The sequence below is a fragment of the Bombina bombina genome, chromosome 2 (genome assembly GCF_027579735.1).
Source record: "Bombina bombina isolate aBomBom1 chromosome 2, aBomBom1.pri, whole genome shotgun sequence".
NCBI lineage: Eukaryota > Metazoa > Chordata > Amphibia > Anura > Bombinatoridae > Bombina > Bombina bombina.
The window spans coordinates 515,374,768-515,518,946 of record NC_069500.1 but is presented as its reverse complement, the minus strand read 5'-3'; the positions used below and the strand labels follow the sequence as shown (position 1 = coordinate 515,518,946).

Here is a 144,179-nt window from a genome sequence, read left to right as displayed (position 1 = left end):
CCCACAAGTAAGGATGACGCCGTGGACCGGACACACCGTTGGAGAAAGTAATTTATCAGGTAAGCATAAATTCTGTTTTCCACTTAGGGGTTTACTCACTTTTGTTGCCAAAGGATTAGACATTAATGGCTGTGTGTTGAGATATTTTGAGGGGGTAGAAAATTTACACTGTAATAGAGGCTGTTCACACACTACTTTACATTGTAGCAAAGTGTGATTTCTTCAGTGTATTCACATGAAAAGATATAATAAAATATTTACAAAAATGTGAGGGGTGTACTCACTTTTGTGAGATACTGTATGTGTATATATATATATGTATATATATATATATATATATATACGTATATATATATATATATATATATATATATATATATATATACATATATATGACACTGTCCATTTCAATGATGGCATAAGCAATTATCTCTGATATAATGCTTAAACTAATGAGAGTACAAGGATACTAAATATATGTCCTGTTATGCGCACTAAGTCAGATCAACTGCGTGTTTGCTCCTTAGTAAGTCTAACTACATTGCACATATTATATAGACAATTTACTCCCAGTAGTTGATTATATTGTATATGGAATTGTACCATTTACCCTGGTACACAGAGTGAATATCGAATATGCTTCTCTTTTGTGAAGAAGTTTTATCATACTGCCACCCCTTTTGGGTGCAATCACATTCTCAATGATCATCCACTTAAACGTTGAGTTGTCATTGTTGTGATCATTTATAAAGTGTTTAGCAAGTTCTGATGAATGTACGGAACATTTTATATCCAACAGGTGCTGTCTCATCCTTTCTCTGGCCTCACATGTAGTGCAACCTACATAACATCTGTCATTACAAGTACACCAGATCAAATACACCACTTTTTTGCTCCTACAGTTAACAACTCTATCAAGGTCGTATGTTTTGCCTGTTGCATTGCATACAAAATGGTCACTTCTATTTGTAAAACTGCACGTGATGCATGGACCATATCTACACCTATACAGTCCTCTGGTTTCGAACCATATTCTATGTGCTGTTTGTGGGCAGAGCTCACTAGGTGAGAGTATGTTACCCAATGTGACACCTTGTCTGTAAGAGAAGCGATAGCCCTCTTTAGTTAGTTTTTGAAGTTTGTCATCAGCTGAGAGAATAGGTATATGTCTCCTAATGATGTTACAAATTTCCTCATAATCAGATGAGTACTGTGTTACAAAGGTTATCGGTTGACTGTGTTTTTGTATGTGTTCTTTATCTCGTTTTTTATTATTTTTATTTGAATCCTTTAGAAGGCAACTTCTATCTATATGGTCAACCTCATCTTTTGCCATAAGTATGACCTCTTTCCTGTATTAAACCAACCAGCAAAGAAAGTGGGTAGATTCCACAAATAACAATATAGTCCCAGCTCCAAAACTATATATATATATATATATATATATATATATATATATATATATATATATATATATATCCAACAGTAAATACTGGATAGAGGGGTACCTCTCCTTAATGCAAAGCCAGTGAGATGGATGAGTCAATCGAATGCGGCCCCACCAAAGCTAGATGTTGAGTAGAAACTAACTTTGGATAATACCTCACGCACACATATATCATAACAGAAATAGGTGTCATCAGCTGAGAGAATAGGTATATGTCTCCTAATGATGTTACAAATTTCCTCATAATCAGATGAGTACTGTGTTACAAAGGTTATCGGTTGACTGTGTTTTTGTTTGTGTTCTGTATCTCATTTGTTATTATTTTTATTTGAATCCTTTAGAAGGCAACTTCTATCTATATGGTCAACCTCATCTTTTGCCATAAGTATGACTTCTTTCCTGTATTCTCTGTCGATTAGTCTATAAGTCAGGTCTATACTCTGTTTTTCATAATCATTTTTTTCAGAATAGTTATGCTTGGTTCTGATTAACTGACCCTTCGCAATAGAGTAAGGGATGGTGGGAGGATACCTACGTGTTTGGAGAGGGTAACCCATATGCAAAAAATCTACATATTTATCAGCGCTTCATTGACAATTTAATTTTCATTTGGGTAGGACAAAATAGAAAGATTTGTAGGCTATCTTAATAATTATCCATGGGTCTGAGTTCCCCTTATGAGTTTGACCAAATTAAAATCAACTATCTACATGTGACCCTGGTGGTTAATCAAACTAAGAAAAGTGTTGATTCTACTATATATCGCAAACCCATTAGTGGTAACACTATTCTCCATGGAAAGAGTAATCACCCGAAAAATGTCCCTTACTCTATTGCGAAGATTCAGTTCATCAGAACCAAGCGTAATTGTTCTGGAGAAAATGATTATGAAAAACAGAGTATATGCCTGACTAATAGACTAATCGACAGAGAATACAGGAAAGAGGTTATACTTAAGGCAAAAGATGAGGTTGACCATATAGTTAGAAGTTGCCTTCTAAAGGATTCAAATAAAAATAATAACAAACGAGATACAGAACACAAACAAAAACATAGACAACTGATAACCATTGTAACACAGTACTCATCTGATTATGAGGAAATTTGTAACATCATTAGGAGACATATAACTATGCTCTCAGCTGATAACAAACTTCATAAACTAACTAAAGAGGGCTATCGCTTCTCTTACAGACGAGGTGTCACTTTGGGTATCATACTCTCACCTAGTGAGATCTGCCCACAAACAGCACATAGCACATGGCTTGAAATCAGAGGAATATACAGGTGTGGATATGGTCCATGCATCACGTGCAGTTTTATTAATAGAAGTGACCATTTTGTATGCAATGCAACAGGCAAAACATACAGAGTTGTTAACTGTAGGAGCAAAATGTGGTCTATTTGATCTGGTGTACTTGTAATGACAGATGTTATGTAGGTTGCACTACACATGAGGCCAGAGAAAGGATAAGGCAGCACCTGTCAGATATAAAACGTTCTGTACATTCATCAGAACTTGCTAAACACTTTATAAATGAACACAACAATGACAACTCTATGTTTAGGTGGATGATCATTGAGAAGGTGATTGCACCCAAAAGGGTGGCAGCATGATGAAACATCTTCACAAAAGAGAAGCATATTGGATTTTCACTCTGTGTACCAGGGTACCTAAAGGGTACAATACCATATACAATATAATCCACTACTGGGAGTAAATTGTCCATATAATCTGTGCAACATAGTTAGACTTACTAAAAGGCATAATTTATTTGTTATTATTGTTTTTGATAGGCAACTGGAAGATTTATATATGTGTTGATCCGCCACATGCATTTACCTATGTGTTTATTTCGATCAAATATTTATTTACTCATCACTTTACTGTTAGAATCCTGTAAGAATTGTTACTCTAAGGAGCAAACACGCAGTTGATCTGACTTAGTGCACATAACAGGACATATGTTTAGTATCCTTGTACTCTCATTAGTTTTAGAATTATATCAGAGAGATAATTGCTTATGCCATCATTGATATGGACAGTACCATGTGTATATATATATATATATATATATATATATATATATATATATATAAAAGTCTGAATCAGGTGCACTCGCTATTCCACACACTCGTAATAGCTGGGGTGCTGCGTGTCAAAAAATATATAAGTAAGTTAGTAACATTATAGCTATGGATAAAACATATACTAGTTGGTGACAATTGAAGGTTAAAATGCCATTTCATAAGTAACTGGGATAGAAAATCCAAAACAAATGTTGACTTGCGATGTTTAGGTAGGATCATTCATGAATGGAGACCAGTATCACAACTATATACATGTTTTAAGTTAGAATCTAATTGAAAATAACACTAAGGGAGAAGACATCGCCGCCTGGATTTATTTTAGATTAGGGTTTGGGCTTCTAAAAGAGCTAAATCCCCCTTTAAGGGCAATGCCCATCCGAATGCCCTTTTCAGGGCAATGGGTAGCTTAAGTATTTTGTAGAGTTAGGGTTTTTATTTGGGGGGGGGTTGGTTGGGTGGTAGGTTTTACTGTTGGGGGTTGTTTGTATTTTTTTTTACAGGTAAAATAGCTGGTATCTTTGGGGCAATTCCACACAAAAGGCCCTTTTAAGGGCTATTGGTAGTTTAGTCTAGGGTTTTTTTTATTTTGGGGGGGCTTTTTTATTTTGATAGGGCTATTAGATTAGGTGTAATTTTTTTATTTTGGAAATTTTGTTTGTTATTTTTCGTAATTTAGTGTTTGTTATTTTTTGTAACTTAGTGTTTGTTTGTTTTTGGTAATTTAGGACGTTGTAATAATGTTTAATTGTATATTTAAATAATTTTAGTAGTGTTAGCTTTTTTAATATGTAATTTAGTTTATTTAATTGGTAGTTTAATTTAATTTTAGTATAATAGGGTAGGTTAATTTAATAGTTTAAAATGAGTTTATTTTAAGTCTACAGGTACGTTTTAATTTATATTAAGATAAGGGGTTGTTAGGTTTAGGGGTTAATAGCTTAATTTAGTTTTTGGTGATGTGGGGGGCTGATGGTTTAGGGGTTAATAGGTTTAGTTAGTGGTGGTGATGTGGGAGGCCAGAGGTTTAGGGGTTAATAAGTTCATTTAGTGGTGGCGGTGGTGGAAAGCGGCGGGATAGGGGTTAATACATTTTTATTTGTGTCAGTGATGTTGGGGGCGGCAGATTAGAGGTGTTTAGACTCAGGGTTTATGTTAGGGTGTTAGGTGTAAACATACCTTTTTTTAACGATAGAAATCAATGGGGTACGCTTCATTCTCTTGCAGCATCGAACATAAGCTCTCATTGCTTTCAGACTACCATTGATTTCCCATTGATTTCTATTGGCCTCAAGGGTGGTGGTTTAAAACCAGGTATGAGGCGACGGAATATCTGCGAGCGTACCTGTTAAAAGTTTGATAAATTGGAAAAAGTGTCAAATAGAGGCGAATGTGTATTCGGAACATCTGTAATGACATAACCATTGATCTGCGTTGGCTTGAGATCGCGGGATCTTATGTTACGTCACAAATTTCAACATTTTCCGATCTTGATGCTTTTATAACTAGATTGGATCAACCTCGCAAACAATTACTATGCGGAATTCCAGTGTATTTTCGGTTGACGATTTGATAAATAGGCCCCTAACTATAGATTATACTTCCAATACGCTTGTAAATATGTTACAATTATGTATCAGTGTATCTATATTTCAAGGAATTGCTAAACAGAACCTTGTTAATTAAGTATTTATCATTGCATCTGAGTGCTTGTAATTGTGTATGTAGCTTTAAGAATTCTTGTATGAAATGTCACATGACCAAGCATTGACCAATGAGATATCATAATTTTGTTTAAAAAGCAACCAATTCCTAATTGAGGTTATGTCTATGAGTAAGGCTATACGCCGAACCATGTTAGACGCTTACCTGCTGTTTTAATCTTGTTACAATAAAAATTTCTTGTTTTAAGCTACATTGAGGGTGTGCCAGTACCTAATTTTGCTTTCATTTTGGATTTCTCTTCCACTGGGCACCTGTTATTTTTGAACAAGTTTACCTGGACAGTTTGGTGCAATAACAGCAAACGTGTTTGTGAGGTACAAAGAGAAAGCAGCTGGTAGTCACAGCGGAGGAGATCGTTTGGAAAGAATACAAGCAGCAAAAAACACCTACACAGCTGAGAATACGGGGAAAAAACACCTACACAGCTGAGAATACGGGGTCAGAGGAATTTTTGCTATCCATTAGAGACTGGCAGTTACTGGACACAGAGGAGGTGAGCCTTTCCTGATCAGACGAGAACCGTTTGCTCTCAGGTAGGATTGATGTTAATCATCTACTTGCTGAATAGACTGTGCACTGCTTCATAACGCTGTTTACTAACCACAATAAAGCACATTTTTAGCCTATTGCTACTGCTCCCAATCAAGCCCACAACACTGAAATTGATATGCCTTTGCACTGATTGACTGTTTATGTTTCGGAAGCCTGTTTTAAAGTGTGAAGCTCCTTTTTGTGTTTTTGTCTATACACATATATATAGACATATACTATTTTTACATATGTACACATATATAGCATATATAACAGTCACTGTTAATCAAACTACCCTTCTCACATTTTAATGTACCCATATTTTTCTTAGATATTTTACCATTTATATATTTACAAACATCTTTTGTAATTGATATTTAATTTTAATGATTTCCTTAAATTAATTTTTTTTTTTTTATTAAAAATCTTGGTTAAACACTTGTAACACTTGTGGAAAGTTATTTCAAATGTGACCATGTTATGATCACCATTACCTAAATGTTTTTTGACTTCTATCTTTGATATTATTTCTGTATTGTTTGATAACACTAAATCCAGTATAGCTTATTTTCTAGTTGGCTCCTCTAATTATTGTGACATAAAGTTATTTCTGAGCATATTTAAAAATCTCTATCCCTTACCTTTATTTGCACGTTTCATTGTCCCAATTTATTTCAGGGTAGTTAAAATCTCTCATATTTTCACCACTGTTGTTATTAGCCACCTTTCCTATTGGCATTAGCAGTTGAGTTTCCTCCATGTCACTTATGTTGAGGGGTTTTCAGTACGTTCCTAATAATATATATATATATATATATATATATATATATATTTATTTACATTAATTTTGCTACCCACTCTTTGATTCATCCCACAGTGTCTCTATATTATCACCTGTATATTCAGAAATATCTTCCCTTATTGTAGGTTTAAGGTTTAATTTACAAGCACATGTGTCCTCCCATTTTATTCCCCCTGTCCCTCCTAAATAAGGTATGACCTTGCCCTCTAAATTGCTCCAGCAAAAGTTCCGTATTATGAGCACAAAACTGCTAGTTGGAGACGCTCTTATAATAGAGACAAGTGACCAAGCATACAAATAAAATACAAATAAAATACAATTGAATCCTTACTCATTCCGAAGGGTACTTATGAATATACTCCCTTCATCATCAGAGAAGATGATGATGAGGGAGTATATTCATAAGTACCCTTCGAAATGCTTAAGGATTCAATTGTATTTTATTTGTATGCTTTGTCACTTGTCTCTATTATAAGAGCATCTCCAGTTTTGAGCGATTGTGCTCATAATACGGAACTTTTGCTGTTACTGCTGACATTATTATTTATTTTGAGCGGTCGTATGTGGACATCACCTTTAATCCATGCTGTACATATACCTCATAATTGTGAGGGTTTTACATGTAAGTTTGGTGATCACTTGTGTGTATTTGTCTTAATAAACAGTGTTACACTATGAGCTGTTTCTCTGGTTTTGTATTCTCATATTACGACTCAGAGTCTGACCCATATAGAACACTGAGGGGAACATAAGCCATACGACATTACAACCTGACTGCCAGAGATTCGCCTCTTCTGGAATCTTGATAGGACATTGTTTCTTCTATTCAAGTTTCATACTCTGGGAGGTGCCAAGTAATCTGACCGATACATCTTACACTTACCTCATATGGATTGGGGGCATTTGAAGTAAGTGTACATCTGGGGACCGTGTTTGAACTGCATTTTTTTAGGATTATGGACTTCATAAACCTACTGTAATCATGTTTTAAAATTGAACATTTTATGTGCTCATGCATTTTTATGTTTTAATTGTTGGTCGTTTATTTATACATATTTTATAAGATATCGATAATATCATTATCCTACAGTTTGTATATAGCGCCATCATTATCCTTGTTGTTGGTATATATATATATATATATATATATATATATATATATATATATACAGTATATATACATAGCTGTCTGATATAGTTCAAGTATGAACAAACTTTCATTTTAAATTTCTATTTTTAACGTTGCATAACATTGAAATTAAAAATATAATTGTGCTGAATTTGGCAGTTCTGTACTGATTACTTTTATTACTTTCAATTAAATTGGTCATTATTGTTTCTATTTAATATAGAACAAAGTGCTGTTTCAAAAAATACCCATTTACCTTTTTTGTCAGTAATGCAACTAACATGGCTGAAAGTTGAAAACTTGAAATTTGAGGTTAAATATCTTCCTTTTTACATAAAGATGTTCAAGCGATATTTTCTTATCAGTGTTTTACAGCTAAGCTACCTGGCTTTCAATTGATTCAACATTTTGGTATCATGCCCTTTTAATTCTCTAAAAAAAGTACAGACCCTGGAAGTCTCAGAGAGATGAGTGATACCTTCCAATGAAGCTCTCTGGGATAGAGAATATCATAGGGGAGCACCTAGCACTGATATAAATTCTAACCGCTAGATTTAGAGTTCTGCGGCCAAAGGGGTGCGTTAGCTACGCGTGCTTTTTTTCTCCCGCACCTTTTAAATACCGCTGGTATTTAGAGTTCACAGAAGGGCTGCGTTCGGCTCAAAAAAGGGAGCGTATAGCATATTTACCGCCATTGCAACTCTCAATACCAGCGGTGCTTACGGACGCGGCCAGCTTAAAAAACGTGCTCGTGCACGATTCCCCCATAGGAAACAATGGGGCCGTTTGAGCTGAAAAAAAACAACAAACACCTGCAAAAAAGCAACGTTCAGCTCCTAACGCAGCCCCATTGTTTCCTATGGGGAAACACTTCCTATGTCTGCACCTAACACCCTAACATGTACCCCGAGTCTAAACACCCCTAACCTTACACTTATTAACCCCTAATCTGCCGCCCCCGCTATCGCTGACCCCTGCATATTATTATTAACCCCTAATCTGCCGCTCCGTACACCGCCGCAGCCTACATTATCCCTATGTACCCCTAATCTGCTGCCCCTAACACCGCCGACCCCTATATTATATTTATTAACCCCTAATCTGCCGCCCCAACGTCGCCGCTACCTATCTACAATTATTAACCCCTAATCTGCCGACCGGACCTCGCTGCTACTATAATAAATTTATTAACCCCTAATCCGCCTCACTAACCCTATAATAAATAGTATTAACCCCTAATCTGCCCTCCCTAACATCACCGACACCTAACTTCAAGTATTAACCCCTAATCTGCCGACCGGACCTCACCGCTACTCTAATAAATTTATTAACCCCTAAAGCTAAGTCTAACACTAACACCCCCCTAAGTTAAATATAATTATTATCTAACAAAATAAATTAACTCTTATTAAATAAATTATTCCTATTTAAAGTTAAATACTTACCTGTAAAATAAACCCTAATATAGCTACAATATAAATTATAATTATATTGTAGCTATTTTAGGATTAATATTTATTTTACAGGCAACTTTGTATTTATTTTAACCAGGTACAATAGCTATTAAATAGTTATTAACTATTTAATAGCTACCTAGTTAAAATAATTACAAAATTACCTGTAAAATAAATCCTAACCTAAGTTACAATTAAACCTAACACTACACTATCAATAAATTAATTAAATAAAATACCTACAATTTTCTACAATTAAACCTAACACTACACTATCAATAAATAAATTAAATACAAACAAATTCACTAACTAAAGTACAAAAAATAAAAAAGAACTAAGTTACAAAAAAATGAAAAAAGAACTGTTACAAAAATAAAAAAATATTTACAAACATTATAAAAATATTACAACAATTTTAAGCTAATTACACCTACTCTAAGCCCCCTAATAAAATAACAAAGCCCCCCAAAATAAAAAAATGCCCTACCCTATTCTAAAATAAAAATAGAAAAGCTCTTTTACCTTACCAGCCCTTAAAAGGGCCTTTTGCGGGGCATGCCCAAAAGAATTCTGCTCTTTTGCCTGGAAAAAAAAACATACAATACCCCCCCCAACATTACAACCCACCACCCACATACTCCTAATCTAACCCAAACCCCCCTTAAATACACCTAACACTAAGCCCCTGAAGATCTTCGTACCTTGTCTTCACCACGCCGGGTATCACCGATCGGTCCAGAGGAGGCTCTGAAGTCTTCATCCAAGCCCAAGCGGGGGCTGAAGAGGTCCGATCAGCCAATAGAATGTGAGCTCAATCTGATTGGCTGATTGGATCAGCCAATCGGATTGAACTTGAATCTGATTGGCTGATTCCATCAGCCAATCAGAATTTTCCTACCTTAATTCCGATTGGCTGATAGAATCCTATCAGCCAATCGGAATTCGAGGGACGCCATCTTGGATGACGTCATTTAAAGGAACCATCATTCGTAGGGAAGTCGTCGGCCAGGATGGATGTTCCGCATCGGCGGGATGAAGATGGATCCGGAAGAAAGAAGATTGAAGATGCCGCTTGATAGAAGACTTCAGCCCGATGATGGACCTCTTCAGCCGCCTCTTGGATCAAGACTTCAGCCCGATCATGGACCTCTTCAGCTGCCGCTTGGATCAAGACTTCAGCCCGATGATGGACCTCTTCAGCCCGATGATGGATCTCTTCAGCCCCCGCTTGGGCTTGGATGAAGACTTCGGAGCCTCCTCTGGACCGATCGGTGATACCCAGGGTGGTGAAGACAAGGTAGGAAGATCTTCAGGGGCTTAGTGTTAGGTTTATTTAAGGGGGGTTTGGGTTAGATTAGGGGTATGTGGGTGGTGAGTTGTAATGTTGGGGGGTTATTGTATGTTTTTTTTTTCCAGGCAAAAGAGCAGAATTCTTTGGGGCATGCCCCGCAAAAGGCCCTTTTAAGGGCTGGTAAGGTAAAAGAGCTTTTCTATTTTTATTTTAGAATAGGGTAGGGCATTTTTTTATTTTGGAGGGCTTTGTTATTTTATTAGGGGGCTTAGAGTAGGTGTAATTAGCTTAAAATTGTTGTAATATTTTTATGTTTGTAAATATTTTTTTATTTTTTGTAACTTAATTCTTTTTTTATTTTTTGTAACTTAGTTCTTTTTTATTTTTTGTACTTTAGTTAGTGTATTTATTTGTATTTAATTTATTTATTGATAGTGTAGTGTTAGGTTTAATTGTAACTTAGGTTAGGATTTATTTTACATGTAATTTTGTAATTATTTAACTAGGTAGCTATTAAATATTTAATAACTATTTAATAGCTATTGTACCTGGTTAAAATAAATACAAAGTTGCCTGTAAAATAAATATAAATCCTAAAATAGCTACAATATAATTATAATTTATATTGTAGCTATATTAGGGTTTATTTTAGAGGTAAGTATTTAGCTTTAAATAGAATTAATTTATTTAATAAGAGTTAATTTATTTAGTTAGATTATAATTATATTTAACTTAGGGGGGTGTTAGTGTTAGGGTTAGACTTAGCTTTAAGGGTTAATAAATTTATTAGAGTAGTGGCGAGGTCCGGTCGGCAGATTAGGGGTTAATACTTGAAGTTAGGTGTCGGTGATGTTAGGGAGGGCAGATTAGGGGTTAATACTATTTATTATAGGGTTATTGAGGCGGGAGTGAGGCGGATTAGGGGTTAATAACTTTATTATAGTAGCGGTGAGGTCCGGTCGGCAGATTAGGGGTTAATAATTGTAGGTAGGTGGCGGCGACGTTGGGGGCGGCACATTAGGGGTTAATAAATATAATATAGGGGTCGGCGGTGTTAGGGGCAGCAGATTAGGGTACATAGGGATAACGTAGGTTGTGGCGGTGTGCGGTCGGCAGATTAGGGGTTAAAAAATTTTATTAGAGTGGCGGCGATGTGGGGGGACCTCGGTTTAGGGGTACATAGGTAGTTTATTGGTGTTAGTGTACTTTAGAGCACAGTAGTTAAGAGCTTTATGAACCGGCATTAGCCCAGAAAGCTCTTAACTCCTGGCTTTCTCTGCGGCTGGAGTTTTGTCGTTAGATTTCTAACGCTCACTTCAGCCAAGACTCTAAATACCAGCGTTAGAAAGATCCCATTGAAAAGATAGGATACGCAAATGGCGTAGGGGGATCTGCGGTATGGAAAAGTCGCGGCAGGAAAGTGAGCGTTAGACCCTTTCCTGACTGACTCTAAATACCAGCGGGCGGCCAAAACCAGCGTTAGGAGCCCCTAACGCTGGTTTTGACGGCTAACGCCAAACTCTAAATCTAGGCGTTAGTTTGCAACAAATACAAATTAAACTGAATTGTTTTTACTACATTTTAACTTATATTTGCTTCTAGCTAAGTAGCATAGCTATTCTGTTAGTTAATTGTGTATTTGTATTTTGAACAAACTTCAACTGTATATAAATAAATTCAGTGAGACTTGCAGGTGCAAAATCCTTAGAGAAACAATTTAGCTGTGAGAGCTTCAGACACACCTATGGAACTCTCTTGTCCCTCCCACTTTTGTTGGTTTCTGCCTTAGTTGTGGCAATTCTCTTGAAATGGCAGTTTGTGTTCCATCTATCTATGCTGACCTATACTTGAAATGAAAGGATGGATATAGGCACATTACATTTCCATTCTCTGCCACATCCCAATACCATCACACTATGTAATGCATACAATCCTCTTAGAAACGTCATCCATTTAATATACAATAATATAAAAAAATATGCTGTGTTATTTCCCCTTCAAACTTATTAAAAAGAAATAAAAACATATTTCTAAAATGTATATGATTGGCAAAAACATTTTAAAAAAACGTATGTAGTTTGCAGAATTAGATCGAGTTTATGTAAGATTAGTGTTTATAGGGTAGATTTATTTTTTGTATAATAATACCATTTTTACATTTTAAAAACAGAGCTATATACACATAAGCAAACAAAATAATAATAATAATAATTACAAAAAACTAGTAAATATTTTTTTTTATTTAAATGTGTAAATATGTGCAGCACTGAAAAAACTCAGTTGAAGATATTGTGTTATACAGAGCTGTGCTATACACATATGTAGTATAAACTCTGCCAGCAGTTGATGTTCTTGTACATATTGAATGCTCTGTATTCACACTGTGGGATTCAAAGCACAGTAGTAGGTCCCACTGTCTGACAGCCTCACACTGCTGATGTTCAGAGGAAACTGCCTATTAAGCTTGTCATGTTTAAAGAAGAAGCGACCCTTTAATTGCTCCCTCAGGTCTTCTACCATGTTAGTATCTCGAAGGAGATATTGTATGGTTTGTCCAGGTTTCTGCAGGTACCAGAACATGTAATAAGCTGTCTCATCATAACTGCAGCTAAGTGTTACCTCCATCCCTTCACTTATTGTAGCTTCTGAAGGTAACTGGGTTACTTTTTCCCCTGAGACTGAATCTAAAAGGAAAAGAAAACACAAAATATGAATAGCTGTGGTATTAGGCAGGCTAAAGTGTATGTGGAGTCATACTTTCTTTTTGTGTGTTTTATATTATCTAGAATTAATCTCTTGTCTTTGATTCAGAGTAAAAAAATATAATCTAACTGTACAAATGTCAAGATGGAAAGGTTTAAATTCATGTTGACTAATGTCAATCAACTACTAATAACTTACTTATAACTAGTGCAGATATGAGGCATAAAGGAGAAATGCAGATCATGGTTGCTGCTCCACTGTAAGGAAGAGGATATATTAAAGAACGGAGACCTTTCTAACTGATGCAGGTAGTGTTATCAAGAGGTGCTGTCAATCATCACATACAAAAGGATATCACATGACCTAGTTTTAAGATGTCTGTCACAAGTAATCACCCTGCCTTTATCTGTAGGTTTCTAACTTAAAAACAAACAGACATATTAGAGAGTTAAATGAGGTGCAAACTCACGGTTGATATTTGTAACAGAGGTTTAAAAACACTCTTGGTAAGAAAACATGTAGATGAAGACAAAGGAATCATAAGAAATATGTGGCAGGAGAAATAAAACTTTTCTTTACCATTGATACATTTCACTATTTGTTTTATTTATATTTTCTCCAAAATATTTTATTATCAGTGGGAATCAGCATGCAATTTTTAACTACTCATTTATTTTACTCCTTTTTACTTTCTTTTTACTAAAGCACACTCTACATTCATACACTCTATATTTTGTATATTTTCTGCTTCACAACACATTTAGTTTAGCAATTAAATGTGGTTGGTTATGCTTTTCATGTTGTAACCAAAGCTTTTCCTGACAGCAGTGTAATGTTGAGATAAAGATCATGTTTCATATTAGCAGATTAAGTTTTGGGAGTCAGCATTATAAAAAATAACTATGATTAACCCTTAAATAGGACACTTATTTTGTACAGTTGAGCTCACTGTTTACAGGATATTGTACAGACATCTAGTAGATTAGTAAGGCTGTGCGTCGCTGAGGCACATAGATACACAGCACTATCTTCCAATCTAACTCTCTGCAGCTGGAGGACACTTGACTTTCTGTCTTTGCTAAAGATCATTTTGTACGGCCCATTGTTTTCAGAATCTTTGTATGAACTGATCATGTACTGTGGTCCTTGATGCTGATGCTGTTTATACCAGTAGATCATCTCAGCAGTAGTAAGTGAAGGGTGATCACAAATGAGACTGACCTCTGTTCCTTCTAATGTTTCCACAGCAGGAGTTTGTATTATATTAGAGTTGCAGGTAGAACCTATAACATATTACAATATCATTTATGAAGCCTATTTCATCAAATCAATAAACAAATTTGTACTAAGCATAATGTTGTACTCACATAGTAAAATGATTGTGACAGTTCTGATATGGAACATCCTTCATAAAGTAGTAAGATCCAAGTAATATGTATTTGTGAAAGTGCAAAGTAATCTTTTTCAGCTTCTGTCTGTTAATATGTTCTTGCTTTTAACATTGGACCACGCCTACATTATTCATAAAATGATCATTGAAAATTCAGGTATTTTCTTCAAAATAAACCAAGCTAAAGTCATAAAGACAGTGCCACCTAGTGTTCTTTCTCAAAATGTCTTAGAAATTAAGGGCTAGATTACAAGAGGAGCGTAAATTAATGCTTCTGCTTGAGGGTTAATTGCTTGTCTGGTTGCGCTCGTATTACGAGTTGAAAGTAAACTGTTTTCGCTCTTTCACTAACCCAACAGGGGCAAAAACCCGAAGTTAGAATATTGCATGCGTTTTCACGTATTCACCCATAGAGATCAATGGAGAAATAAAAAGAGGAGAAAAAAAACACCCCACTCTCACACAAACCTGATCGCATATTCTCATTTGCACTAATCCGACATGAAAATATGAATATTTCACATTCCAATGTTCTGCACATAGCATAATATGTTCTATTTATTTATAAATAAATATTTCTCTCTATATATATGATGGTACTTTGGTACAATATATACCTATTTATACCTAGGTTCTTTGCTGCTCCTGAGATTACCTAGATAAACCTTTCAGCAAATGATAACAAGAGAAGAAAGCAAATTAAATAATAGAGGTAAATTGGAAAGTTGTTTAAAATTGTATTCTCTATCTGAATTATGAAAGAAAAAAAATTGGGTTTCATGTCCCTTTAATGCACTTATTATATATATATATATATATATATATATATATATATATATATATATATATATATATATATATCTGTAAATACATATATATATATATATATATATATATATAATCAAAAGAAAGAAGTTCAATAAACTGCACAAAAGGGTGTAAAACTGTAAGCAAGATTCAGCGTGATATATATCTCCTTCCTGTGATGTGTGATAGTTCACTTGGTAGTGCAGTATATAACAGCAATGATGCAAACAAACAAACAGAGGCGGACTCTATCCCCGGTGTTACTGACACTAGCGGTGCTTAGCGGGACCTCCTAGAGCAATCTATGCCCAATTGCAGCGATATGCTGTGCCCACTCACCGCTCTCCTAGTGCCTCCAGCGTCTGGAACAACCACCGTGATCTCCGAAATCCTTTGGCTCTCTGTTTGTTCGAATACGGCGTTCCGCCGTGGTGCCGGGAGGAGTGTCCTCTCACGTGACCTTGTCACGGCCAATCGACTTGATTGCTGTCGTAACCAGGCAACAGCATAGGTGAATCCAGCGTGTCAACAGGTGGTGCTAAATCTGCGAGCTTCTCCTCGTGCTAGGAAATCCTGGTGCAAATTTAGACAGCGGAAAAGAACTTGATCCCAGGCGAGGTATTTAAAAGCACAAAAAGTCTTTATTAGATTCCACTCGTGGTAAAAGCATAAGGAGGTACCAAAACACATAAAAAGAATATACACACGAAAGCATAGGCTAACATGTTTCGGCCTGATGCCGTAGTGAAACTATAATTTGTAATGTATTGTTTTGTGTAATTTTTATGTTTTGTGAAACAGTTAACCAGAGCTCTGAAGGTTTAAGGGTTAATCATTTATTTAGGGGGATGGCGGTTTAGAGGTTAATAGTTTATTTATCGGTACTTACATGTATTTTTGTTTTGTGCAATTTTTTATTTTTGGAAACCAGTTTATCACTGCTCTTAGAACGCGAAAGTATTGAAGCGTAAAAGGCGATTGCTCTAGCGCAATTGAGATTTCACTGAAGTTGTATTATCAGCTGAATGAAAATGGCTCGCAAAATCGCGATTGCACTTCATTTGTAATCTAGCCCTAAAGGTTTTATGATTAAAGAGATTTGGGAAGAAATAAAACGCCATTCAGCATGAAGAGCTTTGAAACCTATCACACAGAGATACAAGTAGTAGGGTTTGAAATGAATAATTGTTGATGTCTTCCCGTGAACCAATGACAAGGGGCATACATATGCAGCAACAAATCAGCAGCTAGTTCCCAGTAGTACATTGCGGCTCCTAAGCCTACTTAGGCATTCTTTTCAACAAAGGATACCAACAGAACAAAACAAATGAGATAATATAAGTTCATTGGAAAGTTGTTTAAAATTATGTGCTCTGTCATGAAAGAAAAATGTTTGGGTTTCGTGTCCCTTAAAGGATGAGAGTGGCTATCTATTGGGGGAGCATAAGATTGAGTAACCATCCAGTATATGCTAGGCTGATTGCTACAAAGTAAGTGGGAACTGCTTAAACCTACATACTTAAAGGCAATTCCCAATTTTAAAACTTTATGAAAGTAAGAAGAGAAACTAGACGCTAGCGTTAAACATATTGCATTTTGTAACTAAGAAACCTAAATAAATATAATTTTTAAGGTTCAGGCTGAGTGGCCATCATAAAGTATTAATAAATGTGATGACTAGCAGCTCAATCTATAGTGCAGTGGGAAAGAAAAAAACATAAACTATCTTGCAATAAGGTAGCAGACCTCTGCTACCAACGTTTGGTCTTTATAAAGCAAGATATTCAGCAAATACCGGCCTAGATTTGGAGTTTGGCGGTAAAAGGGCTGTTAACGCTCCGCTGGCTTTTTTCTGGCCGCACCATAAAATTAACTCTGGTATCGAGAGTTCAAACAAATGCTGCGTTAGGCTCCAAAAAAGGAACGTAGAGCATTTTTACCGCAAATGCAACTCTCGATACCAGAGTTGCTTACGGACGCGGCCAGCCTCAAAAACGTGCTCGTGCACGATTCCCCCATAGGAAACAATGGGACTGTTTGAGCTGAAAAAAAACCTAACACCTGCAAAAAAGCAGCGTTCAGCTCCTAACGCAGCCCCATTGTTTCCTATGGGGAAACACTTCCTATGTCTGCACCTAACACTCTAACATGTACCCCGAGTCTAAACGCCCCTAACCTTACACTTATTAACCCCTAATCTGCCGCCCCCGCTATCGCTGACCCCTGCATATTATTATTAACCCCTAATCTGCCGCTCCGTAAACCGCCGCAACCTACGTTATCCCTATGTACCCCTAATCTGCTGCCCTAACATCGCCGACTCCTATGTTATATTTATTAACCCCTAATCTGCCCCCCTCAACGTCGCCGACACCTGCCTACACTTATTAACCCCTAATCTGCCGAGCGGACCTGAGCGCTACTATAATAAAGTTATTAACCCCTAATCCGCCTCACTAACCCTATCATAAATAGTATTAACCCCTAATCTGCCCTCCCTAACATCGCCGACACCTAACTTCAATTATTAACCCCTAATCTGACGACCGGAGCTCACCGCTATTCTAATAAATTGATTAACCCCTAAAGCTAAGTCTAACCCTAACACTAACACCCCCCTAACTTAAATATAATTTACATCTAACGAAATAAATTAACTCTTATTAAATAAATTATTCCTATTTAAAGATAAATACTTACCTGTAAAATAAATCCTAATATATAGCTACAATATAAATTATAATTATATTATAGCTATTTTAGGATTAATATTTATTTTACAGGCAACTTGGTATTTATTTTAACTAGGTACAATAGCTATTAAATAGTTAAGAACTATTTAATAGTTACCTAGTTAAAATAATAACAAATTTACCTGTAAAATAAATCCTAACCTAAGATATAATTAAACCTAACACTACCCTATCAATAAAATAATTAAATAAACTACCTACAATTACCTACAATTAACCTAACACTACACTATCAATAAATAAATTAAATACAATTGCTACAAATAAATACAATTACATAAACTAGCTAAAGTACAAAAAATAAAAAAGAACTAAGTTACAAAAAATAAAAAAATATTTACAAACATAAGAAAAATATTACAACAATTTTAAACTAATTACACCTACTCTAAGCCCCCTAATAAAATAACAAAGCCCCCCAAAATAAAAAATTCCCTACCCTATTCTAAATTAAAAAAGTTACAAGCTCTTTTACCTTACCAGCCCTGAACAGGGCCCTTTGCGGGGCATGCCCCAAGAATTTCAGCTCTTTTGTCTGTAAAAGAATAAATACAATACCCCCCCCAACATTACAACCCACCACCCACATACCCCTAATCTAACCCAAACCCCCCTTAAATAAACCTAACACTAAGCCCCTACCTAATTCCTACCTTGTCTTCACCATACCAGGTTCACCGATCCGTCCTGGCTCCAACATCTTCATCCAACCCAAGCGGGGGTTGGCGATCCATCATCCGGTGCTGAAGAGGTCCAGAAGAGGCTCCAATTGTATTTATTTGTAGCAATTGTGTTTAATTAATTTATTGATAGTGTAGTGTTAGGTTAATTGTAGGTAATTGTAGGTAGTTTATTTAATTATTTTATTGATAGGGTAGTGTTAGGTTTAATTATATCTTAGGTTAGGATTTATTTTACAGGTAAATTTGTTATTATTTTAACTAGGTAACTATTAAATAGCTCTTAACTATTTAATAGCTATTGTACCTAGTTAAAATAAATACCAAGTTGCCTGTAAAATAAATATTAATCCTAAAATAGCTATAATATAATTATAATTTATATTGTAGCTATATTAGGATTTATTTTACAGGTAAGTATTTATCTTTAAATAGGAATAATTTATTTAATAAGAGTTAATTTATTTCGTTAGATGTAAATTATATTTAAGTTAGGGGGGTGTTAGTGTTAGGGTTAGACTTAGCTTTAGGGGTTAATCAATTTATTAGAATAGCGGTGAGCTCCGGTCGTCAGATTAGGGGTTAATAATTGAAGTTAGGTGTCGGCGATGTTAGGGAGGGCAGATTAGGGGGTTAATACTATTTATGATAGGGTTAGTGAGGCGGGTTAGGGGTTAATAACTTTATTATAGTAGCGCTCAGGTCTGCTCGGCAGATTAGGGGTTAATAAGTGTAGGCAGGTGTCGGCGACGTTGAGGGGGGGCAGATTAGGGGTTAATAAATATAATATAGGGGTCGGCGGTGTTAGGGGTAGCAGATTAGGGGTACATAGGGATAACGTAGGTGGCGGCGCTTTGCGGTCGGAAGATTAGGGGTTAATTATTTTAAGTAGCTGGCGGCGACGTTGTGGGGGGCAGGTTAGGGGTTAATAAATGTAATACAGGGGTCGGCGGGGTTAGGGGCAGCAGATTAGGGGTACATAAGTATAACGTAGGTGGCGGTCGGCAGATTAGGGGTTAAAAATTTTAATCGAGTGGCGGCGATGTGGGGGGAGCTCGGTTTAGGGGTACATAGGTAGTTTATGGGTGTTAGTGTACTTTAGGGTACAGTAGTTAAGAGCTTTATGAACCGGCGTTAGCCAGAAAGCTCTTAACTCCTGCTATTTTCAGGCGGCTGGAATTTTGTCGTTAGAGTTCTAACGCTCACTTCAGAAACGACTCTAAATACCGGCGTTAGAAAGATCCCATTGAAAAGATAGGATACGCAAATGGCGTAGGGGGATCTGCGGTATGGAAAAGTCGCGGCTGAAAAGTGAGCGTTAGACCCTTTAATCACTGACTCCAAATACCAGCGGGCGGCCAAAACCAGCGTTAGGAGCCTCTAACGCTGGTTTTGACGGCTACCGCCGAACTCCAAATCTAGGCCACCATCTTTAGTTAAATAGTAATGGAGAGCAAGTCCCAAGATATTCCAAAAGACGGTAGTGAGCAGTACCTATAAAATGTCAGCCTGTCACAGCAGTGTGATAGTTCAGTAGGTTGGCAGTTGACTATGAGCTCTGGGAGTTCTCTCCAGGAAGATAGTAGGTTTCCAAATAGCCATTCGCTCTGAGTTAGAAAAACCTTGTCCAGGGACCCAAGATTACTGCTCACCAATGTGTGTGTTCTTAAAGTAGCTGATATAAGTGTTATTAGCAGGTCTGGCGTGACAGGATTGTGTGGAGCATTAACATCCCGGTTGAATTTGTCAGCAATGACATTAATAAGGATTTCATTCAGGTTTAGGTTTTACGAGAGCCAGGTTTCTGCTATTGCTCAAGTGTAAGAGGAGGTCTCACTAAATACTTGCCACTTTAGCCTATAGAAGAATTTTTTTTTTCTGTTTTTTAATACTGCATACAAATATCCTGCATTTTCTCTTTGTATTCTAATAAAGAAACTGAGAAATAATTATATATGGTCGTTACACAATTGCTAAAACAACAAATCTAATTGTTTCCTAAGACTTTTGCACAGTACTTTATATATATTTAAAAAGATGCCTATACTAACATGAACTATATTGGGCCAGATTATGAGGGAAGTGCACTCCTGCTTGAGCTATAATTGCGCTAGATGTAAGTTTTTTGCGCTCATCGGGTTGTGCTCATTGAAAGTAAACTGTTTTCATGAATAGGGAAAAGAAGCCAAAGTTAGAATATCACATGCACGTTCACCTATTTCCCCAAAGAAGTCAATGCAGAAAAAAAAACTAAAAACCCACTCTCGTGCAAACACAATCGCATGTTCTAATTTGCACTAAACCAACATGAAAAGATGAATATTTCACATTCCAATGTTCTGCACATAACAGAATATGTTTTATTTATTCATAAATACATATTTCTACATATATATGATGGTATTTTGATAATATATATATATATATATATATATATATATATATATACATACATGATTATATATAGGTAAAGATATATACAGATATATATAGGAATATCTATTTATAAATATATAAAACCATATTCTGCTATTTACAGAACATCATAATGTGAAATATTTACAGTAAATACACAGTATAACACTTTATTAAATATGCATATTGCATAAATAAGCTTTTACATGTTTTAATCTACTTAACTGCAAAGTACTCCAATGCACTTATATATAAATCTATATATGTGTATATTTGTCTGCAAATACATATACACATATAAATACATAAATGTATGTACATATGTATATACACATACATATCCATCTTTAGACATGTTTATCTATGTATCTCGATGTTAAACCCTTTGCTTGCCTTTTTTTTCTAAAACCTAAGACCTCCTATCTTTGAGCCATGGGGGCATATTTATCAAGCTCCGTACGGACCCGCTGCTCCATAACCTGTCCGTCTGCTCTGAGGCGGTGGACAGAAATCAACCCGATTGAATACGATCGGGTTGATTGACACCCCCTGCTAGCGGCCGATTGTCCGCAAATCTGCAGGGGGCAGCATTGCACCAGCAGTTCACAATAACTGCTGGTTCAATGATAAATGCTGACAGCGTATGCTGTCAGCATTTATCGATGTGCAGCGGACATGATATGCCCTTTATCACTTTTGTGTGCAATTTTTTTTAAATGATTTTTATCACCAGATTATGTTACTCTGAGGGTAAGTGTACTTTGTAATGTACTTTTGATGTGTTTTGTGTAACTTTCATGTTTCACAAAACAGTTAACCAGAGCTCTGAAGTCACAGCAATAATTTTAGCATTAATGGTGATTGCGCTCATGCAATATATATATATATATACCCCTTATCGCACGGGCACTAATGTTTGCGCTCCACTCATAATATAGCCCATCGTGGGGATGTGTATATGAGGTAATGCTCCAAATAAAAACTATCATGCCTTCATATAGTGTATTGTTTAAAATGCTATTCAAAGTCAAGCAATTTTTCAGGCTTTCGTTAAAACTCACTTCAAAAGCTTACTACTTGGAAGAGAACAGAACATTTCAGTTTTCATTAACAGAATAAGGGGTCTTAATTTGTGGTGGCCGTCTTCTCAAGTTCAGTAGTAAGTATAATAGGCAGAACTGCATGTCTTGCCTAAAGCCTTCCATTCTTAATGAAAACTGAAATGTCCTGTTCTCTTCCATGTAGTAAGTTTTTGAGTTGAGTTTTAACCAAAGCCTGAAAATTGTTTGACTTTGAATAGCATTTTAAACAATACACTATACGAAGGCATGAAACAATGTAACTGTGTACCTTTTTGCAATGTCTCATGCACCCATTGATAGCTGGCATGAATCGTGTTTTCTCTTTAAAATGTTCACGCTTCCCTTGATTTTGAATACTGCCTCCTGATTTTGAGGTGAGTTCTTACGTAAAACAGCAGATTTGCTTGATTTTGAATAGACCGACCTCTCTGTGTTATTTTATGTGTCTCATAAACTGTGACAGCAAACACAGGTTTTTTGTTTTTTTTAGAACAAGCATAGGATGTGTCAAGGTTCTTCCTGAAAATATAGAACAAAATGTAAATGCTTTATTCTTTTCACAGAGCTGCCCATCTGATGTGTTTCATGAGTATGATTAGCTCTTTCTCAAAGGTATTCCCATATATGAGGAGCACTCTATACATACAGAAGTCCTTCTCCCTGGATAGTCTATTCTTTACTTAAGGTGGTATTGCCTTAACGCTGTGGATTATGTTACATACTGCTGTGATTTACAATACAGTATACATTTAATATTACTGTGCATATATATTCCCTCTCTTGTTATAAAATCCACAATCAATAGAAATTATACAGTGTATTTCTCTATAATCTTCTTTACACACCTTTATTTTAAAAAGGCCAACTAATTTCTTATTGTTATTGTTAACTGACTACAAAGTCCAAATACCTACTTAAAAAATAAATATTATTTTCTTATATTCTAAAAAGAAATTAAATGCTTATGTAAGAAAGAGTTGACATAACTCTGTTCCATAGAAGTAGATTTGTGAATATTAGAAAAGGTATCAACCCCAGCTTTTACATAGAAGTAGCTAAATATACAGTATATAGTTACTTGTGTATACATTACAGTTTATTCGGGTCAACATCCTAACATTTCCAAGTGCAAATAAACAACCTAAGTTTCCAAGTTTAAATCAATATACTAATATTTTATGATGCCATAGGGTCCTTTAATAAAAAAAAAATCAAAGTAAAAAGGAAATTAAGAAGATATCCCCAAGTACAGACCAAAATCTCAACGATACGCAAGTTCTCTGGTATCGAGGTAAAAAAATATATATTGCTTCCTTGTTCGATAACAATCTAATTCTATCAACCCCTCTATGGTTTAGTTGCAAAATATATAGCCATAAATTCCAATGCTCTCTTTTTTTTCAACCTGTATATCCAAATGTTTGGCTACTGGGGTTCTGGGAGAGTCATGATCTATAGAATTTAAGTGTTCCCTAATTCTATCCAAAATTCTGCTTTTGCAACCTATGTATTGCTTAGAGCATTGTTTTCAATTAATGAGATATACTACGAATGTGTTGTTATAATCAGTCTTAATATTCATATTGCACTGTGTACCCATAGAGTTTGACTTAAAAACAGTTGTAACATCATATTTGCAGCTAATACATGGATTTCCTCCACATTTGATATGTCCTTTCCTTGTAAGCCAGTTCTTTTTGGGGCCTTTTTGTACACCTTTATATTCAAGTTTTATTAAGTAAGATTTTAAGGATTGTGCCCTCCTCACTAAGAACTTGATTTTATTGATCAGCTTATCAGCTATACACTTGTTTTCTGTTAAGATCTTAAGAATATTTTTAATTCTATTACATATTTGTTTTTATTGTTGGATATATGTTGGATAGATATGGTAACAAGATAAATCTTAGTGTTCTTGTCTTTATTGGAATTGGCCTGTTTTATCTTATCTCTCAAGAGAATGTGTTGCTCCATATCTCTTACTTCTTCTTTGATGTCTTTTAAGGCTTTTTAGTAGGCTTTGCTCTAGTTCCTTAGTAGACTTATCATGTCCATCATCACTTTGTACATTTTCTTCTTATTCATATGAACTGCCCCCCCCCAATCTATCAGAGCACAATATTGATCTTATGTGAGCGCTATATTTGCGCTCTACTCTCATATCCCCTCACTTTTACACCTTATAACTACTTTGTGCAGTTTTAAAAAATAAACATGCTCATATTTATATTTCATGTTAACGTCCTCTTTATTTTGGGGCAATTGGGGCAACTTTTTATTTTTAACCAGAGGTCTGACCTCTGGTTAATTGCACTTAGCACAAAAGTGAAAATGGGAGCACGTTAAGATAGTGCCTCACTTGTAATCTTGCCTTTAGTTGGTTAGATCTTTGTTAGATTACATTAGATCAATTTTTGTTTTTGCTAAATCTAGCATGTAAGAAGTGGTATTAACGTTTATTTGGTGGGAGGCTAACCTGGCTAATTTGAGGCTTATTTGGTGGGCAAAAACTTATATGATTTGATAGATATTTGTTAGATCAGGTATGATCAGTCAGCTTCTTTGCTAGATCTAACATATTTACAGAGATATTAGGTATTAAATTAGAGGGGCTAGTCCCCCACTTAAAACTGTCATTCAGGCTATTAGATATTTGTTAGATCAGATTAGATCAAATGCCTAATATGTTAGATCTAACAAGCAAAAGCTGGTATTAAAACTTATTTGGTTGAGGGGGGGGGGGGGGGCGGGGCTAACTGTCATCAGCCCCCTAAACAAAAAATTGGATGAAAAATGATTTGATAGATATTTGTTAGATCATGTCTGATAGGTCCCTTTTTTTTAGATCTATAAACAAGATTATAAATTGTTATTTTCTTAAATTGCCAAAAGACTTAAAAAATGCCTGAATACAGTTATACATGCAGATCAAGTTGGTTTCATGTCAGAAAGAAACGCTGGTAAAAATTAGCATAAAGCTATGCTGGCTTTAAATTTTTATTGGAATAAGCCCTCGAGTAAGAAATCTCACCGTAAAATGGATCTAGCATTGCTTACAGTAGATGCCAAAAAGGCATTTGATTAAATATATTGGGATCATGTTCACATCATTGGAAGGTTTTGGGTTAACAGAACAGTTTTATATTTGCATGCTTTATCGAAATCCATTCACTGCTATTATAGTTAATAGAGAAATATTGGATAGGTTTCCTCTCTGTAGAGAAACACAACAGGGATGTCCCATATCTCCCTTACTTTTCAATTTAGCTCTAGAACCACTTGCGATTTTGTTAAGGAAGGAATTGGAGGGGATACAGTTGGGGGGCAGAAAATTATTTTTGTCTTTATACGCAGACAATGGGGCCTGTCTATCATATGGGGCCTATCTATCTGTAAAGACTGCTGCTCCATAACCCTGTCCGCCTGCTCTGAGCAGGCGGACAGATATCACCGGAATTCAACATGATCGAGTACGATCGGGTTGATCGACACCCCTCACAAGAGCTTCTGGTGCAATGCTGAATACGGAGAGCGTATTTCTCTCCGCATTCAACGATGTCTGTCGGACCTGATCCGCACTGTCGGATCAGGTCTAACAGACATATTATAAATAGGCCTCTGTATCTTATTATTCTTGAGTAATACGGAACAGAGTATACCATATTTATTACAGATCATTGAGTTATATAGTTCCTTTTCAGGATATAAAATTAATTTAGAGAAATCAGAAGTTCTATGGATTCTCAAACCAGTTTTTCATACAGGGCATCACCTTTTAAGGAAGTATCCAAACTTAAATACTTGGGCATTATTGAATGTAAAAATCCTTCTTTATGGTATGAATTCAATTTCCCTACATTTTTTGAGGAATGTAAGATGACATTAATTAATTGGGTGAGTTTACCCATATCTCTGTCTGCACAAATCATGTTGATTAAAACAATTTTGATGCAGGTGAATACAGCTTATACTTGAACTGACATTGAAAAAGGTAATCGTTCCATTGTTTCCTACAAATCACACTAACTAAAATCCTCTGTGAAATGGCTGTATATTGAAAAATTAGCCTCTTGTTGCTGGGAGTCAGAGGGTGTGATGGATCATTTGTAATGGGATATAACGGAATTAAAAACCAGTGAAGCGGAGCCTGCTCCACTAACCAAACATGTATTAACATATACCTGTGGATTACAAATACATGCCTTGAATGTTGTTTTCTCCATCTCCTCACAATTTAACAGTTTTTCATAACCACACTAACATGGACCCTCTGTACCTACATATTCGCTAAAGCCAATATCAGTTTATTTAGCTTTTAAGAGTCAGAGGGAGTGTTTGGTTTACTTTGAATGGGATTATAACAATGAAATTACAACCTCGTGGATATCCGTTCTAACAGTTGAGGTCAGAATTGGAACTGCATGATAAATTATGTAACACAATATTTGTCATCCATTATTTCTGGATTATTGTTCATGGATTATTCATTATTAATGGACATTCCTTTTGTCATTTTGCCACTCTTATTGCCATAATTTGAAACAACCTGTTAGATATTAAGTTGCCAATTGTTGCAATTAAATGTATCAACTATTATCAGTGTTTGTTAACTTTTCTTCTCACTGTCTCTCTGATTCCTCTCTGTGGGGATATTATTTTTTTCAGATATAGTCTAGTGCTGGATAATAGTGGTCTGTTTTCCTCTCTTAGCGTGATTTAAGCTTTAAAACCAGTTTATGTTTTTTTTTTCTCTTAAAGCATTCATCCTTATATAAAAATTATAGATTTATATATGCAACCAATTTAGGTCCAGTCGAAAAGATTTTAAGAATTGGAGAGGGTAGACAGCGGCCGAAATTTGCCTTGACTTTCACTAAAATGACATGCATAGCCAAATGATAATAGAACAATTTGGTATTAGAATCTTCAATGAAATTCAAATGAAAGAGTTTTTTTTCCAAATGGCAAAACTTGATTATGTCCTTACCACATGATGTCCAAGTCACCCCATTTAAGGATTTAGAGTTAGTTTTGAAATAATATTGAAAGATGCGTGTTCCCAGTATCATGGCAGAATAGGAACAAGGGGAATTCATTTTTTTTATTCTCTCTCACCTCCTCCACCCCTCTCCCTTTTACTCTTTTTAGCAATATTTAATATAATATTATATACTGGAGATGAACGGTTATGGCCAGTTCTCCAGCTGGTTTAAAACATTTATAGAATATTTTCCTGTTCGATCATGAGGTCAGAACGGATCTATGAATATATTAATACAGTGGGGATACCAGAGCCTTATGCAAGATATACAGTATATATTTTTTAAAAATTTATATTTAATATACATCAGTTATGTTATTTTGGGTTATGATAATACAAATAACCGAGGATGTACTTTTTCTAATGGTTTATTTGCCTAGGAATAGTGCTGATTTTTTTGTACAATGTAAATTTAATGCTTGATATGTTGGGGCCTCCTGTACGGCCCCTCTGAGTGCCCCTGTTTGGTGCAAGCCTTTGTGCTCACCAGAATAAGCAGTTAAGAAGCAGCGGTCTTAAGACAACTGCTCCTTTAACTGGTCCGTTCTGCTCTAAGCGGAGGACAGCAATCACAACCCGATTGAATATGATCGGGTTGATATACACCCCCCTGCGAAATTCTGCAGGAGGTGGCATTGCAACAGCACTTTCACAAGAACTGCTTGTGCAATGATAAATTGTCGGTCTGAGCGGATCATGCCAGACAGACCGATGATAAATTCGGCCCTGTTATGTTAAATGCATTGTATAATGATAGTATTTTCCTGTTTCATTCTCGACAATTATTCTGTATTATGCTGGAAAGATTGTTTAAATGTATATTGTGTGTGTGCATATAATATATATATATATATATAAATATATATAATTTATATTTACCTTTTGTATGTGGTAACATTAAGAATAAAGAAAAATGTAAAATAAATAAAAAAAATATATAAATACTTGCCTAAATGATATTTTGTTCATGTTGGGGGGGGGGTTATTACCCCCTAATTTAATACCTAATATCCCTGTAATTATGATCTAAAAAAAACCTGGCCCGATCATACCTGATCTAATGAATACAAATTAATATAATTCTTTCTCCATAAAAGTTTAAGGGGTGGGGTGATGAACGAGTTAGCCCTACCACAAAAGTATAAATAATCACACCTTCTGCATATTAGATCTAAAATTATAAACACTTTATCTAGACTATGAAAAAAAAGTGTATTCGCCTGGTTTTTTTTTTTGTCTGAAATTTTGATGGGGGACAAGCCCCCCTAATTTAATATCTAATATCTCTGTAATTTATGTTAGATCTAATAAAACACTGACCAGATCATACAGTCCTCACCTAAACAAATACTCTCTCAAATTAATAATTGTTTGTACATTTTTTTTGTTAAGGAGGGCTGATTGATTGGTTAGAACCCTACCCTTACCAAATAATTGTTAATACCAGATTTTGCTTGCCCAGATCTAACATAATAAACACTTTGCTCTAACCTGATCTAACAAAGATCTATTAGCCTCAATGATTTTTTTACCTCAAGATTGGGGGAGCTAGCTTCCCTGATTTAGGGCTAGATTATGAGTGGAGTGCAATATTAATTGTACAGAACTCTGCTCTTTATTATGGGGCAATTTGGGCAGCTTTTAATTTTTAACCAGAGGTCTGACCTCTGGTTTATTGCACTTAGCACAAAGTGAAACCTCAAGCTCACGGGAGCACTAAGCAGCCACTTGTAATGTGCACCCATAAACTGGTAATTGGTGTTCCTTTATGGACGCAAGTTAAGATAGCACTTCACTCATAATCTAGCCCTTAATACCTAATATCTTTGTAATTATGTTTGATCTAATAAAAGAACTGACTGTTAATTACTCTCATTGCTACTTCATCTCATCTCTCTACTGGTATGTCTTCCTGGCTTTTGCCTCCCTGACTGCTTCTTAAACGCCCCTTTAATTTCTGCTAGATTCCTCTTGGAATGTCTTCCTGCTTCTGCCTCCCTGACTGCTTTTTAACCGCTCTTTATTTTCTGCTATATTCCTCGCATATGTCTTCCTGCTTCTGCCTCCCTGACTGCTTTTAAATGCCCCTTTAATTTCTGTTGTATGTAGCAGTGAGAGTAATGAACTGATTCTAGGCAGCTGTTACAAGCAGTCTAGCTAGCCAGGAGGTATGTCTTCCTGCTTCTGCCTCCCTGACTGCTTTTTAACGCTCCTTTATTTTCTGCTATATTCCTCGCGTATGTCTTCCTGCTTCTGCCTACCTGACTGCTTTTAAATGCCCCTTTAATTTCTGTTGTATGTAGCAGTGAGAGTAATGAACTGATTCTAGGCAGCTGTTACAAGCAGTCTAGCTAGCCAGGAGTTATGTCTTCCTGCTTCTGCCTCCCTGACTGCTTTTAAATGCCCCTTTAATTTCTGCTAGATTCCTCTGGTATGTCTTCCTGCTTCTGCCTCCCTGACTGCTTTTAAACGCCCCTTTAATTTCTGCTAGATTTCTCTGGTATGTTTTCCTGCTTCTGCCTCCCTGACTGCTTTTAAACACCCCTTTAATTTCTGCTAGATTCCTCTGGTATGTCTTCCTGCTTCTGCCTCCCTGACTGCTTTTAAATGCCCCTTTAATTTCTGTTGTATGTAGCAGTGAGAGTAATGAACTGATTCTAGGCAGCTGTTACAAGCAGTCTAGCTAGCCAGGAGTTATGTCTTCCTGCTTCTGCCACCCTGACTGCTTTTAAATGCCCCTTTAATTTCTGCTAGATTCCTCTGGTATGTCTTCCTGCTTCTGCCTCCCTGACTGCTTTTAAACGCCCCTTTAATTTCTGCTAGATTTCTCTGGTATGTCTTCCTGCTTCTGCCTCCCTGACTGCTTTTAAACACCGCTTTAATTTCTGCTTGATTCCTCTGATAACCATTTCCTCTGTCTCCATTTGTCTACCTGTAATCATTTTATCAGATACTATCTAACTTTCATCTATTCTGCCCCCCCTCTCTACTTTTCAAGTGTGTAACTCCTGGCAAGCTAGACTGCTTGTAACAGCTGCTTAGAATCAGTTCATTACTCTCACTGCTACATACAGCAGGCCTAAGGCTCATTCGAGTCGTGGCTCTCTGATTCTAAGTGGCTCTGTCAAAAGAGTTATTCACTGGGTCAATATCCACAATGCTTCTAATCCTACTTCATCTCATCTCTCTACAGGTATGTCTTCCTGCTTCTGGCTCCCTTACTGCTTTTAAACACCCCTTTAATTTCTGCTAGATTCCTCTGGTAACCATTTCCTCTGTTTCCCTGTAATCATTTTATCAGATTTGATCCATGGCTCTCTGATTCTAAGTGGCTCTGTTACAAGTGGCAGAGTTACTCACTGGGTCAGTATCCACAATGCTTCTAATCCTACTTCATCTCATCTCTCTACAAGTATATCTTCCTGCTTCTGGCTCCCTGACTGCTTTTAAACGCCCCTTTAATTTCTGCTAGATTCCTCTGGTATGTCTTCCTGCTTCTGCCTCCCTGACTGCTTTTCAATGCACTTTAATTTCTGCTAGATTCCTCTGGTATGTCTTCCTGCTTCTGCCTCCCTGACTGCTTTTAAACACCCCTTTAATTTCTGCTGTATGTAGCAGTAAGAGTAATGAACTGATTCTAGACAACTGTTATAAGTAGTCTAGCTATCCAGGAGGTATGTCTTCCTGCTTCTGCCTCCCTGACTGCTTTTAAAAAACCCTTTATTTTTGCTAGATTCCTCTGGTATGTCTTCCTGCTTCTGCCTGTCAGGGTTGTTTCCCTGTTTTGTTTGCCATGTGCTGCTGGCAGCCATTTTACTCACCTCTCTTGCTGACTCTGGTGCATACTTTGTGATGCTGCTCATTTCCTGCACTTCCTTTTATGGCCAGACTGGTGTACATCATCCGTGTGAGACAGGATGCAGTCTCAGAATTGTGATGTCATCACTTATTATTTAAAGGGCCTCTGTTCAGTATGCTTTGCCCTTGAGTTGTCTCAAACCTGTTTGTGAGATCTCCTGTGTATTACCTGGCTGTCTGACGTCCCTCCTGGTTCCTGAGCCCTGGCTTGTTCCTGACTCTGTTGTTCTCTTGTTCCTGATTCCGGCTCGTACTTGACCTACTCGCTTGGCTCCTGACTCGGCTCGTCTGACTATTTCCTTTGGCTCCTGACTCGGCTCGTCTGACTATTCATCTCCGAGTTTTGATTACTGGCTTCTTATATGACTTGTGGACTTTTTATTATTTTTTTACTATAAATAAAGGTGTGATTATTTTTTCACTTCTCATCTCAGTCTGATTCCTGGCATTATGAAAGGGCCATGAATCCTGATGGTGCTAATAATCCATCTTTACCTGCCATAATTTCCAGGATGGATTGAAAAGGATCACTGCCTTGGATCAATTTGCACTAGCCCCTGCAAACCCTGCTGGACTCGCACTGCACCATTTTGACCAAAGTGTCCCCGCAAGTTATGGCTGCTCCTGTTTCCGCTAGCTGCACACCTAGTCCTACCAGGAGCATGTCGGTTATGCACCTCTACCTCAGCAATAGGAGGCGATCCTAATCAGTGAGCAGTGGCTTTTTGAACCAGGTGCGCATTTACTTTGAGTATGTTACCTCAGGCATTTTCCCTCTGACAGAGCTAAGGTGGGATTTCTCATCTCGTTACTCTCTACACAGCTCTTGCCTGGGCCCCTAATCCCTTGTGTGAGGACTAAATAAATCTGTGATTTCGAATTACCCTGAATTTGTGGCCTCCTTTCGAAGGCTATTTGATGTTCCGGCTTGCTCCACCTCTGCTGCTAAACGACTCATGCCCATTCAGCAAGGTACAAGATCTGTTGCTCAGTATGCCATTGAGTTCCGTACGCTTTGCCACCAGACATAGAGTTGGAACAATTAAGCCCTTATTGCCGCCTTCTTTCATGGACTCTCTGATCTGATTAAAGACGAAGTTGCTGCCAGAATTTACCAAAGAATCTCGATGTCATTGGTGTCTTTTCTGATCCTAATTGACCATCAGACTCAGAGAAAGGCCCTTTTTAAGGAGCGCTTGCGAAGACTCCTTTTCCGTCTGTCTCCTATGTGTTTGTTCTCACCCATCGCCTTCCTCTCCTACCATGCCTCCTGGTCCCGAGTCACCAGGTACTGCTGAGCCGATACAGTTGGATTTACACGTTCTCTCTGCAGCGGATAGAGGGCCTTTAGGAGAGAGGAGGGGATCTGCCTCTATTGTGGGTTACAGGGCCACCTTTTGAAGTCTTGTCCTACACGGCCGGGAAACGCTCACACCTAAGGTCCTGTCGGGGGCAGACCTTGGGTGGTTTATTCTTGTCCCCGGAACCACTAAAGGAGAAACCTTTGGTCATGGTTGTCCCTTTCCCTGGGAGAACTCCTCCATAGTCACTCAGGCTCTTGTTGACATCCGGTGCGGTGGGCTATTTCATTGACAGTGCTTTTGTATCAAAGCACTCATTTCCTGTTTTGCCTTGGTCCATTCCATTTGCTATTGAGGCCATTGATGGCAGGCCCTTCAGCCCGCACTCGTTACTCACAAAACTGCTCCGTTATCCATGGCTGTTGGGCTCTCCATTTGAAACCCTCAAGTTCCAGGTGATAAACTCTCCGCATTTTCCGGTTGTTCTGGGTTATCCTGGCTCCAAAAGCACAATCCCAGTCTTGACTGACACAGGTCCGAAATTTTGTCGTGGTCTCCGCAATGTATTTCCACTTTTCTTCGGAAATCAGTTAAAGTCTTGTGCACTTCTTCGGTATCTCAATTGCCAGAGGAGTACAGAGAGTTCCTAGTCATTTTTGACAAGGTGCGTTCCGGTACGTTGCCTCCTCACCGGTCTTACGATTGTGCCATAGACCTGCAACCCGGAGCCATTCCTCCTCGGTGCCGGTTTACCCTCTGTCTGTTGCGGAGAATTGTGCTATGGAGGAGTATGTTGCCGATGCTCTGTTGCGGGGGATCATCCACAAATCTTGCTCTCTTGCAGGGGCTGGCTTCTTCTTTGTGAAGAAAAAGTGTGGCTAGTTAAGACCATGCATCGATTATCGGGGTCTTAATCGTCTTACCATTAAAAATTCTTACCCTATTCCGCTCATTATGGAACTCTTTGACTGCCTCAAGGGAGCTAGGTCTTTACTAAACTTGATTTGAGAGGAGCGTACAATCTTGTTAGGATCAAGGAGGGCCACAAATAGAAAACAGCATTTAACACCAGGAGCGGGTATGTAATGTCCCCTTTAATTCAGCCCCACCTTCTTTTGCTTTATAAGTGCACTTCCTGCTATCCTCTTTGCTTGATTATTTTGTTTGGCACAGGTTAAAGAATACACTCCTCCACTCCAGCTGACAGATATTGAGCCTCAAGCCTTTTTTACCTATTAGGCTACTTGTTGCCTTCATCGCTATCCTGAACAAAGTACCTGACTCTTTTTGTTACACATTTTGCTGTTCAGTTCCTCTCCGTTCTCAGCTACAGAACACTTCCTGTTCCCAGCGGATTGACTTTGTACAGCCGGATCTACACGCTGTTTCACGCTCACACCTTCCAGTAGCTTTCACGGACACTGCTACTGCTCCCTTCTCATCATGTTAACATACACCAACCACCGGATTCATTCTGCTACAGCTGCTAGTACTTGCAAGTATATCTCAATCTGTATTGAACTGCTAATTGTTATTTGTCTGCCATTCCTTGCTTGCAATACTTTGCTTATCTATTGGATAACCTGTTTTCTATCATTTGCTGCTTAAATTTCTAGTCTGCATTCTAACCATATCTTATGCTTTGCAACAATCAAAGTACTAAGAACATATCAGCCGTATATTTTTGCATAGTGTCATTTATACTTATATCAGCAGTTATCCTAACCTCTACCTGCTGTATTACTTTGCAAACACTCAGTTTCACTCTTACACCACTGCTGGGAATCATCCATTACTATTAAAGTGCTGTACTAATACTGACACTGCAGGCTAAGCCTTTCCTGTGGTTGTTCCGCTATTACAGCTACACAACATTTAAATAGTGTAGTTATAACAGGGTATTATGAGTATCTTGTAATGCCCTTTGGCCTATGTAATGCTCCTGCTGTTTTCTAGGAATTTATTAATGATGTCCTATGAGATATGTTGCAACAGTGTGTTGTGGTGTACATCCTCATACACTCACCCACACTTGAGGCTTATCGTTCTGATGTTACACGGGTTCTTCATAGACTACATGAGAATGGTCTGTTTTGTAAACTCGAGAAATGTGAGTTCCATCAGACTCAATTAACCTCCCTAGGTTATGTTATCTCCGTTGCAGGGTTCTCCATGGATCCTGACAAGTTATCTGCAGTTCTGCAGTGGCCTCGCCCAGTTGGTCTTTGGTCTATTCAACGTTTTTTGAGGTTCGCCAATTACTATAGAAAGTTTATTAAAAACTTTTCTTCCTTGGTCAAACCTATCACAGACATGACCCGTAAAGAGAATGATCCACTCCATTGGTCACCTACTGCCATTAAGGCCTTTGATAGTCTTAAGACTGCCTTTGCTGCCGCTCCAGTTCTGGCTCATCCTAACCCTGTCCTGCCTTTCGTTCTTGAGTTCGATGCATCAGAGACTGGAGTAGGTGCTCTCTTGTCTCAACATCCTACGCCTGACGGTTCCTTGCATCCGTGTGGTTTCTTCTCTAAGAAAATGTCTCCAGTGGAGTGCAATTATGAAATTGGCGACAGGGAATTACTGGCCATAATTTTAGCACTCAAGGAATGGAGGCATCTACTCGAGGGTACTAGCGTGCCAGTGTTCATTCTTACTGACCACAAGAATTTAACTTATCAATCTGAAGCAAAATGTTTGTCACCCCAACAGGCCAGATGGGCCCTATTTTTGTCTCGGTTCACCTGCCTGGTAGTAAGAATGTTAGGGCTGATACCCTCTCTCGACAATTTTCACCTCTGTCCAAGGAGGAGTCTGTACCTACTCCAGTTATACCTCCTGACCATATTTTGGCTACCATATGTACTAATTTGACTTCTCCTTTGGGGGAGGAGATCCTGGCTGCACAAACCAATGCACCTCCTGAGAAACCACTATCCTAAATCCGCAGGTCACCCAGGCGAGAACCAAATGATTTGGTCTTTCACTTGACAATTCTGGTTTCCAGGTCTTTGTTCTGATGTTGCTGCGTATGTTGCCTCCTGCTCAGTTTGTGCACAGAATAAGACTCCTCGACATCTTCCTGTGGGTCTTCTTCAACCTATTGCTAATGGCGAGCATCCTTGGACACATATTTCCATGGACTTCATTGTCAAGCTCCCTGTTTCCAATGGCAATACTGTTATCCTTATGGTGGTTGACTGTTTTTCTAAAATGTCACATTGCATTCCCTTGAAGACGTTGCCTACCACTCAGGAGCTTGCTTCAATTTTTGCCCGGGAGGTCTTCCGTTTACATAGGTTACCCAAGGAGATAGTGTCGAACCGAGGTAGCCAGTTTGTCTCCAGATTTTGGCGTTCCTTTTGTGCTCAAATGGGGATCCAGCTTTCCTTCTCCTTGGCATATCACCCTCAATCCAATGGGGCTGCGGAATGGTCTAATCAAGCTCTGGAACAGTTCCTCCGTTGCTATGTCTCAGATCACCACAATAATTGGTCTGAACTGTTACCTTGGGCAGAGTTTGCTCGTAATATTGCTATTAATGCTTCCTCAAAGTTATCCCCGTTCATGGCGAATTATGGGTTTCAAACATCCGTGTTGCCCGATTCATTCATGTCTCAGGGTATTCTGGCTTTGGAAGAGCATCTCCGGCAACTCCATTCCACGTGGTTCAGATTCAGGATTGCCTTCATCTTTCTATGCAGCGCCAAAAGTTCCAGGCTGATCGTAGGCATCTGCCCGCGCCTTCCTACCAGGTTGGTGAGAGAGTTTGGCTGTCCTCCCGCAACTTGAACCTTTGTGTGCCTTCCAATAAACTGGCTCCCTGTTATGTTGGACCTTTTCGAATACTCCGACGGGTCAATCCTGTGGCCTATGCTCCTGCAATGCGCATCTCCAATGTTTTTCATGTCTCCCTCTTGAAACCATTGGTATGTAATCGGTTTACTACTGTGTTGCCTCGTCCCCATCCTATCTTTGTGGACAACCATGAGGAGTATGAGGTCAGCAGCATTATTGACTCTTGTATGTCCAGGGGCCGCGTACAGTATTTGGTTCACTGGAGGGGTTATGGTCCGGAGGAGCATTCATGGGTTCCCTCCTCTGATGTTCATGCTCCTTCCCTCCTCCGTGCCTTCCATGCCCTTTTCCCCAATAAGCCTTTTGGGGAGGGGTCATTGAGGGGAGAGTACTGTCAAGGTTTTTTCCCTGTTTTTTTTTTGCAATGTGCTGCTGGCAGCAATTTTACTCACCTCTCTTGCTGACTCTGGTGCATACTTTGTGATGCTGCTCATTTCCTGCACTTGCTTTTGTGGTCAGACTGGTGTACATCATCCGTGTGAGACAGGATGCAGTCTCAGAATTGTGATGTCATCACTTATTATTTAAAGGCCCCTGTTCAGTATGCTTTGCCCTTGTGTTGTCTTAAACCTGTTTGTGAGAGCTCCTGTGTATTACCTGGCTGACTAACGTCCCTCCTGGTTCCTGATCCCTGACTTGTTCCTGACTCTGTTGTTCTCCTTGTTCCTGATTCCGGCTCATCTGGCTACTCGCTTTGGCTCCAGACTCGGCTTGTCTGACTAGTCGCTTTGGCACCTGACTCTGCTTGTCTGACTACCAGCTTTGGTTTTGAATCCTGGCTTCTTATTTGACTTGTTTTATTATTTTTTACTATTAATAAAGGTGTGATTATTTTTGCACTTCTCGTCTCAGTCTGATTTCTGGCATCCTGACACTGCCTCCCTGACTGCTTTTAAACACACCTTTAATATCTGCTAGATTCCTCTGGTATGTCTTCCTGCTTCTGCCTTCCTGACTGCTTTTAAACGCCCCTTTAATTTCTGCTAGATTCCTCTGATAACCATTTCCTCTGTCTCCATTTGTCTACCTGTAATCATTTTATCAGATACTGTCTAACTTTCATCCATTCTGCCCCCCCCCCCCCCTCTAATTTTCAAGTGTGTAACTCCTGGCAAGCTAGACTGCTTGTAACAGCTGCCTAGAATCAGCTCATTACTCTCATCGCTACATACAGCAGGCCTAAGGCTCATTTAAGCCGTGGCTCTCTGATTCTAAGTGACTTTGTCAAAAGTGTTAGAGTTACTCACTGGGTCAATATCCACAATGCTCCTAATCCTACTTCATCACATCTCTCTACAGCAGAGCTTTCCAAACTTTTCATGTTGGGGACACACTTTTTAGACCTACATCATTTTTGTGACAGTAATTTCAGTTGTACTAGCAAACAGGAGGTTAAACTAACTTGTTTTAAGAGATACGGACACATACATAAATTATATAATAACAAAAATGTATTTACAAGTAACAGTAAGTATGTGCAAGAATGAAAAAAAGTTTAATAACACCAATAGCTACTTATTATTTTAATGGGATGTATGAGGTTGATGGGATGAACAACGTTTCTGAATATTTAGTGGAATATCAGATAAAGACACTCGCATTTCTTCATCAAGCATTTTTAAGCTTCCACTTCCTATCCATATATCAAGAGCAGGAGCAGCAATGCACTACTAGGAGCTAGCTGCAAAAAAAAAACAACACTTTGACTTCTGAATTTAGCTCAGCGTTTAAGCTACTGTCCTCAGAGCTCTACGAGTCTGACTGACTACTGCCCGTGCTGCAAACACACTGCTGTCCCACTCACTGACTACACGTGCAGTCACGAGCTGATTGAGGAGACTACACGTGCAGTCACGAGCTGATTGAGGAGTCTACACGTGCAGTCAAGAGCCAATGTTCCGCCAATGGGAATAGTTTCAGTTCGCGCCAAGCTGTGCCAATAGGTTAAGATGATCTGTGACCCACTAGGTATCAATCACGTGTCAACCATGTGATATGCGTTGCAGGCAGGTGGAAAGTCGGAAACTAAAAAAAAAAAAGTAAAAATAATTTTAAATTCAAAAACATTTGTGCTGAAGCAGGGACACACCTACACACTACCGCCGACACACTAATGTGTCACGACACACAGTTTGGAAAGCACTGCTCTACAGGTATGTATTCCTGCTTCTGCCTCCCTGACTGCTTTTAAACACCCCTTTAATTTCTGCTTGATTGCTCTGGTAACCATTTCCTCTGTCTCCATTTGTTTACCTGTAATCATTTTATCAGATTTGAGCTGTGACTCTCTGATTCTAAGTGGCTCTGTTAAAAGTGGCAGAGTTACTCACTAGGTCAATATCCACAATGCTTCTAATCCTACTTCATCTCATCTCTCTACAGGTATGTCTTCCTGCTTCTGCCTCCCTGACTGCTTTACAATGCCCCTTTAATTTCTGCTAGATTCCTCTGGTATGTCTTCCTGCTTCTGCCTCCCTGACTGCTTTTCAATGCACTTTAATTTCTGCTAGATTCCTCTGGTATGTCTTCCTGCTTCTGCCTCCCTAACTGCTTTACAATGCCCCTTTAATTTCTGCTAGATTCCTCTGGTATGTCTTCCTGCTTCTGCCTCCCTGACTGCTTTTAAATGCCCCTTTAATTTCTGCTGTATGTAGCAGTGAGAGTAATGAACTGATTTTAGGCAGCTGTTACAAGCAGTCTAGCTAGCCAGGAGGTATGTCTTCCTGCTTCTGCCTCCCTGACTGCTTTTAAATGCCCCTTTTAATTTCTGCTAGATTCCTCTGGTATGTCTTCCTGCTTCTGCCTCCCTGACTGCTTTTAAATGCCCCTTTAATTTCTGCTGTATCTAGCAGTGAGAGTAATGAACTGATTCTAGGCAGCTGTTACAAGCAGTCTAGCTAGCCAGGAGGTATGTCTTCCTGCTTCTGCCTCCCTGACTGCTTTTAAATGCCCCTTTTAATTTCTGCTAGATTCCTCTGGTATGTCTTCCTGCTTCTGCCTCCCTGACTGCTTTTAAACGCCCCTTTAATTTCTGCTAGATTTCTCTGGTAACCATTTCCTCTGTCTCCATTTGTCTACCTGTAATCATTTTATCAGATACTGTCTAACTTTCATCCATCCGCCCCCCCCCCTCCCTCCTCATTTTCAAGTGTGTAACTCCTGGCTAGCTAGACTGCTTGTATCAGCTGCCTAGAATCAGTTAATTACTCTCACTGCTACATACAGCAGGCCTAAGGCTCATTCGAGTCGTGGCTCTCTGATTCTAAGTGGCTCTGTCAAAAGTGTCAGAGTTACTCACTTGGTCAATATCCACAATGCTTCTAATCCTACTTCATCTCATCTCTCTACAGGTATGTCTTCCTGCTACTGCCTCCCTGACTGCTTTTAAATGCCCCTTTAATTTCTGTTAGATTCCTCTGGCATGTCTTCCTGCTTCTGCATCCCTGACTGCTTTTAAACACCCCTTTAATTTCTGCTTGATTCCTCTGGTAACCATTTCCTCGGTCTCCATTTGTTTACCTGCAATCATTTTATCAGATTTGAGCTGTGACTCTCTGATTCTAAGTGGCTCTGTTAAAAGTGGCCGAGTTACTCACTGGGTCAATATCCACAATGCTTCTAATCCTACTTCATCTCATCTCTCTACAGGTATGTCTTCCTGCTTCTGCCTCCCTGACTGCTTTACAATGCCCCTTTAATTTCTGCTAGATTCCTCTGGTATGTCTTCCTGCTTCTGGCTCCCTGACTGCTTTTAAACGCCCCTTTAATTTCTGCTGTATGTAGCAGTGAGAGTAATGAACTGATTCTAGGCAGCTGTTACAAGCAGTCTAGCTAGCCAGGAGGTATGTCTTCCTGCTTCTGCCTCAAAACAACAGGGTAGGTATAAGATACAACGCTCAAATCTCAAATGCTATTCCCAAAAGGTAAGTGCACCTCCTAACATCAAACCAAAATATACAAAGAACAAGGGGATATGGGAACGCGCTGTAAAAAACAGCATATGAGAGGTAAAAAACTTTATAAGGAATGTAGATTACACAAGCTTATAATAAAAGTTTATAAATGTATTACAAATATTTGTATTACAATAAGCGATGCCGGCATCTGATACAGAGTAAAACAGTACAATTAAAATAGGATAAGAATCAACATATAATGCAAAACATCAGTGTGTAATGATGTAAGTAGCTGAAAAAATATATGTTGCAAAATGACACAATGTTAGAATAGAAACAGAGTCAATGTTACCGTCCTTAACACAATCAGGCCAGTGATTAGAGTGTTTGGTCCAGCTGTTTATATGAATGCAGGTATAACTTGGGTGATTCCCTCTGCGTTGTTTATAAAACAGCAAAAAACTTGCAAAATCTTCTGGCTTGTATCCAATGACTGTGAGTTAAATTTCAAAGACACTTTCACAGCCGTATTTGCGGGATGTCCCGTGCTGTGGGCCTGTTCCAATCAGGAGGTCAAATTGCAGGAGTAATGGTAGGCAACGACAAACTTTGTCTCTTTGAAGTTAAAATGAATCAAACTGCTTTCAACAAATGTGGGTCATGGGTGGGAATTACGCATATAGAGTCAATTCATATATTAAAATGGCTCAATGCACCGCACCTACCGCATATGTAAGTCAAGCAGAAGTATTGCAAGTAAAGTTTGTAACAGCGTCCATATTATTCAGATTCCAGTGCTGGACATAAGAAAGTAGATCATGGGTATGATGGTATTTCCAAGAGAAAAACAGCTCTGTGAATTAGAGTTGATCTCAACCACCTTACCTACTACTTATTTTCACAAGTTATGAGCAAATTTCTACGCGTTTCAGCCCAGTCAGGCCTTTATCAAGATGCTCATTGTGGTCTTTCATGAATTTAAATACACTGTGGTTCTCTGTGATTGGATCAGAGAGGGTCATGTGATTAGATGAAAGAAAGTCATATGACTTTGTTTTACCATGATTTTTCACAGTTTAATCAGCATTCGTTATATGTGTATAAATACCTCCACATTTTGTTCTATTTTGATGAATGTTAGAACTAATGAGGATTGGAGTAAAAGCATTTAGATTGTGCAGTAGATCTATATACCAGAGAAAATACAAGAAAAAATTGTACATGAAATATTTACATGAAAGATTATGCAAAAATATATATATATATAAAAAATATATATATTTAAAAAATCACGAGCAATACGTATTTGCAAAAAAAATTTTTTGTGGTGATTAAGTAGTGTGTATAGTTAACTCTAAAAATATTGAAGTGAAATACTATAGAAATCTGATAATATCAAAAACACATCTTTATTTGAAAGACATATCTTTTTTTGAGAAACATATCCTTTTTTAAAAGACATATCTTTTTTTGAAAGACATATCGTTTTTTGAAAGACATATCTTTTTTTGAAAGACATATCTTTTTTTGAAAGACATATCGTTTTTTGAAAAACATAATTTTTTGAAAAACATATCATTTTTTGAAAAACATATCATTTTTAGAAAGATATATTGTTTTTTGAAAGACATATCGTTTTAGGAAAGACATCATTTTTTGAAAGACATATCGTTTTTTTAAAAAACATAATTTTTTTAAAAAAGACATATCGTTTTTTGAAAAACATAACGTTTTTTGAAAGACATATCGTTTTTTGAAAAGCATATCGTTTTTTGAAAAACATATCGTTTTTTGAAAGACATATCGTTTTTTGAAAGACATATCTTTTTTTGATAGTCAGATCTTTTTTGGAAGTTACATCTTTTTTTAGGTTGTTAAATCTATTTTTGGAAGGCATATAATTTGTTAAGGTACTTTGAAGTTTAGATTATAAAATTGAGGTCTAATTCAGAATTAAGACCATACGGGTGTAGACTTTTATAGTTATATATGAATTCCGCTTCTTTCTTGGTGAGGAGTGTGTTCATATTTCCTCCTCTATTGCCTAAATTCATCTTTTTAATTCCCCAGAATTTGAAATGTTTCAGGTTACTAGAATGTTTCTCTTTAAAATGTGCATAGAGATTAGTGTCAACAGATTCGTGTTCGATTTTTAATATGTGTTCACGTATTCTGTCTTTTAACATTCTGCTCGTTTGTCCGAAGTAAAATAATTTACAAGAGCATTGAATGCGATAGATAATGTTTTTGTCTGTACATCTAATCAGTTCTCTAATTTTAGTGAATTGACCTGTCGTGGTGGACTTAATTTCTTTTATTTTTGAGCTATATTTGCAGGACTTGCATGAGTTGCACGGGTAGAAACCAACCAAGTGTTTCACCTTTGAGATCTCTATGATTTTTCGTTTTATTATTTTTGAATTCGCTGGGTGAAAGCCAATTCTTTAGATTTTTTGTTTTTTTGAAAATAACATCTGGATGATTTTTTAATCTGTGACCTAGAACTTGGTCATGTTTTAGGAGATACCAGTGTTTTTTAAGTATCTTTTTTATCTCTGAATGTTGTACACTATAGTTAGTGATAAAAGGTATGAATAAATTGTCCATGTTATTTTCCTCTAAGCTGTGCTTTTTAAGAGGATTTCTTTTTTCTTTGTTTTTTGTGGTCAAAAGTGATTCTCTGTCTATATTGGCCACTTCTTTCTGTGTCCTCTCTATTAGTCTAGGGTCATATCCTTTTTCAATAAATCTGGTACTGAGGATTTCTGATTGTGATTTATAGGTGTCTAAGGAGGAGCAGTTCTTTTTTACCCTCATGAACTGACTTTTAGGAATATTTAATTTCCACTGAGCCAGGTGACAACTTTCAAAATGGACATAATTGTTGGCATCAATGTCTTTGAAGTAGGTCTGGGTATGTACCTGGTTATTTATTATTTCTACTTCAATGTCTAGGAAGTGAATTTTATGACTACTGTAATCGTGTGTGAATGAAATGCCCATATTGTTGGTATTGATGTCTATCATAAAGGATTCAAGAAGCTCTATGTCTCCTCTCCATATTATAAAAATGTCATCTATGTATCTGCAATAGTGCACAAGGTTCGCCCCCCATGGGCCATTATAGATATTTTGTTCTTCAAACTGGCCCATGAAGAGATTAGCATAACTGGGGGCGAACCTTGTGCCCATTGCAGTACCCTTTATTTGCAGGTAGATTTCTTCATTGAACATGAAACTGTTGTTGTTTAAAATAAAGTGGATACAATCCAATATAAATTTATTTTGACTTATGGGTAAATTTTCATCTTTATCTAGATATGCTTTAATAGCTGATAGACCAATGTTGTGTGCAATGTTGGTGTACAGTGAGTTGACGTCACATGTCACAAGGATGTAATTCTCCTGCCAAGTAAGATTTTTGATATAATTTAAAAAATGGGTAGAGTCCTTTAAGTATGATGGTAAATCTACGATGTATTTTTGTAAAAAGAAGTCAACATATTGTGAGACATTGGACGAAATGGATTCAATCCCTGAAATAATAGGGCGGCCTGGAGGGTTTGTGAGATTTTTATGGATTTTTGGGAGGAAATAAAAGGTAGGAAATTTAGTATGGGTTACAGATAGAAAGTCAAATTCGGAATTGCTTATAATTCCTTTAGTTTTGGCCTCTTTTAGAATACTACTCAATTCTTGTTCTTGTTTACTCAGGGGATTCATTTTGAGTCTTTTGTATGTTGATGTATTGTGTAGAAGTCTGTTTGATTCCTCTATATAATAACTGGTGTCCATTATTACAATGCCCCCCCCCCCTTTGTCAGCTGGTTTTACTGTTATGTCTTTATTATTTTTCAAATTATTGATAACTGTAATTTCTCCTTTACTGAGATTATTTTTGAAATATTTGTTTTCGTTTATTGAATCTAGTTTTTTTTTATGTTTTGTTCGAAAAGTTTTATATGTTCACTCTTTTCATTTGTTGGAAAAAAATCTGATTTTTTCTTAAAATTTGCGTGATCAAAACTATTGTTTGTTGAAAAAGTTTTATTTTGTAAAGGGTTCTTGATGAAATATCTTTTTAGCGTCAATTTTCGTATGTATTGATTGATGTTTATCAGAGTCTCGAATTTGTTCAATTTGCAAGAGGGAGCAAAGGATAACCCTTTACTTAGGACCTTTTCTTGTTTATCATCTAGGGTAATTTTACTTATGTTAAAGATACCAGTGTTTTTGGGTTCTATTTTCTGAATGTTTTGTTTAGAGGTTCTTCTCCCTCTTCTACCTCTAGCCTTCTTTTGTTTTGAAAATTTCTTTGTGGTTTTATTGGTTCTATGTGTTCTTTTGAAGTCCCCGCTCTTGCGGGGGATTCCCCTAAAAAAGGAGGATTATGCATAATTTCTGTTTGTTTACTGGTGTTAGAATTCTTACTGTTGAAGTGAGTCCTATTCTTATTCTGGTGTGGTGTGTGTTGTAATGCTGAGAATCTATTTTTCAGTGGTATTCTCCAATTTTGATTTTCATTGTGAAAATGTTCACGGATTTCAGTATGATGATCATAGAAGTTTCTGTTTTGCCTATTGTCATAATTGTTCCTGTGTTGGAATATATTTCTATTGTCATAATATTGTTGATCATATTGATGTTGTGGATGGGAATATCTATTGTAATTCCTGAAATTTCTGGAATCATTATGATGGGATACGTAAGGAGATCTGTTATTGTAAAAATTAATTTCTTCAAAATTTTGGGCACCTCTTCTTTGGTATGGTTCTCTTATAACGGGAGATATGTATTGTTGATCAGGATGATTTAAAAAAAATGTCTCTCTCTATTATCATCTCTCTGTATATTCTCCTTATTTGTGTAAGATTGGTAATAGTGGGACTGTCCCCTATTTAGGTGAGACTTTTTGTCTTTCTTATTAGTAGGGTTATGTATTTTGGTATTGGGATTATTGCCACTTTTGCTAAATATTTGTGCTGGTTCTTTTCTAGAGTTTTGCACAACATCACTTATATCATTAGTGGGGTTTATGTTATCTGTGTTTTCTTCCTCATCTTTTCTATAGTCTTCTAAATCCCTATTAAATTTTGAGTTTTTTTGTATGATAATGGTTTCCTTATGTTCAGAGAGACTTTTAACAATTTCTGATTGGATGTTTTTATCTTCCTCGTTAGTTTCTAAACTTGTCAGTTTATTTTTAGAAATATCTATCTCTTTTTTAATTTCCATTAGTTGCATTTGTCTAGCCTTGATGATTATTTTCATCAAGTTTGTTGAGGCTACTTCCAACACCTCATACCATTCCTTAGACAGTGTTTCAGGTAAAGTAAATGTACAGTTCTTTTTTAATCTAAGGCCTCTAGGTACCATTTTTTGATCTATATAATTTTGCGTGTATTTTATCTCAAGAACATATTTAATTTCTTTAAGGAGATTTTTCTCAAGATCATAATATAAATCTTCGGTATTATCAATTTCTAAAGGATCGTTTGTTGTGAGTTTTGTGTTTTCCTGCTTCTGCCTCCCTGACTGCTTTTAAATGCCCCTTTTAATTTCTGCTAGATTCCTCTGGTATGTCTTCCTGCTTCTGCCTCCCTGACTGCTTTTAAACGCCCCTTTAATTTCTGCTAGATTTCTCTGGTAACCATTTCCTCTGTCTCCATTTGTCTACCTGTAATCATTTTATCAGATACTGTCTAAATTTCATCCATCCTGCCCCCCCCTCCCTCCTCTAATTTTCAAGTGTGTAACTCCTGGCTAGCTAGACTGCTTGTAACAGCTGCCTAGAATCAGTTAATTACTCTCACTGCTACATACAGCAGTCCTAAGGCTCATTCGAGTCGTGGCTCTCTGATTCTAAGTGGCTCTGTCAAAAGTGTCAGAGTTACTCACTTGGTCAATATCCACAATGCTTCTAATCCTACTTCATCTCATCTCTCTACAGGTATGCCTTCCTGCTACTGCCTCCCTGACTGCTTTTAAATGCCCCTTTAATTTCTGCTAGATTCCTCTGGCATGCCTTCCTGCTTCTGCCTCCCTGACTGCTTTTAAACACCCCTTTAATGTCTGCTAGATTCCTCTGTTATGTCGTTCTGCTTCTGCCACACTAACTGCTTTTAAATGCCCCTTTAATTTATGCTAGATTCCTCTGGTAACCATTTCCTCTGTCTCCATTTGTCTACCTGTAATCATTTTATCAGAAACTGTCTAACTTTCATCCATCCTGACCCCCCCCCCCCGATGTTGCCTTTCACCCATTTCCCATCTCAGACCACCATCTGCTCACCTTTAATCTTAATATACAGGCTACACCTACTTCTCCCCCTCACCCTCGCACCTGTAGAAATCTGCACACGGTAGACCCTCCCCAACTCTCCAACCTTACTCCTTATTCCAACGTTATTTAAATACATCTCCCCTACACTTCCACGATATCCTACCCTGACCTTGCTATAACAATACTCTCTCCTCTGCACTTGACACTCTCATTCTGCCCCAACTTCGCAAAGCCCCACGTCATCAGCTCCAGCCCTGGCACTCCCAGCAAACACGCCCCCTGCAAAAATGCTCCCCCACTGCTGAATGTGCCTGGAGGAAATCCCGCTCTGAACCTGATTTCATGCACTATAAGTTCATTCTTTACTCTTACACCTCTGCCCTTCACCTAGCTTAGCAAACCTACTTCTCTTCTCTTATATCCACACACTCTTTAAACTTTAAAAGACTCTTCTCATAATTTTCAACTCTTTCCTCTACCCGCCTGCACCACCCTCCTCCTCGGCATTCAGTGCTCAAGACCTGGCTGATTACTTTTTAAATAAAACAATTACAATCCAAAGAAACATCCCAACACAAGTCTGCAATCTCCCAACTTCACTCCAAGTCACCCCCTCTGCTGCTCTCTGCACCCTCCTTTCAACCACTGAGAGTGAAGTTGCTTCCCTATTGTCTTCCTCACACCTCACTACCTGCCCCTATTCCTTCACATCTAATACCTTCTCTGTCTCCCACCCTCACTCCGGCTCTTACTCATATATTCAACCTATCCCTTTCTACCAACTCATTCCCTGGCTCCTTCAAACATGCAAAGGTCACCCTCAAAAAACCCTCCCTTGAACCTAACTCTCCTGCAAACTACCGCCCCATATCATTGATCCCGCTAGCTTCAAAAATCCTTGAAAAACTAGCTTTTGATCACCTAACCCACTTCCTGTCCTCCAACTCATTGCTCGACCCCCTGCAATCTGGCTTTTGTCCCCAACACTCAACTGAGACTGCCCTCACCAAGGTTACCAACAATCTCCTTTCTGATAAAAGAAAGGCTACTATTCTATACTCATCTTACTTGACATCTCTGCTGCCTTTGACAATATTGACCATCCCCTTCTTCTATGGATTCTCAGCTCTCTTGGGTTCTGTGACACTGCCCTCTCCTGGATTCACTCTTATCTCTCTAACAGATCCTTCTCCATCTCTTTTGCTGTTGACTCCTCCTCTCTATTGCCTCTGTCTGTTGGAGTACCTCAAGGCTCTGTCCTGGGTCCTCTACTCTTCTCTATTTACACTTCTTCACTGGGTAAACTCATCAACAGCTATAGCTTCAACAATCAACTCCATGCTGATGATACTCAGATCTACCTTTCCACCCCTGCACTCTCTCCTTCTGTCAATTCTCACATCAGTGACTGCTTATCTGGCATTTCCTCATGGATGGCCTCTCACCACCTAAAAATAAACATGTCCTAGACCGAACTACTTATAATCCCCCCCCCCCCTCTAACTCTACTCCAGTTTCTAATTTTTCCATTGCTGTTGGCGACACCACTATCTCCCGATCACCCCAAGTCCGCTGCCTCGGAGTCACACTTGACTCAAATCTGTCCTTCATTCCCCACATCCATTTGTCCATTTGCTCTCTTCATCCTGCTGCAACCACCTATGCAATATCTCCAAAATTCGTCCGTTTCTGATTGATGAAACTACTAAACAGCTAATCCACTCCCTGGTAATTTCCCGACTTGACTACTGTAATAACTTACTATCTTGCCTCCCTCTCTCCCACCTCTCTCCCCTTCAATCCATCCTAAATGCATCTGCAAGGCTAATCCACCTCTCTCGATGCTCTGTTTCTGCTGCACCTCTCTGTGAGTCCCTTCACTGGCTCCCCATTCACAGCAGAATTAAATTCAAATTTCTCACCCTGACCTACAAAACCTGTCCTCACTCATCAACAAATATACTCCAGCCCGCCCCCTAAGATCCAACAATAACCTGCTTCTTGCATCCTCTACCATCACCTCCTCTCATGCTAGACTACAGGACTCTTGTGCGGAACCAACCCTCTGGAATGCACTTCCTTGAGCTGTCAGACTTTCCCCTAACCTCTCTTCCTTTAAACATTCCCTAAAGACCTTTTTGTTCAGGGAAGCTTATCACCCGACTCATTAACAAATTAACTTCACTTACCCAACAGTTGCCCTCATCTATCTCCTCACTAATATCATTCTCACCTTTGCAGTCCTCACCTCCTGTTTCCCATCCTCCCACCCATCTAGATTGTAAGTTCCCACAGGAATAAGGCCCTCAATTCCTCCTGTATTTGTCTGTAACATTTTGTATCTTATTGTATTCTTTCTCCATTGTACTTTTAATTCTTGTACCCATGGGCAGCGCTGCGGAATCTGTTGGCGCTTTATAAATAAAGAATAATAATAATAATCATACCTGATCTAACAATAGCTTTTGAATTATATAACTTTTTATCCATGTTTGTGTTATGGGGGGTTAGCACCCAATATTGAATACATAGAAGCTCCCACTATATGATTATTAATACCTCCTTTTGCTTTAGAGATATAATGTAATAAACACTTGATCATTTTGTTTATGAGATTCAACAAAAACAACATATAATTTTTTTCTTTTATTTAATACTAGATCCTACCTTCTTTATATATAGGAGGTTTTCTGACACACTGGGTGCTCACAGCCATTTGTTTTAATACAAATCCTAAGCCACATTTATTAACCACTGTGCCATTGAATGTTCTATTTCAAAATCAAACATCCATATTTTCAGCATTGTCTTATATTGGGCACGATTACAATAGTTGTGCATAAATTTTGAGCATGCATCAAATATTTTGGGGAACAAATTTCCTCAAATATTAGGAAAGAAAATTTCCTCAGAATTGAAATTTTCTTTCCTGCTCATCTACAGACTAAAGTTCCTCCAAGTAAGTTGAGTCGTTGGTGAAATGTAACTATTGAAATACATAAGCAGCATATTAGATCTTTATTTCATTTAAAATTGTTTAGACTTGTCTGATATGTTATTCTGTAGCAAGACAACAGCAATGTCTAGAAATTATAAGGTGTTTGCTGCCCCTTGAAAGCAAAACAAACAAATACACATTTTTATGTATTCACTATTGCCAATACATGATGCTTTTAAAAATAATAATAATATTAATGATAATAGTTATCATCATTTTGAAAGAATGATGTTATGATCATAATAAAAAGATTAGCTAAATTTAGAATGTTTCAGTGTCACATCTTTAGATAAAGACACCTAACTTAGAAACCAGTACACAAATAATTCTGTACAAAATGGCATTTGTTCTCTTACATAGACACTGCTGAATTCTCATGGTACATTGCTGTCACCTAATGATGTAAAAAATATTTGCAAGTGATGTTATTGTACAACATGTTTATGCTCTTCACACAGTGTGTCTCTCAGAGCACAAAAATAAGTCCCAGAGTCAGAGCTTCTCGCCCTGGTGATGTGCAGAGGGAATTCCTTGTTTGCCTTGTCATGTTTATAGCTGAAGTGTCCTTTATGTTCTTCCCCAAGAGATTCCTCAGTAGATGTATCCCGGAGAATATACTGAAGGGTTTGCCCAGGTTTTTGCACATACCAGAACATATTATATGCTACTACATCATAACTACAGTTCAGTGTGATATCTGTCCCTTCACTGATTGATTCTTCTGAGGGTAACTGGGTAACCTGATCTGCAGAGACATAATCTAAAAGAGAAAAAAAATAATTACACAGAGATATGGGAACAGATAGATGAGAAAACACAAGTCATGATGAGAGAGTGATAGTGCCTGTAAGGTGTGAGTAATGTTAAAGACAATAATTCTAGTACTGCAATGTGATAGAAGAGCTTAGATTAGTGAATATCTTGATCAGCAGGAGGAATCATTTTGCAGGATTTAGAAGAAGCCAAACTTACTTATAAATGCTGCAGATATGAAGAAACATAGGTGAGAGCTAGTGTACATGGCTGTAACTATAATGTTTCTGAGGCACAAACTACAGACAGGGGAATTAAGTCTTGAGCTGTTAAGTCACAGCTACTGGCAGTAAGTGGATATACGCTGTCACTCATTCTATAGAAAAAAAAAGATATCACATGGTCTAACTTTAGAATCAGTTACACCACAACCACTCCCTTCAATTTGACATTGCTTACAATCCTTGTAATTATATAGGTCAGTTACAACATATTGGGCTACATTACGAGAGGATCGCTAATTGCTCGTTAACTTTGCTAGCTTAGAGCTTGTTGGCAAGCAGCAGTTATATTTATGATATCATTTTTAATTGATGACACTATAGAGTTTTAGGTACAGTTAGTTAAACTATGTATTAAACTAGAACTTGGCAACTCTGAACCAGTGATGGGGAATGTATGGAACAGCCAATGTTGTTGATTACGTCAGATTACGAGTGGAGCGCTATAGTTTGATAACAAGCGATAACAGGTTTTCGCAATTGTTTGATCGCAAGTTAAATTGCGCTGGTATTACAATTTGAAAGTAAATGCAAATGCTTGAGCGCAATTGCGATTTATGCTAGAATGATTAGTGTTACCTCAGAGCTCTGGTTAACTCTTTAATGAAACAAAAAGTGTCACAAAACACATCAAAAATACATTAAACAGTACAGTTATACTCATAATAACACTAATAAAAATATTGGGAAAAAATATTGCACAAAAAGTTATAAGGGTTTAAATATATGAGGTCTCAGGTGTTAGATGAAAAAAACGGCAGGAAAAGGACTTTAACATTGAGATATATATATACATGTCTAAAGATGTATATGTATGTATGTATATATATATATATATGACTTTAAATGTGTACATATGTATGTATGTATGTATGTGTGTATATATGTATTTACAGACATATATACACATAAATACATATGTATACATATATAGACAAATATTATAAGTGCATTGGAGCCCTTTGCAGTCAAGTATATGAAAACATGTAAAAGCATATTTATGCAATATTAATTTTTAATAAAGTGTTATACTGGGGGAATATGTTCTAAGTATTTTTAAATAGATATTCCTATATATCTGTATGAATATATACCTATATATAATCATATAGGTATAGATATATATTGTACCAAAATACCATTAGATATATGTAGAAATGTATTTATGAATAAATAGAACATATTCTGCTAGTTGAAGAACCTTGGAATGTGAAATATTCATATTGTTATGTTGGGTAAGCGCATTCGAGAATATGGGGGATATCTATCAAGCCGTTAACCGCAAATACGCTGGAATTCTGCAGTGTATTTGTTGCGAGCTTGATCCGATCTAGTTATTAAAGCCTACAGACCGGCAAATTTTAAAATTTATGATGTAAAATACGATCCACCGGTCTCAATCCAATGCAGATCAATGCTTACATCATTACAGATGTTCCGAATAAACATTCGGCTCTATTTGACACCTTTTCCCTAACAGGTAGGCTCGTGGCTATTCCGGCCCAGCGTACCTTTTTTCAGTCAATGGGAGTCTGAAAGCACCAAAAGCTTATGTTCAATGCTGCCAGATATCCCATTGATTTCTATGGATGAAAACAAGTTACGTTTACACCTAACACCCTAACATAAGCCCCGAGTCTTAACACCCCTAATCTGCTGCCCCTGACATCGCCGCCACCTAAATAAAAGTTATTAACCCCTATCCCGCCGCTAGCCGACCCCGCTACAACCTAAATAAATGTATTAACCACTATTCCACCGCTCCCCGCCCCGCCGCAACCTTAATAAAAGTATTAACCCCTAAACCTCTGGCCTCCCACATCACTACCACTAATTAAACCTATTATCGCCATATTAACCCCTAAACCTAACAACCCGCTAACTTTAAATTATAATTACAACATCCCTATCTTAATATAAATTAAACCTTACCTGTAGAATTAAATTAAACTCATTTTAAACTATTAATTAACCTACCCTAACTATTATACTACAATTAAATTAAACTAGCAATTAAATAAACAAAATTACATATTAAAGAAACCTAACCCTACTAAAATTATTTAAATATACTATTTAACCTTATTAAAATTACTAAATTACAAAAAAAAACCACTAAGTTACAAAAAAATCAAACACTAAATAACGTAAAAATAAAATTAAACACATTATCAAAAATAAAAAAGAATTACACCTAATCTAATAGCCCTATAAAAATAAAAAATCCCCCCCCCAAATAAAAATAAACCCTAGCCTACAATAAACTACCAATGGCTCTTAAAAGGGCCTTTTGTGGGGCATTGCCCCAAAGTAATAAGCTCTTTTACCTGTACAAAAAAATACAAACACCCCCAACAGTAAAACCCACCACCCAACCAACCCCCCAAATAAAATATCTATCTAAAATGATCTAAGCTCCCCATTGCCCTTAAAGGGCCTTAATACCCAAATGTTTAAACACTTGAAAGTGATGCAGCATAGCTGTAAAAACCTGAGCATTTCTATGTAAAAAAGTAAGATATTTTACCTCAAAAGTTCCTCAGTAGCCACATCCCATTGTAAAGGATTTCTAAGCAGCATTTTAGTGTGTCTGTCCTGGGACAGCTGAAAGGATGAGCCTCGTGAACTCTCATATTATTTCACCAATCAGGTAAAGGAAGCTTACTATGAAATTTCATGAGAGTTAAGTCAAATCTCATGAGATCACAGTAAGAGTTCATGACCTCATCACTGCTAATGCTGATTGTCTGCTGTTCATTTCCTCATTTATTTTTTTTTACCTGCAGCTGGGAGCAGCTGAGCATAATTTTTTACACAGAACTTACTCTGCTGAGCTGAGGAGATTGTGAGGTACAATATCTTCCTTTTTTACATAGAGATGCTCAGGTGATATTTTCCTGCCAGCTTTTTACATTTATACTGCATCAGTTTCAAGTGATTTAGCATATGAGTATAATGTCCTTTTAAAAGTGCATTTAGCTCTTTTACATGCCCAGACCCTAATCTAAAAATAAAACCCACCCAACGGGTTTGACATAATACTTAGTAGTAGTTTGCTTAAGCATCCCACTTGCTAGCTTTACCTCTTGCTTGTGTAAAAATTGTGTAATCTATCGTTAAAGGGACACTTTACTGTATAATTGTTTTCCCATTGACTTATGACTTATTTTAATAATTGTGAGGTACAGCATGTATGAGAAATTACTCGTTAAGATTTATTTTTGTATTTGAAAAAGCATTTTTTCTCATTGAAACCTCAACCTCAAGAACATACCCAGTTAACAGGGTATGAAACCCAAAATGTTTATTTCATGATTCCGATAGAGAATACAATTTAAAAAAAGATTACAACTTAGTTCTGTAACAAAATTGTATTTGTGTTTTTTTGGTGTACTTTGTTGAAAATAAGGTAGGTAGGTTCAGGAGTGTGCATATGTTTGCATTACTATAGGGCAGCAGTTTTGCAAAAATTTTATTAGGGCAGTAGTATTTCCTGCCATGTTGTGTTCAAGACACGTGTACATTACCTACCTAGGGCCTAGATTTAGAGTTCGGCGTTATCCGTAAAAACCAGCGTTAGAGGCTCCTAACGCGGGTTTCTTACGCACTCCGGTATTTAGAGTTTATTTACCGCCACTCAAAATACACCTAACGCTCACCTTTCTACCGCCACCTCAGACCCAGTAGTAAACATATACCGCAAAAAAAAACATCCACGAATCACAAAACAAATATTACACAAAGTACACTTACACTCATACAAACACAACACTATCTTTATTTTTCTTATTTTTTTTTTTTTCATTAAAATACAAAGGATTAAAGTTGCGAGATCTCGGGTGTTTGAAAAAAATCCACACAAATCCATTTTCCCATTGACTTACATAGACACACGGGAAAAGACCCTCATATACCTACATCTAACTAATAACATTATCACAAACATACACTCATCGATGCATACAAACAATATACACCACATGACATACACAAAATTTTTATTTATTACAAAAAGAACACGATTTAGCGACTTTTTCACACAAGATCATGACGTCACTCACTTTACGAGGAAAACCAGTCTTAGAAAAAAAAAAGAGAAATATTTGGAGCCTCCATTGACTTCTATTGGGAAGACGTGCTCGTGCACGCGAAACCCTCATTTCCCTAACGCACGCAAATAGCGTAGACTGAAAAACTCCAAATACCAGCGCTAGAAAATACATGATTTCATGCGTTAGACCTAGCGATGATAAATAGATCAAGAAATGACTATTTCCCTATGGTGGACTTATGGTTTTTAATATTAAATATTCACCACACCATAAATATTTTTAACACTTTTAGATTACATCAACTAAAAATCCCCATCACTAGTAACACATTATTATTTCAATAAAATTACATTTACAATTAAAATAAAATTCAATACACATTTCTGGATTCACAAACACTACACAATGGGAAACATCTCTCATTTACCTTTATTATTGCATTTCAGTTATTCAACTCATATGCTTGCAGCAACTGCATATCTACATAGGCTTAACACATAATCACTCATGGATGCACATACATTACGTTTAACATTCACTCATACATGTGCATTCAAATGATGGGGGACAAACACATTACATTCTCTACAGGAATCACAAAACACAACATATGTATTTGACTGTACTTGTAACATCATGATTCCATCACCAGAAACCATTAGGAATTACGTACAAGAAGAACATCATTACACCAGATTACAGATGTCACTTTATGGGAAGGAACAACAATGCCAGACCGCTATATACAAGTCAGCATATGTGGGACACAATCACAATATATACGTACTACATGTACATAACACGTATCCCCCATCACGCAACCACAAAGCACACATTTATATTTTATTCAGCACACAATAACAATGTAGCACAATACAACAACACAATGAGGATTTCACAACTACATAGGCAGGTTAATAATATCATGACGTCATTACAAGATTCAACCATACACATCACAGATTCACCACTGTACCGCCCCTTTAGGAACTTTAACACTCAATACTACAATACAACATATACGTAAACCACACTTTTGAACAGCATTATTATGGAGATTTCAATGGGACAATTAAGAAATATTGTCAGATCGCAAATCAATTATATATACAATACTACAGATGGCAGCCGGAAGTTATTCAGTATTCGTGCAATTTTTATGGGACGCATACAATATTGTCAGATATAAAATCACTTATATATACAATACTACAGATGACAGCCGGAAGTTATTCAGTATTAGTGCCATTTGAATGGGACGCATACAATATTGTCAGATATAAAATCACTTATATATACAATACTACAGATGACAGCCGGAAGTTATTCAGTATTAGTGCCATTTGAATGGGACGCATACAATATTGTTAGATATAAAATCACTTATATATACAATACTACAGATGACAGCCGGAAGTTATTCAGTATTAGTGCCATTTGAAAGGGACGCATACAATATTGACAGCTCGGCAATCACTTATATACACAATACTACAGATGACAGCCGGAAGTTATTCAGTATTAGTGCGATTTGAAAGGGACGCATACAATATTGACAGCTCGGCAATCACTTATATATACAATACTACAGATGACAGCCGGAAGTTATTCAGTATTAGTGCGATTTGAAAGGGACGCATACAATATTGACAGCTCGGCAATCACTTATATATACAATACTACAGATGGCAGACGGGAAGTTCGGAATTATTATTGCGATTTAAAAGGGACGCATACAATATTGACAGCTCGGCAATCACTTATATATACAATACTACAGATGGCAGCCGGAAGTTATTCAGCATTAGTGCAATTTTAAAGGGACGCATACAATATTGACAGATCGACAATCACTTATATATACAATACTACAGATGGCAGACGGGAAGTTCGGAATTATTATTGCGATTTTAAAGGGACGCATACAATATTGACATCTCGGCAATCACTTATATATTCAATACTACAGATGGCAGATGTTACTTTATCGTTTACAAACAATATTGCATCAACATTGATCGATCACATTCTATGCACATTATACACAACTATGCACTTTCATTCATGTTAGCCTGGACGTGTGCTTGTTACTATAAGATCGCGTTTAAGAAATATTGATTACGCATATGATCAAACATTACAAACATGCACTGTATGTGTGATATTTGACACTTTCACATTGAGAATCATTGTTTGAAACTAACATTTCAGCAAACAACAAATAAACGCCCACTGTGAAAGCATTCGCGCCGCTCACATACAAACAAGTGAATACAATCAGCAATCATTACAAACTCACTACCATTGGACTAATTGTACTATAAATCCCCCAAACAACATGGCCAATGCATCACTTGTGATCCACATCAGATCAAGTGCATACCTTGTTACGCTGTTTTGAAAGATGGATGACGATGACATGGTAGACGCTGCTGGTGGTGCTATTGGCGAACTAGCTGTTGGTCGAATCAGGCAGCCTCGGCGGCTCAGACCGAGACGAAGGGGTCGTCTGGTTCGAGGTCCTCGTGTCTACAGGGTGAGACCCACCTTGGAAAACATGAGTGACTTTGAGGTTTTTGATAAGTATCGGCTCGATCGCGAACAGCTCATTGGCCTTTACGAGCTTCTTAAACCTCATTTGGAGCCACGTATACAAATAAGGACTGCTGTTCCCCCCATGAGTAAGATGCTAAGCTGTCTATACGTCCTGGCCTCAGGGAGTTTTCAATCCGGAGAACTGTACATGCATGGCCTGGCTCAAGGTACATTCTCTGGGGTGTTTAATAACTTTCTGGACGCCATGGTACGTATCAGTAAGCAATACATAGGATTCCCACAGAATGATGGTGATTGGAGGCGCCTGAAGCGGGAATTCTTTGATATTGCTCAATTGCCCAATGTCTTGGGAGCCATTGATTGTACCCACATTGCGCTGCGTGCTCCAATTGATGACTTGCCCTTCAGAAATCGCAAACATTTTCATAGCCTCAACGTGCAGTATGTTTGTGACGCACGGATGAGGATTATGCATGTGTATGCGAATTTTGGAGGGGCTTGTCATGATGCCCGCATCCTCTCTCTGTCGTCCCTGTGGAGACAGTTTGAGGAAAGACAAATGCCCCCTGGTTATCTCGTTGGTGAGTATTTGTGCTCAACATGGTTAATTATTTTGACAATTGCCCCTGTATTTTTTAACTGTTAGCGTCATGTTCAGCTATAGGATTAAATTTAACCATTTGTTATTTACCGACGCTAATGTCTAGTTTTATTGAAAAGCAGATATGTAGCATGTCTTACCTTAAGTGTTCAGATAGAGAATGCAATGTAACCATGTAGTTAGCATTTTACACAAGGTTTGGTTTAGTCAAAATACGCATATGTAGCATGTCTTAGATGAAATGGCAAGATATTATCTCATGCAATTTAACCGTGTCCTTGTCTTTTTCCGCTAATGTCTAGTTTTATTGAAATGCAGATATGTAGCATGTCTTACCTTAAGTGTTCAGATAGAGAATGCAATGTAACCATGTAGTTAGCATTTTACACAAGGTTTGGTTTAGGAGAAATACGCATATGTAGCATGTCTTAGATGAAATGGCAAGATATTATCTCATGCAATTTAACCCTGTCCTTGTCTTTTTCCGCTAATGTCTAGTTTTATTGAAATGCAGATATGTAGCATGTCTTACCTTAAGTGTTCAGATAGAGAATGCAATGTAACCATGTAGTTAGCATTTTACACAAGGTTTGGTTTAGTCAAAATACGCATATGTAGCATGTCTTAGATGAAATGGCAAGATATTATCTCATGCAATTTAACCCTGTCCTTGTCTTTTTCCGCTAATGTCTAGTTTTATTGAAATGCAGATATGTAGCATGTCTTACCTTAAGTGTTCAGATAGAGAATGCAATGTAACCATGTAGTTAGCATTTTACACAAGGTTTGGTTTAGGAGAAATACGCATATGTAGCATGTCTTAGATGAAATGGCAAGATATTATCTCATGCAATTTAACCCTGTCCTTGTCTTTTTCCGCTAATGTCTAGTTTTATTGAAATGCAGATATGTAGCATGTCTTACCTTAAGTGTTCAGATAGAGAATGCAATGTAACCATGTAGTTAGCATTTTACACAAGGTTTGGTTTAGGAGAAATACGCATATGTAGCATGTCTTAGATGAAATGGCAAGATATTATCTCATGCAATTTAACCCTGTCCTTGTCTTTTTCCGCTAATGTCTAGTTTTATTGAAATGCAGATATGTAGCATGTCTTACCTTAAGTGTTCAGATAGAGAATGCAATGTAACCATGTAGTTAGCATTTTACACAAGGTTTGGTTTAGGAGAAATACGCATATGTAGCATGTCTTAGATGAAATGGCAAGATATTATCTCATGCAATTTAACCCTGTCCTTGTCTTTTTCCGCTAATGTCTAGTTTTATTGAAATGCAGATATGTAGCATGTCTTACCTTAAGTGTTCAGATAGAGAATGCAATGTAACCATGTAGTTAGCATTTTACACAAGGTTTGGTTTAGTCAAAATACGCATATGTAGCATGTCTTAGATGAAATGGCAAGATATTATCTCATGCAATTTAACCCTGTCCTTGTCTTTTTCCGCTAATGTCTAGTTTTATTGAAATGCAGATATGTAGCATGTCTTACCTTAAGTGTTCAGATAGAGAATGCAATGTAACCATGTAGTTAGCATTTTACACAAGGTTTGGTTTAGGAGAAATACGCATATGTAGCATGTCTTAGATGAAATGGCAAGATATTATCTCATGCAATTTAACCCTGTCCTTGTCTTTTTCCGCTAATGTCTAGTTTTATTGAAATGCAGATATGTAGCATGTCTTACCTTAAGTGTTCAGATAGAGAATGCAATGTAACCATGTAGTTAGCATTTTACCCAAGGTTTGGTTTAGGAGAAATACGCATATGTAGCATGTCTTAGATGAAATGGCAAGATATTATCTCATGCAATTTAACCCTGTCCTTGTCTTTTTCCGCTAATGTCTAGTTTTATTGAAATGCAGATATGTAGCATGTCTTACCTTAAGTGTTCAGATAGAGAATGCAATGTAACCATGTAGTTAGCATTTTACACAAGGTTTGGTTTAGGAGAAATACGCATATGTAGCATGTCTTAGATGAAATGGCAAGATATTATCTCATGCAATTTAACCCTGTCCTTGTCTTTTTCCGCTAATGTCTAGTTTTATTGAAATGCAGATATGTAGCATGTCTTACCTTAAGTGTTCAGATAGAGAATGCAATGTAACCATGTAGTTAGCATTTTACACAAGGTTTGGTTTAGGAGAAATACGCATATGTAGCATGTCTTAGATGAAATGGCAAGATATTATCTCATGCAATTTAACCCTGTCATTGTCTATTTCTGGTAATGTCTATTTTTATTGAAATGCAGATATGTAGCATGTCTTACCTTAAGTGTTCAGATAGAGAATGCAATGTAACCATGTAGTTAGCATTTTACACAAGGTTTGGTTTAGGAGAAATACGCATATGTAGCATGTCTTAGATGAAATGCCAAGATACAGATTTATATATAAATTTATTTTTTTTATTTTATCTTTCTGACAACTTTTAATATGGATTATGGTTTTTAACAAATATATTTATACAACAATATACTAGTTTAAGTATTCTGTTTGAATTATGTTCTGTTCTAAATTTATAGGTGATTCTGGGTACATGAGCCGGCCTTGGCTCATTACCCCCTTGCGTAGCCCAACTGATGTGTCTGAGGAGCGCTACAATAGGGCTCATAAGAGAACCAGGGCGGTGGTTGAAAGGATGTTCGGGCTCCTGAAGATGAGATTCAGGTGCCTGGACCGTTCTGGAGGAGCACTCCAGTACAACCCAAAGAAGGTGGCTAAGATCGTTGTAGCCTGTAGCGTCCTGCATAATATTGCACAGCGGGCTGGGATGCTGCAGGCCGTCCCGGTGGACAGAGACCTCCTCAGAGATGAGGAGGATGATCCTGTTCTAGAGGGGGAATTCCAGGACGAGGGACTTGATGTCAGAGCAGACGTCATCAACCGCCACTTTAGACGGTAAATAATAGAAGTTACACTGGAGTATTTTCAATAGATGTGAACTCTAGGGAAATGACAAGTAGAGAATTGTGCAAACATGTTAGTATTGATCAAATGTTAGAATAATCTTTATTTCTCATAATATAGGTGATGCTCTGGGCATTGGGTCCTATAGCGAGTCTTTGCCACCTGGTTTTTAAAGAGGACATCAGATGGTAAGTAGAAATGTATGGACTGTTGCTGGCATGATTTGTACACAAATACATCATATGGCATACATTTTAAAAAATATAACTTTGTTTACACATTACTTAAAATGTACATAATCAGAAAGGGATACTCTAGAATGACTATGGTTCAATGTCACACAGAGGTTTGTTCTGCTCAATATGACTCATCTTCACACTTGATAGAAAATAACACAGGTTCATACACAGGCTTAGTAAGCTAGTGATAGATATTTATTATGAAATGGGGGGTGGGAGAGGGGTACAGAACTTATTCACACACTTGTATGAAATCTTTATATATAATTTCTTACATTAGGGAGATGACTTAATCTAAAGACTGAAAGGGAACAATTTGAAGCCTGACAGTGAAGATTTCCAAGACTGACAGTGGGGAAAAAGCCAAGATTGAAATTGAAGTATACCAATGGGATCATGTCTGGCATTATATTTCAATTCTGCTGACCTTGAAAACCATACAAATACATGTTCACATGGTAAGTGCAAACTATTTGATAGAATAAGGCTGTGGAGACATCCTATTGGAGACACTTAGATGATTTTCTATTTTGTAGATGGTATTTCCCAGTCCTCTATTTAATGAACTGATGAATAATACACCTATTGAAGATCAACTGTTTACCCCTGAATTGACTTTCAAAGACCATGCATTGTCCAGGTTGGTGTACCAATGCATGCTAGTGAAGACTGTAGAATATTAGTAGCTTACATACATTAGTCATATTTAGTTCTTTATTAGATATTTAGGGATCACAATCAGACACTTAGATGATTGTACTTTTTTAGATGGTATTTCCCAGTCCTCTATTTAATGAACTGATGAATAAGACACCTATTGAAGATCAACTGTTTACCCCTGAATTGACTTTCAAAGACCATGCATTGTCCAGGTTGGTGTACCAATGCATGCTAGTGAAGACTGTAGAATATTAGTAGCTTACATACATTAGTCATATTTAGTTCTTTATTAGATATTTAGGGATCACAATCAGACACTTAGATGATTGTACTTTTTTAGATGGTATTTCCCAGTCCTCTATTTAATGAACTGATGAATAAGACACCTATTGAAGATCAACTGTTTACCCCTGAATTGACTTTCAAAGACCATGCATTGTCCAGGTTGGTGTACCAATGCATGCTAGTGAAGACTGTAGAATATTAGTAGCTTACATACATTAGTCATATTTAGTTCTTAATTAGATATTTAGGGATCACAATCAGACACTTAGATGATTGTACTTTTTTAGATGTGATTTCCCAGTCCTCTATTTAATGAACTGATGAATAAGACACCTATTGAAGATCAACTGTTTACCCCTGAATTGACTTTCAAAGACCATGCATTGTCCAGGTTGGTGTACCAATGCATGCTAGTGAAGACTGTAGACTATTAGTAGCTTACATACATTAGTCATATTTAGTTCATAATTAGATATTTAGGGATCACAATCAGAAAAAGGAATACATATTATAGTTGATATAGAGGTATTTGAATGGACATGAAATATTACATTTATGTTCAGCATACATATATTGTTTACATGTGATATACATTATTATGTATAATTTTAATTTTTGATATTTAAATATAATTTTTAATCAACAATATAATGGTGTATGTATTTCATTAATTTAAAATCAATGTAATGATTATCTTTAAAAAATGTTGATCAAAGTTAGAGCATAGACACCATATGATTTTAAATGTATTTTATGAATATTTTACAACGTGTGTATTAACTTTGTTCCATTTTTATTATTTGTCATTTCAGATTGGCATCTGATGACTTCCTGGAATATTTAATTTTTTTAAATTAAATATATGTTTATTTTTAACAGATTCTAATATATATCAATATAATCTGTAAATAAATAAAACTTGGACTCCCATGACTGGTAGTTGGCTATTTGACAAGCACATGCATAAGAGAAAATAATGCATTAATAGTAGAAAATAAAAATCTTCAGAGAATATTAAAATATATCTTTTAACATTAATTGGGGAGTCAGATTCTTCAATGCTTTTATATTTAAAATGTATATATTAAAAATATTTAGGATATGTATTAATATTATGATTGTTTTAACTTTTAATAAGGTGAAGTGGTTCAATTACATGAAAGTGACAGTGTTGTTGAATGTAAAAAGAATTGTATAAGATCATGTATCTTCCTTAGGTATCTCAAAACATTATTAGAAAATATTTTACAATTATTACATTTATAAATGGTAGGTCATTTAACTTTATATTTTTACAAAATTAGTTATTGGATGCCAGGTTAATCTATGTAATTTTCTAGTGGAGTCATTTAACTATACTTAGTAATATTATGTATTTATTACAATCTTACCTCTTGGGTTAGACATCAAATATCTATATAGAATGTAATTTCCCCTTTAGTTTATTTTGTCAATCTTAAATCAAAATACAATATGTTTGTGTCCTTAAAGGGGTCATTCAAAATGTATATTTTGTATACATTGTAACAAATATCATACAAGAATTTAAACATATTTAGAATGTACTATAGAATTACATTCAGTCTTTAAATATACTTGTTAAAATACAAATAAATGCACATATCTTAGTCAATGATATAAGGCATCTATATGCAAACAACAATCAGCATCAAAATAGCCTATGTAGAGATGTATTTAATCCACGAATATATATATAATTACAATATAATGATTGAATAACAAAACATATTAAGTTGGTCAAATATAAGATTATTATACAAAATGCATACATAACATATAGCTTAATGTCCCTCTAAGCTGAAGGCTAAAAAAGACATCATTTAATAAATATATTTCAGTCAGTGTGTAAAACAATCTAGAAGTTCATCTAAATTTGCTTTACTCATATGTTAGACTCATTTAGCAAAATGAAGGTGCCTAGGTTTATGATATATTAAGCATTATTGTTAAATGTATATTTAAAGGGACATGAAATCAAAATATACTTAAAGGTAGCCATTTAAAAAAACAATGATTTATACATTCTGAATGAGTATTCTATTTTAATCAACTTTAAAACTTGTCTCATATTATGAATGCTCATTGTGATGTTGCTATCATTACTTTAGAAATAAGGCAGTAAATAGCTAATTTATTTGCTTCAGTACTCTGGACAGAACTTGATTGTTTGGAATAATTGATGCAACAATCGTCAAGGACAACCCAGGTTTTTATTAAACAATTGTCCGTAATATAAAATATCATTATTGATTTGCAAAGAAACATAACAAGATAACTTAACATTTGATAATCGTATTAAATAATAAAGTTGATTAACATTTCATGCTCAATCACCAATGGTAAATTTGTTTGGACAGTGTCCCTTTAAGAGATTTAAAGAGTGTATTTACTTCTCTTCCTATCTTGACATACTTTGCTTGAAAAGCATATCGAGATAGGCTCAGTAGATGAAGATTGGTGGATGCACAGAGATGCCTTATGTGATTGTCTCAACCATGTGCATTTAAATTTCTTCTGTTGAGGATATATAAATACTAAGAGAAAATGATTTACAGTTTAAAGTCTAAACAATCTTCTATCTCTACAGATCATTTGATACAATTGTTTGTTTGTAATGTCTCTTTAAAACTAAATACGCCATTGCACAATAACATATATGAGCACTTCAGAGAAATACAAGCTCGAGGTTTATTTGCGAATAACAAAGCTGTAGTTTAACATTTATAAACAGATTATCCAAGTTACTGACATTCTAAGCGGAATTTTAACATTAATAAATATTGCGTGGGAAACGCATCTTCAAACACCAGATTAGCATATTTAAACATTAGTGTAATGTCACGCAATAGCACACAATCAATGTGCATTATAAATACATTTAATAGAGCAATGTCAATACTTCACAATCAATTTATTTAAAGAACAATAAAGACATACAATATTAAATGTGTATTTGTATTAAAGAAACAGACCGTTATTAAACCGAGAAATGTCTACAACATTAATAATGTGACAGGATTAGATTTTAAACAGTATTTAATCATTAATATTTCACGGATCCCGGATATTAAATCTGCGTCACACATATCCGCATGACAGGCCCATGAGTTACAAATAAGTCTACATGAAAAATGAAGTTACAGCACCACCAAGCGGTATGTGTAAGGAAGTTACTAAGATATGAAACATTAAGGAACGGCCAATCAGAGTTCATCACACAAACACAACTTGAGTCAGGATGGTCTCACAGACATTATAACAATATTTCAAACTTTTATCCAATCAGATGTACAGATAAATTGTCCCATGGTGCATCTCATGTTTACTTCACCATATAAAAGTCCATTACACGTTGCCATCTTTGTCAGTTCTCTAATGCCTGCAGGCAGTTTATATTATTATAATATATTTATTGGACAACCCAGCAGGCATGTCAGTTCCCAGGTTCACCAAGGAGGAGAGCGCTGCACTGGTCCACGCCGTCAAGGACTTTTATCCCCAGCTGTTTGGGAACAAGAGGAGCTCGACAGATGCGCCTGTTAAGAAGGCCCTCTGGGAGTCTATCACCAATGCGGTTAGATTGGTGTGTGACGTCCAGAGGACCCAGGATCAGATCATGAGGAGATTCGGAGATATGAGGTTGCGTTTATCGAAAAAAGTCAACCTCATAAGGGACTGGGTACAAGCCCGTAAAAGAGGGGGCCAAAGAAAGGCCCCGCGGAAACTGTACCTACTCCCTTATGAGGTGACTTTATGCGAGCTCCTCAATCTCTGGGTCCCCAAAAGATTTAGATCCTCGCCATCCTCGGCCTCCTCTTCTTCCCTCCCAGCTGCGGGATCTCAAAGTCCTGACGCGGGGGACAGGGCAGATGCTTCTCCGTCCGGTGGCCTGGGAGGAGCCGATAGAGAATCTGAACCAGGTAATTATCCAACTTCATATAATATTTATAATTTTATAAATCAAAAATGTGTATTTAGTCAGATACTAAACCTATACAGATCTCACAACATACACTACATATGATGTTTAGATATCTGATTTTAGATTATTGACACATGAAATAGGAATGATGTTTCTTGCGCTCTACAGAATATGCATCACAGAGCGGAAATGTAATTTCGCATCCACGTTAACATGGGTTTGCGGAAAGTGGCATTGCTTTATACATGTTGTTCAAATGACGGATGCGTAATTCCGCTTGGAATCATTGCGCAATGATCGCGAAAATGGCATTTCTCATCCACGTTAACATGGGTTTGCGGAAAGTGGCATTGCTTTATACATGTTGTTCAAATGACGGATGCGTAATTCCGCTTGGAATCATTGCGCAATGATCGCGAAAATGGCATTTCTCATCCACGTTAACATGGGTTTGCGGAAAGTGGCATTGCTTTATACATGTTGTTAAAAATTAAATGGAAATTCTTAGATTAGTGAAGAATACAGTATTCTTATTTTAAATATTATATCTAATAAAAAACGAATAATACTAATAAATTATAACATATGGCCATCAATTGATGATTATGTAATAACAAGCAGATATTCTTAAAGATACAGTAAACAACACAACTGATTGAAAATAAGAGTCCAGGATATATTTATCATTAATTTAATTGCGGAAACTATTAACTCATGGGACTACCAAAGGATTAATATTTTTCTATTGATTTGATATTAATGTAAATATTTTAAACATGGCATGATTAGTATTAATGATATGCAATCCTCATTTAATATATTACAGATATGGATGTGGCTGCTGGATCCTCAAGCCAGGGCTTGTCACAGTATGGTATGTCTCATTTTAATTGACATTTGTCTTAGAAACATGGAATGAACATTACATACTAAATACACATTGTTCAATATTTATATGTAATGTCTATTTAATAGATGAAAATTATATAATTATTCGGATATCCTTAAATAACATATTTGATTTTAATTGCATGCTCAATACCATTCATTACATCAACATATGGAGTAGATAATTCATTAACAAACAACAACATTGTGGAATCTATTTAATTTTAGATTAAAGGGATACTGAGCTACAATTATTAATATTGTCTTTCACATACAGTATGCAATATTAATAAACATAAAATATAATACTATCATCATATGTGACATATTCTATTTCTAAATGTAGTTTAAAATAAAGAAAGTACGTTTATGTGCATCTAAATATTTGTTGACCAACCTGGGTTTATATTGATGATTGGTGGATACCTTCAACAAACAATATTTATTGAATCCAATATTCCTTATCTGCCTTTAAGATTAATATCGAACAACATTCTAATTATAATAGGAGTCAATGTTAAATCATTTTTTACATTTTGAACATAGAAATCAATTATTTAAATTAATCATGTCAGTGTCCCTTTAAGACAAAATAGATTCATTCATCTTTACATTATTTTTATTAAAAACTATTGATATATAAATCTAATTATCTGTTGGAGTTACTTTATAGATATCTGCATACTCTAACAGCACCATGATTACATATTTGTAATAATCAAGTTTGTTATGTATTGTGATAAATATGTGTTGTGTCCTAAACAAGATTACTGTACATTGAAAAAATGGGTCGATGTGACACATGTTTGTTTAGATTTGTCAACAGATGCTCCTCAATATGTGGTTTGTGTGTATTCTTGTAACTTCTTAAGGACATATGACGGAATAATTCCGTCATAAAACAATTGAGCTAAGTGAAAGCTGTGTCCTTAAAGGGTTAAGAACATTGATCATTGGGTATATTTAGATATGCAATAGCAGCATCTGAGATGAATTTGATGTCTAATGTAGTCTGACATTAAACATATGTTCAATACAGATATGTTTACAGAATCCCCTTGATTCAATCAAGCATTTTCTGGTGTAATGACTGCTCTATTCTTCACAATTTAAAGTTGATTAATGTTAAAATTCTAGACAGATGTGATTTAGTGATATCCAAAATGTGTTTAATAATATATATCTATATCATTCATAGAGAGAGTTGGTGTGGGAAGCCCACAGGAATCCAGCAGTGACATAGAGCCGCCTTTGCGGTCTCCTGGTAAGTCCATTGACTCATTTATATGTAATTGAAGGTGTATTGCTAATCAATATTATGATAATGATTCCGATGAAGCATAACATTATAACAAAACATAGAATTTATCTTGTGTTTCTATATTTATTTTTTATATTGAGCGATTAATAATTTCTACTTTATTAGTCTACACATTTGTTATTCATAAGATGTCTAACATATGTTTTTTTCTATTTGTTTTTTTGACAACAGTCATCAAGTGATACACACATGAGAAATCTTAAATGTTCTATGTACTATGCTTTTATGAATTTAACATTAAGACAAACAATACATTAATATTCTGATTTATTGACAATAACAAATCTATTGTCATTTGTATGCTCCATCAAAATGATGTAAATCATAACTTTGTGTGTGTATATCTTTAATGCAACATTGATGTGCGTATTTGAGCAACAGTAACATATGTTATAATATCTGATCTTAAGGTGTACACAACATGTTATGTTTTACAGAGATTGATGTCACATGTGGGATGGAGGAGGAAGAGGCTGCCTTGGAGTCTGATGGTATGTGAAATATATCTATCATGTTTCCAACATGTTTCTTAGTTTTAAATCATTTTATTGAAGACATTCAAAGTCTACAGCTTTTTCACTTTAAAAAGGAATATTATTTGTCTGTTCAAATACACTACTGCCCCCTTTCTATATCAGGCAGCATGAAAATCTGCTTGTATATATTTTTTTAAGAATATATAATTCATGCCATCATTATGTCACATGCATATTCCATGCCAAAACACAATAATAAGTTTCACATTGTACAGACAGTCATTGAGATTCATCTGAGTGCCTATATAGATACCATATCCTCATTTCAGAATAGTTTACAGATTCAAACACACTTCGAAGTATATTGAAAACATAATCAATTTGAAATGCGTTGATTTGATGTCAGGATGTATGAGATGTTAATATATTTTCTTTACATTTTCAGATGGATCCACCACTTCTGGTCATCTGGATTCCGCCCCTGCCCAGTCACAGACCCCTCCCCGTGCACACACCCCTGACCATGGCCACACCTCTGCACACACCCAGAGCACTTCCCATCACCAAACTCATGTCCATGCCCCGACCACTGCCAGCCCTTCCCATATTTCATATCCTGTCCCTCCCAAAAAACGCCCATACACCCCCCTTCGCCGCTCTCCCCGTATTCTGGCCCGTACAGCTGTCCAGACCCAAACTCCCCACTCCCCAGCTGTACGGCCTACCCTGGAGCAGCAGCTCACCACTCCCCAAGCCATTCCCATCCCTCCCCAAGCCATTCCCATCCCTCCCCAAGCCATTCCCATCCCTCCCCAAGCCAATCCCATCCCTCACCCCTGTTTAAACCTTCATTGTCCTGGGTGTCAGATTGTCCTTCCCAGGCACAGCTGTAAGTATCATTCTAAATACACTTTATAAGATACTTAAAGGTACAGTGAAGTTAAATTGGTTAAATTGTGATTCAAATCCAGCATGCAATGTTAAGCCAATGTATAATAGAATACTCTTATGAATTATTCGTCATTCTCTTGATATATTTATGGAAAACAACTTATTCCTATAATTAGTTTAAACAATAAAATAAATGTGGCCATCATTTCTTTATTGTTGGATGAATGTATCCATCAACCAGCATGCACAAACAAAGTTCATCAACAAATATTGGCTTCCATAAAAACCAACATTCTTGCATTCAAAATATAGCTTGACAATTAAAACATATAATGAATATGTGTAATTTCTAAAGATTTGTCATGTCATGCTCTATCTGAATCAGTCCATTAAATATTTAGGTTCATTGTCCCTTTAATTGGATATCACTACATATACCAAACACCACTACTTGGATCCAAAATTTTATGTCCAAATGTGGATACATTATCTCTTGTCTAACCCAGTGGGAATTTAATTTCTTCTGGTTGCTATGTTTACACAGCTTGTCCTCAATGCCAAAATGTTTAAGGATAGGTGTGCCTACCACAGTCTAAATTGAATTTTTAAATTGCTGATGTAAGTACAATGTAAATCCTTTAACAAGATTTGATACACTCAAGCTGTATAAGTGGATCATCTAAAAACAATTAAAGGGGACAACATGTTTGAGTAACATGAGCCTTTAATGATTTCTGTCTGTCTGAATAACCTAATTCATGTGTAAAGAATATATGAAAAATAATTTATGTAAATAATTATTTTTCTTTATGATGACAATGTATGTATTAAAATATTTTATTTTGTTGTGTAATTATCCTTAATATTTAATTTTATTTTATTTTAGGCTGTGACTCAGCATGGCTCATGCTAGAAGGGATAGCAAGAGTAGAGCAGGCCGTGTTGAGGAACGCAGATGTCCTGAGAGGGATGAACAACACCATGCAGGCCCAGCTCCGGATTCAGGACTTGACTCTGCGTGAAATTATGCAATTACGTTCAAGGCCTGAATCTGGAGCTGGACATGCACAGGACAATGAAGATGATGACCAGTAAGTGGAGGATCTGGACATGCTCCATGGTGGCAGATAATAATCCTCCGTCCACATGTTGAATTAGTATTTATATTGTTGCCATTTGGCCTTTTTATCAGTTTATTGTTGTGCCTGTTGCACTCTTTTACCTTGTCATGTGTCTCCAATGAGGCTATGCTGGCCCTTGGCAACTCTCTTCATGGACTGTGATGCACTGTGTTACCTTGCCATGTGTCTCCAATGGGGCTATGCTGGCCCTTGGCAACTCTCTTCATGGACTGTGATGCACTGTGTTACCTTGCCATGTGTCTCCAATGGGGCTATGCTGGCCCTTGGCAACTCTCTTCATGGACTGTGATGCACTGTGTTACCTTGCCATGTGTCTCCAATGGGGCTATGGTGGCCCTTGGCAACTCTCTTCATGGACTGTGATGCACTGTGTTACCTTGCCATGTGTCTCCAATGGGGCTATGGTGGCCCTTGGCAACTCTCTTCATGGACTGTGATGCACTGTGTTACCTTGCCATGTGTCTCCAATGGGGCTATGCTGGCCCTTGGCAACTCTCTTCATGGACTGTGATGCACTGTGTTACCTTGCCATGTGTCTCCAATGGGGCTATGCTGGCCCTTGGCAACTCTCTTCATGGACTGTGATGCACTGTGTTACCTTGCCATGTGTCTCCAATGGGGCTATGCTGGCCCTTGGCAACTCTCTTCATGGACTGTGATGCACTGTGTTACCTTGCCATGTGTCTCCAATGGGGCTATGGTGGCCCTTGGCAACTCTCTTCATGGACTGTGATGCACTGTGTTACCTTGCCATGTGTCTCCAATGGGGCTATGGTGGCCCTTGGCAACTCTCTTCATGGACTGTGATGCACTGTGTTACCTTGCCATGTGTCTCCAATGGGGCTATGCTGGCCCTTGGCAACTCTCTTCATGGACTGTGATGCACTGTGTTACCTTGCCATGTGTCTCCAATGGGGCTATGCTGGCCCTTGGCAACTCTCTTCATGGACTGTGATGCACTGTGTTACCTTGCCATGTGTCTCCAATGGGGCTATGCTGGCCCTTGGCAACTCTCTTCATGGACTGTGATGCACTGTGTTACCTTGCCATGTGTCTCCAATGGGGCTATGCTGGCCCTTGGCAACTCTCTTCATGGACTGTGATGCACTGTGTTACCTTGCCATGTGTCTCCAATGGGGCTATGCTGGCCCTTGGCAACTCTCTTCATGGACTGTGATGCACTGTGTTACCTTGCCATGTGTCTCCAATGGGGCTATGCTGGCCCTTGGCAACTCTCTTCATGGACTGTGATGCACTGTGTTACCTTGCCATGTGTCTCCAATGGGGCTATGGTGGCCCTTGGCAACTCTCTTCATGGACTGTGATGCACTGTGTTACCTTGCCATGTGTCTCCAATGGGGCTATGGTGGCCCTTGGCAACTCTCTTCATGGACTGTGATGCACTGTGTTACCTTGCCATGTGTCTCCAATGGGGCTATGCTGGCCCTTGGCAACTCTCTTCATGGACTGTGATGCACTGTGTTACCTTGCCATGTGTCTCCAATGGGGCTATGCTGGCCCTTGGCAACTCTCTTCATGGACTGTGATGCACTGTGTTACCTTGCCATGTGTCTCCAATGGGGCTATGCTGGCCCTTGGCAACTCTCTTCATGGACTGTGATGCACTGTGTTACCTTGCCATGTGTCTCCAATGGGGCTATGCTGGCCCTTGGCAACTCTCTTCATGGACTGTGATGCACTGTGTTACCTTGCCATGTGTCTCCAATGGGGCTATGGTGGCCCTTGGCAACTCTCTTCATGGACTGTGATGCACTGTGTAACCTTGCCATGTGTCTCCAATGGGGCTATGCTGGCCCTTGGCAACTCTCTTCATGGACTGTGATGCACTGTGTTACCTTGCCATGTGTCTCCAATGGGGCTATGCTGGCCCTTGGCAACTCTCTTCATGGACTGTGATGCACTGTGTTACCTTGCCATGTGTCTCCAATGGGGCTATGCTGGCCCTTGGCAACTCTCTTCATGGACTGTGATGCACTGTGTTACCTTGCCATGTGTCTCCAATGGGGCTATGCTGGCCCTTGGCAACTCTCTTCATGGACTGTGATGCACTGTGTTACCTTGCCATGTGTCTCCAATGGGGCTATGCTGGCCCTTGGCAACTCTCTTCATGGACTGTGATGCACTGTGTTACCTTGTCATATGGCTCATATATTCCTTATTTTTACAAGATTATTTATAAACGTTGTGTATGTTTTCTTACATACTAATAAAATACATTTTATTTCAAAAATCTTTGTCCTCATTCTTCCTGTTATTTTTTGAAAGCTCTAGTTTATGTTGTTTATCCTTAAAGGGACCTAACAAATATATTTGTTATAATGAAATCATATATGTAAGACAATAGTAAATGACTTTAAGATTAACATCTCCAATGTAATCTTATTATTTGTGTTTATATTATTTTCTCTTAGCTCTATCATTGCCTGATTATGATTAGCAGAGTAATTTCTTTATATATGTATATATATTTTTGTATTTGTGTATATATGTATATTTAAATGTTCAGATCCATGTGTGTATTTATAAACTCTGCATGAATTGATGCACCTTTACCAAATGATCTGAGTATTGATACAATGATATAATCCCTGTAAAGTGTTAATTTTATTTAAATAGTATTGACTATGTGTATGCTCTTTTTAAAAACAAAATAATGTCCCTTTAAGTGATGTTGATCACTATTGTAAATGAATGTATTTCCATTTGTAAAGCGTTTTTGTCCTTTTTACAAGAACAAGGACATATAGTTTTATTAATAAACAATCTTATTGTAATGTTGACAGCACCTGTATTTCATTTTCAAATCTATATTATTGTCAAAGTGTAACCAAATCAATCTCTGTGTGTAATGCAAATAATGTAGATGATGAATATTAGTTAACTAATATGTTAACAAAATACATCTCCTCCCATATATGGCTATCGGTAGGCTGACAATAATTAAACTTGAATAAATGACACGTTTAATCAATACATGTATAACTATTGTTATTCAACAACAATCCAAACATATCTTAAAACATCAATGGCATATGTATTTCTCATGTGTATATTTTAAATGTTAAAGATATACACCATAGCTATAGTTCAAGGGACAGTCAAGTCCGAAAAGATGAATCATGATTTGGTGACATTCCTAGATAGCAATCTACACACATACTAGTTCCTAAAATATAAATACGTTTCTTAGTGATATGCCAAGATGTCACTGAGTCCTTGTATTGTCTGCGTTTTTTCAGCGATCTCGGATGCGCCATGTTGCTTAAGACGTCACCTGCCAGGCTGTCCAATGATTCCTTGTATTGACTGACGTTCTTACGTGATCAGGAATATGCCTTTTATTGGATTGCGTTTTGACGCGATCAAGGATGCGCCTTTTTTTTTTTGTGCGTTCTTACGTGATCAATAATGTGCCTTTCATTGGATGGCGTTCTTACGTGATCAAGGAAGCGCCATGTTAAGACGGAACATGTAAAGGTAAAAAAACGTGTGATTGGATTGCGTAGTCCCGCAATATTTGTGCACGTTAAAAACGTTTGTGACTGCATGCAATTTTACAAAGCTTGCGAATATGTATTATTTGCATCATGTTACATTGTTGACCCGTAGCTGATAAAGACCAACACATTCTCTTTTGCTGGATGTCTGGTTGAATCAACGAACGAAAGCAAAATGTTTTCATGCATAGGATATTTATAGGCAAGTGCAAATCTCTCCAGTCCATGTTTAATATGTTTGTCAACAATGTTCCTTTTTCTGAAAAATTACTGTTGTGTTTAATGTTGAACATATCTAATTAATAAATATGCGCTATTGTGTTTGAATAAAGTAATCAATATGCATTTATCATATGCTAAATATATGATGCCGACTTCTTCTAAATGTAATTTCGTTGTATATTTTATGAAAGGTTCATTAGACACTCACATTATAAATAAAAATATTTGATTTTGTCTCTAGTTAGATAGTCCATTGTTTAACCAATCGGTTTATTTTGTCTTGTGTTGTAATAAAATGTAAGTAATTTTCTTAATCCTCGCAAAGCCAATGAGTTTCATGTGAGTACCATCTCCAGCTTTGTCCAGTTTGTGTAAAGGGTCTTTTCATATGTTAATGATGGGGTATTGTGTTGTTTTACGGTTGTAATGGTGGTTCATCTATATTTTCAATATAGCTAACCCTATTTTATTTTCAAGTGTTTGAAGCTTTTTAATATTGATATCAGTATATGTTAATCTTGTTGTTTGTAGTAGTGTCTATTACATACAGTTATGTAAAAAATATAGGATACTGTCCCTTGAATGCAAATGTTGTTTTTTGTATCATGTATGAGATCCACATAGTTTAATCTTCAAATTTATTTTTGTTAGCATATTTCCCCCCCCCCCCACTCCTAAAAGGACTTTAAACCATATTCATTGTTAAAAAAAAATTCTTTACAATAAAATATTAACACAATAATGTCTCTTAAAGAAAATAGACTTTATTTAACACGTCAATATAAATGTTATTTAAAAATTTTTTTTTTTACAAAGTACATGTAGATATACCAACAAGCTTAAAATATGTGTTAGCATATGTAATGTTGTTAAAGGGACAGTTTAGAAAAAAAAATTTATAAACATTATTCGAAAAGTCAATTCTGTAATATCAAGGATATCAAATGTTTATCAACAATTGAACATTTGTCTGGGTTTATTTACATTTGCTCTCTAAACCTATGAGGTTGGTGTGCTCATTTCTTAAATCTTGAAGAGTGCTTGTAATCATTATACAATTTGAGCACTAGAGGGCATTTGGATAGCATTTGTATATGTAAAACCTTGTGCTCATACAGCATATTATTGACCATGTATTGATCATTGATATCTAAAATGTTGTTATGTCAGAACAACAAATAAGTGGTCATTTTTCATAGTCATAGATACAAGGGTAAGCACATAAGTCACACATGTATTTCTCCATGTTTTGTTGTTTCAAACTTTATAATGCGTAATACAGTGTTTTCTTTGTAATCAATAATTTTCTGACTGTCCCTTTAAGCTGTGTTATTGGCATTCAAACAGTAATATGCCATCATGGATAATTGTTATGGTAATTTAGTTAGCGATTCGGGAAACAGTTTGGACATCACATCACAGAAACCAATCAATATCATGAACAAGGATAGGTATGTGATGATGTGGTTTTCACACACTTATAACCCACACTCTGCAAAGAATCTTCCTCCATGGACCCGGTCCCATAGAAGTCGATTATATACAGAGTGTGGTCCACAAGTGTATGAAAACCACATCATCACATACCTATCCATTACACAAAAAAAATATTTTAAGATGGAAAAAAATACTTACTTCCTCTTCCTTCCCCTCTTCCCACGGGGCTGAGGCTCTGGGAGAGGCAACTGCCGACTCCGAAGAGTCCTCCTTGGAGCTGTTGTGGGAGGAGTGGAAGGAAGAGTACTGGGACGACCAAGGTGAGGAGTAGATGGCTGAGGAGGAGGAGAAGATGGATGAGGAGGAGAAGATGGCTGAGGAGGAGGAGGAGTAGATGGCTGAGGAGGAGGAGGAGTAGATGGCTGAGGAGGAGGATGACATGGGCCGGCAGGAGGAGATGGCCCAGCAGCAAGAGGCCCAGCAACAAGAGGCCCAGCAACAGGAGGTAGACCAGCATGCGCCTCCCGGAAAAATGTGAACATTTCCTGATGTAGATTAAACATTCTTGTTTGTCCTTCTTGTATTCTATTCAGTATATTGATTATTTCATTTTGGCCTTGAATTATTTGATTCTGCCCATCAAGTATTCTGCGTCGTCCTTCTATGTTTTCTATCCGGGAGGTACGCATCTGGTCTATGTACTCCAGTAGAACCCGCACCTCCGCTATTTCTTCTTGTTGTGCCTGTCGAACCCGTGCACGGCGGGGTGCCCGTGCACGGCGGAGTGCGGGTCTTTGAGGGACCTCGGGTTCCGCGGGTTCCGCGGGTTCAGCGGGATCCTCCTGTGCTTCCGGGGCCTCTTCATCATCTCCCGTGCGCTGTTCGTCACGGGGGGCCTCTTCCCTCCGAAGTGGGAATTCCTCACCACCACTCTCATCCCGGGGAGATGCAGGAGGCTGTGCTGCCTCGTCCCCAGACTCTGTATATAAATAAAAAAAAAAAAAAAAAAAATGTATATATTAGCATATTTGCAAATAAAGGTTTAAATGACTTAGCTTACGATACAATTACAAATGCAGAATCATTAATCCACTTTGAAATCTAACAAACAATCAATACGATTTCCGCTTTTTCTAAACCGTGTTTGTGATATCTGGTCAATGTGAATGTTTTTGCGTTTGTTTTCAGTCTGTTTAAATGCACACCTAACCTATAGCCTAGATACTGATGTAACCGCAAAGTAATAGAATGCGTGTAAACAGCGTAATAGCATTAATCTGATCCTTAACACATGAAACCCAATGTTTTATCTTTCATGATTTAGAAGCATACATTTAGTATCAACTTTCGAATGTACTTTTCTTATCTAATTAGCTTCATTCTCTGGATATTCTTTGCTGAAAAGCATATCTAAATATGCTTATAAGATGCTGATTGTTAGCTGAATATAGCTGCCTCCTGTGATTGTTTCACCGTGTGCATGGCTATTTCTTCATTAAAATATATCTCAAGAATGAATCAAATTAGGTAATATAAGTACATTTGAATGTTTTGTCAATTTGTATTCGCTACCTCAATCATGAAAGTAAATGTTTGCGTATAGTGTCCATTGAAATACATTCGTATGTGAAATTATTGTTCAATGAGCTTACCGTCAGATGAGAGTGGCAGGTTCCCGGTATCGATTCCTCCGATACCGACTACTTCCACCTCGGAGATGCTGGGCCGCAACATTTCCTCCCATCTGCAGTACTCCATTTCAAGGGCAGGGCCGCCACCGGTCCCTGCGGCATGTCGGGCCTCCAGGCTTAACTTTTTTTTAAGTTCAAGTTTACAGTCCCGGTACCGATGTTTTATAGAATCCATATCCCGGTTCCGGCCACCCACTGCATTGACTGCATTCCTAATCTCGTTCCAGAGCCTCCTCCTGTCAGTCGGGGTAGTCTTCTGGTGCTGCAGCATCCTATGCCTGGCCATATAGGCCTCTACGAGGGCCTCCTTCTCCTCCATCGTAAACCTCGCCTCCCTAGTCGCCTTGGCCTTCCCCTGTGACGATGCCCTCTGTTTCCCGGACTGTGAAGCCCTACTCTGACCGCCACTGGGCCCAGCCACTTGGTCATCTTGAACCAAGTGGCTGGGTCCACCCACCGCTTCCACCCCCGCTTCCTGCCCCCCTTCCTGCCCTGTTCCTCTCCCCCTCCCTCTACTCCCCCCTCTACCTGTCCCCTGCCTGGCCTCCATCTCCTCCCTAAACTAAACCCCAAATAATAAAACAAAAAGTGAGTGTGATGAAATGAAAGGGGGTCAAAATAAAGAACTAAAAAGACAAAAAAGGTGCTTAAAGTGTGAGGGATGTAAACAAAACAAAGAGGGTAAGGACTATTTAAATAAACGAAAAGAATAAGACTAAAAGGAGGATATGTAAACTAAATGTAACTAGGGGATGGGTATGGGATGGGTATGGGGTATGGGATAAGAGTAAATGGGATGAAAGGGAATGGGACTACAAGGAATGGGGTATGGAGTGTAGTATGAGGGGGTAGGGGGTATGGAGTGTATGTAGTGTTATTGATAAGTGTATGTATGTATTGAATGTGTTTGCGTGTAAATGTGTTAAGTGTACAGATAAATCACTCGCTCGCTAACTCACACTACTTCTAATTCTCAATAACAAACACTCCCACTAACGCTCACTAACTACCACTAACTGACGCTCACACTAACAACTATCACTAATAACTCCCACTAACTCACTCACGCTCCCACTAACAGACTCTCTCCCACTCCCACTAACTCCCACTAACTCACTGACTCTCTCACGCTAACACTACCAACTGACTCTCTCACGCTAACACTACCAACTGACTCTCTCACGCTAACACTACCAACTGACTCTCTCACGCTAACACTAACTCACTCTCAAAAAATCTCTAACTCTCTATTCTTAAATCTCAAAAGACCCACCAGCAACACAGTCAAAGAAGCCATGCTTGTGTGGTGCTTATATACCCTGTGTAAATGTTTAATGATGTCCCAATTTCCATTGAAATTAGTGTTCAGGTGTGCTTTATTAGCAATTAATATTATTGCAATGTGTATTAGGTGTGTTAATTTGCGCATGCTCATTTGGAGTTAGTATTTGTGGAATGTGTAGAATGCGATGATGTCATAGTGTTCGTTTTCGCTTTCATTGTCCAAAAGTATTCTTTTTAAATGTGAATTTGCGATGGTGTGTTCTTCGTGAAGTGTTGTATATGTATGTTTTTCATAATATATAATGATATTGAATGCGATTTTGTTTCTAGTGTATGTATATATTTTTTAATCCTTGTTGTTATTGTGCGATTTTCCGCATCTTAAAGTATATGCGTATTCCCCGTATAAATAGTATTAAAACTTCCCCCGCTTGTGAATGTGTAATGCTTGTGTGCTTTGTTGATTGATTGTTGTTGTGACATTTGCGGCGTGTTATTGTTGTGCATGATGTGGTATGCGTCATATGACCGAGCTGTGCGTATTCTCGCGAGATCGAGTGTTAGGTGAAAAAAGGCAATTTTTTGCCTTTCCCATTGATCTCTATGGGAGACTGTCTAACGCGGGCAGGATTACGCGTGTGACATACACGCGTTAGGAGCATCGTTAGATGGTCTTATCTTAACTCTAAATACCGGAGTCAAACAATGACGTGCGTTAGACATAAACACGCGTGGCGTTAACAGCCCATCTACCGCCGAACTCTAAATCTAGCCGTTGGTATGCTGTTCAACAAACAATACCATAAGAACAAAATACATTTTACAATTGTTTGCTGTGTCTGAATCAGAAAATAATATTTTTTGAATTTCTGCTCTCTTTAAATGAGCTAAGCCTGCCAGATAAGCAGAGCTCATTATTTTATTTATCTACATATACACATTGGGGCCGATTCCTCAAAGTCTGGCGGACATCGCTGAATGCCGACAGCATGCACTATTGGCATTTAACATTGCACAAGCAGTTCTGGTGAACTGCTTGTGCAATGCTGCCCCCTGCAGGGGGTGTTAATGGATTGATGTCCACAGCCTCAGAGGCAGCAGCAGACGAGTTAAGGAGCAGCGGTTAAATCGGCCCCAAAGACTTCTTTATCATCGCTTTCTCTCTCTCTCTCTCTCTCTCTCTCTCTCTCTCTCTCTCTCTTTATGTTGCTCTCTCTCTATCTCTGTCTCGTTCTCACTCTTTATGTTGCTCTCTCTCTATCTCTATCCCTCTCTCTCTCTCTCTCTCTCTCTCTCTCTCTCTCCTTCTCTTTAGCTCTCTCTTTCTCTCTCTTTATTTTGCTCTCTCTATCTATCTCCTCTCTCTCTCCTTCTATTTCTCTCTCTCTTGCTCTCTCTCTCTCTCTCTCTCTCTCTCTCTCTCTATCTATCTCCTCTCTCTTGCTCTCTCTCTCTCTTTCTCTCTCCTTTCTTTCTCTTCATTTTGCTCTCTCCTCTCTTTCTCTTTGTCTCTTTCTTTCTTTCTTTCTTTCTGTCTCTCTCTCTTTCTACTTCTCTCTCTTTTTGTTGCTCTCTCTTTCTCTCTTTCTCTTTCCCTCTTTCTCACTTTCTCTCTCTCTCTCTCTCTCTCTCTCTCTCTCTCTCTCTCTCTTTCTATCTCTGTCCCTCACTCTCTCTCACTCTCTCTCTCTCTCTCTCTCTCTCTCTCTCACGCTTTTTCAATCTCTCTCTCTTTCTCTCTCTCTCTCTTTCTCACTTTCTCTCTCTCTTTCTTTCTCTCTCTCTCTCTCTCTCTCTCTCTCTTTCTCTCTTTCTCTCTCTCGCTTTCTCTTGCTCTTTATCTCTCTCTCTCTCTCTCTCTCACTCTTTCTCAATCTCTCTATCTTTCTCTCTCTCTCTCTCTTTCCCTCTCTCTTTCTTTCTCTCTCTCTCTCTCTCTCTCTCTCTCTCTTTCTTTCTCCAGTGACTGCAAGCGGGCAAAAGCAGATATTTCAAAGGAAACAATAAAGGCAAATGAGCTATTTGTAAACAGTTATATTTAATATATTTCAGCAAATAAAAATGGATCATTGGGAACATATTTAAGGTGGAGAAAAAAAATATGCAGTTTGCCTTTTACGCAACAATCCTTTCCACGCTCGAAGAGCTGTAGTTAACAGTTTGCGCAGCAAAAAAGTTTCATGAAAATACATTACGGAGTACAGTTACACTCATATTAACACTGCCTATTAAAAATTATTTTATAAAAAATATTGCACACAAAAGTTATAAGGGCTCAAAGATATTGAGGCCCATATATCAAGCTCTGCATGGAGCTTGATGGCCGTGTTTCTGGCGAGTCTTCAGACTCATCAGAAACAGCAGTTATGAAGCAGCGGTCTAAAGACCGCTGCTCCATAACCCTGTTCGCCAGCTCTGAGCAGGTGGACAGGAATCGCCACAATTCAACCCAATCGAGTACGATCGGGTTGATTGACACCTCCCTGCTGGCGGCCAATTGCCTGCGAGTCTGCAGGGGGCGGCGTTGCACCAGCAGCTCTTGTGAGCTGCTGGTGTAATGCTGAATACGGAGAGCGTATTGCTCTCCGCATTCAGTGAGGTCTTGCGGACCTGATCCGCACTGTCGGATCAGGTCCGCAAGACCTTTGATAATTCGGCCTCATTGTATTGTATTGACATACATACACATACCTAGATAAACATGGATTTATATGTATAGAGATGTGTTTAACTATGGAGTTAATGTAAATATTTCACATTACAATCTTATGCACATTAAACAATATCTCAGAGGGATTTTCAAAGAGATATTTGCAAATAGATCTCAATACATCAATACATATCTATATATATTCATATACATATCTCGCTATAAATAGATATATCAGTCCAAAACTCTTCACATATAGAGAGAAATATTTATTTAAAAATAAATAGAACATATTCTGTTACGAAAATGGGGGAATAAGCACGCGATTTGGCTGTTTGGATTACGCGGCTTAGCATGCTCACAAAATAAGGCCTAGATTTGGAGTTTGGCGGTAGATGGGCTGTTAACGATACGCAGGCTTTTTTCTGGCCGCACCATAAAATTAACTCTGGTATCGAGAGTTCAAAAAAATGCTGCGTTAGGCTCCAAAAAAGGAGCGTAGAGCATTTTTACCGCAAATGCAACTCTCGATACCAGAGTTGCTTACGGACGCGGCCAGCCTCAAAAACGTGCTCGTGCACGATTCTCCCATAGGAAACAATGGGGCTGTTTGAGCTGAAAAAAAACCTAACACCTGCAAAAAAGCAGCGTTCAGCTCCTAACGCAGCCCCATTGTTTCCTATGGGGAAACACTTCCTACGTCTGCTCCTAACACTCTAACATGTACCCGGAGTCTAAACACCCCTAACCTTACACTTATTAACCCCTAATCTGCTGCCCCCGCTATCGCTGACCCCTGCATATTATTATTAACCCCTAATCTTCCGCTCCGTAAACCGCCGCAACTTACATTATCCCTATGTACCCCTAATCTGCTGCCCCTAACACCGCCGACCCCTATATTATATTCATTAACCCCTAACCTGCCCCCCACAACGTCGCCGCCAGCTTCTTACAATAATTAACCCCTAATCTGCCGACCGCAAAGCGCCGTCACCTACGTTATCCTTATGTACCCCTAATCTGCTGCCCCTAACACCGCCGACCCCTATATTATATTTATTAACCCCTAATCTGCCCCCCTCAACGTCGCCGACACCTGCCTACACTTATTAACCCCTAATCTGCCGAGCGGACCTGAGCGCTACTATAATAAAGTTATTAACCCCTAATCCGCCTCACTAACCCTATCATAAATAGTATTAACCCCTAATCTGCCCTCCCTAACATCGCAGACACCTAACTTCAATTATTAACCCCTAATCTGCCGACCGGAGCTCACCGCTATTCTAATAAATGTATTAACCCCTAAAGCTAAGTCTAACCCTAACACTAACACCCCCCTAAGTTAAATATAATTTTAATCTAACGAAATTAATTAACTCTTATTAAATAAATTATTCCTATTTAAAGCTAAATACTTACCTGTAAAATTAATCCTAATATAGCTACACTATAAATTATAATTATATTGTAGCTATTTTAGGATTTATATTTATTTTACAGGTAACTTTGTATTTATTTTAACCAGGTACAATAGCTATTAAATAGTTAAGAACTATTTAATAGTTACCTAGTTAAAATAATAACAAAATTACCTGTAAAATAAGTCCTAACCTAAGTTATAATTAAACCTAACACTACCCTATCAATAAATTAATTAAATAAAATACCTACAATTACCTACAATAAAACCTAACACTACACTATCAATAAATAAATTAAATACAATTTCTACAAATAACTACAATTACATAAACTAACTAAAGTACAAAAAATAAAAAAGAACTAAGTTACAAAAAATAAAATTATATTTACAAACATAAGAAAAATATTACAACAATTTTAAACTAATTACACCTACTCTAAGCCCCCTAATAAAATAACAAAGACCCCCAAAATAAAAAAATGCCCTACCCTATTCTAAATTAATAAATTTAAAAGCTCTTTTACCTTACCAGCCCTGAACAGGGCCCTTTGCGGGGCATGCCCCAAGAAATTCAGCTCTTTTGCCTGTAAAAAAAACCATACAATACCCCCCCCCAACATTACAACCCACCACCCACATACCCCTAATCTAACCCAAACCCCCCTTAAATAAGCCTAACACTAAGCCCCTGAAGATCATCCTACCTTGTCTTCACCATACCAGGTTCACCGATCGGTCCAGAAGAGCTCCTCCGATGTCCTGATCCAAGCCCAAGCGGGGGGCTGAAGAGGTCCATGATCCGGCTGAAGTCTTCATCCAAGCGGGCCAGAAGAGGTCTTCCATCCGATTGAAGTCGTCATCCAAGCGGCATCCATCCGGAGCGAAGAGGCAGCATCCTGAAGACCTCCACCGCGGAACATCCATCCTGGCCGACGACTGAACGACGAATGACGGTTCCTTTAAATGACGTCACCCAAGATGGCGTCCCTCGAATTCCGATTGGCTGATAGTATTCTATCAGCCAATCGGAATTAAGGTAGGAATATTCTGATTGGCTGATGGAATCAGCCAATCAGAATCAAGTTCAATCCGATTGGCTGATCCAATCAGCCAATCAGATTGAGCTCGCATTCTATTGGCTGATCGGAACAGCCAATAGAATGCGAGCTCAATCTGATTGGCTGATTGGATCAGCCAATCGGATTGAACTTGATTCTGATTGGCTGATTCCATCAGCCAATCAGAATATTCCTACCTTAATTCCGATTGGCTGATAGAATACTATCAGCCAATCGGAATTCGAGGGACGCTATCTTGGATGACGTCCCTTAAAGGAACCGTCATTCGTCGGGAGACGCCGGAAGAAGAGGATGGATCCGCGTCGGCTGCTTCAACATGGACCCGCTCCGCACCAGATGGAAGAAGATCGAAGATGCCGCTTGGATGAAGATGTTTGCCGGTCCGGATGTCCTCTTCTTGCCGGATAGGAGGAAGACTTTGGACCCTCTTCTGGACTTCTTCAGTGGATGTCTAGCCCCCGCTTGGGTTGGATGAAGATATCGGAGCCAGGACCGATCGGTGATACCCGGTGAGGTGAAGACAAGGTAGGAAGATCTTCAGGGGCTTAGTGTTAGGTTTATTTAAGGGGGGTTTGGGTTAGATTAGGGGTATGTGGGTGGTGGGTTGTAATGTTGGGGGGGGTATTGTATGTTTTTTTTTTACAGGCAAAAGAGCTGATTTTCTTGGGGCATGCCCCGCAAAGGGCCCTGTTCAGGGCTGGTAAGGTAAAAGAGCTTTTAAATTTATTAATTTAGAATAGGGTAGGGCATTTTTTTATTTTGGGGGTCTTTGTTATTTTATTAGGGGGCTTAGAGTAGGTGTAATTAGTTTAAAATTGTTGTAATATTTTTCTTATGTTTGTAAATATTTTTTTATTTTTTGTAACTTAGTTCTTTTTTATTTTTTGTACTTTAGTTAGTTTATGTAATTGTAGTTATTTGTAGAAATTGTATTTAATTTATTTATTGATAGTGTAGTGTTAGGTTTTATTGTAGGTAATTGTAGGTATTTTATTTAATTAATTTATTGATAGGGTAGTGTTAGGTTTAATTATAACTTAGGTTAGGACTTATTTTACAGGTAATTTTGTTATTATTTTAACTAGGTAACTATTAAATAGTTCTTAACTATTTAATAGCTATTGTACCTAGTTAAAATAATTACCAAGTTGCCTGTAAAATAAATATTAATCCTAAAATAGCTACAATGTAATTATTATTTATATTGTAGCTATATTAGGATTTTTTTTACAGGTAAGTATTTAGCTTTAAATAGGAATAATATATTTAATAAGAGTTAATTAATTTCGTTAGATTAAAATTATATTTAACTTAGGGGGGTGTTAGTGTTAGGGTTAGACTTAGCTTTAGGGGTTAATACATTTATTAGAATAGCGGTGAGCTCCGGTCGTCAGATTAGGGGTTAATAATTGAAGTTAGGTGTCGGCGATGTTAGGGAGGGCAGATTAGGGGTTAATACTATTTATGATAGGGTTAGTGAGGCGGATTAGGGGTTAATAACTTTATTATAGTAGCGCTCAGGTCCTCTCGGCAGATTAGGGGTTAATAAGTGTAGGCAGGTGTCGGCGACGTTGTGGGGGGCAGGTTAGGGGTTAATAAATATAATATAGTGGTCGGCGGTGTTAGGGGCAGCAGATTAGGGGTACATAAGGATAACGTAGGTGGCGGTCGGCAGATTAGGGGTTAAAAAATGGGTTGCGGCGATGTGGGGGGACCTCGGTTTAGGGGTGCATAGGTAGTTTATGGGTGTTAGTGTACTTTAGGGTACAGTAGTTAAGAGCCTTATGAACCGGCGTTAGCCCAGAAAGCTCTTAACTCCTGCTATTTTCCTGCGGCTGGAGTTTTGTCGTTAGAGCTCTAACGCTCACTTCAGAAACGACTCTAAATACCGGCGTTAGGAAGATCCCATTGAAAAGATAGGATACGCAATTGACGTAAGGGGATCTGCGGTATGGAAAAGTCGCGACTGAAAAGTGAGCGTTAGACCCTTTAATCACTGACTCCAAATACCGGCGGTAGCCTAAAACCAGCGTTAGGAGCCTTTAACGCTGGTTTTCACGGCTAACGCCGAACTCTAAATCTAGGCCTAAGTTATTTTGCAACTTGTAATAGCTGAGCAACCCCAAATGCGAAAAAAACATAACGCGTGCAGTGTTTTCGCAACTAATTTGTTATGCGACTTGTAATCTTGCCCTAACTAAATCATTGATAGAATGATGTATTCAGAGCAAATATTAGCCTAAGTATAATATCTACATGTAGTTTTTCATATGTCATTAGTTTTTTATATACAAATAAGGGTAACATTCTAGTGTCTATAAAGCAGTGGATGCCGCCATATTGTAACTTAGGTTTCTTTTTCTGCTAAGATCAATTAAACACAGTTATAAATGGCTTACTAGAGTGTGCAACCAGTGACTTACAGCTGTGTATGCACTTACACTTTTAACAGGAATTTTGGAAGCCCACAATATTCAGAATTAAATTACAGGAAAAGGGAATAAAATAAATAATGTATATATATATATATATATATATATATATAGGGACATGAAACCCAATTGTTTTCTTCCATGATTCAGATAAAGAATACAATATAAAAAATATTTCCAATATACTTCTAGTATCAAATTAGCTTTTTACACTTGTTATTCTTTGTTGAAGAGATATCTAGATAGGTAGCGTACACATGCCTGGAGCACTACATGACAGGAAATAGGGCTGCCATCTAGTGTTTTTGCTCATGTATAACATTGTTGCAAAACTGCTGCCATTCAGTAATGCAGACACGTGCACACTCCTGATGAATTTACAATCCTGCTTTTCAACAAAGGGTAATAAGAAAACAAAGACCATTTGCTAATAGGAGTAATTTGGAAAGTTCAACATTTTATATTAATATCTCAAAGTATTTAATGTTCTTTTAAAGTGCACAAAAAAGCAAACACCTTTTAAAATATTTGTTTTAGTGCAAACAGTATATGCTCTAATAATTTAGGACACATAATTTTTGCATTATTGACGCTAGCTACCATGGGATTGGTCACATTTCATTGCTTTTCTGACACTGTTAAGCACTTTTTGAGTTTGTACCAATCAGCGATCACAGGTTGTTCAGTAAAAATCACATTATCAACTTGCCGCTTAATTCCCATACATAGCATAATCTCTCTGCATCGCCTGCATCTCCCTTGTCTACTTATTTGCTAGTGGAAATGTCTCAATATACTGCATACATGTAGTCATTAGTCACCCACATAATGTCATGTACAGCAAAAGAGAAATGCCAGAAATGCAACATCTAGAAATGGCTTTTAGCATTAATGTTCTTAAAATATTTATATTTAGTTTATGCTCACATTTCTTAAGTTATTTTATTATGATGTTTCAGGGATGGGGAATCTTTATTATTGATTATCAATGGATTAAGTTATGCACACCAAGGTATTGGATTGCACTTCTTTAGTTGATGAGACAGATAGATAGATAGATATATAGATAGATAGATAGATAGATGGATAGATGATAGACAAACGTTTGTTTAGATAGATAAATAGATGTACAGATAGACAGACAGTCAGCCATACAGACAGACATATAGATAGACAGACATTTCTTTAGACAGACAGACGGATAGATTGATAGATAGATAGATAGATAGATGGATAGAAATAGTGTCTACACAAACGTTAGTGTCTACACAAATGAATCAAGACACTGCTGAAAATATGTGGTACTCTGCTGCCACCTACTGGTGTAAAAGTGTCAGCAAGTGATGTTGTACAACATTATTATACTCTTCAAATGATGTGGTATCCAGAACACAAAAGTAAGTCCCAGAGTCAGAGATTCTTGCCGTGGTGATGTGGTGATGTGCATCGAGTCCGATCGGGTTGATTGACACCCCCTGCTGACGGCCCATTGGCCGCGAGTCTGCAGGGGGCGGCATTGCACCAGCAGCTCTTGTGAGTTGCTGGTGCAATGCTGAATACGGAGAGCGTATTGCTCTTCAGATTCAGCGAGGTCTGGCGGACCTGATCCGCACCGTCGGATCAGGTCCGCCAGACCTTGTTAAATAGAGGCCAAAATGTTACTACATTATAACTGCAGTTCAGTGTGATCTCCGTCCCTTCACTGATTGATTCTTCCGAGGATGACTGGGTAACCTGATCTCAAGAGACATAATCTAAAAGAGAAAAAAAAAAGAATACACAGAGATGAGAACAAATAGATGACAAAACACAAGTCATGAAGAGATGGAGATAGTGCTTGTTTGGTGTGAGATATGTTAGAATAATTATAGTACTGCAATTTGATAGAAGAGAACTTTAGATTAGATAAGTGGATATCTTGATCAGCAGGAGGAATCATTTTGCAGGATTTAGAAGAAGCCAAAGTTACTTATAAATGCTGCAGATATGAAGAAACATAGATGAATGCTAATGTTCATTGCTGTAACTATAATGTAACTATAATGTTACTAAACTACAGAGAGGGGAATTCAGTTCTGAGCTGTTAAGTCACAGATACTGAAAATAAAGAGAAGAGATGCTATCATTCATTCTATATAAAAAAGAGAAATCACATGTCTAACTTTAGAGTCAGTTAATTCACAACCAGTCCTTTCAAATTCACATATACAGTGTTTATAGCCCATAGAATTATTTTTCCTAGCAACTTTAAAGGTCATTTAAAACATATTATAGCATATTAAATATAGTAACAATTGTTTATGATAAAGATCTAGTAATTAATCAGATTTCTTTGATCTGGTGGTATCTATTGTGGTTTCTATTGCTAAAAACAAAACAATGGAACAAATTCAAATTAATCCATGGCTTTGAGCAAATTTAAGTTTATAGCTCCTTAACCAATGGCAGTTACAATTACCATATAAATTTAAAATTATGTAACTATTAACTTTTGGGTACAGTCTATTGCAATATTAATTAAACTAGAACTTAGCTACTCTTTATACATATAAGACCTGTTGGCGCCGATTTTTCATTGGTCTGTCCGACATGATCAGACATCAATGAATGCCGACAGCATATGCTGTCAGCATTTGCTTTTGCAATGCCGGCCGCTATCAGGGTGTGTGTGTGGGTGCCAGAAATCAGACTGAGACGAGAAGTGCAAAAATAATCACACCTTTATTAATAGCAAAAAATTATAAAAAGTCCACAAAACAAATAATAAGCCAGGAATCAAAACCAAAGCTGGTAGTCAGACAAGCCGAGTCAGGAGCCAAATCGAATAGTCAGACGAGCCGAGTCAGGAGCCAAAGCGAGTAGTCAGACAAGCCGGAATCAGGAACAAGGAGAACAGCAGAGTCCGGAACAAGCCAGGGATCAGGAACCGGTAGGGACGTCAGACAGCCAGGTAATACACTGGAGCTCTCACAAACAGGTCTGAGACAATGCAAGGGCAAAGCATGCTGAACAAAGGTCCTTTAAATAATAAGTGATGACATCACAATTCTGAGACTGCATCCTGTCTCACACTGATGATGAACACCAGTCTAGCCATAAAAGGAAGTGCAGGAAATGAGCAGCATCACACAGTATGAACCAGAGTAGCAAGAGAGGTGAGTAAAATGGCTGCCAGCAGCACATGGCAAACAAAACAGGGAAAAACCCTGACAGTACCCTCCCCTCAACGCCCCCTCCCCTGCGGGAGGACAAAAGGCTTATTTGGGAAACGAGCATGGAAGGCATGGAGGTGGGCGGGAGCATGAACATCAGAGGAGGGTACCCATGAACGCTCCTCCAGACCGTAGCCCCTCCAGTGAACTAAATACTGTACGCGGCCCCTGGACATACGAGAGTCAATAATGCTGCTGACCTCATACTCCTCATAGTTGTCAACAAAGATAGGACAGGGACAAGGCAACACAGTGGTAAACCGATTACAAACCAATGGTTTCAAGAGGGAGACATAAAAAACATTGGAGATGTGCATTGCAGGAGGAAGGTCAAGAGTGTAGACCGCAGGATTGACCCATCGGAGTATTCGAAAAGGACCAACATAATGGGGAGACAGTTTATTGGAAGAAATACGAAGACTCATGTTGCAGGAGGACAGCCGAACTCTCTCACCAACCTGGTAGGAAGGAGCGGGCAGACGCCTACGATCGGCCTTGAACTTTTGGCGCTGCATAGAACGATGAAGGCAATCCTGAATCTGCACCCACGTGGAACGGAGTTGCCGGAGATGCTCCTCCAAAGCCGGAATACCCTGAGACATGAATGAATTGGGTAACAAGGATGGTTGAAACCCATAATTCACCATGAATGGGAATAACTTGGAGGAAGCAAGATGTTAAGGTAGGAAAAATCCTATTGGCTGATGCAATCAGCCAATAGGATTGAAGTTCAATCCAATTGGCTGATCCAATCTGCCAATAGGATTGAGCTTGCATTCTATTGGCTGTTCCAATCCGCCAATAGAATGCAAGGTCAATCCTATTGGCTGATTGTATCAGCCAATAGGATTTTTCCTACCTTAATTCCGATTGGCTTATAGGATTCTATCAGCCAATCGGAATTCAAGGGATGCCATCTTGGATGACATCATTTAAAGGACGAATCATTCAGTCGTCGGCCGTCGGATGAAGAGGATGCTCCACGTCGGATGTCTTGAAGATGGACCCGCTCTGCTCCGGAAGGATGAAGATAGAAGATGCCGCCTGGATGAAGACTTCTGCCGGTCTGGAGGTCCTCTTCTGGCCGGATAGGATGAAGACTTCGGACCCTCTGGAGGACCACTTGTGCGCGGCTGGGTGAAGACGTAGAGTAGGGTGATCTTCAAGGGGGTAGTGTTAGGTTTTTTTAAGGGGGTATTGGGTGGGTTTTAGAGTAGGGTTGGGTGTGGGTGGTGGGTTTTAATGTTGGGGCGGTATTGTATTTTTTTTTACAGGTGAAAGAGCTGATTACTTTGGGACAATGCCCCGCAAAAGGCCCTTTTAAGGGCTATTTGTAATTTAGTATAGGTTAGGGAATTTTATTATTTTGGGGGGCTTTTTTATTTTATTAGGGGGATTAATTATATTAGGTGTAATTAGTTTAAAATTCTTGTAATTCTTTTTTTGTTTTCTGTAATTTTGTGGGGTTTTTTTGTATTTAATTGTAATTAATTGTAGGTATTTTAGGTAATTAGTTTAATTATAGTGTAGTGTTAGGTGTAATTGTAACTTAGGTTAGGGTTTATTTTACAGGTAAATTTGTATTTATTTTAACTAGGAAGTTATTAAATAGTTAATAACTATTTAATAACTATTGTACCTAGTTAAAATAAATACAAAGTTGCCTGTAAAATAAGTATAAATCCTAAGATAGCTACAATGTAACTATTAGTTATATTGTAGCTATCTTATGGTTTATTTTATAGGTAAGTATTTAGTTTTAAATATAAATAATTTATTTAATTGTAGTAATTTTATTTAGATGTATTTAAATTAAATTTAAGTTAGGGGGTGTTAGGGTTAGGGTTAGACTTAGGTTTAGGGGTTAATAAATTTATTATAGTGGCGGCGACGTTGGCGGCGGCGTCAGATTAGGGGTTAATAAATTTAATATAGTTGCGGCGACATTGGGGGGGGGCAGATTAGTGGTTAATAACTATAATGTAGGTGTCGGCGATGTTGGGGGCAGTAGATTAGGGGTTCATAAGTATAATGTAGGTGGCGGTGGTGTCCGGAGCGGCAGATTAGGGGTTAATAATATAATGTAGGTGTCAGCGATAGCGGGGGCGGCAGATTAGGGGTTAATAAGTGTAAGATTAGGGGTGTTTAGATTCGGGGTTCATGTTAGGGTGTTAGGTGCAGACATAAAATGAATTTCCCTATAGGAAACAATGGGGCTGCGTTAGGAGCTGAACGCTGCTTTTTTGCAGATGTTAGTTTTTTTTTCAGCCAGCTCAGCCTCATTGTTTCCTATGGGGAAATCGTGCACAAGCACGTTTTGCCAGCTTACCGCTATCGTAAGCAATGCTGGTATTACAGTGAGATGTGGAGCTAAATTTTGCTCAACGCTCACTTTTCTGAGGCTAACGCCAGCTTAAAGAAAACTTGTAATACCAGCGTTGGTTTAAGTGAGCGGTAAGAAAAAAAGGCTTGTTAGCCCCTTACCGACAAAAACTCGTAATCTAGGCGTATGGTTGCTGTTTTACTGCTGAAATTGCCCAAAATTTTTAGCGTTAAAACAAGAAATGCAAAACTCGTAATCTAGGTGTAAGGCAGATGTTTAAGGTGTTTTAAAGTAGAATAGATATCTTGTTCCAATTTTCGTGCAATTTAATATACCCAAGTCAATATCTTTCTCATTACAACTTCTTTAAACATAAATCTAGTTAAAGGGACATTGTGCTCAAAATGTTTTACATGAAAGAACAGTTTTTAAGCATGTTTGAATTGAAACCAATGATAACAGTAATTACTTGTAGACTAGTTCTCACTTCCTGATCAGAATAACCCCCCACAGTTGTTTGTGGAAAGAGACACAGCTCTTCAAGCCTAATAAGAAAAATGCAGGGTGCATTATTTATATTTTGGCCCTGTGCTAAAAATAGCGGTCCATTGGTCCACTTTTGATGGCGTTGGGTGCACTATCCATATTGTGGCTCTGTTCTAAAAATAGCACAGAATCTGGTATTACAAGTTAAAGGTAAAATAGATTTACCTGAGAATGTTAGTGTAGCTGTCATTTACAAGTGGGGAGTTATGATAGAGGAAACCATTCATGGACTTGAGACGCAACTAAGGGTTAATTCTTGGAAGGGATGGGAATGAAAATAGTGTATGGGAGTGTATGAGGGGTGTTAGCAACAATGTTGCTGGTTTAGGAGTTGGACTTACCTGCTTGGTTAAAAGGAGGTACAGAAAGCTTCTAGTCCTCTTTCTGCTCCCTGCTGAAAATTGCTGCGGTTGTCTCTTCATGGAATGTGCACAGCATCAATCTGTTCCTCTAAAGAGGTTACGTGAGGAGTCTTTGAGTGCTTCCAGTCCGAGACCTGCAAGGGAGAGGATGAGTAGTGGGGCGTTAGAAGAGGTTATGCCTCCTACACCTGGGGCTGCCTCTGTTAGGAGTGTCCCTGGTCTATCACACCCTGGGACATCCCCCAGTAGTGTGCACAGTCTGTTTTCCCAGTCCGGTCCATTGGTAGTGATACCGGTGGTGATGCTAGTGCAGTCAGGCCAGATGGCCTGGGGTGTGCTGTGGATGCATCTCCCCCTGCCCCACTCCAATTGCAGACCCAGGATGAAAGTCCCCCCATCAGGGTAGTGACCAGTTAGAGCAGGACTCATTTCCAATAGCAGGCCTGGTGGGCCATTTTGCAGGGGCATCACTTGCTGTTGCAGTCTTGCATCAATTTATTGAGGCCATCATCAGTTCCAGTAGTCCCCTTGTGTTAGTAGGAGAGTCCGGGTTGCTGGGTGGTGCTGGCCGCATGGAGGCTGTATTACAAGATGTGTCTACTTTTAGTCCCACCCCTTTCCGACAATGTAGGTGGCCGGTCAGAATGAGGAAGATGAGCGGAGTGGATTTGCATGTCCCAGAAAGGTAAGTCGAAATGCCGGGTCCTCTAGGGACTAAGCTAGGTTGCGTGCCTGGTAAAAGGGTAAAGCCAGCTTCAGGTCTGGAACACTACAATGGGTTGCAGAAGCATCAGCATATTAGTGCACAGTAATCATTCTAATGTAAATTGTGATTGCACTCAAGTGATCGAGTTTACTTTCAACTTGTAAGCGGTAAGATCGACGAGTGCAGACCCCATAATAAACCCCTAATCCCTTGCGCACAAAAATGTAAGATCCACTCATAATCTGGCCCTTAGATTTTTAATGAAATAGGAATTCTATATACAGATATTATTATGTCATCTGCGTACACAAATATTAAAGCTTTTTGAAACTTTGAAGATGCTTGCATGCTTGAGTGTTGAACATTGAATAAAATGTAAACTTTCAAAGTATGGGAAGGAAGAAGATTATTTTTCTCCTCTCATGGGTTTAATAGAAAATTCAGGTTTGAGGGGCTTGTTTTTTGTTTCTAAGGTCTCAATTTATTAAAGAGACACTGAACCCAAATTTTTTCTTTTGTGATTCAGATAGAGCATGCAATTTTAACCCCTTAATGACCACAATGTACCCTGTATGTCACTGGTCGTTAAGGGGTTTTCCAGGACATAATAGCACAAGTTTAGCAAGAACACGCTATTAATGCCCTCCCTCCAGCTGGCTTTGTGGAATAGAGCAGTCTCAAAGCTGGTGGCAAGACCGCGCTATAAAACAATCAAGTCCCAAAAAAAGGCCAGCGACATACAGGGTACGTCGCTGGTCCTTAAGGGGTTAAGCAACTTTCTAATTGACTCCTATTATCAAATTCTCTTCATTCTCTTGGTATCTATATTTGAAATGCATGAATGTAAGTTTAAATGCCAGCCCATTTTTGGTGAATAAACTAGGTTGTTCTTGCTGATTGATGGATAAATTCACTTGTCAATAAACAAGTGCTTTCCATGGTTCTGAACCAAAAAATAGCTTAGATGCCGTTCTTTTTCAAATAAAGAAAGCAAGAGAACGAAGAAAAATTGATAATAGAAAGTTGCTTAAAACTGCATTCTCTATCTGAATCATAAAGAAAAAAATTGGGTTCAGTGTCCCTTTAAGCAGCGGATGTTGTTTCAGAGACCCATCATTTCAGGCTCGCCTGCAACGGCAGTAAAGAAGCAGCGGTCATAAGAACTCCGCTGCACCTTATCCTGTCTGCCACCTTTAGGTGGTGGATTTAAAACATCCCAATCCAATCAGGATGATTGATTGATAGCCCCTGCTAGCGACCGATTGGCCACCAGTGAGCAGGGGGCCGTATTGCACAAGCATTTCCCTATAAATACTTGTGCAATGATAAATGCAGACAGCGTATGCTGTCGGTATTTAGCGATGTCGAGCAGTTGCTCGACATCTAGTAAATCTATCTCTGTGTTATAATATTTTGTGGATACTCTTTAACAAAATAATTAAATTCAATGAAATAAAAAAAGAGTCTATAAAGCAAATTATGCAACCTTAAAATCCTACAAATCATATAACTGTAGATAATAAATGAACATAGAAGCACCACATTGCCTAGTATTGTCAGATATGCAGTGATATGGGTACAAGATGTCAAAATGCACTCACATGTAAAATAGCACCCCTGTGAGATGGTGCAAACAAAGCAGGCTGGAATCTCTCAGTCACCCAGCAGACTGGTCTCCCGTCATGTGTCAGCAACAGGATAGGAGATCTTCTGTAGATTTCTCTCCAAACTGGAGCTATGCAATGATTGGCAAATAGCACGTTATAAGATGAAACTTACATTTATTTAAAATAGTAAAACAAGCAACACGTTTCTCAGCTATTAAAAGGCTGTTTCATCACGGGAGACCAGTCTGCTGGGTGACTTAGAGATTTGAGATTAGAGACACGTGAGTGCATTCTGTTTATGTTCATGATCTACAGATTGTTGACTCCGGGATTTAGAACACATATCCTCCACAAAGAGCTGTCCGGGCCTGGATACACAATTGTGAACAGTCTCCTTTTTCACTTAATTTGTGCTTTTTAATTAAAGGGACACTGTACCCAAAAAATTTATTTCGTGATTCAGATTGAGCATAAAATTTTAACCAACTTTCTAATTTACTCCTATTATCACATTTTCTTCATTCTCTTGGTATCTTTATTTGAAATGCAAGAATGTAAGTTTAGATGCTGGCCCATTTTTGGTGAACAACCTGGGTTGTCCTTGCTGATTGGTGGATAAATCCATCCACCAATAAAAAAGTGCTGTCCAGAGTACTGAAACTAAAAAAAAGCTTAGATGCCTTCTTTTTCAAATAATGATAGCAAGAGAACGAAGAAAAATTGATAATAGGAGTAAATTAGAAAGTTGCTTAAAATTGCATGATCTTTCTGAATTACAATTTGGGTACAGTGTCCCTTTAATATTATTGATAATTTAATTGTAGGTATCTTTTTGTATTACTAGTTTGTAATTGTATTCCCTATAGATCACTTGATTACAAGTTTTTGTATATTTGATCTTGGGCGCCCCCTATCTCTTCACATTGTTAAATCATATAACTGGTTTAAGCAATTAGCAGCATTTTGAATACCTGAGTTATTTGTTTTTTGGCCTCAGAAGGGATTGTGGGGGAAAAGCACACATTTAAACAAAAGCAACAGGTGCTTAATGTCCTTTTAAGTGGCTCTTTTATTAGTTTGGAGTGATTTAGGGAATAACAGGTAGATTACGAGTTGTACGTTCGTCTTTTAACACTGAAAAAAATGGCCATTTCAGCATTTAAACAGTAACGCAGCCATTACAAGTGTTGTCGGTATAGCTGTACCGCAAGCCTTTTAGTCTGTAACGCAACGTCAGTCCCGCACTATTAAAAATTACATTTTTTCATGGGACTTCCATAGCGCTGCCATTACAAGTTTTGGGGTGAGGCTAAAAAACTTGCTTTACACCCTGTAACGACAAGATCCATACCGCCATCTGAGAGCAGTAGTTATGAGTTTTAAGCAGAAAAACTGTTACATAAAAGTCATAACTAAAGTGTCACAAAGTACACTAACACCCATAAACTAATGATTAACCCCTAAACCGAGGCCTTCCCACATCGCAAACACTATATTAAACTTATTAACTCCTAATCTGCCGCTCCCGACATCGCCGCCACTAATAAAATTTATTAACCCCTATTTCGCCGCTCCCCAACATAGTCACCACTATAATAAAGTTATTAACCCCAAAACGCCGCCCTCCCACATCGCAAACACTATTTAAATATTATTAACCCCTAATCTAGCGTCCGCCCATATCGCCCCCCACTATACTAAAGTTATTAAGCCCTACACGGCCGCCACTATAATTAACCTATTAACCACTAAACCACAAGCCCCCCACAATGAAATATACTAAATTAAACTATTAACCCCTAAACCGAAATCCCCCACATCGCAATAAACTAATTTAAACTAGTAAACCCTAAACCTAACGCCCCCCTAACTTTATATTAAAATTACAATTTCCCTATCTTAAATTAAAACTTGCCTGTCAAATTAAAAAAAAAAACTAAGCTTAAACTAATAATTAAACTAATATAACTATTAAACTAAAATTAAACTAACTACCAATTAAAGAAAACTAAAATGCACATTAAAAAATCCTAACACTACTATAAAAAATTACAAAGTATCCAATTACAAAAAATACTAAATTACAAAGAATAACAAACACTAAATTACGAAAAATAACAAACGAAATTATCATAAATAAAAAAGAATTACACCTAATCTAATAGCCCTAAAAAAAAATAAAAAAGCCCACCCAAAATAAAAAAAACTAGCCTACAATAAACTACCAATATCCCTTAAAAGGGCCTTTTGTAGGGCATTGCCCTAAGTTAAACAGTAGTGATGTCCCGAACTGTTCGCCCGCGAACGGTTCACAGCGAACATAGCTTGTTCGCGTTTGTGGGCGAACACATGGCGATGTTCGATCCGCCCCTATGTGTCATCATTGTGGAAACTTTGACCCTTTATGTCACAGCCGCCTGACACATTAGAGCCAATCAACATCAGACACTCCCTCACAGAACCTCCCAGCTACTCGGAATCCGCCATTTTAGACTCATAACGACCTTGCTTTCTTAATGAGAGGACGTGTTGTGTTTTTGCTCCTGACATTAATAGTAAAAACATAGCTAGGCTAGTGTATTTACAGTCCAGAAGGACTCCACTCATCTCTGCTGCAAGCACAGCACCCCAAAAAGCCCTTTTTAGGGCAATATTTCGTGCCGTTTTTTTTTCTTTTTTTTTTTATTAGCATTTGCTTGGCATTCAGGCTGTGTGTTTAAGGCTCACAGCATATGCTGTGACTACTGCCACCACTGATATCTGCCTAACAACATTAGTTTAAATTTAACTAACCAAAAAATGTAATTATTTTTCTAGTGTAATTTTTTTTCATTTTCTATCAGGCCAGTGTCACACAGCATATACTCTGGTTCATTGCTCTGTGCCAGACAGCAGCCACCAGTGTTAATATCCGTTTATAACATTATTTTAAATTAAAAAAAAAATATATATTTTGCTAGTGTAATCTAATTACATTTACTATCAGGCCTGTGTCTGTCAGGCTCACTCAGCATTAATATACCTCATTTTTTTCAGTCTTTTGGTTAATTGGTCTGTGCCAGGCAGCCACCCAGCACTCATATCTATTCTTCTTCACCTTAATTTTAATATATTAAAAAAAAAAGTTTAAATTTGTTTGCTAGTGTAATCTAATATAATTTTCTATCCGGCCTGTGTGTTTTGCTGACATACAGAGCCTACTGTGTTTACTTGCTGCCCTCCCTAGTCTATGAGCCACGACTCATATGTGTTTAACCTTTTTTTAATTTCCCCCCCAAAAAAATAATTTCAATAATTTTTCTAGTGTATCTAATAGTATTTTCTATCAGGCATGTGTGTATCTGACTTACAGAGCCTACTGTTTTTAATAGCTGCCCTTCCAAGGCTATCACCCATGACTCATATGTATGTGCTTAACCTTTTTCTTTAAATTTCCAAAAAAAGTCTTTAAATCATTATGCTAGTGTAATCTAATTGTATTTTCTATCAGGCCTGTGTCAAACTGTCTATCTGACTTACACAGCATACTGTTGTTAATTGCTGCCCTACGTAGCAGCCAGCCAGTGCGACCACTCATAGAGTCATATGTGCATTGCACTTCTTAACATAATTTTAATATTAAAATCTAAAATTTTAAAATATTTTGCTAGTGTAATCTAACTTAATTTTCTATCAGGCCTGTGTTTTTGTCACTTACACAGCATACTGTGTTAAATTGCTGCCCTACCTACCATCCACGACTCATATCTGCCAGCCTGTGTGCCAGGCCCAACTAGCCAATTAGTGGCACCAATCACAATTCTTGTAACAGTATATAAAAAAATAAAAATCATAATTTTTTGGACTGCAAATATTCAGTCTCCTAGTGCCATTGAATTGCATTTACCTCCTACCTGCCACTGCCAGCCTTTTGTGCCAGGCCGTCTAGCCAACTATTTACACCAATCATAATTGTTGTCACAGACAGTATAGTTACTAATTAAAATTAAAAAAAAATTGATTGTTGATCTTAATCCTCAGTTTGCTCGTGCCCTAGAATTGCACTTTTCTACTGCCTTCCAAGCCTGTGTGCCAGGCCTACTTGAAAAATATTTACACCAATCATATTTGTTGTGACAGTATTCTTAATAATTAAAATTGTTGGTAATAATTGTTGAGAATGCTCAGTTTGCTGGTGCCATTGAATAGCACTTTCCTGCTGCCTTGCAGCCTGCTGTGAGCCAGGCCCACCTAGCCAATTGTTGCCAGCAATCATATTTCTTTTAACAGTATTGCAAAAATTGTGAATCATCACTGTTTTGACTGTCAGTAATCAGTTTCCTAGTGTCCTTGAATTGCAACTACCTCCTGCCTGCCAGCCTTTTGTGCCAGGCCGTCTTGCCAACTATTTACACCAGTCATAATTTTTTGTCACAGTATAGTTACTAATTAAAATTAAAAAATTCTTGATGGTTGATGATCTTAATCCTCAGTTTGCTCGTGCCCTAGAATTGCACTTTTCTACTGCCTTCCAAGCCTGTGTGCCAGGCCTACTTGAAAAATATTTACACCAATCATATTTGTTGTCACAGTATTCTTATTAATTAAAAATTAAAATTTTTGTTAATAGTTGTTGTGAATCCTCAGTTTGCTGGTGCCAGTGAATAGCACTTTCCTCCTGCCTTGCAGCCTGCTGTGTGCCCAGCCCACCTAGCCAATTATTGCCAGCAATCATATTTCTTTTAACAGTATTGCAAAAATTGTCAATCATCACTGTTTTGACTGTCAGTAATCAGTTTCCTAGTGTCCTTGAATTGCATTTACCTCCTGCCTGCCAGCCTTTTGTGCCAGGCCGTCTTGCCAACTATTTACACCAATCATAATTGTTGTCACAGTATAGTTACTAATTAAAATTAAAAAATTCTTGATTGTTGATGATCTTAATCCTCAGTTTGCTCGTGCCCTAGAATTGCACTTTTCTACAGCCTTCCTTGCAAGACTGTGTGCCAGGCCTACTTGAAAAATATTTACACCAATCATATTTGTTGTGACAGTATTATTAATAATTAAAAATTAAAATTTTTGTTAATAGTTGTTGTGAATCCTCAGTTTGCTGGTGCCATTGAATAGCACTTTCCTCCTGCCTTGCAGCCTGCTGTGAGCCAGGCCCACCTAGCCATGTGTTGCCAGCAATCATATTTCTTTTAACAGTATTGCAAAAATTGTCAATCATCACTGTTTTGACTGTCAGTAATCAGTCTCCTAGTGTCCTTGAATTGCATCTACCTCCTGCCTGCCAGCCTTTTGTGCCAGGCCGTCTTGCCAACTATTTACACCAATCATAATTTTTGGTCACAGTATAGTTACTAATTAAAATTAAAAAAATCTTGATTGTTGATGATCTTAATCCTCAGTTTGCTCGTGCCCTAGAATTGCACTTTTCTACAGCCTTCAAAGCCTGTGTGCCAGGCCTACTTGAAAAATATTTACACCAATCATATTTTCATGCTGTTGTTTCTGTTGAGGCTCCGGGAGCCTCTTATAAAAAGGCCTAAGGATAAAGAAGTTTACTGGGTGTGTAATCTATGTTTTTTTCTATTTCACGGTTGCAAATAATGATCTGTGGGTTTCTAAAATCAATGCCTTTCCTGTAATCTATTATTCAAAAGGATGACATATGTCCTCTTTCATGCTGTTGTTTCGGTTGAGGCTCCGGGACCCTCTTATTAAAAAGGCCTGAGGATAAATAAGTGTACTGGGTGTCTAATCAATGTTTTTTTTTCTATTTCCCGGGTCATATAAATGATCTCTGGGATTCTAAAATCAATGCCTTTCCTGCAATCTATTATTCAAAAGGATGACATATGTCCTCTTTCATGCTGTTGTTTCGGTTGAGGCTCCTTGACCCTCTTATTAAAAAGGCCTGAGGAAAAATAAGTGTACTGGGTGTCTAATCAATGTTTTTTTTCTATTTCACGGTTGCAAATAATGATCTGTGGGTTTCTAAAATCAATGCCTTTCCTGTAATCTATTATTCAAAAGGATGACATATGTCCTCTTTCATGCTGTTGTTTCGGTTGAGGCTCCGGGACCCTCTTATTAAAAAGGCCTGAGGATAAATAAGTGTACTGGGTGTCTAATCAATGTTTTTTTCTATTTCCCGGGTCATATAAATGATCTCTGGAATTCTAAAATCAATGCCTTTCCTGTAATCTATTATTCAAAAGGATGACATATGTCCTCTTTCATGCTGTTGTTTTGGTTGAGGCTCCGGGACCCTCTTATTAAAAAGGCCTGAGAATAAATAAGTGTACTGGGTGTCTAATCAATTATTTTTTTCTATTTCCCGGGTCATATAAATGATCTCTGTGATTCTAAAATCAATGCCTTTCCTGTAATCTATTATTCAAAAGGATGACATATGTCCTCTTTCATGCTGTTGTTTCGGTTGAGGCTCCAGGACCCTCTTATTAAAAAGGCCTGAGGATAAATAAGTGTACTGGGTGTCTAATCAATGTTTTTTTCTATTTCCCGGGTCATATAAATGATCTCTGGGATTCTAAAATCAATGCCTTTCCTGTAATCTATTATTCAAAAGGATGACATATGTCCTCTTTCATGCTGTTGTTTCGGTTGAGGCTCCGGGACCCTCTTATTAAAAAGGCCTGAGGATAAATAAGTGTACTGGGTGCCTAATCAATGTTTTTTTCTATTTCCCGGGTCAATATAAATGATCTCTGGGATTCTAAAATCAATGCCTTTCCTGTAATCTTTTATTCAAAAGGATGACATATGTCCTCTTTCATGCTGTTGTTTTGGTTGAGGCTCCGGGACCCTCTTATTAAAAAGGCCTGAGAATAAATAAGTGTACTGGGTGTCTAATCAATGATTTTTTCTATTTCCCGGGTCATATAAATGATCTCTGGGATTCTAAAATCAATGCCTTTCCTGTAATCTATTATTCAAAAGGATGACATATGTCCTCTTTCATGCTGTTGTTTCGGTTGAGGCTCCTTGACCCTCTTATTAAAAAGGCCTGAGGAAAAATAAGTGTACTGGGTGTCTAATCAATGTTTTTTTTCTATTTCACGGTTGCAAATAATGATCTGTGGGTTTCTAAAATCAATGCCTTTCCTGTAATCTATTATTCAAAAGGATGACATATGTCCTCTTTCATGCTGTTGTTTCCGTTGAGGCTCCGGGACCCTCTTATTAAAAAGGCCTGAGGATAAATAAGTGTACTGGGTGTCTAATCAATGTTTTTTTCTATTTCCCGGGTCATATAAATGATCTCTGTGATTCTAAAATCAATGCCTTTCCTGTAATCTATTATTCAAAAGGATGACATATGTCCTCTTTCATGCTGTTGTTTCGGTTGAGGCTCCAGGACCCTCTTATTAAAAAGGCCTGAGGATAAATAAGTGTACTGGGTGTCTAATCAATGTTTTTTTCTATTTCCCGGGTCATATAAATGATCTCTGGGATTCTAAAATCAATGCCTTTCCTGTAATCTATTATTCAAAAGGATGACATATGTCCTCTTTCATGCTGTTGTTTCGGTTGAGGCTCCGGGACCCTCTTATTAAAAAGGCCTGAGGATAAATAAGTGTACTGGGTGCCTAATCAATGTTTTTTTCTATTTCCCGGGTCAATATAAATGATCTCTGGGATTCTAAAATCAATGCCTTTCCTGTAATCTATTATTCAAAAGGATGACATATGTCCTCTTTCATGCTGTTGTTTTGGTTGAGGCTCCGGGACCCTCTTATTAAAAAGGCCTGAGAATAAATAAGTGTACTGGGTGTCTAATCAATGATTTTTTCTATTTCCCGGGTCATATAAATGATCTCTGGGATTCTAAAATCAATGCCTTTCCTGTAATCTATTATTCAAAAGGATGACATATGTCCTCTTTCATGCTGTTGTTTCGGTTGAGGCTCCGGGACCCTCTTATTAAAAAGGCCTGAGGATAAATAAGTGTACTGGGTGTCTAATCAATGTTTTTTTCTATTTCCCAGGTCATATAAATGATCTCTGGGATTCTAAAATCAATGCCTTAACTGTAATCAATTGTTCACAAGGATGCCATATGTCCTCTTTCATGCTGTTGTTTCAGTTGAGGCTCCGGGAGCCTCTTATAAAAAGGCCTAAGGATAAAGAAGTGTTCTGGGTGTCCAATCAATGTTTTTTTTTATTTCACAGTTGCAAAAAAATTATCTATGGCTTTGTAAAATCTATGCCTTACCTGTCATCTATTGTTCAAAAGGATGCCATATGTCCTCTTTCCTGCTGTTGTTTTTGTTGGGGGTCCGGAACACTATTCTAAAAAGGCAGAAGGAGAACGACCTGTACTGTACTTGGTGTCCAATCATGTTTTTGTTTTCAATTTCACGGTTCATAATAAATATTGCCGTGTAACTAAAATCAATGCCATACCTGTACTCTGTTGTTCAAAAGGATGGCATATGTGGTGTTTCATTCTGTTGTGGTTGTTGAGGGTCATGGCCGTGGGACAGCGTATAAAATGGCTGAAGGAGAACAACCTGTACAGCCTTGCTCCTCTTTTTAGGCAGGCCAGCTCTTTGCATAAATGCCCACAGACTCTGTAACGCATGCCTCTTTTAGGGAGAGGTGCTGCCATAATGCAGGGTCAGAACCTCTGCCTGCAACTGTTATACTCGATTTTGCGAAAGGAAGTAACCTTACTATGGTTCCCTGCACGCACGTATTGTTGTTATATTTTGTTGAGGGTAATCATGATGGCCATGTAGACCACCACCACTGAGAGTCCTGGAAGTAACAGGGATGAGATGAAAGAGCTAAGAATAGTAGAACTTGAAACAACAGAGTTAGCCATGGGTGTTAGTGCAAAACCGCTTGGCTTTTTTTTGGCTTTGGGTGCGGCTATTCATGCAGGCCATATAGAGCTGCCACCATTCGGTGTCGTATCAGCTATTAAACTAATAAGAACAGTACTACCAAAATATAGCCAATGAAGGGCCTTAGGAAGACTGAGCCAAGGTTTGATTGTAGTATTTGGTTAGGCTAATCATGATGGCCATGTAGACCACCACCGAGAGTCCTGGAAGTAACAGGGATGATGAGATGAAAGTGCTAAGAATAGTACTGCTTGAAACAACAGAGTTAGCCATGGGTGTTAATCCAAGACCGCTTGGATTTATTTTTGTATTGGGTGCAGCTAATCATGCAGGCCATATAGAGTTGCCACCATTCGGTGTTGTATCAGCTATAAAAATAATAAGAACTGTACTATCAAAATACAGACAATGAAGGGCCTATGAAGACTGAGCAAAGGTTGGATTTTAGTATTTTGTTCGGCTAATCATGATGGCCAGGGATGAAAGTGCTAAGAATAGTACTAATTGAAACAACCGAGTTAGCCATGGGTGTTAGTCTAAGACCACTCGGCTTTTTTTGGTGTTTGGGTGCAGCTAATCATGATGGCCATGTAGACCACCCGTAACAGGGATGAAAGTGCTAAGAATAGTACTAATTGAAACAACCGAGTTAGCCATGGGTGTTAGTCTAAGACCACTCGGCTTTTTTTGGGGTTTGGGTGCAGCTAATCATGAAGGCCAGATAGACCTGCCACCATTTGGTGTTGTAACAGGTATTAAACTGCAAAGAACAGTACTACTTAACAAAACCTACTTACCATGGGTCCCAGAGCATATGTTTGGTTATTATATTTTGTAAGGGTAATCATGCAGGCCATATAGACCTCCACCGATAGGGTGAGTATGAGTAACAGCTATTAAAATGCGAAGGACATTACTAATTAACACAACATAGTTACCATGGGTCGCAGACCAAGAGCAGATGTCTTATTATTATATTTTGTATGGGTAATCATCCAGGCCGTATAGACCTCACCAAATAGGGGGAGTTACAGAGATTAAAGTTCTAAGAATGGTAGTACTTAAAACACAACCTAGTTAAAATAGGTACCAGACCGCATGTCTTATTATTATATTTTTTCAGGGTAATCAGGCAGGCCATATAGAACACCCCCGATAGGGGGGGGGGGGACAGGGATTAAAGTGCTAAGAAAAGTACTAATTAACACAAGCTAGTTGGGTCCAAGAACGCATGTTTAATTATTAGACTTTATTAGGGTAATTATATATCTAACAAATCTATCTATTTCTCTTCTATCGATTCTATCTAACTATCAATCTATGTATATCTATCTATCCTATCTATCAATCTATCTTCTGTCCGGGATGTTTTGAGACAGCGACTTTGGGAATGTTAGTTGATTTAGGCCCATTATGGCTTAAAAGCAGACTCTGCATAAACTATGTAATTTTCCATGGGAGTTTTGCCAGGGATCCCCCTCCAGCATGCGACAGTCCAGGTGTTAGTACCCTTGAAACAACTTTTCCATCACTATTGTGGCCAGAAAGAGTCCTTGTAGGTTTTAAAGTTCGCCTGCCTATTGAATTCAATACCGGAAGTTCGAGTCTGCCGTTCGCGAACCGAAAATTTTAGGTTTGTGACATCACTATTAAACAGCTCTTTTACCTGTAAAAAAACTACAAAGACCCCCAACAGTAAAACCCACCACCCAACCAACCCCCCAAAATAAAAAATAATAACACTAACAAAAACTTAAGCTACCCATTGCCCTAAAAAGGGCATTTGTATGGCCATTGCCCTTAAAAAGGCATTTAGCTCTTTTGCATTGCTCTGAAAAGGGCATTTAGCTCTTTTAAAAAAAGCCCAAACCCTAAACTAACAAAAAAACCACCCAAAAAAGGTTAAAAATCCTTACACTAACCCCCAAAGATCCACTTACAGTTGCTGAAGTCCTGCTTGAAGGATCTTCATCCCGGCGGATCCATCTTTATCCATGCGGCTCCATCTTCATCCAGACGGCTCTATCTTCATCCAGGCAGCATCTTCTATCCTAATCCTGGCGGCGTCTTCTATCTTCATCCTGGCTGCGCGGAGCTGGTCCATCCTGAAAACTTCCAGTGTGGAGCATCCTCTTCATACGGTCGCCGCCGTATACTGAATCTTCAATGCAAGGTACGCAATTCAAAATGGCGTATCTTGCATTCCTATTGGCTAATTTGATTTTGGAATGCAAATGCACTGAATCTTCAATGCAAGGGAGCCTTTTCAAAATGACGTCCCTTGTATTTCTATTGGCTGATATGATTTAGGAAATTCAATCAGCCAATAGGATGAGAGCTACTAAAATCCTATTGGCTGTTCAAAACAGCCAATAGGATTTCAGTAGCTCTCATCCTTTTGGCTGATTTGAATATCCTAAATCAAATCAGCGACACCATTTTGAAAAGGCTCCCTTGCATTGAAGATTCAGTGTACGCCAGCGACCGTATGAAGAGGATGCTCCACGCCTGATGTCTTCAGGCTGGACCCGCTCCGCGCCGCCAGAATGAAAATAGAAGATGCTGCTAGCATGAAGATAGAAGATGCAACCTGGATGAAGATGGAGCCGCCTGGATGAAGATGGAACTGCTCCTTGTAGCGGGACTTCAGCAACTGTATGTGGATCTTCGTGGGGTTAGTGTTAGGATTTTTTAATCTTTTTTTTTTTTTTTTTTAAGTTTAGGTTTGGGCTTCTCGTAAAAGAGCTAAATGCCCTTTTCAGGGCAATGCAAAAGAGCTAAATGCCCCTTTAAGGGCAATGCCCATACAAATGCCCTTTTCAGGGCAATGGGTAGATTAGGTTTTTCTAGATAGTTTTTTTTTATTTTATGGGTTTGGGGGGGGTGGGGGTTTGTAATGTTAGTGGGTCTTTGTAATTTTTTTTTCAGGTAAAAGAGCTGTTTAACTTAGGGCAATGCCCTACAAAGGGCCATTTTAAGGGCTATTGGTATTTTTTTTTTTTAAAATGGGTATTAGAATAGGAATAATTGTTATTATTTTGGATAATTTGTTATTTTGTGTAATTATTTTTGTTTTGGGGTGGGTTTTACTTTTTAGAATAGACATTTTTGGTTTTTAATGGGCAGCAAAAGAGCTGAATGCCCTTTTAAGGGCAATGCCCATACAAATGCCCTTTTCAGGGCAATGGGTATATTAGGTTTAACTTTATTTTTATTTTGTGGGTTTGGGGGATGGGGGTTTGTATACTGTTAGGGGGTGTTTGATTTTCTTTTTTAGCAAAAGAGCTGTTAACTTTAGGGTAATGCCCTACAAAAGGCCCTTTTAAGGGCCCTTGGTAGTTTATTATAGATTAGGATTTTTTATTTTGGGGTGTTTTTTTTTTTTAAACGGTATTAGAATAGAAATAATTTTTATTGTTTTGGATATTTTCGGTTGTTATTTTTTTAATGGTAGGTTTTTTTATTTTTTGTACTTTTAGTGTTTTTTATTTTTTGTAATGTTAGGTTTTAGTGTAAGGCATCTTAGGTTTTATTTCACAGGTAAGATTGTATTTATTTTACCTAGGTAGTTAGTAAATGGTTAATAACTATTTACTAACGAGTCTACCTAGTTAAAATAAATACAAACTTACCTGTGAAATAAAAATAAAACCTAAACTAGCTACAAAATAACTATTATAACACAGCGAACAATTCAGTGTGATGTGATGTGGGCAAATAAGAGCCTGGAGCTGTTACCAATCGCAACATGCAGACTAAGAAGGGTAATAAAGGAAATATATGTTGATATATATTATGCAGGTCAAGTTAGTTAGTTGTCAAGGGGCTGGCAGTAGGAAAGAGTTAATAAGTCACAAGTAATATATTCCACTCAGGCTTATGAGGCAGAGTTAAAAAACCTTTCTTTGCATACACAGAGGTCCGCAAATAGCGATAAAAAACCCCTGTTAGATAAGAGATACTCTCCTCATTATACAAGTCAAAAGCAACTTAATCGCCTATGTTACCGTGAGCTCTTCGTGGTTTCTGTGTGCCATACCACCCAAACCTTCAAACCCGTCTGTGTGTTACTCCTGATGGCTACTTTAGCTGCAGCTTTATCCTTTCACCTCGCCTGGTCACACTCTGCTCCGCTCCATGACTCGCCCTGTAACTCCTCCTCCTTGTGTGTGACGAAATTTCACCAAACAGCCCAATCTTGCTTCGGAATTGGAACACAGGAATGGAGTCCCAGTACTCCCTAGGTAATGTCAAAAAACAAACTCCCAAAAGAAATCCAAGCAAGGGAAGAGAGAGCCAATGGATGCCAGGAGTTAAAACTTCCAAATTCTTTATTAGCTCATATTAAAAAGGTAGTGAACTCCATACAAAACATATGTGAGCACAGGAAAAATGTCTGAACGGTTTCAGCCAAATAGACCTTAGTCATAGACTTAAAATTAAGTAAAAGGTGTGTAGTATTTAAAGGCTCTAAACTCCTCCTGATAGGAGGTACCATAGAAGTGCTCACTTAGTTTAACTCTCAATGGTAAGGATGTATACAATAAAACAACCTTGTTGTTCGTATGTAGTTGTGTTACATGTTGCATATATATAAAAAAAATATACCCTGTAAATTATATCAAATAATTTGTATATCATTAACAGAACAAGAAATACATGTAAACAATTACAGGCAATTTACCCTTATTATGTTAAACCAGTTACGGTAAATAACATGACAGACTTAGGATAGAACTTGTCAAAAGAATGATATAATATAAGCCAGTTACAACATTGATGTGCAAGAATTCTAGTGACCATCAGCACCCAAAGTAGTTACTAATAGAGAGTATCAAATATATATACTATAGTTACAAAAAAATTGGTTATAAACTTAGACTTAATGATGTATTGAAAGCTGACCTAATCCAATATGTATGAGGGCAAGATAATCTCAAGTCATAGTAACGAACTAACTAACACCCATTTATATATTTAGTCTATACATATTATATATTATATATTATACTACTTATTCTAGAAACAGAGGACCAGACAAGACACACAGTACATAGTTTGAAATCGGAAAATGCTATGTGATGTCAGCATGGACGGCAGAAGTATTTATCCTCTCTATGTCAAAAAATAATATAAGAACCCAGTATACATTACTACTTGGGGATAGGAGTATCAAGTATCACTACTATATTAATAATCCATCAGTAATGATGTGGGTGGGAGACAAAGAGGACATAATCGTCTCCAAATCCGATCACAAAACACCAATACTCATTGGGGGAAAGATGTATATAATAACAAATCAATAGAGTAAGAGTACAAATAAAGCATGGCCCAATAGCTGCACTTGTTGTATAACATCCATAGCACATACATCTAAAATATATTTAGGAAATTAAATAATATTGTAAGACTGACTAGAGCACACAGTTTTAGGACATATTAGATGGTGCTAGTGGATTAACAACAAATAACAATAGGGAAGGAACCTATTATAAGACCATAGTGTTAATAAACTGTCACTCTTACTTAGCGATGGGTAATAATGATGACTAATCATGTGACCACATTGAAAACCTAATAGGCAATGGTGAATGACTAAATACTATATACTATATATGTAGCTAACAGCTAAATGTCACATCTAATAATCATCTATCTATGCCAGTAATTAATAATGTTGAATTCAAAATTGAATCCAACAGGTAGCAGACAACCGAGCTTGTGTATCCAGTATATCTCTTGTCTAGAGAGCATATGGAATTTGTCGCCTCCTCTCGGGGGGTTTAACTATTTGCTTGATTGCCTGCCACCTGAAGGACCCAACATCTCCACCGTGGACTTCAAGGAAATGTTTAGACAGTGCTGACACAGCTCTGTCATTTGAAATGTAGGACAAGTGTTCTTTAATACGTTTCCCTACCTCCCTTGTAGTCCTCCCTACATATTGTCTGTGCCATGTGGTACCATGTATATCACAAACTTATTGCCGCACTTGACACATCTTTTAGTCTCAAAACATTCAGCACTGGTGGCTGAAACAAATGTAGGTTACACATTGATATGATTGCATGACCCACAGGACCTCCTACCACATTTAAATGTGCCCTTAAAATGAAGCCACAAGCTCTTACGCTCTTCGTCTTTGAGCATACTAGGTGATAAAAGGTTACCTAGGGTCAAGTTCTTTTTATAGATGAATTTACAGCCATCATTTATCACCTCACGTAGGATTTTATCTCCCCGTAGAATGAGTATATTTTTTCTAATGACGTTGCATACTTAATGATATTGATTGGAGTATGCTGTGACTAAGGTTGGTTTACTTTTAACTCCTATGGCTCCTTTTTGATTATAAAATTTATTCTTAGGACAGAACAACTGGATCCTGTCCATTTGGTGTACCTCCCAAAATGCTCTGTTTACAACTTTTTCTGGATAGTTGGGTTGGTAGGAGCGGTTCCACGTCTATGGAGATAGAAACAAATTTTCTTCACACATCATCAAATATATGAGGTTCATAGATGATTTGTTGATTATTTGGTCCTCAAGTGAGTTGCAAGCCCAGGATTCGGAATTGGTGAATTATCTTAATGAGAATGAAGTAGGTTTAAAATTTACTTTTGAGTGGCATAAGAAGGCCATTAATTATTTGGATGTCACCTTAACTGCTGATGATGAGTCTAAGAGGATCATCTCATCTCTATATAGGAAGCCCATCTCTGGAAATACTCTTTTTGCACGCCATTAGCAGCCACCCCTAACAAGTATTCAAGGGGATTGCTAAGGGTCAGTTCATGCGTTTGAAACGTAACTGCTCCCTAGAGGAGGATTTTCATAGAGAGAGTGATCTTAGAAAATGTCTTAGAAAGTTGTAAACAGAGCATTTTGGGAGGTACACCAAATGGACAGGCTCCAGTTGTTCTGTCCTAAGAATAAATTCATTAATCAAAAAGGAGCCGTAGGAGTCAAAAGTTAACCAACCTTAGTGACAGCATACTCCAATCAATATCATCAAGTATGAAACGTCATTCGAAAAAATATAGCCATTCTGCAGGGAGATAAAATCCTACGCGAGGTGATAAATAATGGCTATAAATTTGTCTATAAAAAAACCTTGACCCTAGGTAACCTTTTGTCGCCTAGTATGCTCAAAGATGAAGAGCGTAAGAGCTTGTGGCTTCATTTTAAGGGGCACATTTAAATGTAGTAAGAGGTCCTGTGGGTCATGCGATCACATCAATGTGTCACCTACATTTGTTTCAGCCACCAGTGCTGAATGTTTTGAGACTAAAGGATGTGTCAAGTGCAGCAATAAGTTTGTGGTGGTATACTTGGTGGAGTGTACCACATGCCGCAGACAATAATTAGGGAGGACTACAAGGGAGGTATAGAAACGTATTAAAGAACACTTGTCCCACATTTCAAATGACAGAGCTGTGTCAGCACTGTCTAAACATTTCCTTGAATCCACAATGGAGATGTTGGATCCTTCAGGTGGCAGGCAATCGAGCAAATAGTTAAACCACCGAGAGGAGGCGACAAATTCCATATACTCTCTAAACAAGAGATATACTGGATACACAAGCTCTGCTACCTGTTGGATTCAACTCTGAATTTGACATTATTAATTACTGGCATAGATAGATGATTATTAGATGTGACATTTAGATGTTAGCTACATATATAGGGGCATATGTATCAAGCTCCGTATGGAGCTTGATGCCCCGTATTTCTGGCGAGTCATCAGACTCGCCAGAAACAGCAGTTATAAAGCACCGGTCACAAAGACCGCTGCTCCATAACCTGTCCGCCTGCTCTGAGCAGGCGGACAGACATCGCTGGAAATCAACCCGATCGAGTACGATCTGGTTGATTGAAACCCCCCTGCTGGCGGCATTGTACCAGCAGCTCTTGTGAGCTGCTGGTTCAATGCTGAATACGGCGAGCGCATTGCTGACCTGATCTGCATATTTTAGATGTATGTGCTATGGATGTTATACAACAAGAACACCTATTGGGCCATACATTATTTGTACACTTACTCTATTGATTTGTTATTATATACATCTTTCCCCCAATGAGTATTGGTGTTTTGTGATCAGATTTGGAGACGATTATTTCCTCTTTGTCTCCCACCCACATCCCACCCACATCGTTACTGATGGATTATTAATATAGTAGTGATACTTGTTACTCCTATCGCCAAGTAGTAATGTATATTGGGTTCTTATATTATTTTTTGACATAGAGAGGATAAATATTTCTGCCGTTCATGCTGACATCATGTAGCATTTGAGACAATGGCTATAGTTAATACCTGATTTCTCTATCTCAAATGCCTTTGTTATGATTTCAAACTATGTACTAGTCTTGTCTGGTCCTCTGTTTCTAGTATGAGTAGTATAATATATAATATATAATATGTATAGACTAAATATATAAATGGGTGTTAGTTACTATGACTTGAGATTATCTGGCCCTCATATATATTGGATGAGGTCGGCTTTCAATACTGTTAGGGTGCCAGGAATCAAACTGAGACGACAAGTGCAAAAATAATCACACCTTTATTAATAGCAAAAAATAATAAAAAGTCCACAAGTCAAATAACAAGCCAGGAATCAAAAACCAGAGCTGGTAGTCAGACGAGACGAGTCAGGAGCCAAAGCGAATAGTCAGACGAGCCGGAATCAGGAACAAGGAAAACAGCAGAGTCAGGAACAAGCCAGGGATCAGGAACCAGGAGGGAAGTCAGATAGCCAGGTAATATACAGGAGCTCTCACAAACAGGTCTGAGACAACGCAAAGGCAAAGCATACTGAACAGAGGCCCTTTAAATAATAAGTGATGACATCACAATTCTGAGACTGCATCCTGTCTCACATGGATGATGCACACCAGTCTGGCCATAAAAGGAAGTGCAGGAAATGAGCAGCATCCCCCACAATGCACCATAGTCTGCAAGAGAGGTTAGTATAATGGCTGCCAGCAACACATGGCAAACAAAACAGGTAAAAACCCTGACAAATACATCACTAAGTCTAAGTTTATAACCCATTTCTTTGTAACTATAGTATATATATTTGATTCTCTCTATTAGTAACTACTTTGGGGGCTGATGGTCACAAGAATTCTTGCACATCAATATTGTAACTGGCTTGTATTATTTAAATTTTTTGACAAGTTCTATCCTAAGTCTGTCATACTATTTACCGTAACTGGTTTAACATAATAAGGGTATATTGCCTGTAATTGTTTACATGTATTTCTTGTTCTGTTAATGATATACAAATTATTTGATATACTTTACAGGGTATATTTTTTTTATATATATGCAACATGTAATACAACTACATAGGAACAACGAGGTTGTTTTATTGTATACATCCTTACCATTGAGAGTTAAACTAAGTGAGCACTTCTATGGTACCTCCTATCAGGAGGAGTTTAGAGCCTTTAAATACTACACCCCTGTATCTTAATTTTAAGTCTATGACTACGGTCTATTTGGCTGAAACCGTTCAGACATTTTTCCTGTGCTCACATATGTATTGTATGAAGTTTGTTACCTTTTTAATATGAGCTAATAAAGAATTTGGATGTTTTAACTCCTGGTATCCAGTGGCTCTCTCTTCCCTTGCTTTGATTTCTTTTGGGAGTTTGTTTTTTTGGAATATAACTATTAGTTATATTGTAGCTAGCTTAGGTTTTATTTTACCGGTAAGTATGTATTTAGTTTTATATAGGTATTATTTAGTTAAAAATTGTAACTTTAATTTAGCTCTATTTTAATTATGTTAAAGATAGGGTTTGTTAGGGTTAAGGTTACGTTAGGTGTTAATATTTTTTAATTTAGGTTGTTGCGATGTGGGGGGCTGGCAGTTTAGGGGTTAATAGGTTTATTTAGTGGTAGTGATGTGGGAGGCCAGAGGTTTAGGGGTTAATAACTTTATTTAGTGGCGCTGATGTCGGAGAGCGGCGGAATAGGGGTTAATAGATTTATTATAGTGTGGGCAATGTGGGGGTGTAGGGGAATAGGGTTTAATAACTTTAGTATAGTGGCGGCGATATCAGGACCGGCAGATTAGGGGTTCATAGTTTAATTTCGGTGGTGGCGATATCGGGAGCAGCAGATTAGGGGTTAATAACAATATGTAGGTGACGTATGTAGGTGACGGCGGTGTTGGGGGCAGCAGATTAGGGGTGTTTAGACGTGGGGTTTATATTAGGGTGTTAGGTTTACTTTTTTTTTCCCCATAGACATCTATTTTGGTTGCGTTACGGAGCTGTTCATTCCGCGATCGTAGGTGTTTTTTTTGTAAAACACTCTCCCACTGATGTCTATGTGGAAAGCAATCAAGAGCATGTCAAAACAGCGCTTGTATTTTGTGTGGTATGGAGCTTAATGCAACCATATCGCACGCACAAGGCGGCTGTTTCAAAACTTGTAATGGCTGTGCTATAGAAGGTGAAATAACGCAACTTTTGTTGCGTTCACTAAAAACCCTGTAGCGCACATGACTCGTAATCTACCTGTAAAATTCTAAAGCTGTGATATGACAGTTTTGCACGGAAGGTCTAATGGATTGGAATGGGCTCAGTGCTTTATATTTTGAGACAACTTGTGAGTTCTTTGAACATACTTCAGACACAACCAAGGAAGCCTCTTTTGTTTTCAGTCCTATCACTAAAATATAAAACCTATTTAACATATAAAACAATATTGTAGACTTTACAAATCAGAATGTTACATACAATGCACTCACTTCTGCATTCTTGTACATGTATCCCCATCCAGAAATGTACCCCCTAGGGACCTGCAGTGTTACCTTACTAATAGCTGCTACAAAATTTTAGATAAACAGTACTGAGGCCATACCGTCACCATGAATTTTAATATGAAAACAACCACCTAACCCTAGTACTAGTCCTAACCTTAGTTACCAGAGTGTGGCCTGTGCTTGTCAGGGAAATAAGTGAATGTTAAGATCCTCTTAGAGCAATATCATAAGAGGCAAGATCTTAGTATAAATGAGGTTTCCTCTCACAGCATTGAATTGAATGTGATATCTCTGTGGGCAATGTAGCACATATGTCAATGTAAATCTTCCCTAAAACAAGTGTGCTATAATGAATGAGTTCTTTTAGGGCTCACACATAATGAATGTAGGTCACTAAATGTAACTTAGAAGCTGTCTGTGTGTCTCTGCACCTGCCAGCATCTTGTACAGCTAAGTTATGCCTATATATCGCTGTGCTGCACTCAACACACAGTAATAGACCCCAGTGTCTTCCATGCTGATTTTGGAAATTCTGAAAGTACTGGATTTTCTGTTCTCTGATATATGTAATGTCCCAATGTCACTGCTTGCTATGTTCTTGTAGCTCTGCAACACATATATAATTCTTCCTTTTAATTGTCGGTAAATATTTATTGTCTCAGTGGTGATATCAGGGTATTGGCAAGTGAGATTCACATCCATCCCTTCAAATGTCTCAAGGAGAGGCAGCTGGATGATGTTTGCTTCACAAAAAACATCTAAAAAAAACAAATAAACAACAACAGAAATATCATTTAAAATCTAAAAAGATTTTTTTTTTTTTTTAAAAGCCCTTGAATTATGTCTGCTTTTTTAATATATGTTGATGATTAACGTATTTGAGTAACATATTCTTTTTATCCAAATGTCTTTTTATCAGAAGTTCTAGCAAATTTATGAAGCATAAGCTTGAGAATATACAGATAATTACACAACTTATTTGTGGAGACTAATTTAAAATATTGTTTATGAGAGCTAATAGGTAAAAGTATTGCCTAAATTTCAGTGAGAATATTCTATATAAAATAATGGTGATGGTGAACAATGTCTAATACTCACAAGTAAGAAAGAGAAAACATGCTGTAAATCGCGCCATTATATGCAACCACTTAAGACAGTTGTCTGTTCTATGTGAAACATAAGAATCTATTATTGCATACTTTAAAATAACTCTTGGGAAAGGAAGCTAAACAGGAAGTCATCCGCCCCTTTCTTTGTGTATGTTTCTCTACACCTTAGAACATCAGTCTTAAGAGAGAAAATGCTTCACATAAATCTTATATATCAGCAGGTCAGTCAGAATCATGTGGGATAAGCAAACTGTTTAGTAGAAAAAAATTACATTTTTTTTTTTTCTATTTTCACAAACCACTTGGCTTATATCTATTACATTAGTTCAGAATTTGATAGTTGAAATCACATAATGAATGAAGTAAACTGAAGTTTAAATTTGGGCTAGACTGTGACTGACTATTGGTAATGAGAGAGACAAAGCAAAGTATCTTGTGGAGGTGGTTCAGCCATAATAGATGAGATGTTCTGGCAACTCACAAGCAATAGTGACAGCTCTCAGGGGAAGATTTCCTGGTATTTATGGACTGGACTCTTCTTTTTTAGGTTGGAGCAGACTGAAATACTGCAGGGAAGATCTTCCATGTGAAGGAACATTCTGAGCTAAAAGGGTCTGCTCCTGGTGTGATTAGGGTTGCCACCTCAGCCATGTTTTCCTGGACACTTATGAGTGACACATGCTGCAGGGTGTGCAGGGAGGAACATGTATTGTGTTTCTGGACAGCACTATTCATGTTCCTCCCAGCACACCCTGCAGCATGTGTAACTTATAAGTGTTCTATATTTTAAGGGACGGGTGGAAACCCTGGTGACTAATCACAGAACAAGCTATTTTATTTAGTTTATCCCCTGGTTAAGTGCTGCTTCTCTCATATTAAGTATTTGCAAAGCTCCCTGACACATTTGTTTAGAGCAACTCCTAAAAACAGCTGTAGAACTGCTTTTAAAAGGATATGAAACCCAAAAATAATCTTTTGAGATTACATAAAATTTGTACAAAGAAAAAAATGACAGGTGACTTTTATTATAAAATTAGCTTTGTTCCCATGGTAATTCTTTGTTAAAGAGAAAACTAGGTAGGCATCTGGAGCACTACATGGCAGGAAATAGTATTGTCATTTATTACTCTTGGAAATGGACAACATTCCTGCAAAACTAATGCCATATAGTGCTCCAGACATGTACATGCTCCTGAGCTTAAGTCCCTGCTTTTCAACAAAAGATACAAAGAGAACAAAGAAAAAATGATAATAGACGTAAATTAGAAAGTTGTTTAAAACTGCATGCTCTATCTGAATTATGAAAGAGAAATGTGTGGGTTTCATATCCCTTTAAGTAGACAAAACTCTTTAAGAAGGATAAAAATATCCTTCAGCACTGAGCTAACCACTGTAGTTTAACTCTAATCGCCTCCCACCTGATCCAAACCTCAATTAATCGTAACCACAATGTTTTAATTCCCATCTTTGTTAACCCTAACCACACTGTCTTTATCACGCTAACCTATTTTTAACCCTAAACACTCTTCTTAAATCTGACCATAACACTCCCTCCAAAAATGAAACACAATGACTCACACACCATGATTGATACTAATTTAAATGCAATGCTCCATATAAGCCCCATAATCAGATCCACATTTAGCCCTATCACTTGATATAAGCTCCCATATATACTCATTGGTAATGCTTCTCTTATACAATCCACTCCCCTGCAGCAAATAACCATTCAACTCTTAACCCACTTACCACAAATAAATTATGGTTTTAGGTTAAAATCTGTCTGGGGTTCAGGCCATTGGAAATTAGAGTTTTTTACAGAACTGATTGAAACTGGTCAGTGGTGCTTAGAGTTAATTGCAGTTTGTGCGTTTGTGCAGTGTCTGCTTACATTTATTTGTGGCGAAGAGAGTTTATGGGGGCCGAATTATCAAGCACCAAATGGAACTTTATGCCCCTGTTGCTGCGCGAGCCTTCAGGCTCGCCGGAAACAGCAGTTATAAAGCAGGGGTCTAAAGACCGCTGCTCCATAACCAGGGGCGGAAATTATTTTATGTTGTAATTACTTCCTATTGGAAGATGATTATTATTTACAAACTCAGGGGACTGCCATGGGATCCAATGTCGCCCCCAATTATGCCAATATTTTCATGAATGTTTATGAAGAAAAATATGTTTTTTCTCATGATTTGTTTATCAGATATGGCGCCTGTTGGTGGTGCTATATCGACGATGTGTTTGGCATTTGGCTGGGCGACGTTGGATTCCTGATTGATTTTGTTAATGATCTGAATGTGACTACCAATCACATCAGATTTAAGTTGGAGTGGAGTGAAGAGAGTATTACATTTTTGGACACAAGAATTATTAAGTCTAAGTCTGGTTTACAAGTAGATCTGTATAGGAAAGAAACAGACTGTAACAGCCTTTTGCATTTTAATAGTGCCCATCCTCCATCTCTCTTTAAAGCCCTTCCTAGGAGTCAGCTCCTGAGGGTACGAAAAATAGTTTCTGATGAAATGGTATCTAAATGTAGATTGAATGAAATGAGCATTAGGTTTTTGGAACGGGGTTATCCTATATTCATTATTGATAAAGAGAAGTGTCAGTATATTTATAAGAATCTTAGCAGTACTCTCCAAATAATATGTGAGTATATGGCAGGGTTATAACTGAATATATTTAACAATATTTCTTTAAATTAAGCCCACAATCAAATATGCATATATACTAAGACAATAAAATTAATATAAATACCTGAATTCTTTATTATTAGTTAATATCTATGAACACATTGAAATATATTGTGTAAGAATCAGAATATGAGTCAATACTATACACGTTTAAAAACTATTAAAATATGCTATGCAAAATTCATAAAAGTCTACCCTTAAAATTAGCTTTATTCACAATAGCCTTACAAATTAGAGTTGCATTTAAAATATCACAATGAGATTCCAAGATCTTTAACTGCTAACATCCAAGCAATACAATTTTAACAATGCTTAGTGAAACAATAGGACAGTATATACACTCTAATTGAAACACCAGAAGTTATATATATTATTTGTGCCAACAATCAAACTCTGAGTTATAACTCTATATTTGCACGGATAAAATAGTTTAGCATTAAGGATATATAACAATACACAGACTATGGATATAAACTAAAATACAATCTGCTCTTTTAAATCTCTCAACTGTACTTTAAACTGCAGTGATTATGTCTATATTTTGTTTTAAAATATTACCTGTAATAAGTAACACTTTATATATATATATATATATATATATATATATATATACTTTACCAAATGATCTTCCGCTTCAAGACTTGTCCCACCTCATATAAAAATAAGTGTAATTGCAATTGATAAGAAAAGTATGGCCCACTTTGCTTATAGTTTGACTGTCTCCCACGCAACAGTTTTCAGTCAGTTTAGCAAAATCCTTAGCAGCCAGTCCTTTACTCATCCTGCCTTCCAACTTATATTGTCTAATCATAGGTGAGGAATATGGGTGGCCCTTCGGAACCTTGTCCCTTCTGATTGGGCAGCCTGGGATATATGGTTGCTAGGGAAAATGCACCTTTGTTAGCAACCAATTGTCCTCTAGCTGTAATTCCTGCATTGCAACACCGGATTCTGTCCATCGGGGGGCCACATGACAAACAAACAGATTCATTTAACCATTTCTAAACATTTTACAATATTTCCCATATAATGATTATATTTAACAATACTATAACATTGCATTAATCAATTACATTATTAATTATAGATGGGACAGTATCATATAATTTTTCTTGATTATTCTGATACCAAATACGTTATGTTTTCAACATTATATTATATTTAAGTAATTATACTGCTAATTATTCTGAAATTAATGGCATTTATACATCTGTTATGATATATATTCATACAAGTACAGCATGTTTCACATTTCTAACAAATTCTGAATGTATGAATCTTGTCTGGGGTCCATATTCATAGGACATCTGGTTATTATATGTCTGAAAAATATAGAGACACAATAGGTTATTATTCCATACAGACAATCCTGTATTTAGTATCTTTTAGCCCCATCTGGAACACAGAAAACAACATGTTATATATCATTAAAAAATGGGACTATCCCAATTGCTATTCAATCCATACAGATTTGAATTTATCTCCCAGATATATATTCAATACAGTCTGGGGCATACATGTAATATGTTTATCTGCAATATTATCAATGTAGTTATTATTCAATACAGCAATTTTTTATACATCTGTTATATATATATTCACCCAGATATCTCATTAAATCAGTTGCTCTTATAATTTTCATTAGATTTCTGGAAAACAGAGAGAATAAAAAAAAATGTTTTTATTTTTGAGTCCATGGTTCAGTGCTTGTATACTCCCCCAGACGTAGTGTCCGCATTACGCATATTTAAGTGTCAGAGTTACATAGCAGGGGTCATTTGCATTTGAATGTAAGTGGTCACATTCCCACAAAATATATCACTTAAACTAGACTTCTAGGCAACGTAGGAGATTTTATCACATATTTCCAGGTAGTGGCCACATATGGTCTCTTGGAATGGCTGTTAAAGTTAATTAAACCAAATGTTTTTTTGTTCTCACTTGGATGTTTAAAATAACTTTGCCTACTGAATGGGGAGAACTGAACAAGAGTTAAGTCAATTTTTCTGAATGAATGAATCATTTGCTACTGACTAGCCAAATATATGATTAATATATATATATATATATATATATATATATATATATATATATATATCAATCTTTACTTATACCTTGACAGAAGCAATCTGTTTTATCTATCCCTAGAGAGTCATTGTTACGCCCAAAGGTTGGGACATTGAGAGGGAATACAGAGGATAAAAAGAATGATGGTAGAATGGTCTTTGTATCCGAATATAATGCTCAAAGTCACATCATCCAAAAAATAATTAGGAAGCATTGGGACATGTTGGGTAAATGTAACCCTGAGGTTGTAGAGTTTAAACATACCCCTATGCCGACCTATAAGAGAAGTCCAAACTTGCAACAACAATTGGTAAGAGCAGATATTGGTACTAAAAGGTTAGATAACACTCAAAGGTATATCACTAAGAAAAATAATGGCTGTTTTCCAACTGCTCTTGTTGTGGCAATCTCATAAAAGGTTCAGTATTTTATCATCCAACCACTGGCCATAAGTATAATATTAAAGGATACCTCACATGTCTCTCTAGTTTTGTAGTTTATTTAATTAAATGCCCTTGTGGGCGGAGCTACGTGGGTGAGACCACCCGTAGCATCCACGACAGAGTTATTGAACACAAGAGCAATATACGTACAAAAAAAGTCACTGCCCCTGTTGCCCACCATTTTCTTGAGATGGGTCATGCAATAAACCAACTCAGGTTTCAGATTATTGAATGGGTACAGAAGCCACGTCGTGGTGGAGATAGAGAATGTTTACTGAAACAACGTGAGGCCTTCTCGATCTACAAGCTTGGTACGTTAGAACCCACTGGGCAAAATAGAGAGTTAGATTTATCTGTGTTTTTGTAAAAAACATCTTTTTGTAAAAAACATCTTTTTATAAATTACCTTTTTATGGAATTTACAGGTGAAAATAGTGCCTGTTATTGAGTTAACTGCTCATTAGGATGTAAGTTTATACTAGGGTGGTTTAAGATTTATATAGTGGTATATAAATTTTCTTTCTGTCTTCATAATGTGTAGGAATTGTATTATTATTATTATGTTTATTTGTGTAGGAAATGTATCATTATACATTGTATTTTTAGTAATTTTGTATATATAAGGTGAATGTTTATTTAGGACAAATTATGTATATTGATCCATCACAGTGATTGTTTGTTATTTGGATACTATAGAGTTAACTTTTGTGTATACTTGCTAGTGCCCTCTAGTGGGGGCTGTGTATAAATTCTCACTATGTTTAGTGTAAAATCAGCTTGACAAAGGGACACACTCCCGAAACGTTGCTCTGCTGTTTATCCTTGTGTGTTTAAATAAAATTTGTTGTGCTGTCACACTCTTGGATTTTTTTGCGGACTGAGACCAACCAGGGCCCCTGGGCAAAAGTGTGGCAGGGCCCCCCACCCCCTCTTTGCTCCACCTACCTACCTCCGCTGCCCCTCCTCCACCCCATTGCCCCTCCCATAGCATGTGCCCCTCCCACCTGCCTTGCCCCTCCCACTTTATATGCGCCTCCCCATCATGTTTTTAATTGCCATATAAAGAGACAAATTTTTCCTTAAATATTTTTAATAAAAACTAAATATTGTAAATGAACAAGTGTTTATGCCAAAGAAAAATCCCCATGCCTATATGCACTACAGTATGGAGCAGAAAGTAATGAGTGGCAGACAAGGGGGTAAACTCATTTGTTACTGACAGCTAAAGAGGTAAAATCATTAATTTGTATATTTTCTTTCAATAAGATATGCATGATCCTATAAGTAGGCGTCTATACTAAATAAAGATAAAACTATCTCCATTGTAACTTAAACCAGGGCAGATTTAGAGAAATCCATTTTAAAGGGAGAGTAAAGTCAAAATTAAACCTTAAAGGAACATGAAGCCCAAAAAATTGCTTTCATGATTTAGGTAGAACATACAATTTTAAAATAATTTCCAGTTTACTTATTGAGGCCCATTTATCAAGCTCCGTACGGAGCTTGAGGACCCATGTTTCTGGCGAGTCTTCAGACTCGCCAGAAACACAAGTTATAGAGCAGCGGTCTAAAGACCGCTGTTTCATAACCCTGTCCACCTGCTCTGATGAGGCGGACAGGAATCACCACAATTCAACCCGATCGAGTACGATCGGGTTGATTGACACCTCCCTGCTGGTGGCCCATTGGCTATGAGTCTGCAGGGGGCGGCGTTGCACCAGCAGCTCTTGTGAGCTGCTGGTGCAATGCTGAATACGGAGAGCGTATTGCTCTCCGCATTCAGTGATGTCTGTCGGACCTGATCCACACTGTCGGATCAGGTCCGACAGACACTTGATAATTCGACCTCATATTATTAAATTTGCTTCATTCTCTTGGTACCATTTGTTGAAAGAGCAGCAATGCACTACTGGTTTCTAACTGAACACATTACTATTATAGAGAGCTTCCCTCTGTCACACACACAGACCCCTCCCCAGTTCCTTATATACAGAAATATATTATAGAGAGGTCCCCTCTCTCACATGCACAGCCCCCTCCCCTGTTCCTTATATACAGATATATTATAGAGGTTCCCTTTGTCACACACACACAGCCACCTCCACAAATCCTTATATACAGATATACATTATAGAGGTCCCCTTTGTCACACACACAGCCCCCTCCCCAGATCCTTATATACAGATATATATTATAGAGGTTTCCTCTGTCACAAACACAGCCCCCTCCCCAGTTCCTTATAAACAGATATATTTTAGAGGTTCAAGCAAGCAGACTGCAGTACTTTACTAACTACTTACACTGACTAATCTATTAGTTTAAACTTCAATCAAATGCCTCACCTGGCTCATACTAATCAGTTATATGGTAATAATTATAAGAGCTTAAGTCAACCTGTTTGGCTGCTTTGCATAAGTAAATGCATGGTTATTGCCCTAAAGAGCTATAAATGGAGGAAGGTGGGTATTAAAGGGACATCATACACTCATTTTTTCTTTGCATAAATGTTTTGTAGATGATCTATTTATATAGCCCATAAAGTTTTTTTAAAAAATAAATGTATAGTTTTGCTTATTTTTAAATAACATTGCTCTGATTTTCCGACTCCTAACCAAGCCCCAAAGTTTTATGTGAATACTGTCAGCTACCTTCTCCAGCTTGCTCCTGTTTGTGTAAAGGGTCTTTTCATATGCAAAAAGAAGGGGAAGGGGGGAGGGTCTTATTAAGCACTTGCAGTGGGCTTTCCAGCTACCTTTTCAACAGAGCCAAACTGACAGCTTCTAAGTAAGTTTTTAAACAGTTTTATCCTGGATTTTTATAACGGTATCTGTGCATCTTATTCTTTATAGTATTGTCTATTACATGCAGCTATATGAAAATGAGTGTATACTGTCCCTTTAAGCAGGCCCTCATTTGTTTAGCAGTGATCACACTAAAAAAAGCCTTCCATCTGCTCTGTTCAAACCCTGCTCTTTTGTAATGCCCTGACCTGTCTAGATCAATATCTAGTTTCAACATTATCCACAGAAGAGCTTTGGCGTCATTAATATAAAAAAAAACCTTTTTACAGAGTTTCTTGAGCATTGCCAATGGCTTCTTGATAGCTCCTTCAGTACAGTGTGGTCTCATGTTATTATGTACCAGTAACCAGCCACCAGCCAAGCCAATATATTAACAAGTGAAGCAATATCACTTACCATACTGTAATGGAGATAGCAAGAAGTCATTAGCATTGCTCAAGAAACACTGGGAAAAGTTTTTTATATTTATATTGAGGAAGCTCTTGTGTGGTCTGTGGATCATGTTAAAAGATATTGCTCTACACAGGTCAGGGCATTTTCAAAAGAGCAGGGAGGGTTTGAACAAAGCAGATGGAATGCTTTTTTAGTATGACTAGTGGCAGCAAAGCTAGGTTTAATGCAGGTGATATCTAAATGCAGGAAGTACTGAGGAGAGCACTGTGAGATAGCAATGTACTGTATGTTTTTACCTGATCTACCTAGTCTACAGCTCAGAGAAAGGAGTTCAGTAACTGAATCATTTGGATCTGATTGAATTAATAGACTTATTGTTTGCTGCATGGTATGAAGTGGTTTGGAGAGGAGTCAGGGTTGCAGCAGCTCGTTCTAGAAGCAGGCTGAATATATATATATATATATATATATATATATATATATATATATATATATATATATTAGTGTAGATCGTGCTTAGTGTTGGGTTAACCAGTATAAGGCAACAACAGGTTAGTCACTGATCACTGCTAAATGGATGAGGGCCTGCTTAATACCCACCATCCTCCATTTATTGCTCTTGGGGCAATGACCATGCATTTACTTATGCAAAGCAGCCAAGCAGGTAAAGGTTGTCTTAAAGTGATGGTAAATCCTAGAGTTTGTGAAATGCTAGGCTTTACCATTGGAACAAATAAAGGGGACTTTCATTCATGAAGTATAAAATACTTCATGATGAAAGCTCCTTTATTTGTTCCAAGTGATGGTGGTTCTCAGCTGCTAAAGGCAGCCAACCGTCAGAACGCTATTTCCCCTATTTGGCTGAGAAGGGACGTTTCCACCTCTTAGCTGATAGTTGTGTGGGGAAGCACCAAGCCGGATATAATTATTACCAAATAACTGGTTAGTATGAGTCAGACGAAGCATTTGATTGAAGTTCACTTCAAATTAATAGATTAATCAGTGTAACATGTAAGTAATTAGTAAAGTACTGCAATCTGCTTTCTTGTTTGATTTGCTATTAGAAAAGCAAGCAAGCAAGCAGACTGCAGCACTTTCCTAATTACTTACACTGTATGTCACATGGAATGATCTAAGATTAACATTTTCTTTTAAATGTATCTAAATAATTTTTTCATTCATCTGATAATATTTATTCAGATAATTTCATACTCGTTAGATCTTTGTTTTGCCCTGACCTGTCTAGATCAATATCTAGTTTCAACATTATCCACAGAAGAGCTTTGGCGTCATTAATATATAAAAAAAAACTTTTACAGAGTTTCTTGAGCATTGCCAATGGCTTCTTGATAGCTCCTTCAGTACAGTGTGTTATCATGTTATTATGTACCAGTAACCAGCCACCAGCCAAGCCAATATCAGACATCCCAAGTCTCCCTGAAGTTCAGGGAGTCTCACTGATTGTAATAGCGGCTCCCTCATGCCAGCAAATGGAGTGCAATCTCCCTGAAACTCCAAGTACTATGATCCATAGAGAAAAGCAAGCAAGCAAGCAGACTGCAGCACTTTACTAATTACTTACACTGTATGTCACATGGAATGATCTAAGATTAACATTTTCTTTTAAATGCATCTAAATAATTTTTTCATTCATCTGATCATATTTATTCAGATAATTTCATACTCGTTAGATCTTTGTTTCAAAGCTCCTTTATTCTCAGAAGCAATTCTCCTCTCAGATTATATGTATATAGTCCGTGACACCATCTGAATTTTAATATATTGATGATAAAATACAATTTAACTCATATGATATTAAAGGCACTGGCAGTCAGTAGTTTATATTCACTTCAAATGTAAGAAAGTTTCAGTGAGATTTGAGAAAGATTTCCCCAGGTCCTGCATTATCCTAAGACCTTAGACCACTAAGATTTGGAGATCTAGATCATCATATCTTACTTAAATACATAACATTTGGGATCATCTCCATCTAATATATCTCGCAGAATACATTTCAATATAGTGTATAGTGCCTTGAAAAAATATCTTATACATAACAGTTTAACACTGTTCATTCACTGGAGATGTTGAATGCAGTGGTTTTCACTTGCCTTTGCCTGAGATGAGTCGTCGTCTAGCCAGTCACCGCCACAAACTGCTACAGCCTCCTTTGCTCAGAGTCAGCCTGCTGCAGTAGCGTGACTGCCTCCTCTAAATGCGCACTTAACATTGTGTGTGCACGGCGTGCCGTGTTTGGGGGTGGAGCTGAGCACTTACCGGGTCGGCGGCTCCTTCCTTCCTGCTTCTCCAAAGTCTCCAGACTCCAGTCCACAATGAGGCTAATCGCTGTGCTGATGATGATGGCCCCACGGCACACCTTCACTAAGTCACACATTCCACCACCCTCATCAAGAAAAAAAAAATCCAAAACCCTCAAAAAATAATAAAAACATTTTTTTTTTATATATAGATTTAAAAAAATCCTGCTTCAGTGATGGATAGGGCGGGGCCCCCTAACAAGCCGGACACTCGGGCAAGGGCCGATTTGCCCGACTTGTTAGTCCGCCCCTGTCCATAACTTGTCTGCCTGCTCTGAGGCTGCGGACATCAATACCCCTGATCCTATATAAGAACTGCTTGTGCAATGATAAATGCTGACAGGGTATGCTGTCAGCATTTAGCGATGTGCGGCAGACATGATACGCTACATTGTATCATGTCAGCTCACACTTTCATTAATCGGCCCCTATGACTAGAAATCTGTAACACTAACGATATAGCTATCAAGAACACTGAGCTGTATATAGTGAAGTTATTAAATAACTGGTGTAAGAGTGTTCAAATCACTAAAATTGAGCTGCAACAGGAAACTCGCTGGTGTTAGATTTTTATTTTATTTTTTGCAGCTGCTGTGCAAAAAGCAACTCAGCCTCAGTATTTTTCATTGTCATTTCTTAACTATGGAGCCGAATCACAATTGTGCGAGCGGACATGATCCGATATTGCGTATCATGTCTGCTGCACATCGATAAATGCCGACAGCATACACTCTTGGCATTTATCATTGTGAACTGCTGGTGCAATACCGCTCCCTGCAGATTTGCTGCCAATTGGCCGCTAGCAGGGGGTGTCAATCAACTTGATCGTATTCGATCGGGTTGATTTCTGGCGATGTCTGTCCGTGGCCTCAGAGCAGGCGGACAGGTTATGGAGCAGCGGCCTTTAGACCACTGCTTCGTAACTTGTGTTTCCGGCGAGCCTGAAGGCTCACCAGAAACACAGGGCATCAAGCTCCGTGCAGAGCTTGATAAATAGGCCCCTATATGTTAATACACAGAAGGTTTGAAATGCAATATATACATAATCTTTTAAATTATTTTTCGTTTTAAAGTATTATGAAACCCAAAATTTTTCTTTCATGATTCAGATAGAGCATCCAATTTTTTTTTTTTAAATCTTTATTTTCATATCAGCGACCATGTTACAACATCAGAATTTAGTTAGGGGATACACATGAAAATATAAATCAGAATACAATAGAAACATTCATTTTTTAATTTTTTTTTCCCCCTCCAAACAAATTATATAAATCCCAAAGGATCAGGTTGCTGATTTTTTCCTGTTTTTTCTAATATAATGTCCGCCTCAGGCTAGCCAGTATTTGAAGAGCCTGGGGTCGGGGAAAAAAGAAAAAAGAAAAGAAGAGAAAGAGGAAAAAAGAAAAAGAAAAAAGAAAAAAAAAAAAGGGAAAAAAACCCCAAAAAAAACCTTTCCCCCACCATATGTGAGGGATACTCTTTCTCTCTCCCTCGTAAACCCCCCCCCCCCCCCCACCACATCTCTAACTGTACAAGTTCTGAATTTCTGAAGGGGAAGATTAGGTTCTCTCTTTCATTAGTTGGGAAAATTTTAATGAACAATGACCATTTCTTAAAGAATATTTTTATATCCTTCTCATTATTCATACTGACGTCTCTTTGTTCAAGAATACATTGCTTTTTGAGGCATTTTTTTATTTCCATAACCATTGGAATTTTATGACTTTTCCAATTTTTGAAGATAAGATACCTAGCTGCTAGTATTGTTAGTATAACTAGTTTTTCTTGGGGATGTTGTCTTTCTCCCTGAGCTAAACAAAACACTATTTGCACAAGAGTGAGACCCAGAGGGGATAATCCAAGCGTGTTATTGAGCCAAAATTGAATTTTTAGCCATAGCTGGCTGATTTTCGGGCAACTCCATATCATGTGTTTAAAGTCTGCTGCTATATATGAACATTTTGGACATTTATTAAAATTGAAATTAAGTAATTTATAGCCCTTTTCTGGGGTATAGTATGCTTTGTGCAGTAATTTGATGTGCGCCTCTCTCCACGTTGCAGAGAGTGTGGCCTGATTGACTTTATTTATAGATTTTTGGATAAACTGTGAGTCTATATTACTAGGAGCACTTAGTCTATTCCACTCAGAGGCTACCTGCTCCAAAATAGGTGTTCCCTTAGCTTTAATTAAGGGTAAATAGCAGTAAGAGATTGCGGTATATCCAGCCCTAGTGAGTGTTAGCCAGTTCTCCATTTTACCCCAGCTCCAGTCCCAGCCTACCTCTCTTGTCAGGCCTGTGATGTAGTGCCTTATTTGTAGATATGCGAAAAATTGATTGTTCGCCAATTTAAATTCATTTTTTATTTCTTCAAAGGATTTTATACGTTTTTTTCGCCTATATTGAGAAATTGTAGTACTGTTTTTAAATCTGCTTCGTACCATTTAGAGAAGACTGTCGAGTTCAAACCTGGTTGGAACTCAGGGTTCCCTTTTATTGGGAGGTACTGTGAAGCTTTGCTATTGACTTTTAAACGATTAGCAATCTTCCACCAAGCTTTGATAGGGTTGAGGATTGTCTTATATTTCTTAATTGCAATAGGTAGCATCCTTGGTGAGCAGTGGGTCAAGCCTATAGGATGAAAAGGAGTACAAATGCTTTCATCCAACTGATTGTTAGTTACATAATTTTTAGTGCAAAACCAGTCTGCTATCGTTCGCGCCAGAAAAGCAAGATTATAGAGTCTTATATCTGGAAGAGCTAGTCCTCCAAATTCTCTTCCCACTGAGAGCTTAGATATTGATATCCTGGACCTCTTTCCCTGCCATGAGAAATTTGTAACTGCAGAGTTTAGTGATCGGATATCTTTTTCATAGATAAATAAGGGGATATTTTGTAACACGTATAGAAGTTTTGGGAGGAGGACCATCTTATAAAGTGCAATTCTCCCGGAGAGAGAAATTGGTAAATTAATCCAGATTTTTAATTTCTCATATATGGTTAACAGGGTTGTTGAGATATTAATTTTATATAGGTCCATCGGGTTAACTGGAATATTAATACCGAGATATTTAAATGATGTTATTATTTCCATAAAAGGGCAATTACTTACTGAGTCTGTCTTTCTTCTGAGCCAGAAAATTTCTGACTTTGATGCATTAATTTTATAACCTGAGAAGGTTCCAAAGTTAGTTATTATATGTAAAAGTTTGAGAATATTGATCTTTGTGTTTGCAATATATAAGAGGATGTCGTCAGCATATAAAGCAATTTTTAATTCATAATTAGATATCCTGACGCCTTGTAAAGACTGCCTGATCATAATTGCCAGGGGTTCTATGGCAATGTCAAACAAGAGGAGGGAGAGCGGACACCCCTGCCTCGTACCCCTTTGAATATCGATAGCTATAGATGTAAGATTATTGACTATTAAATTTGTCCTAGACCTTTTATATAAATTTTCTATAAAATCGCGGAACTTGCCCGAGAAGCCAAATTTCTCCAGTGCCGTGTAAATATGTGTAAATAAGACTGAGTCAAAGGCCTTTTCCGCGTCAATTGTGACTATGGCGAGGTCAGGGGCATCCATCTCCTCCCCCTCCCCGTCCGACATTTGAAAAAAATGTTCAGATATTACCAAGACTTCTCTAATTTTTGAAGCGGAATTTCGTTTTTTAAGGAACCCTGCTTGATCTTTGTGAATTATGTTAGTTAGGCTATTTTGTAATCTTTCTGCTAGGATTGAGGTCAAAATCTTATACTCTGAATTGAGTAATGCTATAGGACGGTACGACTCTCTTTGGGTTGGATCTTTGCCTGGTTTCAGAATTAATGTTGTAAATGAGGCTGAGAAACTTGCTGGGACCGGATTACCATTGGCATAGAAATCATTATACATATTACAGAGGTAGAGAGCGACTTCCGGGGCCAAGAACTTATAAACCTCATTGGGGAGCCCGTCAGGGCCTGCCGCTTTATTAAGTGACATACTTACTATTGTTTTGTTTACTTCCTCCTCCGTAATTGGTTTATTTAAGATGTTCAATAGGTCTTCTGAGACTGTGGGGCAACTTAATTTATTCCAGAAGTCTCTGGATTGCCCATAATCAGCCTTTCTTAAAGAGTATACATCCTTATAATAATTTGTGAAACTCTTTAAAATTTCCTCTGGATTTGTGAGTGTATGTTCTTCTTGTTGTATTCTATCTATTAAGGTTGGCTTTTTTTCTCCTTTTACTAGATTAGCAAAAGTCATAGTCAAGCTCATTGGGCGCGTATATATTTAACAATGTATAAATTTGGTTAAGAATTCTTGTTTTCACCATTAAAAATCTCCCCTCTGGGTCTCTCCTTGTTTGCAGTATCTTGTTTGCAGTATCTCTGCCTCAATTCTCTAGCCGAACAGAATTGCTACTCCCCTCCTTCTTCCAATACTAGGTGAAGCTTCTACCTCCTTGATCCAGGATCCCTTAAGTTTAAGTGTTTCCTCCATGCCCAAGTGCGTTTCTTGAAGAAACATTATATTGGCTTGGAGCTTGCGCATATGGGAGACAATGGCTTTCCTTTTTATAGGGGTAGTTATACCTCCTATATTCCATGAAATTATTTTAATTATATTAGAGGGACTTGTCATTTAAATTTAGGTACCTAGCCAACTTTCAAAAGGAGGTAAAAAGAACAAAGAGAGGGGGGAAAAGATGTTCTTACTATGTTCCCTGGTATTATCTTAGGTTTATCTAAAGAATTTGTCATCTATCCCTTAGAGACTGTTACCTTCCTGAAGGAGGGGAGAGAGAGGGAGGGAAGGAGGAGGAAGAGGGAGAGAGAGAAAGAGCAAAAATAAAATAAAATTAAGAAACTCAATTATGTGAAAAGGGAGAGGGGCCTGCCTCCCCCTTTTTCTTTTTTCCTCCCTAACTACGGGGAAGTCGCTCGCTTTTGACTGCATATTTGTTATTGGGATCATAACATATCTGATGAGTACGGGGGGGAGTTTAACTTGTTGTTTCTAGGTCAGTTAGAAATCTTTCTGCCTCTTTTGAATTATCAAATATGTATGTGTTCTCGGAGGTAGTGACTTTAAGTTTGGATGGATAGATTATTGTTGCCCTAAGGCCCCTGTGGATTAGCTTTGTGCATATAGGTGCAAGCTCTTTCCTTCTCATAGAAGTCTCAGCCGAGAAATCCTGAAACATATATATTTTAACTCCTTCAATGCTGATGGGCTGTTTCTTCCTGTACTGTTGCATCATATTAATTTTGTCTAAAAAATTGAGAAAGCGTGCTATCACTGGTCTTGGTCTAACATTAGGTTTATTGTCAGTCTGGCGTGGGCCAATTCTATGGGCCCTTTCAATTATTATCTGTGTTTCTGTAATACCAAGGGTTTGGGCTAAGGTGTCTGTTATGAATAGGGATAAATTTTCAAATTTCTTTCCTTCAGGTATTCCTATTATCCTAATATTGTTTCTACGGGCCCTATTTTCAGAGTCTTCAAGTCTAGCCTGCATTTTTTGCAGTTTGATCTCTGTCTCTTTTAGTCTTAAATCGTGCTCTACTGAAAGGTCCTCTAAGTCTGAAAACCTTTGTTCTGCCTCTTGCAGTCTACTTGAGAACTGCTTTACTTCCTGGGATAGCATAGCAATATCTTGTTTTATTTCTGTTTTTAGAGTATCAAACTTAGGTGTCAGCGCTTCTGCTATACTAAGTACCAGGTTCTGCATATTTACTGTCTCATTAATTGGGTTTGAGTTTGTTATAGAATGTATCTCAGCTACATTTTCTACAACTCCTTTAGATTTTTTCTCTCTGTGTTTGCCTGCCATACTTGAAGGGGAAGGTTTAAGGGAAGTGTTTAAAAATGTGTCCATGTGCTATTTGTGAGAAAAATTAAACACCAAAGGGTTATTGGAAGTGAAATAGCAGTGCTAGTGTGAGGGTTGGGGAAAAGAAAAAAAAAAAGAAAAAAAAAAAGAAAAAAAAAGAAAAAATAAGAATTGTGAGTTGTTTTAATAGGTGAACAAGTGATTAAGGGGAGTGTATGTGGTTTTGCCCCTCTCTCCCTTTCCTCCTAAAAAATGGTAGGGGGGAGAGAAGGATGAGAGAAAAAAAAAAAAAAACGAGGAGGGGAATGGGGGTGACTTAAGTTATAATATTAAATGTGTATCGTGCTTAATACAATGGGGTGAAACCCCAATAGAGGGACTGTGAGTTATTTTAAGGGTGTGGTTTCAAGAATTGGCAGTTTTTAGTCTAAGTAGAAATAGAGTTTAGGCAGGATATTTTACTTGTGGTCTTCTATCAACGTCTAAGGCTTAGGAGTTTTTTTTTTTTTTGTAGTAACCTTATATTCTAGTTTTATCCTCTTAACCTATCAGTTTTTTTCTTGTTTTTTTCCCCTTGGCCTGATCTTGTTTTGAACAGTGCAGTGCTAGTGGTATCTTCTAATTCAAGTCAAGAATAAATGTATGAATTCACAGTTTGTCATTCATCAGTAGCCATAACATGTATATTCAATGAACAAACAAAAAAAAAAAAAAAAAAAAAGAAACCAATTTAGAGTGGAACTGTATCAAGACTGTGAACAGCTATATTGCTATGGTTTATCTATTAGGATTTTTTAATGTAACATTTAGAGTCTACCGTCCACTTTAATAAACCCAACACATCAGAAACAGAATAATAATAATAAAAAAAAAAAAGAGACATTCGGCTATAACCTCTTAAAGATACAATTCAGATATAGTTTGATTATGAAGTCAGACCCAAGAAATTATTATTTTACTTTTTTCTTACTCTCTCCCCCCTCATCCACCTCCTTCTCTCTTTTCCTTCCTTTCTCTCTACCCCTTTATTTTTCCTTCTTTGAGTAGCTAAGAGAGAGGAGGAAAAAAAATGTTAAGAGGAGAGTTCCGGAGGAGGAGCTTAGCACAGGTGGCTGAGCGTTTGTTCTCCAGCTTCAAGCACCTGATGATGTTTTCCATGCACCTAGCCCTGAGGTGAAGGGCGGCTATCTGGCCAGCAGAGTACACACGCTGCCGGAACCCACAGCGAAACCTACCTCGCTAGAAGAGACCTCCTAGACCGGAGGAGATCGCAAGCCACACAAATGAAATCGATAATACTGAAAGGGATCATACATTCAATACTGCTGATACTTTTCCCCCTGGCTTTCCTTTACCGCTACAAAAGGCAAACTTTTCAAGGACAAGAAAGTGTTAAAGGCACATTACTACTGCATCAGTCGCCTCAGTAACTTTATCTGTCAATGCATCGTACTACCCCACAAGATAAAGTCTGTAAGGATAATCCTAAATCAAAGACTTGCATCAAACCCGCAATATAAGCTAACCATCTATTTTCCAGTCTACAAACTCACCCTCCCACTCGACGAAGAGACAGGTGGCCTCCCGGGGCGCTGCACAAGAGACTGACAGCGGGATACAACGTGAGAGGCTTTAGGTGAGCCGTTGGGGCTTAGCGATCATCCTCCTCCCCCACCGATGCTGCGAGGGAGGAGGCGCTTGTAGAAGCCTGTCACTTTGGTGCTCAGCGGAGGGACGTGCACAGCTGATCGGAACCCTAGTGAGAGGGCTAGCAAGCGGTCCTCTATTTCCAGTTCCTCCTCTTCCACCACTCGCCCTACCCGGTCCCGGAATCTGACGTGAGAGTTGCCGGTGAACCCCTCCCCCCCCACCGGTGTTGCGTGGGAGGAGGTGGGCAGTGGAAAGTGAGCGCATCAAACCTTGAAAGCCGAAAAGCCTTATCTTCCTGCCATGAAAACGGGGAAAGGACCTTGCAGACCGGAGGCCACCGGCGAGCCTAGAATCCGCCTGAGAGCACCAAAATTGGGAAGGGTGAGTACATGCTTAAAAATAAAGTTATCTGATTCAACATAAGTCTAAAGCTAATAGAAAAAGGAAGAATAAAAGGGGAAAATAGAACTTTAATTAGGAGGGAAACAACTAAAAACAAGATCCTTGAAAGACATAAAGAATATGAAGACCACAGCAAGAAAGGAATTTCTAATTAAGGAAGGGCCAAGACAAGAATCTTTCTTTCTTACATGTTAAACTATCTTAAAATAATAAAAATATCTCCCTTCATCCTATTTAAAAAGCTATAAAGGAACTTTCCTCTAGAACCACTAGCGAAGTGGAGATCACCCTGCAGAGACACTCTTTAAAGCAGATCAAGAAGAAGAGCTGCAACAGAAAAATAAGGGGAGGAAGGAAAAGAAAAAAAGAGAGCATGCAATTTTTAAACTACTTTCTCATTTACTTCTATTATGAGCCGGACCATTTTTGGAGCAGTAAATGGCAGCAGTTTTGCAAGAGTTATCATTTTTTAAGTGCACTATATGGCAACACTATTTCCTGCCATGTTCCAGGTGCCTAGCTAGCTCTCTCTTTCATGGAAACAAAGCACATTTGATAATAAAAGTAAATTAGAAACTTTTTTAAAATTGTATGTTCTGTCTGATTCATAAAATAATGTTTTGGTGTTTTATATCCCTTTAACATCATATTACTATATAGTTATGTCATTTTCATACCATTTTATAGAAAACAAACATTTTTAGAGACTCTACGTTGGCTGATACCTTGATTGGTACTATTTAGTTACAAGGGAATAACTTATTATCAAACTAGTCAGATAACCATACCTCCTTGTTCCTTTAATAACGAGTAAAAACAACAAGATTTTAAAGAAAGAATAGAAAATATATAAAAAGAAGATATATTTATTATTAAACAAAATGTTAATGGTAAGAATGGAATCACTCTTTAAAACCTCACTTAAAGTCCTGTAGTAGGAAATCTGTTGTGAGTCACGACTCACCAAGCAACTTATCTAGATATCAGCAAGTGGACCCAGTGCTGGTTCATTCCCACACTTTTGCCTGGCTTTTTACAAACAGCAATTTGTGGGTAAGAGTTTAAGGTTCACAGAATATTTAATATCTATGTACTGGTACTGTTAATCCATACTAAAACAATTGTATCACCATTTTTCTAAATTAATAATTCCTTAGCAAAGTCTTTAAAAGTATGGTCCTCATTTATGGGAGCATGACAAAAGTAGGAATATTTGAAGAATGCTATTTTAGATGCACATTTACATACATTAAAGGGACAGTAAAGTCAAAATAAACTTTCATGAATCAGATAGAACCGGCAATTTAAAAACTTTAAAATACTTTTAGAGTATTAGATTTGCTTTGTGTTCTCTTGGTATCCTTTGATAAAAAGCATAACACAGTAGGCTTGGAAACAGCAAAAGTTTAAGACAAATTAATCACATTATGGTTCTCTAGAAAAGTAGCATTGTAAAGATAAAGGGCCAGATTACGAGTGGTGTGCTAACTGTTGCATGCAAGCAATATCGGGTTTATTGCAGCTGTTTATGTGCTTCAGAAGTAGTGAGCATATTATAAGTTGAAAGTATATGTGTTCGCTGAAGCGCTATTAAGTTTAACGCACGTCTGGATAGCGCAACTTCAGATCTCTGGTTAACTGTTACCCTTGAATAAAAAGTTGCACAAAAAACATTAAAAATATATTTAACAGTACAGTTACACTTAGGATAACTATAACAAATAAAATATTGTTAAACAAATTGCAATAAGAAGTTACAAGGGCTCTAAGATATGAGGTCTCAGGTTTAAGAAAAAAAAGCTGCAAATGACTTTAACATAGAGATACATACATATATAAATATGTGTATATTATGTGTAAAAATCATTTTATGCAATATTTATCTATACTATTATTGCGTTTGTAATGTCCGTCGCCGTCGGCAGTTGTGCACGCATCCTCAATGGAATGTTGGCAGCGTGAGGACAAAAGAATTAACCTGGATGCAGCGAAGCTGCATCCAGGTGATTCGGTGGATTCGGTGGATTCTTTCACCACCCTGCCATTTTCGGAATCCACTGGGATGCAGCGTAAGCTGCATTCTGGTGGATGCAGCAAAGGCAAACGGAGCATTACAAAAGCAACAACTAACCGCCCGCATCAAGTATTAAAAAAAAAAAAAACTAACCGCCTGCATCAAGTATTAAAAAAAAAAAAATAACCGCCTGCATCAAGTATTAAAAAAAAAAAAAATAACCGCCTGCATCAAGTATTAAAAAACCCCCAGAAATATTACAAAAAAAACCTCCTACACGAAGTATTAACACATACACCGCAAACCCCTACATCGCTAAATAATAAAGTAATTATCCCCTTACTCACTTAACAGCCAACCGCCCACATCGGAATTCTTCTAATTACCCTGCTAACCTGCAAGACGCAAAACCCCTTCATCGCAATAAACCTATTTACCCTATTAACCCCTAAACCACAAAACTCCCACATTGCAATAAACCTAATTAACTTATTAACCCCTTAAACCGCCAAAACCCACAATGCAAATAACTATTTAAATAACTAAGTACCCTAACCTAACACTCCCTTAAATTAACCCAAATTGCCTAAACTAATTAATTCTAAAAAAAAAAAAAAAAAAAAAAAAAAAACTAAGATTACAAAAAATAAAAAAGGCTAACATTAAAGAAAATAAAAAAAATAAAATTTCCAAATTTAACAAAATTAAACCTATTCCCTATGAAAATAAAAAAGCCCCCCCAAAATAAAAACACCCCCTACTCTAAGAATAAACTACCAGTAGCCCCTAAAAGGGCTTTTTACAGGGCATTGCCCTAAGATAATCAGCTCTTTAAATCAGCTTATAGAATTTCAGTAGCTCTCCTCCTATTGGCTGATTTGAACAGCCAATAGGATTTGAGTAGCTTTCGTCCTATTGGCTGATTTGAATTTGAAGAATCATATCAGCCAATAGGAATTTAAGTGACGCCATTTTTAATCCCGTACCTTGAATTCTCTATCCAGTGTGCGTCGAAGATCGTTTGAAGAGGATCATCCACGCTCGATGGCTCCGCGGTCACCGGTCTTCAGTTCCAGGGTCACCAGTCTTCAGTTCCAGGGTCGCCGGTCTTCAGCTCCGTGGTTATCAGTCTTCAGCTATGCTCTGCGCAGGATGTTCCTGGAAGAAGAAAGAAGATGCTTCACTGCCTGGAACAGGACCTTCTCCGCCGGACTTCAGGAACGGTGAGTAGCAACCTGGAGGTTAGAGTTAGGTTTTTTTAAGTTTTTTTTTTGGGGGGGGGTTGTTTTATTTAGATTAGGGATGGGCAGTAAAAGAGCTAAATGCCCTTTTAAGGGCAAAGCCCAAACAAATGCCTTTTTCAGGGCAATGGGTAGTTTAGGTTTTTTAGTGTTAGGTTCTTTTATTTTGGGGAGTTTGGTGGGTGTGGGGGTTTACTGTTAGGGAGGCTTTGTGTATTTTTTGTAAAAGTGCTGATTATCTTGGGGCAACTGGTAGTTTATTCTTAGAGTAGGGGGTGTTTTTATGTTGGGGGGGCTTTTTATTTTTATAGGGATTATGTTTAATTTTGTAAAATTTGGTAATTTGATTTTTTATTTTCTGTAATGTTAGCCTTTTTTATTTTTTGTAAACTTATTTTTTTATTTTTTGTAACTTTGTTAGACTTTTATTTTGGGGTGTTTGGTGGGTGGGGGGTTTTACTGTTAGGGGGGACTTTGTGTATTTTTTGTTAAAGACCTGATTATCTTGGGGCAATGCCCTGGAAAAAGCCCTTCTAAGGGCTACTGGTAGTTTATTCTCAGAGTAGGGGGTGTTTTTATTTTGTTTTTGTTTTTTTTATTTTCATAGGGATTAGGTTTAATATGGTAAAATTTGGTAATTTGATTTTTTATTTTCTGTAATGTTAGCCTTTTTTATTTTTTGTAAAATTAGTTTTCTTATTTTTTCTTATTTTTTGTAACTTTAGAATGTATTAGTTTAGGTAATTTGGGTTAATTTAAGGGGGTGTTAGGTTAGGGGGTGTTAGGTTAGGAGTGTTAGGTTAGGGTGCTTAGTTATTTAAACAGTTATTTGCGTTGTGGGTTTTGGCGGTTTAAGGGGTTAATAAGTTAATTAGGTTTATTGCGATGTGGGAGTTTTGCGGTTTAGGGTTTAATAGGGTAAATAGGTTTGTTGCAATGTGGGGGTTTTGTGGTTTTGGGATTATTAGTTTAATTATGTTTATTACGATATTTAAGACAGTAGTCCATTATAATTATAGTATTGCTACACCTGTAGCTTAAATATTTATATAAAAGAAGAGTTACAAAATAGGTTGTTTCTACATCTGTAGTTTGAAAAACAATTAGACTGCCTTCTGGGCAGGCTTATCGACTAGTATTTAAAAAGAGTTTAACTGTGCTTGTACTGTAAATATTTCACATGCCAATGTTCTTCACATAGGGGAATATGTTCTGAGAATTTTTAAATAGATATTCCTATATATATAGGCGGGAGGAGGTATCACAAGAGAAGATACTCGCTTTGGGAGGGGGAGAAGAGGCAGGAACAGGAGATTCGAGGGAATCGAGGTTACACACGCATGACAACCAGGAATCAGGAGAGGCAAGATCTATTTTAGGAGAACATCCAACTGGGGATAAACTCACTGTGGTTAATCTCTCATCCTTTCCCCTCAACAATGCCCACGAAGAAGTTTTGTCAAAGGGTTTGTCATTTTGCCCTGCTTCAGGTCTAGACACTAAGGTCACTAAGAACATAAATCTTTTTGCTAGAAAGCTTGTTCTTAAAAAAAAAAAATTAAAGAATCTCCAGTAAAAAGTGAGGCAGATAGAGAAACACTAGCAGTTTTGATCTCTTTGTTGTCTGACCAAGATGAAGATGTGGAGGGAAAGGATGAGAAATTTCCAGTGAAATCTAACTTTTCTAATAAATCGAGTTATATGTCTGCTCTATCCCTAGTCCCCAGTATTCAAAGCTTTGTCAGATGTGTTGAAAAAGATATACCCAAAATTAGGAACACTGCAATAGTAGTAGACAATATAACTAAGGTGAGCAGCCCTAAATGAGCTAAAAAACAGAGACAACATTGTCATCAAATTGTCGGACAAAGGTGGCAATGTCGTCCTGATGAATAAAGTAGACTATGTCAAAGAAGCTATGAGGCAGCTACTTGATCCCCATCAATATAGTTGTGTGAACAGATTGGAATACTATAAGTCCTGTAATGAACTCCTGTTTATCTTAAATGATGGCCTGACAGATGGACTCATTACCCATAGCGAGCATCAATTTATGTACCAAGAATATCCCGTTCTCCCCACATTCTATTGCTTTCCTAAACTGCATAAAAATCTGGAGAAACCTCCAGGTAGACCCATAATCTCTGGCACAGGAGGCCCCATGGAGAATGTCAGTAAATATGTGGACTTTTTTCTTAAACCATTTCTGACATCCATGCCCTCCTATGTCAGAGATACTAATGAGGTTTTGCAGAGGTTGTACAATGTGAGTGTGGGGGATAACACACTCTTGGTAACCCTAGATGTAGAGTCCCTCTAATCTTCCATACCCCATCAAGCTGGTCTTAATGCTGCAAGATATTTTCTGGAAACAAGAGGGATAGACTATAAAAATCATGCAAACTATGTAGTGAAACTGATTGAGTTTATTTTGACAAACAGCATTTTTGCTTTTGATAGTAGAAGATAGTAGAAAGTATCGTCAGGAGAGAGGAACAGCCATGGGTGCCCCGTGTGCCCCCACTTACGCTTGCCTTCATTTAGGCTTCTGGGAAATTAATGAAGTATTCACCAGACTGAGTGAGTGGGTGGAGGCACATGTGGTACTCTGGATGAGATATGTGGATGATGTGTTCATCCTATAGGAGGGAACTGTAGACCAGATAAATACCTTTGTTAAGCTTCTTAATGATAATTCTCTGAATATCTATCTTACTTGTGAAGTCAATGATGTGGAAACTTTGTTTCTTGACCTAAAAATTAGGAAACATAGAAATGGTTTGGTCACTGAGGTCTTTAGAAAGGAGACGGCGACCAATAGCCTTTTAAATGCGGAGAGCCACCACCCAAGGGCACTCAAGGATGCCATACCGACGAGGCAGTTCGTAAGACTGAAGAGGAACTGCTCCATGGAGGCATCGTTTGAAAGGAATGCAGAAGATATGGCAGAGGCTATTCTAACAGGCAGGTTAAAAAAGTGTAGCCAGGAGCTAGAAAAAGTTCTAGAAAAGAAATGCTGTTTATAACAAAATCAAAGAAGGATGATGACATGGTCATGGTCATTACCAGATATAACAGTCACTGGGATAAGATTAGGGCAATTTTCTAAAAAATTGGCATATCTTACAAGCAGATAATTTCTTAGAAGGGATTATCCCTGGTTACCCCTAACTAACAGCTAGAAGAGCTTTGAGCCTCAAGGACTCCCTTGTCCATAGCGAGTATGTAAGAGGTACCCCCACAAAGAACTGGTTGAGAACTAGTCGGCCAAGAGTTAGTAGTCAGCCCTGTGGGAGATGTGTTTACTGCAGTCACATGGTGTGAACAAAAACGTTCCATACAGATATAAACCATGTTTTTAAAATAAAACAATGAATTAACTGCAACTCCACAGGGGTGAGTTACCTTTTCTCTTGTTCCTGTCCGTTATTTTATGTCTGTAAAACAACTAGAGAACTAAAAGATAGAGTAAGAGAGCACAGGTATGATATCAAACACAGGGAGACACTTTGCAGAAAAACATGGATCAACTTCTGATGATTTAACTGTCATTGGTGTTGAACAAGTAAAGCCAAAGAGGAGAGGAGGTAACATTAATAAAATTCTGCTTCAAAAAGAATCTAAATGGATGTACAGTATCCCACAAAAGTGAGTAAACCCCTCACATTTTTGTAAATATTTTATTATATCTTTTCATGTGACAACACTGAAGAAATTACACTTTGCTACAATGTAAAGTAGTGAGTGTACAGCATGTATAACAGTGTAAATTTGCTGTCCCCTCAAAATAACTCAACACACAGCCATTAATGTCTAAACTGTTGGCAACAAAGGTGAGTACACCCCTAAGTGGAAATATCCAAATTGGGCCCAATTAGCTATTTTCCCTCCCCGATGTCATGTGACTCATTAGTGTTACAAGGTCTCAGGTGTGAATGGGGAGCAGGTGTGTTAAATTTGGTGTTATCGCTCTCGCACTTTCTCATACTGGTCACTGGAAGTTCAACATGGCACCTCATGGCAAAGAACTCTCTGATTGCCAAGACTCTAAAACTGAGCTGAAGCATGGTGGGCAAGACCATAGAGCGCTTTCACAGGACAGGTTCCACTCAGAACAGACCTCACCATGGTTGACTAAAGAAGTTGAGTGCACGTGCTCAGCGCCATATCCAGAGGTTGTCTTTGGGAAATAGACATATGAGTGCTGCCAGCATTGCTGCAGAGGTTGAAGTGGTAGGGGGTCAGCCTGTCAGTGCTCAGACCATACACCGCACACTGCATCATGATCTGCATGGGTGTCATCTGAGAAAGAAGCCTCTTCTAAAGATGATGCACAAGAAAGCCTGCAAACAGTTTGCTGAAGACAAGCAGATTAAGGACATGGATTACTGGAACTATGTCCTATGGTCCGATGAGACCAAGATAAACTTATTTGGTTCAGATGGTGTCAAGCTTGTGAACCAGGTGAGGAGTACAAAGACAAGTGTGTCTTGCCTACAGTCAAGCATGGTGGTGGGAGTGTTATGGTCTGGGCCTGCATGAGTGTTGCCGGCACTGGGAAGCTACAGTTCATTGAAGGAACCATGAATGCCAATATGTACTGTGACATACTGAAGCAGAGCATGATCCCCTCCCTTTGGAGACTGGGCTGCAGGGCAGAATTCCAACATGATAACAACCTCAAACACAACTCCTAGACAACCACTGCCTTGCTAAAGAAGCTGAGGGTAAAGGTGATGGATTGGCCAAGCATGTCTCCAGGCCTAAACCCTATTGAGCATCTGTGGGGCATCCTCAAATGGAAGGTGGGGGAGCGCAAGGTCTCTAACATCCACCAGCTCTGTGATGTCATCATGGAGGAGTGGAAGAGGACTCCAGTGGCAACCTGTCAAGCTCTGGTGAACTCCATGCCCAAGAGGGTTAAGGCAGTGCTGGAAAAAAATGGTGGCCACACAAAATATTGACACTTTGGGCCCAATTTGGACATTTTCACTTAAGGGTGTACTCACTTTTGTTGCCAACGGTTTAGACATTTATGGCTGTGTGTTTAAATAATTTAGAGGGGGCAGCAAATTTACACTGGTATACAGGCTGTACACTCACTGCTTAACATTTTAGCAAAGTGTAATTTCTTCAGTGTTGTCACATGAAAAGATATAATAAAATATTAACAAAAATGTGAGGGGTGTACTCACTTTTGTGGGATACTATATGTATTAAATACCTTATCACCAAAAGGTTTAAATGAGAAGCTAGAAGTTGCAAGTTTTTTGTAACCTGCATTATTGTAAAACTGCTCCCTACTTACGGTAAGTTTTATTTCAGTGCTATTTATCAGTTAAACAATAATATGTATTCCTTCCATTGGCAATGGTGTAGTGATACATAAACTCTGTTAACATATGTTACAATGTTGCAAATTTATGTTTCATGAAGTTGCCTGATATCCTATTATGTATATATTGTATATGTTTGTTCTAGCAAGTTTAAATATAATAGAGAAGTATACTAATAAATGTGTACTTCGTAATGTCTCTCCCCCATTGGATGCCATGGAACACAGCAGAGTGAGATATTCTAGTAACTCCACCTTCCTAAGCTGACGAAGCCCCTAAGACGGCCCATTGAGGGGAGGGGCAAAACACGTCATCATTCCCGCAATCGATACTCACCTGTGAGCTGATGGTCAGCTGTGAACCAAACTCTCCATGCTGAATGTGTGTTTGGCATGTGGAACAAAGTGCCCGCAAACAGATGCAGGAGATGAGCTTAATTGCAGCTATTAAGAGTTACACCTGCCTTAAGTAAAAACACAGCACAACTGATAACTACACAGTCCGGATACGGGATCTTGGAAAAGACCCCAAAAAAGAGGTATCAGGGTAAATTGCCCCATTACCGAAGAAGTTGTTTATTGAAAAGCTCACTTTGTGCTGCAGTGCACAGAGACTGTCTGTATACATTTCCGTTTATGGTTTTGGACAGGGCCGGACTGGGAATAAAAGCAGCCCTGGAAAAATATGAAGACCAGCCCTATTTTCCGTTGTGTTGGTAGAATTCACAGGCCCCATTTTTCTTAAAGAGGATTACTAGGATACTTATTCCCCAATATTTTTTTCATAATTAAATTATTTTACTTTGCATTAAATAAAAATGCCAAATTGTTGTTATATAAGCACCCTACAACCCAATTGCAGCAATTAATCTCCCCTTTAAATTGTAACTTTCCAGCCCTATCTGCTGCAGCCCACCGGGAAATCTCCTGGTATCCTGGTAGGCCAATCCGGCCCTGGTTTTGGAGAGTGTGGTTGCACTAAGTGCTCCTTATACCCACTAACATTCACTTTATGCTTTTGTCTACAGTTGGGACATTTCCAGGGAGCGTGCTATGGCAATGTCTTTGGCATGCCATAATATGTTTATGTTATTTACGGTATACACAACAGACGTCTGTTTAGGTAATAATTATTACTTTTGCAAGTGTTCTTTTGGTTTAGGTATCAGCTACACAGTTGCACTTTGAAT

At 37.7% G+C, this 144,179-nt stretch overlaps 1 long non-coding RNA gene and 1 gene segment (V, D, J or C); both read right to left on the bottom strand.

The window, feature by feature from the left end:
* Nucleotides 1-13,132: 13,132 nt before the first annotated feature.
* LOC128647872 (uncharacterized) lies at nucleotides 13,133-14,671 on the bottom strand. The gene is made up of 3 exons (XR_008400439.1): nucleotides 14,539-14,671; nucleotides 14,393-14,454; nucleotides 13,133-13,152 (listed from the first exon to the last, which is right to left on the bottom strand). It is a non-coding gene; the product is annotated as an uncharacterized LOC128647872 (long non-coding RNA).
* A 35,287-nt stretch (nucleotides 14,672-49,958) lies between these two features.
* Nucleotides 49,959-126,598, bottom strand: LOC128647125 (T cell receptor alpha variable 21-like). The segment is given in 2 exon segments: nucleotides 49,959-50,293; nucleotides 126,481-126,598. Coding segments are annotated over 2 exon segments (453 nt in total).
* Between the last annotated feature and the right edge of the window lie 17,581 nt (nucleotides 126,599-144,179).